The following is a 136,121-nucleotide window of genomic DNA, read 5'->3' on the forward strand; positions in this document are numbered from 1 at the left end:
AGAACACCTCATTAGACTTTAGCCAAAAATAATATTAACAACAATTAATGATACTATAGTCCAAATTGCCACCGCCCTGAGCTCATCTTTTGCCTATATATATTACCATTTCTTTTTGCAATCGGCTGTCAGCAAAATTTAACTTTTGATTTTTTAATCTTCTTTAGAGTTAACAAGTTATAGATGTGCAAGCACTGGGGAGACAGATATTCCGAGATCTAGTCGATAGATATTGGAAAAGTCTTTGAGCAAACTTTTGGTATAATTAATATGTTAAAAAATTAAGAGAAATGTTTTTAGTCTATAAAAATAAATCTACAAATTAACGTGATTTGATGTGGTATATTAGATTAGAAAACTATTTTTATTATAAAATAGATCTAACATATCGTATGAAGTCATGCCGGTTTGCGTGTTTACTTTTATAAGATCTCTTTATTACTGCAGCACTTTTCAATAATTAAAGATCATGGATGTGGACCTTAATGTGGAGAAAAAAACTTCTCATCCGAATTTGAGGGGTTGAGTATGACATTAAAAAAAAAAAAAAAAGTCTTGCAATATTTATTATTGTTTGCCTAAGATTTTTAGATTACATCAATAAATGCTGACGCATGATATGCCAATGGACCTCAGCGCCTCGCAACACAAAGCCCAAAGGGGTTGGTGCTGCCTTCGGCTTGTCCTTCTCCAGGCTATTTGTGTCAAAACTGAATGCCCCATCAATGGGGCTCGCAATCTTTGCATGGACCTCCAAAATTCCTCCCAACAAGACAAGTATCTGAATCGTTGAGGTTGTCGAGCTAAAGCAGCTGTGTATGCTAGGAGCAGCCATCTCTGTATGTCTCTCTGTCTCTCTGTGTGAAAGCCTTTGTGCTGGACAAGATCCAAACACTTGGTGCTGCTCAAAGCAGTCAAAGATGAGTATGTGACCAAATACAGTAGTAATTATAACGTAGTTTTGGTGTACGGACAAGTGTTACTTCGATACCATGTCATTAAAAATTAATGTTTGCACAAAGAGTATTAATGTCATAGCATGTCGTGATACTTAATAATTTGAAAAATGATAGCTATAATCATGAGTGTGTAAGTATCGTACAATCACTTTAAAAAAAGTAAATAAATACGGAACTCACATAAAAAAAAAATTAATTTTTTAATAGTGAACCTTACTCCTTTTCAAAACAACTGCACGGCGTGTGCACACTTCATGACTTATGTAGCATTACTCTAATAATTTTTTAATCAAAGAGCATCTTGCACGAATTTCATGGAAACCGATAGCAGTCGTCCATGCATGATAAAAGAGTGCTGAAAATTATGTTTTATAATTCTGACCCAGTCTTCTTATAAAGATTCCACAAATATGCTAACTAATCTTACCGCATTATGAGATGTAAACCAGAACTCAAGCCAAAAAGAAGCTCATAGTCAATTAAAAATGCAGCCTAATGTTGAAGAAGGAATTAGAAAACAACTCCCTCCTCTATGATGTTTTTCCACACCCTAGTTGATCCTTAAAATTAATTAATCTCTTCCACATCCCCACATGAAAAAATAAAGAAATTTTTTTATGTGCGACGTTCTCATCCCAATTTCATCCCGTTATGATAAGATGACATAAGAAAAACTCTACAAACTACACCATCATCCTACTCTTATCTCATTATGATGAGGTGGCATAGCTCATCAACTTTTGAAATTCTCTTTTTAAAAAATATAAAGATGATCAAGGGTGATGAAAAGTGTAACATTTTTATTTTATGTAGTAGAATGAAAGTAAGATGAGAATATGGTTTGTAACATTACTTTTAAAAAAAATAAAGATATAGCTAGCTCTTAAAGTTTCTCTCTCTCATTCTCCTCCCCTCTCTTTTCCATTTCAAGTTTCTCACCACACTTGGTTTCATCATCAACCATCACAAACGCTTCTCTCTCATTGGCATACCTCCATATATAACCATTCCCCAAAAGAGCTTAGATGAGAAAGTTTCTAGAGTTTTATTGATCGCAAGCAAACTTTTTAATGAGAAACGGGTGCTAATCTTAGATGATCACTTAACAAGATGGAACTTTAAATTATCACCGATAATCCTCCTCATAAGAAGTTCCCTTGGAGCTTTTCGATGTACTGGTTATTATACAAACAAGGATATAGAATAGGATGGCCCTAATTTATATATTAAGAATGATTAAAAATATTATTTTCTAACGAAAAAGTAAAAGGATGGCCCTAATTTCTTTAAAATAAAGTACTATGTATATGTATTTTAATAATAACAACAAAAAAAAAAAAAAAAAAACTCATATTATATACCATACATCTACTCTTCTTTGAGTGATCTCGATCTGCAAGTTCTTTTTGGTTCTCTTCATCTTTAATCTTTCTATGCATGAATTTTCTTTGTTCTCCCTTGAGCTTTCTTTTTAACTTTCTTCCTCTCGTTAACAATGATCAATATGCTTAACTTTTATTCAAGACATTATTTGTGATATTTTATTACCATAAACATAGGCCATATCTATATATATATATATATATATATATCTATATATATATATATATTATCCCTTATAAGTTGGTATATTGATAATATTTTTTGTATTTAGAATTACGTTTATGATATTTATTTTTATTTTATGTGGCTGCATATTACTGCATGTTTTTCTACATGATGGCTTGCTATATATTGTAGAAAATTATATAAAAAATATATTTGGTTATTGTAATACTAGTTCAACCCCAAGATGAATTCCTGAAATCGCCATTATTTTATTGTACACATTGTGATTAAAAATATTTAATTGGGAATGGCTTCATGTTTGGTGAGTGAAATAAGATGAGAATTTTGTAAATAGTAATAAGATAGTTTGTGAATAGTAGTGATCAGATAGTTTAAGTTTAGTATTTTTTGAGTTTTGGGAAAATAGAAAGATAAAGTTGAATAAAAAATATTATAAAATTAAAATATTATTAGAATATAGTTTTATAATATTATTTTTGTTTAAAATTTTGAAAAAGTTGAATTGTTTTTTATTTTTTGTTTGAAAGTTTGGGAAAGTTGTAATGATTAGTTTGAAAATTTTGTATTTAAATTATATGTTTGGGAAGGAGATTGGATGAGATGAGATGAGAATTTTTGAATAAGATCTATTTCCAAACAAGCTATCAATCAGCACAATATTAGATCTAAAAGAAATTTTCATACTAATATTGGATGTAGAATTAATACAGGTTTTGCTATCATGTAATTCTTCATATGCATAAATATATATTCTTTTCATGACAAAATAAAAAATTAAAAAAAAATTCCGAAAGATCATATATATTATAGCCAATTTTAAATTGATCTGCAATATATGGATAATTTGCTCGAGCTAATCTTAGAGTTTTTTTTTCCTAAAATAATATGGATGGAACAAATGTTTACTAAAATAATACTACTATTTAATTCCAAACTACTTTTCTCTTCTTTTTTTTTTTTTTCTTATGAAAATTTTGATATTTGTATAATATATTAGAAAGCTAGCTGGAAAAGGTCGAAGCACATGATCCCATGATTATTACATGGAAAATTAGATGTATGCCGTTTAGGCTTATTCTGACAATTTTATAATGTAGAGTTTAAGATACGGCAGGCATGTACGGAGCAGCCTGTAGCCATTCATATTCCCCCGACTTCAAGCTCATGCAATCACGCCTTGGGAACTGTAGAGCCTGAAAGAATCGTAGCACAATATTAGGATTAATTATGCCTGATCTGTTAATTCCAAACTACTTTTCTCTTCTTTTTTTTTCTTATATGAAATGATTTTTTAAAAAAAAAAAAAAATGAAAGAATATGCATGTCATGAGTTCATTCATGATGATCATCAAGAAGCAGCCAGAAAAGTAGTCATGAGTTAATGGACTTTACTTCCACATTGCAGTCCATGCGGAACTGTTAATCCACAAGTTTGAACAACGAAGACCAGCTTCTCCATGCTGACAAGGTTCTCGATTTGCTGAGCATAACGTTTACACATGCATGGAAAGTCAACTCCCCTCAGCGCTACGCAACAATCCTGCGATGGTGGAACTTCTGGCCCATTTTTCCCAACAAAATCAGAGCATTCAGCTACAAGGATTGGAATACTTGCTCCGCATGATTGTGCTGACACCTGAATATGGTTCCCACGCATTAGGGTTGTGGCAACCATAACCAATATTGCCATGCCCAAGCTTCTTCTAATATTCATGTACTTAGCATGAATAATTGCCATCTGATCTCACTCACTCACACTCACAGCTCACAAATCTTGGTATGGCTGATGAATGTGTTGCTTAACTTCATGTGGTTATGGCCAAGAGATATGTGTATATATATACACAGAGTCCGAGAGAGAGAGAGAGAGAGAGAGATAAGTGTGGGGAAGGAATGAGGATAGATATATGAACATTGTGCATGCTACACGCAAGCATTTGTGCTTCATATTTATTGAAGTTATGCATTTATAAAAACCAATTTTCTTTTCAAAAAACTAGATATATATGCCATGAGTTGCCTCAAATTAAAGGGAAAGCGCGCGTACGTACGTGCATGCATGGGGCAGCATTAATTTCACTCTTTTTGAATTTTTTTCTTCTTTTTAAGTTTGATCAGTACGCACGCACGTAGCTCAACTCCTGATCCCCCAATCAGTTGCAAAGTCACGTTTAAATCGCTCAATTCAGGCGCTAATAGCATGAATTAGCACCGTCAACCAGACGTGCAGGGGACTTGGCTTATAAGACTTTCAGAGTTTACACTCATAAAGGAATATATACTTGGCAACTTTTTGTGTCTGCGACGTATTTCCTACAGAAATACCACGGAGGCACCGTTGTAGGGTTCCCTTTGTGGTGGATTATCTCAGCCGCTAGTAATATTTTATTAGGTTGGGTGCAGCAGGGACTTCTGAGTCTTGGTTTGATATATATTTTTTCTCTTCACTTGCTAGTTAGAGGACGTTTGAGAATTGATAGGTTGGGCTTATTTGTTATTGGTAGTACCAATTGGGTGGGTAGTATTTATTTAACGTGTGGGCGTTTCATATATGGTTTTCCTATGCCTAAAGTGAGGTTTCAATAATACTTGGCTAAGCCGTTTTCATAAAAATAAATAAAATAAATAAAAGTTCAATATGTGTAAATTGAAAATATAGGGAGAGAAAATTGAGAGTATAGCATATTCCATGTTCTCTTGCCAATAAACTGCAATATGGTCTAAGAGAAAATTACCAACCATAAATATGGTTTCTTTTGATAGTCCTCGAAGAGGTTTGTTCAAAATTTTCTGTTGCAGTTGTGAAAATCTGTTGTAGATGTGGTTGCACCAGTTCTGGATTAATTGCTGCAGTTGAAGAAGACCTCCGTCTCCTACTCCACAAATTTGGATAAGTGAGTGTATCGATTCAGAGTTTTCAAAAAATTAAGAAGATAGGTGGAAATGGAGGGACGACTCAATTATAACTTCGCAAACATCTACGAAACACGTAGAACTGTCCCATATGCAATTCTAAATAAGCATGGATGATTAGATCTGAAGTCTAGAAATCAAATGGAATAATGCATGTCACGATTACAACTCTAATAGTGGGCGATGAATGGGCAGTATACTTCGGTTAATAAATTGGTTAATTAGTGATGTCATTTCCATATCATTAATTTGATACCAACCATTTGTATCCCTAAAGGTAAGAGAAAAACTTGTACACTGATAATTATGTAAATAAGAGAAGTAAGATAAAACAGAAAGGTGATGGAGAAGAATTGTGTATTTATTATCATTCTTTCTTTAAATATATGAAGTGTACAATTGTCCTTGCCAGTAAAGCATTTACAAAAGAATATTCTAACCAATCCTACATCAGTGGCAAAATTAAGGTTACGTTTGGATGTTGAACTAAATTGAATTAAGTTAAGTTGAGATGATAAAATATTATTTTGAGATTTAAAAAAGTTGAATTATTTATTATATTTTGTGTTAAAATTTGAAAAAGTTATTGAGATGAGTTGATATGAGTTTGTTAACCAAACGTACCCTAACTCTAGCAGGCTGTATAAAACAGGTAATAGAAAGCAAAATAAAAATAAAAATCAGTTATCAATTCTGGAAGGTTCTTCCATTTCCTTTTCTATTTTCTCGATTCTTGTGATCCCAATAAGGGTGCTACCTGCACCATATGGTGCGGGGTCGCCCCCTCCCAGCTCTGCATGGGCCAGGGGGTGGGGTGAACTCCTAATCCACCCCGCCCTTCGCTCACTTCAATAATTAGTACATTTCACTAGGTCCAAAAGTGATAAAAAAAACACATTTAAGAACTCAAATTGTAAATTTAAATTTGTAAATATGACTATAATTTAAAAATTATGTAGTTTTTAGATTTGCTAGTACATATCTTGTGTAAGTTGTAGTGTAATACAAGAGTCTCACATTGCTTAAGTGTGAGACTCGTATTGTCAAAGAAATTTATAAAAGGATCACCCTATTACATTACAGTTTACATAAAGTATTAAGTAAAAGTTCTACTTAATATATATTACTATATTTCTATTAAAAAAAAGGTGTGGGGCGAGGTTGGGCCCTACCCGCACCCCACCCCCGCTAGGGTCCTAGATGATGGGCGGGGCAGTGGGGTGCGGGGCCCCACTGCCCACCTTTAGATCCCAACTTCCTTCTAGAGACTCTAATCCATGTTGACATTGTTGAATAGGCATGACTTTCTTCTTTAGCTGAAAGCCTTGCTGGCAATTACCTATTTGTTTTTCATATCTCAACAACCCCCCACAAGATGGAGAGTAGATATTTTCTACTCCTATCTTGGATAAATGAGAGAAGAGATTAGCAGAACATAAGGACTTGGTCAACATATCAGTGACTTGAGAGGCACTGCTCACATGCTCAGTCACAATACTCTCATCTTGAACCTTATCACAGATTAAATGGCAGTCGAGTTATATGTGCTTAGTCCTCTCGTGAAAGACCGAGTTTGCTGCAATGTGCAATACATCTTTATTATCACAAAACAACTTAGTTGCTTGAGGATGTTTTATTTGTAAATCATGAAGTAAATACTGTAACCAACTCAATTCAGAGCACATGCTGGCCATGGCCCTATACTTGGCCTCAACTGAGGACCTAGAAATTGTATTATGTTTCTTGGATTTCCAAGAACCAAAGAAGAGCCAATGAAAATGCAATACCCTGTCACTAATCTTCTTGTATTTGGGCATGCCCCCCCAGTCTGAATCATTGTAAGCTCTAAAGTCCACGATAGATGCTGAGGGATAAAACAATCCCTGCCCTGATGCTCCTTTAATGTACCTCAGTACTAATACTTTGTGAACATCATTCAAGTGTGGGAGCCTAGGAGTTTGCATAAATTGACTTAACAATTAGACTGCATATGAAATGACGGGTCTGGTTACGGTTAAATATATCAATCTTCCAATAGAAATTGAATGATCGAGGATAGGCTCTTCTACATCCTTCGAAAGCTTAAAGTTTTGATCAAGAGGTATTTTTGTTGGTTTGGATCCAATTGTGTCAGAATCTGCCAATATGTACCACACATATTTTGTTTGGCAAATATAAATCACTTTCTCTAATCTTGCTATCTCTATACCGAGAAAATACTTCAACACCCCTAGGTCTTTGATTTTGAATCTGTCATTGAGAGAACCTTTGAGTGAGGAGATGATGTTCATGTCATTGCCAGCTACTATGATGTCGTCCACATAAACCAAAGCTGTAGTGAAGGAATCTTTGGTGACTCTTGTGAACAAACTATAGTCTGCCTTGAGCTGTTGGAATCCTTGTCGAACAATAAAATTAGACAGCTTGGAGTTCCATTGTCGTGAAGCTTGTTTTAATTCATGCAGACTTTTCTTAAACTTGCGAACCTTTGACTGACCCTATTTAGAATACCCTTGTGACATCTCCATGTATATCTCCTCCTCTAAATCACCAAGTAAAAAAATATTATTTACATCAAACTGTTGCAAAAACCGATCCTTGGCTGCTGCCACAGCTGGTAAAGTACGAACAATCACCATTTTTGCAACAAGGGAGAAGGTTTCATGATAATCTAATTTCTCTTGCTGCGTACATCCTTTAGCCACTAGTCTGGCTTTGTACCTCTCAATACTTCCATCAACATTGAACTTGATTTTGTAAATCCACTTACATCCTATGGCCACCTTTCCTGGAAGCAAGTCTATAACAACCCAAGTATCATATAATTCTAGAGCATCTATCTCAGCTTTCATGGCTTCTCGTCACTCAACACATTTTTGGGCTTGTTGGTATGAATTAGGTTCAGTACGTGTTGAAATAGAGCTGACAAATGCTTATGATTACTTGACAATTTATGATATGACAATGTAGCACACAAAGGATAAGGATTACCTGACTTTGTAGGAACCTTGTCCTTGTTCAACTCCTGCGAATAAGGAAGTGAGGACTAGGCTTGCTGACAGATGAAGTCTTGTTGATGTGAGGGTGCTTTTCTGTTTCTAGTGGATCTTCTAGGAAAATGAGAGATGGTTGTAGTGTCTTGGGAAGATTCTGGAGGTGACTCTATCTTTTCTTCAAGATCAAAGTTTTCGAGTGAGTGGTTAAATTCTTCTATAGTTTGAACCTCGGATTGGAGATTTTGGCCATTTTAGTAGTCTAAATCAATATTGATAGTTTGAGTGAAAGGTAATTGAGGAGTGTCTGATATGGTATAACTTGTATCATCATTGGTGTCCTTGTAAGGAAATATGCTTTCATGAAAAATGGTATTTCTAGAAATGAATTGCTTTTTAGTTTCTAAGTCTAACAACTTGTAACCCTTAATCCCAAAAGGGTACCCCAGAAACATGCACTTCTTAGCCCTTGGATCAAGTTTGTGTCTATTATAAGTGAGGGTGGAAGCATAAACTAGGCATCCAAATACTCTAAGATGTAAACAATCTGGCTTGGTTTTGAAAAAAAATTCAAAACGCGTCTTATTTTGAAGAAGAGGTGAATGAGTTCTGTTTATAAGGTACATGGTTGTAAGAACACAGTCACTCCAATACTTCATAGAATCCCACTTTGAAACTTTAGAGCTCTAGCCACATTTAAGATGCGTTGATGTTTTCTTTTTACTGTTGCATTTTGTTGCGGGGTCTCCACACAGGAGTTTTGGTAAATGATACCATTCTCAAGATAAAAATGTTTCATATGAAACTCACCCCCATTATCACTCCTTACAACATTGATTTTTTTGGATCTAAATTGAGTCTCAATCATTATACAAAAGCTTTGCAAAGCATCACTAGCATTTGATTTGAGTCTTAGCAAATAAACTCAAGTACAACGACTAAAATTGTCTACAATGGTGAGAAAATATCTTGATCCATCATGAGCAATTCCATTACAAGGACCCCATAAGTCACAATGAATCATTCAAAATTATTTTGAGTTTTGTGTTGGCTAACAGGAAAGAGTAGCTTATGGAGTTTAGCTAAAGGGCAAATAAAACAATGCTCCTTTGTACTGGTAGCCTTGTGAACGGAATCAAGCTCCATTAACTCTATTCTAGAATCTGAAGGATGACCTAATCTATAATGCCAGAGATTGAAATCATCATGATTTCTAGCAATAGAAGTCAAAATGTTTGTTTTATTTCTAAGGGAGGATATGACTTCGTTTAGGGTTATAAGAGAGACATTCTTTTGGGGAAGATGATGTAGACCTTGCATCACCTCACCCATTCCAGTCATCTTCCAAGTTGAAAGGTCTTGTACAAAATATGATTGAGAGAAGAAAATGAAACAGCATTTAGAAGTTTGTGTTAATTTTCTAGCAAATATCAAGTTGAAAGAAAAAGATGGAACACACAAAATGTCTTCCAAAATTAAGGTTTATGTTACTTTGACACTTCTATCACGAGTGATAGTAGTAATATCTCCATTTGGGAGTGCCACTGAGTGAGAGATTTATGCCTTGATGCTTGTGAACATTGTAGCCGAACAAATCATATGATATGTTGCTCTAGTGTCCACAATCCAAGGCACATCAGAAACAACATTAGGTTTGGTATTATAAACATAAAGACATAAAGAGATATCAGAGTTTTTGGGCATTTCAGCCTGATTTGACGAAGATGGAGTGATGGTTTGGACTTGATTAACCGAAGGAATGTAAACATGAGTGTGTTGAGGTTTGAACAAAGTTATAAGCTGAGCATATTGCCCATGAGTGAAGGATACCTGGTTATTGTTACTTACCTGCTCTTGTCTAGGTGACAGAAGAGTAGTGGCTTGATTGGCAAAGTCTCCATTCCCTCTGTTCTTGCCATGAAGTTTGTGGCCTAGAGGGTATCCATGTATCTTGAAGCATTTCTCTTATGTATGCCCAGGCATTTGACAATGTGTACATGTTGGCTTATTGGGGTTTGCCTTGAAACATCTTTCAATGGAGTGCCCTGACATCTTGCAGATCGTGCAATAATATTTCTTCTGAGAAAATCCATTTTGCCTTCCCATTTCTTTTCCATGTGCTGCAAGTGCCATTGTCTTGCTGATAGGAGCTTCAATATAAATCTTCTATTCTCTTATAGCTGGATGATTGAATATACCTTATTGAGACGTGGAAATGACTTAATCAATAAAATTTGAGCCTTAATGTCCTTATACGAATCATGAAGACCGAATAGAAATTTCATCACCCAATCTCTTTCTTGATTACTCACAACAGTTTTCAACCCTCCACAAGTGCAATAAGGAAATGACTCATAGTTTATTAATTCATCAATCAGTGTTTTTAATTTTGAAAAATACATACTCACAGTGTCTTGGTTTTGTACCAAGGTTGCAATTCTCTGCTTCACTTCATAAATATGTGGTGCATTTTGCTGTCCAAAATGCTGCTCAAGCTCCAGCCACAATTGTTGAGCCGTCTCAGCATAAAGGGTGCTTGGGTTTATATCTATTGACATTGTGTTCTGTATCTAGGTGATGACAATGTCATTACAGCGGAGCCATGGTTCTGTTAATGGACTATCTGCATTTGGTGGTTCACAAATAGTCCCATTGAAAAAATCAAGTTTATTTTTTATTCGAAGAGCCCTTCTCATTAATCTTGCCCAGGAGTAATAGTTGCTGAAATCCAACATTTGACTGTGATGGGTCTGTCACGTTTGTATTAGTGTATTGGTTTTGATTAACATTTGTGTTTGAAGGATCGTTCTGAGCCATGGCTCTTGATACCACAAAAGAAAAACTTGTAGACTGATAATTATGTAAATAAGAGAAGCAAGATGAAACAAAAAGATGATGGAAAAGAATTGTGTATTTATTCTCATTCATTCCCTGAATATATATACTCTAAAATTGTCCTTGCTAGTAAAGCATTTACAAAAGAATATTCTAATCAATTCTACATCAGTGGTAAAACTAACTCTAGCAGGTTGTATAAAACACGTAATAGAAATAAAAAAAGAGAAAGAGAATGAAAATCAACTGTCAATTTTGGAAGGTTCTTCCATTTCCTTTTCTTCCTGACTTTTGTGATCCCAACTTCCTTCTAGAGACTCAAATCCATGTTGACACTGCTAAATAGACAAATCTTTATTCCTTAACTGGAAGCCTTACTGGCAATTATCTCTTTGTTCTTCATATTTCAACAGAAGGAGTATATAAAATAGTTGACATATTCTAAATTATTGAAGTAGAAAAATAATGAAAAGTTTAGTGATAATTTTTTTAATGTTAAACAATTCTCCTAGTCACTCTAACGGTAATGTATATTTTTTCTCCTAATTTTTTTGTGAAAAGTTAGGAAATTCTCATTTTTATACTACTGTTTTAACTTTGAATGGAAAATGAAGATGAAATTTTCAAGGAAAAATAAACCAAATTTGCTTAAATTACTACTCATTTTGAAATCATTTCCAAACTATCACTTTTGACAAGTGCACATAATTTTTTAAAAAATTGCAATGTACCTCATTTTTTCTTTTAGAAAAAATAATAACCCTCAAATATGTCTAAAAAAATTCAATTTTTTTGAAAATTTTTGTTTGAGTGGGATTTGTTTGTTTATTTGATATCTCATATATTATCTCGTCAATTAAATGGAATGAAAGAATGGGAAGGATTAAACAGAATAACAAATTCAAATAAAAAATAAGAAAATAAACGGCAGAGAATAGCTGAAAAGAGTGGAACTCAAATAGGTCGGCCGGGCCGGGCCAGCGGGGCAGTTCGGATTAGGGTTCAAGTGAGTGAAGTTCCATACCAAATTGTACAAACAAAACCCTGCAAATCTCTCTCTCTCTCTCTCTCTCTGTCTGAAAGTCTCTGTAATTCTCGCTCTTTGAAAGGAAAATTTGGGGGAAATGAGCAGTTGGAAGAATCTTCTATTACGAATCGGCGACAAGTCTCATGAGTACGGCACGTCTACAGACTTCAAAGACCACATTGTTCGTACCTCTCTCTCTCTCTCTCTCTCTCTCCGTGTGTGTATGTGCGCGCGCGCGCGCGCGTATCGTACTTTTTCCTGAAACCCTCGCTGGTATACTGCCAATTCGCGAGCTCTCTCTACTAACCTAATGAAGCAACTATCACAAGCTTTGCAACTGATTGATGAATTTTGGAGTTGTTTTTCTTTTCCGACTTGCAGGAAACATGTTTTAGCGCACTTCGGCGAGAGCTGGAACACTCCGAGAAAGATATTTTGGATGTAATGTTCACTTTCTTTTTAGTACTAAACGCGTACCCTCTCATTGCTTCAATTAGTGAGGAAATGAAGAAAAAGTAGTGGGTTTGATTCCTTTTTTAGTTCTCCAGATATAATTCTCTTATTTAGGTTTTATGTTGACTCTTTGTTTGCTTAGTGGGAAGATTTTGAACGAGAAGCTCACCTTTTTAGTTTAGCTGAAAAATCAGGAGACTAGGGTTGATTTTTTTTTTTTTTGGTCCATAATGTAGTATTTAAATATATTGGTAGACTCTGTACTTTTACCTGCTGGTTGATCACTTGAATAGTATATGAAAATCATAGAAATATCACACTTTGGAAAGTTGAAAATGTGGTTGAGTGTATTGCACTGCATTTGGCTGAGATTCTATGTTTTGATTAATGGTACACCTGAATTCTTCAAGAGCTCTCGGCTTCAGCATTAAGTCCTTCTATTCTCCTTCTCTTCATAGTGGTTATGGAAGGTTTGAGTAGAATGTTATGTGCTACAGTGGACATGTAACAACCATTGGAAGCCCAAGCCACTTCTGGACCTATATCCCAAAAGAACTAGTAAAGTCTACAATTATAGCCCCTTGGAATCATTAAAAAGAACAAGAACTTCTCCCTCCTAGACAATGTGGGATCTCATTCACTGCCTCCTATGTTCAATCAAGGGTATTACAATCTTCCTCCTTAAAATCTTGACGTCCTCGTTACACTCTTTTGTTGTAGATGGCTCGGCTTAAGTTACTTTTGACTGGGGATTAGCTCATATCCCACAAGTAATGACCCAGGGAAAGCACCCGACATATCTGCATTAGAACCACGAAAAGATTAGTCAATTTAGAGCTTCCTAGAGTCACTCATAAAGCTAAGTTTCACCAAGTAGCTAATGTGGAACTTAGCACTCATGACTATCTTTAATCTATCCACTTTGTGAAAGATATTCATATTCTCAATGTCAGACTGGGGTGTTACAAAGTTGTTCTTGTTTGTGAATTCAAGTTCCATGATCGACACCTTATTTCTTTGTTCTTCTGATACCTGCATCCATTGTTCAATACGCATAGATCCTCTTTTTGTGTGTTTATTATTCCAAATAAGAAAATATTGTTTAATACTCTTTGCTGCATCACATATTAATTTTATTGAATACATCTGTTGAGGTATTTACTTGATTTTCTTCTTCCACACAGTTCCTTGTTCAATGTGTTGAACAATTGCCTCACAAGATTCCTTTGTATGGGACATTGGTAAGTGCATTTCATCATATTTCTCTCCTTTTGCTTTTATATTACATTCAAGAAGCTCCATTATGTTTAATGCTTGTGTTTGTAGGACTAGATGTTTTTGTGTACCAGTTTTTTGTTTACTTTTCTTATATAAAAAAAATGTTTTTGTGTACCAGTTATAAAAATGTCGTTAAATTTCAGATATGAACTTTGAAGATGTTTGTAATTGTTAGTGTATCCGTCTGTGAGTGAGGAAGAAGGGGTTGCTTCCTAGTTTTGTATGACTCTGATTTCAGTACGTTGGGCACATTTATGAGATCATTAGTTGTGTAGTTGTAATTAAGTTATGAACCTAAAGTGAATGAAATGAAATAATATGCCAACAATAATTGGGTCTTGTTTAAATATTTAACAAGTACATCCTCCATCCCAATTTATATGTTTTGATTTAAAAATTTCAATGTTTTAAATTCTATTCTGGTGATCATTCCAGTTTTAAGTACTGGAACGAAATATTTCGGTGCCAATGCGTTCCGATGTACTGTTTCAGGATTAGCTATATATATATAAACCGATAATTAATAAAAGAAATGAGTATATGTAAGTGTGTATCATATATGTATTTGTGTGTAAATATATATATATATATATATATGGGGATAGTGCTAGGGGGCCTCCTAGCGGTACCGCTAGTCTATTTATTTATTTATTTTTCAACAATTTTTTTAATATCCTTAATCATTAAGAAAAAAATAAAAAAAAAAAATACACAATTTCACTAATAGTCACTTCCTTAATTGAGGGAATATCTCTAGTGGCTCTCCCCAATGGAATGTTATTTTCCTTAGAGCTGCCCAAGATTGGAAAATTAACACATTTACAGGTTTCTTCAATCTTGTGTACAATTATAGAGTGATTGGAGGAGCGGATTAGATGATGTGGTCACCATCCAAGAAGGGGAAATTTACTATACAGTCGTAATATAAATCTCTTATGACACACTCTACAAGAACATGCCCATGGAAGAATGTATGGAAGACTAAGGCCGTCCCAAAAGCTTCTTTTTTTGTATGGACAACTTTGTTTGGGAAGATTCTCACCTTAGATAATCTACAGAAACGCCGACTCATTGTATTGGATTGGTGTTGCATGTGTAAGAAAAGTGGTGAGTCTGTGGATCACCTATTATTGCATTTTGATGTAGCTAAGAGCTTATGGAATGAGATCTTTGTGAGAGTGGGACTCTTTTGGGTAATGCCAAGAAGGGTTGTTGACTTTTTGGCTAGCTGGCAAGGCATCCGAGGTAACTCTCAAATTGCAGCTATGTGAAAGATGATACCGACTTGCCTATGGTGGTGCATATGGATGGAGAGGAACGGTCAAAGTTTTGAGGATTGTGAACGGACAATGGATGAGCGTAGAATTTTTTTCTTCACACTTTATTCCATTGGTCAATTGTAATAGACTTTAATGACATGAATTTACATGATTTCTTGTAGCTTTAGACAATCATGACTAGGTGTGGCTCTTGTATATGTCCCGTGTACTAGGCTTCACCTATTTTTAATAAAATTCTTATTTACTGATAAAAAAAAAAATTAATTGAGGGAAAAAGAGATAGTGATCTTCCTCACATTTTCATTATTTATATTAGGTATGGGATGGAGTTTATTGAGAATTTTCCTTGGTTTCTATAAAGGATAAGGGAATATAGAAAATTAGAGAACTTATGCATTTTGGAAAGTGGATTCTCAATTCAAACATCCAAACAAAGAAACTGAAGACACTTAAAATTGGGGGAAAGAATGTGATATCTATTCAATGCAGAAGTTGAGTCGTAAATTCCCATTCCTCTTCCAATTTTTTGTGGAAAATTAAACTTATTCAGGCTACTGTTTGGAAATGTCTGAAGTTATTGTATTATTTGGAATGATGTAGTTACTCAAGTTTTCATAAATAGGACATAGAATTGCTTTAAACTCCTAGCTCAATGAACTGGAGATTATATCTCAGCAAAAGAGTATGGTTCATTTAACTATGGAGTACCATTCAAGCAACATAACAGTAATTTGTTTAGATAAAGAAACGTAAAGCATAGAGTTTCTACAGAACATTGAACAACTCTGCAAACAACATACCTCTCTCTAACGTGTCATTTGAGTATCAGTTTGTTATTGCAGGCAGGAAATGCAGTGTCATATTCTGTATTTTAATTTTCTGATGACTATGATTGCATTTCAGTTTTGCATTTCAAACCATTTTCCTAATAGATCTCTCTCCCCCATAGCAAAAATCACCTCTTCTCTCTCTCTCTTCAGGTTGGCTTGATGAACTTGGAAAGCGAGGACTTCGCTAGGAAAGTAGTGGAGAATACTCAGACTAATCTTCAGGTGAGCTAGTATGTGGCTGGCACAGCTTGCAAGAACACCTTCCTCTAGTAATCTTGCATCCTACATGCTTTGCTATCAAACTAAGGTTGAAAAGTAAACTGAGTATTGGATTGTTGCCATGCAAATGATCAATGACCTCATGTTGTTCTGCTGTTTTTTGTTTGTCATATTTAGTCTCATAATTTATGCTATAGAGCATGGCCATATATGTTTCCATCTGCTCCCAATTTGACATTCATTATTGCTGCTATTGCTGTGGAGATTGTGTTACGAGGGTGTAGTTGGATGTTTGGTTTGGAAATCATGCTTGGATTTGGCCAGAAGTTAAATTCTTTTGACTTGTTTTGGAGTATAAATCTGAGAAAAATCCAATGGACAATGCTTGGCTGGGACTGGGCCAACAAATACAAAGCATGGTTTCAAGGCTGACCTGAATTGGATACGACTCCATGAATATTATATGTCATTCTGGTCCAGTTCAAACTTGGCCCAAAGCTAGATCTGGAAATGGAGTTTCTCCTGAAGTGGGACAGGCTTAATTAGACCTATCTATTTCTTGGTGCAGACTTTGGGCTTGATGGGAGGTATTGGACCCCTATTAGTCGATGACCCCAGCACATGCTATGCTATACTTGACGGTGGCTCTATACCCATGGCCTTGTGGGATCAGTAAGAGGGACTCTTCGGGAAAAACTGTGTTAGCAAATTTGCTTTTGATTTTTCGGACTCCTTTTCTATGAGCGAGCTACGAGTGAAAGTTGGAGTCAAACATCCATGTCTCTTTTTCAAGAACGCATGCATATTTTATACCCCTCCTTCGGGAATTGGCTATTGAGGTCCGACATCTAGTTCCCTCATCCTCCCTTAGGAAGGAATTGTTCCCTCCCTCTGTATGAGCTGCCTCCTTGAAGGTATTGTCAACCATCCAAACATAAACGAAATTGAAGATAATGGCTCTTAATATTTTTTTGATAATTAATAAAGTTTATCGATCTTCAAAATTAGGCATAGCCCAAGTACACAGGTGGTATACAAGAGAGAAATACCTAATTATAGCCTACGAAGAAAAAAGACGCATACAAGTCACTAAAATTACCCCCATCTAATACAATATTGTTAGCCCAAAGTAACAAAGTTTGGAATAACGAGTCTCTAATCCCTTCCAATGAGCGTTCACTATTTTCAAAACATCTTCCATTCCTCTCATTCCATATACACCAGTAACACCACATAAGACATAAGGGCACCATCTTCCAAACATCCGCTACTTTACGATTTCACCGTGTTCCACTCCCAACAAGCCAAAAGGTCCACCAACTTCTTGGGCATCACCCAAGCAATGTGAGAAGAAGATGGTCCGTAGATTCACCATTCCCTTTGCACATGAAGCACCAATCCATTATGAAGAAACCACGCTTCCTCAATTTGTCTATGGTCAGAATTTTCCCGTGAAAGGCCAGCCAATTGAAGAAAGCAACTTTTAGGGGCGCTTTGCTCTTTGAAATGCGCTTCCAAGGGAAATTTTGAGAAGAGTGGGTAGACATAGCCTTATATGAAGATCTAACCTAGAAATTCTTGTCCCCGGGGTGTGTCCACAACAGTTTGTCCTCCACACCACCCTCCAAATTCAGTGCATACAAGGTGCTGAAGAAATCAGAAATGTCTACCGCTTCCTTACTCTGGTAAATGACACGTTCCACTGCAGAAGGCCATTTGAAGAGTCAATGTAATCAGCAATAGAGGCTTCCTTATGCAATGCAATTCTGAAAAGAGAAGGAAAAACCTCCTTTAAAGCAGTGTCGCCACCCCAAACATCAACCCAGAATCTGACCCTAGTTCACACCCTGCCACAGATATGAAATTGCGAATGAAATCCTCTCAACCCTTCCTAATAAATTTCCATACACCCACACCATTCGATGCTTGGCCTTCATTAGAGATCCAGCCTCCCAAAGTACTTCCGAGTTTGGCATCAACCACTGTCCTCCATAAAGCCTCGCTTTCTTGATGATACCACCACAACCATTTCCCAAGTAAGGCCTTATTGAAAATACTCGGCTTTCTAATCCCCAAACCTCCAAAAGGTAGGAGGGTGCAAATCTTGTTCCATTTAATCAAGTGGAACTTTTTCTCGTCCCTCAATCCACCCAGCAAGAAAGCACGGAAGATTCTTTCCATCCTATTAGCCACACCAGCCGAATCGGGGTTAATGAAAGGAAGTACGTAGAGAGGTTAGATAACATGCTCTTAATAAGAGTGATTCTTCTCCCTTTAGATAGATTACATTCTTTTCCAACCTGCCAATCTATTCTCAATATTTTCGATCATGCCATTCCATAGTACTTAGGATTTATGAGGGGCTCTTAATGGGAGGCCGAGGTACTTCATAGGCAAAGAAGAAACCTTACAACCCAAGATTTCAGCCAAGTCTCCAATATGGTTTACCAAGCCAACCGGTACCAATTCAGATTTAGACAAATTCACCTTAAGGCCGGAAGTAGTTTCAAAACAAAGCAAGAGAGCTCTCAATGAATGGATTTGATTAGGATCCGGTTCACAGTGAAAGTATTGTCAATGAAAAGAAGATGAGATACATTGACGCTCCCAAAGGAAGTACCACCCACTAAAAATCTAGACAAAAAAGACCCATCCACAGCTGCTTTTAGCATTCTACACAACATCCATGACTAAGACAAAGAGAAGAGGAAATAAGGATCTCGTTGTCTCAATCTGCGAGAGTTGTTGAAAAGACCCTCAGGAGTGCCATTAACCAACACTGAGAATCTAGTGGTAGTGATGCAGTACTTTATCCAAATGCACCACCTCGCCCCGAAGCCAAATTTGCCAAGAATATAAACCAAGCAGTCCCAGTTATCATGATCAAAGACCTTTTGCATATCTAGTTTGCAAAGGATTCCTGGAGTGTCAGATCTAATTCTGTCCAAACATTCATTGGCTATTAGTACCGAATCCAGAATTTGTCTCCCTTTAACAAAAGTATTTTAAGGCTTCAAAATGATCTTATCCATGACTGTGCTCATACGGTTGGCGAGAACCTTGGATATGATCGTAGACACTCCACTCACAAGACTTATAGGACGAAAGTCTTTCACCTGCACCAACTCGGCCTTCTTCGGAATGAGGACTATGAAGGTTGCATTAAGGCTTTTCTCGAATTTCATATGTGAGTGAAATTCGACATAGACTTTCATAACATCCTCCTTGATAATATCCCAACATACTTGGAAAAATGCCATGGAAAATCCATCTGGTCCCGACGCTTTATCATTGTCCATTCCTTTCAGCATTTTAAGCAGCCCTTCCTCTTCAAACATCCTTGCTAACCAGTCAGCACATGATTGATCAATCATGTCAAGTGTCAACCTATCAACCTTAGGCCTCCACGGAAATTGTTCCATTAGTAGATTGTCAAAAAACTGCACTATGTGATTCTTAATATCGGATCTGTCCAAAAGAACATTTCGTTCCGAATTGTGAAGTTGGCCACTCTATCAAAAAAACTGGTGCACTTATCTCCTTCCTTGAGCCAAAGGGCCCGGGATTTTTGTCATCAGGAGATCTCTTCCATGAGAGTAAGGTTTTCCAGATCAGCCACAACAGCAATCTTCCTTGCCTTCTCGTCCATGACAACCCCGACAGTCTCCTTTTCATCCAAACATGCAAGTTGCTCAAAAAGGATTTTCCTCTGATCATCGATCTTCCCAAATTCTTTATCATTCAACATTTTCAGGTCTTTCTTTAAAGCTTTATTAAGTTTTCCAGCCAACTCAAAGCTGGGCGTACTAGAAAAATCATAAGAGGACCACCACATTCTCACCTTTTCCACAAAACCATCAACTTTCAACCACATGTTTCAAATTTAAAATATATACGTCCCTCATGAAGGCCCCCACAATCAAGCAAAATGGAGAAATGGTCCGAACAAAGTCTTAATTGATGGTCCTCATGCAGTCATCAAAGGTTTCGCAGTATGTTCCCCTCATATGCACCACATCAAATACAAAGGGGTCATCCTCCAAATCTCTAAATTGTTATGGCTACTAGGTGGACTTTGCCAGCAAGTCAACAAATCCACTGCCCATTGGGGCATGACCCACTCAATCCCATAAGAAATAGTTCTGTTCATAAATCCCTAACCACATCACAGTGAAGCAGAAGACTATCAATTCTTGCCTAGCTCTGCTTACACATATAGCACCAGTCAACTACTGCTGTGTCTCTTTCTAAATTATCCAATGTTAAAATCTTCCACAAGGCTGTTTTCTAGACAAAAAAGGCTATCATTGAAGGCTTGTCTTTAAGTTGTTTTTAAAAAAAGTTCATTTTTAGTGAAAAATCAACCAATTAGGCCCGATATCTCTTCCAAATTATGATTTTAACTCCCATTAATGAAAACAAAAATCTTTTTGAAATCCTTATTGCAAATATTAACTGGATTGCTGCATTTGGCCACATTCAGTTTTCTTCTTTCTCTTTAGATTTGGATAATGTTTTGGTGATATAGGGGAACACAAGAAAAGCAAGTTGATGGAAATCTAGGAGTTAGAGATGATACAAGAGAATCAGGCTCTCACATAGGAAGAACTAGCTTGGAAGATAGAGTTGGTCTCAGATCTTGAGAGGATTATTTTATTAGAAAAGACTTTTTGGCTTAAAAAATCAAGAGCATTGTGGTTAAAGGAAGGAGATCAAAGCATGAAGTTCTTCCATAGAATCGCTAACTCTCATAGGAGAACCAACAACATTGAGATGCTGAAAATTGATGGTGTTGATTGTAAGGAAGCTCAGGTGATTCACAAGCATGTAGCTGATTTTTTTGAGCATTTACTTACCGAGCAGGAGGGATGGCGGCCTACGCTTGATGGGCTTGTTTTCGAGTCCATTGGTCCGCATGATGTTTCTTGGTCGGATCGGCCTTTTGTGGAGGTGGAGGTGGAGGTTCACAAAGTGGTGAGGGGAATGGTCAAAGATAAGGCATCAGGTCCTGACGGCTTTTCTACGGGCTTCTTTCAAACATGCTGGGAAGTGGTAAAGAACGTCCTAATGAGAGTGTTTCGGGTGCTATTCTTGGCTGGAAAATTTGAGAAAAGCCTTAACGCCACTTTTATCGCATTGATATCGAAAAAGGTTGGGGCAGCGGAGATTTGAGAATTTCGGCCCATTAGCCTAGTAAATGGGGTATACAAGATAATCTCCAAGGTGCTTGTGAATCGCCTAGATGAGGTATTGGGGAAGATAATTACAAAGCCCCTAAATTCATTTGTAAGGGGTAGACATATTTTAGACGCGGTTCTTATCGCCAATGAATGTCTTGACAGTAGACTGAAAGCTAGCACTGCAGGGATCATTTGTAAGCTGGACATGGAAAAGACGTACGACCACGTTAATTGGGATTCTTTACTTTACCTTCTTGGGAGGTGTGGATTTGGGGAGAGGTGGCGGTTGTGGATCTTCTGGTGCATATCAACGGTGAAATTCTCAGTTTTGATAAACGGAAGCCCAACCGGCTTTTTTAATAGCACACGAGATTTAAGACAAGGAGACCCGTTGTTCCCCACTGCTCTTTGTTATTGTGATGGAGGCACTCAGAAGAATGACCTCGGCACTGGTTAATAATGGTTTCTTGGCTGACTTCTCGATTGGAGCCTTGGATAGGGGATTTATTAATATTTCTCATTTTTTGTTTGCAAATGACACACTTATCTTTCGTGAGGCAAATCATAATGAGGTTCGGGCACTGAAGGCCCTTCTACTTTGTTTTAAAGCAACGTTCGGGTTGAAAGTGAACTTTGACAAATCAAAGATGGTGCCAATTGGAGGTGTTCATAATATAAGACAATTGGGGTGTAAGGCCTCTCTTCCTATGATTTAACCTTGGTCTCCCTTTAGGGGCTGCCTCAAGAGCTTCTTCAATATGGGACACAGTGATTAAGAAAGTAGAGCAGAGAATGGCAGGATGGAAGAGAATGTACTTGTCGAAAGGTGGTAGGATTATCTTGATTAAGAGTACATTGTGTAATTTACCGATAAAAAAAGGAGTACATTGTCTAATTTACCAACTTACTTTCTGCCTCTATTTCCTATCTCAATAAGTGTGGCTTTCCGAATTGAAAAACTCCAATGTGATTTCTTGTGGAGTGGGTGAGGAGTTCAAATTCCATCAAGTCAATTGGGAGAAGGCACGTTCCCTAATCTCCACTGGTGGTTTGGGTATTAGAAACATGAGAATTTTTAATCGGGTGCTACTTGGAAAATGGCTATGGAGATACAATAAGGAATTAGAAGCCTTATGGAAGTTGGTGGTTGAGAGCAAATATGGAGGCCTATGGGGGGCTGGTGTACTAAAGAAGTGAGAGGGTCTTATGGAGTGGGATTGTGGAAGCACATAAGAAAAGGATGGGGGTCTTTACTCGACACACAAGATTTGTTCTGGGTGAGGGTTCCAGGATTAAATTTTGGAGTGATATTTGGTGTGGTAACTTTACTTTAAAGGATTTATTTCCTTCATTTTTCCGGGTTGCAAGTGCCAAAGAAGCTTCGGTGGCTGAAGTCATGGTGATATTGGGGGAGCAAATCCGGTGGAATATAAATTTTACTAGGGCGGCACAAGATTGGGAAATAAGCAGTTCTGAAGACTTTTTCAGCCTTTTGTACTCCATAAAACCGAGCAACCAGCGAGTAGATTTGTTGTGGTGGATACCTGCAGGTAAATGTTCATTCTTGGTTCACTCTTTCTATAAGTCTCTCACAAGAGCTGAATATTCAGTTTCCATGGAGAAGGATGTAGGCGCCTCCCAAAGCGGCATTTTTCGTGTGGAAAGCTACCTTGAGTAAGATCATCTCAACCGATAACTTGAGGAAACACAGGGTGATCATCGCGGATTGGTGTTGCACGTGTAGGAAAGGGAGTGAGTTTGTGGGCCATCTCCTACTACATTGTGAGACAGCTAGAGTGTTATGGAATGAGGTGTTCAGTTGAATGGAGTTGGCTTGGGTTATGCCCGCGATAGTGGTGGCCGTTCTGGCTAGCTGGACAAATCTAAGAGGCATTCAACAAATTAAAGTTGTGTGGAAGATGGTCCCTATATGCATCATGTGGTGTTTGTGGCAGGAGCACAATGATCGGATGTTCAAAGACAATGAGAGATCAATGGAGGAACTAAAAGCTTTATTTATTAGAACTCTATGTACTTGGGCCATAGTTGTTGACTTTAATGGCCTTGATTTACATGATTTTCTTGTTTCTATTGCACCCACATAGTTAGGGCATGCCTTTGTAGATCTCCTTGTGTACTTGGCTATGCCTATTCATTGATTAATAAAATTGTTTACTAATAAAAAAAAAAATCTTTTGAATTCTCTTTCGAAATCTTTTGTACACACTCTATCATGTGGTTTCTCCTATTCTCAAGAGAATTCATGGTTATAAGACATTCAATTGGATTCTATTCACGATTCATAGTAGCAGATTGCTTTATATAATTTTACCTTTATAATCATTAGAGGTGGGGGTGGCTACTGTAGATTCATCATGGATATCATAGTGACTTCAGCTTTATCATTTCTGTATAAAGATAGAGTTTGCCAATAAATAGTATTTTTGTCATAAATAATTTGTATAATAATATGATGACTTGGGGAACCTGATCTGGCTTGATAGATGTAAGCTGCTGAATTTTTTGGCATGGCTCGGCCGCCCAAGATGCCAAATTTGTTACCCAATCTGATTCAAGCAAAATAGATTTTTATGTCATATGTTGTTCTTTGATGTTTTTGCAGAAGCATAGAAGCTCTTTGAGATGTTATTTTATTTTGTCTTGTTTCTTTTTATGGGATTACTCCTGTAGATAACCTCTTTTTTTTCTTCTCTCACTCTGGTTAACATTCAGGATGCCCTTGATTCTGGAAATTGCAACAGGATTCGTATTTTGATGCGGTTTCTGACTGTGCTGGTATGTAAACTTTTCTCTTCAAAATTACATACCCGTGATGAATGATGGTGAGCCAATGGCAAATGGAGAAATTCAATTTACCTATTGTGTTGTTCGATACATGCATTGGGAAACTGTTTCATCTTAAATGGATATTATGTTTCTTTAGTTTTTATTGTAAACCCAACGTTAGCCTTACCATTTTGTTGGATGGTTACTAAATGGAGATATATGACAGAGTGGATTCCTTTCAAAACAAAATGGTGGAAAGATATAAATTAGATTTTAAATTGCTATGAAGTGCATTGTTCCATACTCTTGGCTCAGTGGTTGGATGGTTTATATTCACGTTTTCCGCTTTTGTACTTATCAATAGGAGAATAAAATATGCTCAAGAAAAACCAAGAATCGATGGTATAAATTAAGGTTATTGTTACCATGACTTCCCATATACTTCACTTGTAGACTCTGTAGCACCCATTTTTCTGTGACTATCTCTTGGTTAATTCTTTCGTGTAATAAAAGATCGTACTGAGATGACATCTATATCTACCACTGTCAGATTCCAGTTTGGATGCTTCAGAATGTAGATAAAATCTATATGGTCTATTTATGTTCATGAACATGAATATCTTTGTTTTAGCTGTTACTAATCTTGTTTTCCTGTGCTGAACTTTTTGGCGCGATCTACTTCAATCTACAGATGTGTAGTAAAGTTCTCCAATCCAGTTCTCTAGTTGTCGCCTTTGAAACACTGTTATCATCAGCTGCCACAACAGTGGATGAGGAGAAGGGAAATCCCTCTTGGCAAGCATGTGCGGACTTCTACATTACTTGTATTTTATCTTGTCTCCCGTGGGGAGGAGCTGAACTGGTGGAGGTAATGTTATTTCGGTGCTGCACATATAATCTGCTGATTTTATTTGGCATTTTGCTACTTTACCTTTCAAAGATATATACGATCCCATCAAACGTGAGTCTTGGGTTGTGTCTGCATCATTGCCCTTAAGTTCTAGATATGTCTTTCAGAATCTACGTCTCATTATCAGCATTATCAACATCGTCAATCTTGAGTCCTCAAACTTAGGTATTTTATACTGGTGCTTCTTATATTTTATGTCTGTTTGGCTGATGGGCATATATGTCATAGCTATGGATGAAGTAGGAAAAAAAGGAGAAAAATAGGATCGTTTGATAAATTAAAATGCAATCCTTATTTAAGTAAATAATGAAATTGAGGATCTACAATTATCTTAGTTCTGCGCAGTCAATCTAGATACACACTGATCAGTTCAGAGAACAAGCCCCCTATGAACAATCAAAATTATTATATTATAATATGACTACTATACAACTAAGAAAGTAAGAATGAAGAGAGTTTTGGAGACAATAAACCTGTGGTTAAAAGTTTGCATGGTCTTTTGGAATGGTCTTGGCACATGTTAACTTAGATTGCGTGGAAGTTTATTGTGGTTCTTCCTGTGTTCTTCTGGTCTTTTGTTTTAATTCTCTTCTTGAACATTAAAAACTCTCTCTCTCTCTCTCTCTCTCTCTCTCTCTCTCTCTCTCTCTCTCTCCTCTCTCTCTCTCTCTCTCGTTTGTTGACATAGCACATTAAATGCAGCAAGTTCCTGAGGAGATTGAGAGAGTCATGGTTGGTGTAGAAGCTTATTTGAGCATCAGAAGGCATGCTTCTGACCGTGGCTTATCATTTTTCGAAGATGACGATGAAGCTAAGAATGGACTTGGTGAAAAGGTATGTTTTCTTACCATAAATATTTATTTCCAGGGAGTTTTATTTGCTTTTTTCTTTTGGGTCATCAATCTGTCCGGTTTTCTTTTTGGGTGAATTGAGCAATTTTATTAACAAACACAACTTCATTTTTTGTTGTTTTTATTGCAATTGTTCCTTTGTCTCTAGGTCCACGTAGTTATTGGGGATGCTTGTATACAGATATTTGTTGCTTCTGCTATCTTGCAAAAGTTTGTGAATCTCTTGAGTAGCCTAAAAGAGGATCCTGGAGAAGAAGTCCTTTGCTTTGGCAGCCATTTCCCATCTTTTTTTTAGTTTATAAAAGAAGAGCAATTTTTGATGTTTTGAATAGTTAGATGTTATGGTGAAAATTCCTGTGTTTGAAGCTGTTTTAATGTCTATGAACTAAGGGTCAATGTGGACTTCAAAATTAGTGCCTTGCTCAAGTTTTTTAACATTCAATTTTAGTTATGTTATGATCTTATAAAAAAAAGTTATAATCGTATATGTACGATTCTATTTTTGCAACAATTATTTTCTTGTTTCTCCTTGGATGGTGCATCTTTTCTACTTAAACTATCTTCTTTTATTTTCTTTCATCAGGATTTCTTGGAAGATTTGTGGAGTCGGATACAAGATTTATCCAACAATGGATGGAAACTTGATAGTGGTATGGTGTTTTCTTTTCTTTTCTAGGTTGGTACAATGATAAGTAATCATTAGTACTCGTTAAACATTAATTATTAATTATCTTCATCCTTTTTTTTTAGGTTTTTTTTTCAAATAAATAATAAAAGTTTCCTTAAAAAGTGCTGAAGGCACAATCCAAGTACATAGGATATCTACAAGAAGGCTACATCTCTAGAAATAGATCTGTTTCCTTTGTATGATTCATTCCTTATTTTAACCATTGCCTTTTGGGTGATAGTTCAAGTCGAGGGAGGTCTAGAGGGACGGCAGGAGCAGTATTATGAAGCCTTCCTCCATCCTTGTAGGAAGGGTTGGACTATTAGTTTCAGGTGTAGTATGCAGAATGGTCCTATTTAGCTTCTAAGGGAGTTTCGGGTGGAGTCTTAGTTTTGTGGAAACAAGGGGTTGGCTTAATTACAGTGATTTGGTTTGCTGTGGGGGGCGCTTTTGTCCCAGTCGGGCTTAGTGTATATTGGATGGACTTATTGTTCATTAGCGGTTCTCTATTATATGCTAGGTGTTCTCTCTTGTATACACTCAGTGTACTTGGTTATGCCTGTTGATATTAATAAATTTTTACTCATCAAAAAAAAAAAAAAAAAAAAAAACCATTGCCTTTTGCATTGTGTGATCTTGGCCACCAAATCATTTATTTTTCTGGTAGTATTTGGACACATATATAGTTTTCAAATGTTTTCATGATTTACAGGTAATGTACTAGTAGTAATCAACAATGACTTTTACCAGTTGCAGTGATTTAATTTCGTGCATTTATTTGCATGAAATTGTGGAAGGACTCATACTATAGTTAATTTTTTACAGGAATGCAATATTGAGTGTGGTTGCATTTATACTTATTAACATCTCTTCCCCTGATATGTGTTGTACTTCTTTCACTTGTCAGTTCCTAGGCCTCATCTTTCATTTGAAGCTCAACTGGTTTCTGGTAAGTCTCATGAGTTTGGTCCCATCAGCTGCCCTGAGCAACCCCATTCACCTTCAACACTTTCTGGGATAACTCATGGTAAACAGAAGCATGAAGCAGAGCTAAAGTATCCTCAAAGAATACGCAGACTGAATATATTTCCTGCAAGTAAACTTGAGGTAGCTTTTGATGGAAGATGATAATGTTTGTGTGTACTATTATTCTTCTTTTTCATATTGATGTGTATATATCAACCCTTTGGAAAAAGACAGCACTGCAGAAAGATTGCCACCTTTCGCTCTCTTAAAAATATTTCTCTCCGTACATTTTTTGTTTTCTTGGTTTTTTGCTTCTGGAGGTGGGTTGTCAATGGCATTATTTCTGTTGATGATTAGCGTGTAGTCCAGTTTTTTCGTGTAGTCCAGTTTGGTGATTATCAAGTTGGCGCTGTTGGTTGGTTTTGATGGGAATGTGCAGAGATGTTTTCATTGAACAGAAGTTATTTGCATTTAGGAAGGAGAATGATAGGTGGTGGAGTATCACTGAGAGTAGTCGTCGTGTGATGAAATATATTTCCTTGAATCATGAAGCTTTGGGGTGGTTGGGCTTTACGGTGAGGGATTGTGTTGCGTCTTTGGTTTCCTCTTAAGTTTCTAAGAACACGTAGAAAAGGAAACTCAGTGTTAATGGTGCAGAGGGGATGCAACCACAATGGCAGGTTCTTCTCCCTTTCGGAGTTTGGGCATGATAAGAGGAGGGTATGATAGTGGTACCGGAAGGGAGGAAGGGTGAGGAGTGGAGGAAATTTGGAGACACTATTAAGGAGCTTACTCTTTCTTCCTCTGTTTTGAGTGGGAGAAATAGAGGGGTCTGCGTTCCTCAGGCAGGCAAGCTGAAGGGGCATAAGGAAGATGGTGGTGCTCCATCGTCGATGGTTGATGGTTCACGTTCGTACCGTGAGGTGGTGCAGAAGGTACTGCCTCGCGTGAGTGCAGTGGTACCAGATGTGTCCAGCTCAGAGATCGTGCGTAGAAACGAGGGAGAGGGCAGTGTGTTGTTGGGGCTAAATGAGGATACACTGTTACGGGCGTTGGTTGATATGGAGGAGAAAGTAGGGGCTCTTATGGAAGATTTATTATGCCTTAAACGTTGTGTTAAAGGAAAAGAAGTGAAGATGGACTTGGGCCATGTGTTGGGGTTTAATGAAGGGAGGGGAAGGACGGCAGTAATGGGCTCAAGGGTGGGGAAGGCTAAGGGCCTTGGGCCGGGCCAAAAGTTGGGCCCAAAGAAAATTTGGCAGGCTTCGACTCGGACTTGGGTGCAGACCGACATTTCGGTCCAAGCAAAGGGCCCCCCGCGATGCCGATAAGTTTCGTGCCGGACTCCACACCGGCACAGAAACTTCCTCGATCACCGTCGATGATCCTGGTGAATTTGAACGGTGGTTTTATCAAGAGAGGGGAAGGCCGGCCGTGATGGGCTCAACGATCCAGGTAGCGGGCCCTCCTGCGGCGTCGATATGTGTCGTGCCGGACTCCACACTGGCACAGAAACTTTCGCCGGTCACCGGCGACCATCTCGGTGAGTCTGAACAGTTACTATGCACCGGCACAGAGGTTGGTCAGTTGGTAGAAGTGTCGGTTGAGGATGGATCTGCTTGTGTTGATCTCCCGTCGCCATCGCGTGAGCTGTCGACTGCACAGATCCAGTCACGTGGGGTGGTGGGTGGCCCAGATGGGTTGCCTTTGCAGTCAGTTATGCCGTATCATGGATTGTCGTTAAAGGGTTCTCCGCTAGGCTTTTTACCACTAGAGTTGGGCTTTGTTGATGGGAACAAGTTTGGGGAGGTAAAGAAATTGGCTTTATTATGTGATGTACCAGTGGTGAACCAATTAAATTTGGTTGAACCCAGTGGTGAACCCAACTTAGCTTGTTGCTCAGAACTGGCTTTATTTGCCCTGACAGTCCTAGTGAGGAGGGGGCGTTTTTAACTCCTCTTTGTACACTCCCTCCCAGCTCTAAGTATGGGAGTTGTCCGTCAAATTAGGTTTTCAAGAAGGTAGAGGAGATTCAAGCTGTTATTGGGGTTTCTTTTGGAGGTTATGAGGAACAATTCAAGGCCCTTCTTGTAGCTCTCGAAGCTAGCCATTCGAAATCAGCTTCAAAGCAGGATAGAGAACTTAGACGGCTAACTTGTTCCATTAACTATGATGTGAAGGAAGGGAGTGGAGGAAGGGATAGATCGAAAGGGAGGGGCAATCTAGGTTTTTATGAAGCCTAAGATTTTATCATGGAATGTACGGGGGCTCAATGATCGCAATAAACGCCTTCGTATCAAATCTTTATTGCGGATGTGGAAGGGTGATGTGGTTTGTTTTCAAGAAACAAAGTTGCAATTCATTGATAGAAGAATTGTGCGAAGTTTATGGGGGTGTTCGTATGTGGGTTGGGCTTATTTGGCTTCTTTGGGTGCTTCAGGCAGAGTTTTACTAATGTGGGATAAAAGAGTGGTAAAGGCGATTGAGGAGTGTATTGGAGAATTCTCGGTTGTGACTTTGTTTAAAAATGTGGTTGATGGATGGGAATGGACATTTGCAGGTTCCTATGGTCCTAATGTGGACAGGGACAGGAGAAGGTTGTGGGTGGAGTTGCCGGGCTTATATTCACTATGGGAAGTGTCATGGTGTTTGGGGGGTGATTGTAACATTACTCGCTTTCCTAGTGAACGATCTGGGCATTATAGAAATTCTGTGGCTATGGAGGAATTTTCTGAGTTTATCTTTGATCTGGATCTCATAGATCTCCCCTTGGTAGGGGGAGAGTACACTTGGTCAAATGGGAGGGTTTGGTCGAGATTGGATAGATTCCTTGTCTCCCCTTCGTGAGAAGCCCACTATCCGGAAGTAAGCCAGAAACGGTTAGCTCGAGTCAGCTCAGATCACTTCCCTATTCTTTTGGATTGTGGGGGCATTCACAGGGGTCGCCGGTATTTCAAGTTCGAAAACATGTGGCTATCAGCGGATGGGTTTGTAGAGATGGTGAGTGCTTGGTGGTCATCATATCAGTTCATGGGTACTCAAAGTTTCATTCTTGCAGGCAAGTTAAAGGCGCTGAAACAAGACCTGAAGAAGTGGAACTTGGAAGTTTTTGGTCACATTGACGATCAGAAGTCTACATCGCTGGAGGAATTGCAAGAGCTAGAGGGCAAAGAATTATTGGGAGATACCTCGGAGGAGGTGGTTTTGAGGAAGGGCATGGTTATGGCAAACTTGGAAAGAGTTTTGTTGTCAAAGGAGACTTCATGGCGTCAAAAATTCAGAGCCCTTTGGTTGAAAGAAGGAGATAAGTGCAATAAGTTTTTTCACAAAGTGGCTAATTCACATCGGCGTAATAATGCTATTGAGGCACTTCAATTAAGCTTTCAGGTGATTTCTTCTCCTCTCGAGCTAGAAAACCATATAGTACGCTATTATGAGACCCTTCTCACAGAATCGGCTTCTTGGAGTCCAAAGCTTGATGCCTTGCCTTTTGAGGCAATTGACTCGCAGAGTGCGAGTGTTCTAGAGAGACTTTTTGCTGAAGAAGATATTTACAAGGTAATCTCTGGTATGGCTAAGGATAAAGCACCGGGTCCGGATGGTTTCTCTATGGGTTTCTTTCAAACTTGTTGAGACATTGTGAAAGTTGATGTAATGCAGGTTTTTAGTGAATTTCACTCTTTCCAAAAGTTTGAAAGATCCCTTAATGTGACCTTTATTGCTCTCATTCCTAAGAAATACGGGGCTTCGACTATTGAGGACTTTCGTCCAATAAGCCTAGTTAGTAGCGTGTACAAGATTATTGCTAAGGTCCTTGCCAACCAGCTCAGCCCGGTGTTGGAGCATATTATTTCCAAGTTCCAGAACGCCTTTATTCAGGGTAGACAAATTCTTGATTCGGTACTCATTGCAAATGAGTGCTTGGACCACAGACTTCGGGAGGGAGGTTCAGGTGTTCTTTGCAAGCTTGATATGGAGAAGGCGTATGATCATGTGAATTGGGAATTCCTCTTATACATGCTTGAGAGATGTGGCTTTGGGGTTAGATGGATTTCATGGATGCGTTATTGTATTTCAACGACCCGGTTCTCAGTTCTAGTCAACGGCACACCTGCTGGATTTTTTGATAGTTCACGGGGATTGCGGCAGGGAGATCCTCTATCTCCGCTTTTATTTGTTATAGTCATGGAGGCTCTAAATAGGATGGTGCAGGCTGCTGTTGGGGGAGGGTTTTTAGCTTGTTTTCAGGTGGGCAATGGCTCTGGTGGCTCTACTATCATCTCACATCTTCTTTTTGCAGATGATACTTTAGTCTTTTGCGAAGTGGATAATAGCCAAATCCAAACTCTACGAGCATTGCTACTTTGCTTTGAAGCAGTGTCAGGGCTCAAGGTGAACCTTGGCAAGTCTGAGATGGTTCCTGTGGGTGCGGTTCCTAATATTCTCAGTTTAGCAAGCCTTCTGGATTGTAAGGTGTCTTCTTTCCCTATGGAATATCTGGGCCTTCCATTGGGAGCAACTTTTAAGAATAGAGCTATTTGGGATGGGGTGGTGGAGAAGATAGAGAAAATGTTGACTGGTTGGAAACGGGTGTATTTATCAAAAGGGGGCCGTCTCACTCTTATTAAGAGTACTCTCACTAACCTCCCACATACTTTTTATCTTTGTTTCCTATGCCAGCAGGGGTGGTAAACAGGATGGAGAAATTATTTAGGGCTTTCTTATGTGGAGGCATGGGGGAGGAGAATAAATTTCATCCGGTTAGATGGAAAATAGTTTGTGCCTCAGTTGTGAATGGGGGATTGGGAGTGTGTAACTTGAGAACTTTTAATAAAGCTCTATTGGGAAAATGGCTTTGGAGATATCACTTGGAGGATGGATCATTGTGGAAGGAAATTATTGACGCTAGATATGGTGTCGCCAGGGGTGGTTGGTGTGGGTTTATGGAAGTTTATAAGGAAGGGGTGGCCATGCTTTGCAAATCAAACCCGTTTTATTGTTGGTGAGGGTAATCGAATAAGTTTTTGGCGGGAAATGTGGTGTGGAGATCAAGCTTTGGAAAGGGCTTTTCCTGCTCTATATCGTATTGCAGTTAACAGGGAGGCGTCAGTGGCAGATGTGCGGTTATTTTCTCATGGCTCGTATTAGTGGAACATTCTCTTTAGTAGGATTTTCATGACTAGGAATTATCTATTGTTGCAGAAATTTTCAGCTCACTATACTCTACGGGGACCCCTACAGCCCAGCGAGATCGATTGAAGTGGAGGGCTAATAATCATAAGTTATGCACAGTGAAGGCGTATTATAACATCTTGACAACACGAGCATACTCCGTTTCCCTGGAAGAATATTTGGAGGTCTCGTGTGCCTTCTAAAGTAGCTTTTTTTGTTTGGAGTGCCGCCCTTGAGAAGATCTTGACCACGGACAATTTGAAGAAGAGAGGATGTGTAATCATGGATTGGTGCTACATGTGTAAAAAGAATGGAGAATCAGTGGACCATCTCTTACTACACTGTGAGGTAACAAGGGTGTTGTGGGATGAGATCTTTCAAAGGGTTGAGGTTGCTTGGGTTATGCCTATGAGGGTGGTGGATCTGTTGGGTTGTTGGAGGAAGATGCAAGGCTGTCAACAAGTGGCAGCGGTGTGGAAGATGATTCCGTTGTGCATCATGTGGTGTATTTGGACGGAAAGGAATATGCGCTGTTTTGAAGATAAGGAACGCACATTGGCTGAGTTGAAGAATTTTCTGTTCCACACTTTATTGTCTTGGCTTTCAGCTATTGTATTGCAGGGGGACAATGTTCATGATTTCTTGTTCTTAAATTATCGCATGTAGATTGTATTTAGGTGTTCTTCTGTATACATCCCTGTGTACATGGCTATGCCTATTTCATTCATATATATAATATTTATCTCTTACTTATAAAAATAAAATAAAAAATATCAACCCTTTGGTTCTTAAGTTGTTTGATTTTAAAATTATTTTTTTTATAGGTAAAGATGAATCTTTTTTATAAGGGAGACACCTAAGCATGATTAACAACTGATGCAATAAAGTCATGGATAGTCAGTCCATTGAAATCTATCATACTTGACCAATGGAATAAAGTGTTGATCAAGAAAATTCCAAGCTCATCTATTGTCTGATTGCGATCTTCAAAGCTTCTTTCATTTCTTTCGCTGCAAAGATGCCATCATAGGCATATTGGGCTATCTTCCATATTGTTGTGATTTGTGGATTGCATGAAGACCTCTCCAATTTGCTAATAAGGCCAAGCAAACCTCTTGGCATAACCCATCATAGCCCCATTCTTGTAAAGAAATCATTCCATGAGGTCGTGGCTACCTCGCAATGTAGTTGATGGTCAGAGCTCTTCCCTCTCATAATTACACATACAACACCAATCCATCGCAATGATCCGACGTTTTCTTAAATTGGCTATAGCGAGAATCTTCCTTAAGGCAAGCTGTCCATACAAAGAAAGCTGTTTTTGAGGTAGATTAGTCTTCCAAATACTCTTCCAAGGAAATGAACTATTATTTTGCATACCAAGGAACTGATTTGAGGAACAGACTATAAACTTCTCGTTTTTATAAGGGCACAGAATATCTTGTTAGCAAAAGATGCTAACTAGGTCCTTACTATAGCAACCTAAGGAAACGTTGGATCATGGTGTTGGATTGGTGTTACGTGTAAAGAGAATGGGGAATTGGTAGATCACTTGCTTCTACATTGCGAGGTGGCTAGAACCATGTGGAATGATTTTTTTGTGGGATGGATCATGCCTAGAAGGCTGGTGGGTTTCCTTGTAAGTTGAAGTGGTCTCCAAGCAATCCACAAGTGATTGCAATTTGGAAGATAACCCCTATATGTATGTGCTGATGTATTTGGAGGGAGAGAAATGATGGAAGCTTTGAAGGTCGTGAGAGGACAGTGGATGAATTGAAAGCCTTTCTTTTACAACCTTGTTCCTCTGGGTGGGGGCAATAGATTTTAATGGGCTTTAATGCCCATGAATTTCTTTTTTTGGTTGTAAATTTTAGTTAGATATTACACATGTATATGTCCTGTGTACTTGGCTATGCCTATTACTATGAATAAAACTTCTTGATTACCTATCAAAGAAGAAAAGAAATTTTGAGGATCAAGAACGGATGATAGAGAAGCTCAAAACTCTTATTCAACACTTACCACTTGGGCGAACTTGTTTGCATGAGCCTCATGTAACAGGTTCGATTCCCTTTGAGATCAAACTGCTATTTAAGTGGGAGCTCATGGTAGTGGGTTACTGTGCTAGTCTCCCCTAGGGTTTAGGTTCCATGGGTGAGTCTTAAGGGCTCTGTCATGGGATGGTTCTCCCATCATAAAATAAAAACACTTTTCCCTCTCTAGACAGTATTCATAGATTTTAATGGGTTTGCACTCCATGATTATTGTGTATCCATGGAATGAGCCTTTGGCCTTTTTTTAATGAGATGATTATACTTATGAAGAGAATGCAAATGAAGATCGGGTTGTTTTTTTATACCTGTTGGTTTCTGCTGTTTCTGATAATACAACTTTATAAATGAAAGAATGGAGGACTTTGGTTGTCTTAAGGAACTAATCTTGGAACTTGTTTTTTTAAAGTAAATGATTGTATTAATAAGAATGGGCATAGCCCAAGTAGAGAAGAGGGTATACAAGAGGTAACACCTATTTAGGAAGAAGAAATGGAAACAAGAAAATCATGAAGATCAAGGCCATTGAAATCTACAGCTTTGGCCCATAGAAATGAAGTTCTAGCAAAAATGTAATCTAAGCTGCTCTAATGAACGCTTATTGTCTTCAAACGTCCGGTCATTATGCTCTTAGCACCACAGAATACAAATAGGAACCATCTTCCACACATCTGTGATTTGTGGAATACTGCCTAGATTTGTCCAATTGGCCAGAAGCTTAACCACTAGATTTGTGGAATACTGTCAATACTATACTACTTAATATTGAGTTTTAGCATGCCATCATTGAAGTATTTAACTTTTTATTTCTGTAAAATGAAAATTGTCACAGCATTTGAATGGTGATTGATTGATGCTACGATTTTCTGTGCTCTCTCCCTCCCTCCCTCTCTTGAATGACAGGACCTACAACCTATTGATCGGTTCGTTGTGGAGGAGTATCTGCTAGATGTGCTTTTCTTCTTCAATGGCTGGTTTGTAAATCACTAGTGCCAGTTATTTAATGATTTGATTGATTTTCTTATCCTGTATAATGTACCAATCAAAAGAATAAATTAATCAATTACAAAATTTCTATAGCTGAGAGAGATAAGCACAATGTGTCCGGATACCATGGTATGAATGTTGGGACACAGAGAGATTTCTAAAACCTAGAACGTTTCTTTCAATTGGTAGTTTGTTTCAAGCCATTTTCTGTTTGTTTATGCTGCATACTTTTTTGCTCGTAGTTTCAGTTTGTCTAATATCTGGTCTCTAGTTTGATTTGTTTGGTCTATATGAATTATGCTGCTGTTTTTATGCTCCTTAATTTACTTTATTTGGGGGAGCTTAACCTTATCTTCTATATGTATTCTTTTTATTTTGTTATATTGTAATTTTTATTGTCCTTGTATCTTGGTTCATGCAAAGCTAGTCGGAAGGAATGTGCTGCATTCATGGTTGGCCTCCCTGTGCCTTTCAGATATGAGTATCTTATGGCGGAGACAATTTTCTCCCAGGTATGACTTTTGACCTTACCGTCGTATATGCTTTTGATATTTATTTTTGATCGGTAAACAAAATTTTTATTGATCATAAGAGTAGGCAAAAACCCAGGTATACGGGCTCATTCCATTGAAATTGGTTACAATTGACCAATGTGGTAAAGTATTGGAAAATTTCCAATTTCCTAAGCTCTTCCATTGATCTCTCTTGATCTTTGAAGCTTCTATCATTCATTTCCCTCTAAATGCACCTCCATAAGCATATTGAGACCATCGTCCATATTGCTGCAATATGAGAGTTACAATATGAGTTACCCTCAAGGCCACTCCAAGAAGCTAAGAGATCAATCACCCTTCTCGGCATCACCTTTCTGAAAATTTGACGATCATGATGGTCTCCCTAATTATATAAGATTCTCTCCTTTTGTTTCTTTTTCTTTTCTTCTCTTCTCCTTACGTGTATATAGAAGTGATGCTTTCCACAAGCATTTTTTTATAAGTAAGATGAAAATTTTATTGATACGAATTCAGTCGGAGAAGTCCGTGTACACAAGAAGTATACAAAAGAACACCTAAGTACATTCTAGGAACTAGAAATTAAGAACAGAAAATCATGAACACTAGTTCCGTTAAGCACAATGGCTGAAAACTAGAGCAATAAGGTGTGTACAAAAAAGTTCCTAAGTTCCTCCATTTCACACTCCCTATCTTCAAAGCACTGAGCATTTCTTTCCATGTGTCTTACAATGGCTCCACTCTGAGCTACCTAAGCACCGAATACTCCGCCCCTGCTTTGCTCTCGGGACTGCACCAGCACCAATGCCTGCACCAAGGCCTCCCTGTACGAACTATTTTGCGGTTGATTCACTGCTGCCAACGGCCTCAGAAATACCCCTCCATTGTTGCGGCTCACTTTTCCTCCCTCTTTTACAACCTCCCTCAACGCCTCCACCATCCTCCACCCTTACCATTCAGCTCTTCCGGTATGAAGATAAAGTTATGTCTGCCACCGCCACCGTACTCCACTAAGGCCAAGTAGCGACCACGGGCGTTTGAACACTTCTGCGCAATGAAGCTTCTGGTACCCTTCCTTGAAGTGGTGTAAAAATCTTCACCCTTCAAACATTCCTCCAGAGATTTGGCAAACCATTGCACCATGGACATCCCCAGCTTCATCTCTTTCGCTGCCTTCCAGCTCCTCTCAGTTATAAGCAATGCACTTCCATCCTTCGTCAAAGCAAAAGCTTTCGATTCTATCACTAAGTGTTTTAGGAACCCCGTAAACACACTAATCTCGCCTAGAAACTCAACACTCAAATGTAATCTCACCGTAGAACCCCACTAAACATCATCATTGATGGTAGAAATTTAGGGATGAAAAATAACTAACATGGCTGTAACCCAAAACAACTGGACTTTACAAACAAAATTACAAAAATGTGCTTTAAGCTTGCTAAAAGAAAGTGCCAAAAAGCCAGCTTGATGCCCCACCCCCTTTTTTCTTCAGTTTAGTCTTGACTTACAAAAAGAAAAAATTTGAAAAAGGATTTTTATTATGTTTATAATCTGAATTCAATTGTTTGAGTATAGTTTTAGTACTTGCATATAACAGTTTGGTTTTGGAGAATGTGAGACTTATATGATAATTTGTGTCTTCTTGCAGTTACTTTTGCTACCACAACCTCCATTCAGGCCAATGTATTACACCTTGGTTATTATTGACCTCTGTAAGGTACTGCAGAAACTTTATTTTAGTTTAGAATGTTGGAAGGAACCAATGGAAGGTCTAAAGTCTGTTCCAAATGCATTTAAGATTTTGCCGCATTTTTTATTGCCTGACTATGACCTTTTATTCTTAGGCTCTTCCTGGGGCCTTTCCTGCAGTTGTGGCGGGTGCAGTTCGGGCTCTTTTTGAGAAAATAGCTGATTTAGATATGGAATGTCGGACACGACTCATCCTTTGGTTTTCACACCACCTGTAAGTTCGGCTTTCAGACCTTAAGCAATTTAATTTCAGAATGTGGAGTTTATTGATCATTTTTCGTTGCACTGTGAGGTGCCTAGTTTTTTATGGCTTCTATCTTTTGGTTGTTTGGGTTACTTGGGTTATGCCTCTTTCGGTGGTAGATCTTTTGAAGAGTTTGAGAAGGAAATTTTCGTGTTCTCAAAGTGAAGCATTGCAGTCTTGTAGAAGCGGGTCCCATCTTGCTTGTGTTGTATATGGAGAGAGAAATAACTGGAGTTATGAGGATAACAGAAACTCAAAAACTTCTTTTTTCGAGCCCTTTACTATTGGATGATTGCTCACTTTGGTTCTTCTATTTCCAGTTTTCAGGACTTTTTTCTCATTCTAATTCTTATAGGCATTTCTTATGTGTACGCCACGTGTACAAAGGTGACAACTTTTCATCATGTGTATACGTGTGTGTTTATGTAAAATCTGGCACACATCAGTCTTGTACAATTATTGTTTACCATACTAAGTTAGATGTCCATTGCACTAGAATCAAGGAATACTCTTTCTTTTTTCTTCAATAATTTATGTTTGGGACATTTCCAGGTTAAATTTTCATTAAGAGTTCTTGAGACTAATTGCAGACTTGCTTTCATCGATTTGGGATGGTGTGATTGAGAAAATAGAAAAAAGGTTGGCTGGGTGGAAAAGGATCTATTTATCCAAAGGGGGAAGAATTACTTTGATTAGAAGTACGTTGTCCAATCTTCCAACGTATTTTCTTTCCCTTTTTCCTTTGCCCGTAGGGTGGCTAGTAGAATTGAAAGAATCTTCTGTAATTTTTTATGGGGTGGTCTTGGGGATGATAGGAAGCTCCATCTTGTAAGTTGGGATAAAGTCTATTCATCAATTACTTGTGGGGGTTTGGGGATCTGTAATTTGAGGCTTTTTAATAAAGCTCTTCTTGGTAAGTGGCTTTGGAGATATCAATTAGAGAGGGATGCGTTATGGAAAAATATTATCGATGCAAATATGGGAGGGCTTGGGGAGTTGTTGTTCTAATGAAGTTAGAAGTGTTTATGGTTTGGGCTTGTGGAAGTACATACGGAATGGGTGGGGGAATTTGTTAACCACGTTTTGTTTAAGGTTGGAGGAGGAGATAGGATTTGCTTTTGGCATGATCTTTGGTGTGGGGATTTGGCACTCAAGAATGTTTTTCCATCCCTATTGAGAATGGCAAGGGATAAAGACGCCATTGTAGCTGATTCTATATCATTTTCTAATAATATTCCCCAATGGATAATTTGAGAAAGCGTGGTATAATTTGCTTGGACTGGTGTTACTTGTGCAAGAAAGATGGGGAGTCAGTCGATCGTTTGTTTCTGCATTTTGATGTGGCAAAGACTATTTGGGTTAAGATTTTCAGTAGGTCGGGTGTAGCTTGGGTGATGCCCAAGAGAGTGGTGAAGCTATTGGCTTTTTGGAAAGGATATATGGGCAGCCATCATATTGCTGATATTTGGAAGATGATTCCTCTTATGTTTAATGTGGTGTTTATAGCTATAAAGGAAGAAAAATTTTTCTCATCAGCAACTATTCACTACCCCACACCCTATGAAAAAAAAGCTATAGGTGTGGGGTGTGGGGTAGTGAATAGTGGCTGATGCATAACATTCCTCATAAAAGAATAGATGCTGATTTGATGACAAAGAACGTTCATTGGTTGAATTTAGAGAGTTTTTCTCTCTTACTCTTTGCTTTTGGGCGAAAACTCTTGTTCTGAATGGGATATTTTAAATGCTCCTTTTTTAGACTTTGCTAGTCCCTAGTTCATAGCTTGTTTTTAGGTGTTCCCTTTTCTATACTTCCTGTGTACTTGGGTTATGACTATCTACTTGCATTAATAAAATCTCTCATCACTTACTAAAAAATCTATGTTCACATGACTAGAACATAGGCTTTTAGAACTATGTTTGCCTTCCTAATTGATACTCCCATGAAAAAAATGAACACATTCTTGAGTTGGTTTGTGTACATTTTGTGATGGCTTCCTAACCATGCAGGTCAAACTTCCAATTCATCTGGCCATGGGAAGAGTGGGCTTACGTCTTGGACCTTCCAAAATGGGCCCCACAACGTGTGTTTGTCCAGGAAGTTTTGGAGAGAGAAGTCCGTTTGTCATACTGGGACAAAGTGAAACAGGTAATACATCCTGCTGTGGGCTGTTTAAGCATGGTTGTAATTGTTTCCTTTTAGACTCAGCCTCAAGATATGGTGGTCATAAAGTGCCTACAGACGTAAACTTCAATCACTATAATATAGGGCAAGCCTTTTGTATTTTACACTGCGCCCTGTGCGGCCTATGCCTCATCTGATTAGATTTTGACCATTTTATTAATTTCTTAATAAATGCTTGTGTGGACATTTCTCTGGACTATCTTGCATAAATTAATCTCTCTGCACAATCTTTTTAAAAATTGATCAAGTATAAACAGATTGTCTGCAAATTACCAGTTTAGTATGGTAATATTCTGCAGAAATTATTTTTATTGAAAGGAAAATGATAAACTTACAACCCTTTTACAACTGTTTTCTAGAACTCTATTTCAAAGGGAGGGTGGTTATGTATAATTGAAAATTTTTTAATGAAATGATGTAATCACATTGGTTGGCTATAAACACAGTTTGTGTCCATGGTGTCACTTATCTGACATATTTCCTTCATAATTTTTGTTCATTTAGAGCGTTGAGAATGCACCTGGTTTAGAAGAGTTACTTCCCCCAAAGGGTGGACCAAACTTCAGATTCAGTGTGGATGGTGATACAGAAAGAACTGAACAACATGCACTTTCTGCGGATCTTAGTAACATGGTGAAAGGAAGGGCTGCTGCCCGTGAAATAATTTCATGGATTGAAGAAAGTTTGTTTCCACTTCATGGTCTGGAAGTAACTCTCAAAGTGGTTCTGCAAACTTTTCTTGACATTGGATCTAAAAGTTTTACTCATTTGATCACTGTCTTGGAAAGATATGGCCAAGTAATAGCAAATATATGTCCTGATCAAGATAAGCAAGTCATGCTTATAGCTGAGGTGGGTTATTACTGGAAGAATAATGCACAAATGGCAGCTATAGCAATTGATAGGATGATGGGATACCGGCTTATATCTAATTTAGCTATTGTGAGATGGGTCTTCTCTCCAGAAAATATTGAGCAATTTCATACGTCTGATCATCCTTGGGAGGTACGTTAGAATTTCTGTAGACTTTTGTTTCCATTAACTTGATGCTTTACATATATTTATTGAGTAGAAAAATCTCTTCAAAATAACTTCTACAAAAGCCCCCCCAAAAAAAACTCAAAAAAATTATATTTAAACAACTTTTCAATTCTACCTCACTTTTCACCAACCCAATACAGATCATATCTTAACAGATTTTTATTCAAACAATTCTCAAAACTTTTGACAAAACCTTACAAAAACTACATTCTCAATACTTTTCTAAAACATTCTCAAAACATTCTCGACATATCCTAACCCAAACATACATATATAACTTGCCCTAATACCCTGTAGATAATCCAATTATGCTATTTCTTGCCGGGTTTCTTGTCAACAAATTCTCATTTTCATGTCTGATTGTTCCATCTGAGTTGATATTTGCCTTATGACTGATCTATGTGCATAAAATATACAGAGAATCTAAATTCTCAACTTGATTTGCCTCTCTAAAAATGCAGAAACCCCTTCCCCCAAATCTCTTAAAACTAGAAAGTTTTGTTCAAACAAAACTGCTTTAGACATGGTCCCCCCTACTGTAGAGTAATACTTGTATCTTAAGTTACCTAAAACTCTTGTTTTATAGACTTGTCTTTTTTGTTCTGCTGTTTACAGGTTCTAAGAAATACTGTTAGCAAGACATATAACCGTATCTCTGATCTTAGGAAAGAGATATCGTCTCTTCAGAATGGTATTGTATCAACTGAAGAAGCTGCAACAAAGGCAAAAACCGAGTTAGAAGCTGCCGAAGCAAAGCTTACACTTGTGGATGGTGAACCTGTTCTTGGTGAAAATCCTGTGAGGTTGACTCGATTGAAATTGCGTGCTGAAAAGGCAAAAGAGGAAGAGGTGTCAATACGTGAGTCTTTGGAGGCAAAGGAGGCTCTTCTTGCTCGGGCCCTTGATGAAAATGAGGTATTTGAGTATTTATCTTCTCCCACCACAACACCCCCCACCCCCCCCCCCCCCCCCCCCCCCCCCCCCCCCCCCCCCCCCCCCCCCCCCCCCCCCCCCCCCCCGCGGGAGACGCACACCTTTAATTTGTTATTGTTATTTTCACTTATTCACTTGATGAAGCACGTATTATTATCTGGAATTAGGTGCTATAATTAAAGAAATTGTGGAAGCTGGAAGAAGATTTTGATTGATTATATATTGGTGGCTAAAAGCAGGCATTCTTTGCTCATGCTTTTGAATGATTGTGTGAAAATGGTTCCTTTCATTATTGTTAGACAATGATTTTGCTTCCTGCCACTGCTTGAGTGACATGAGGAACATAATTCTGATTCTTTCAATTCCAGTCTCCAATCATTTTTTTTTTTTTGATAAGTATTCCAGTCTCCAATCATCTTGACCTGTCGGTGCAACATTGGCTAAACAATGGTTTTTATGTTCAGTTCAGACCCTTTCCTTTTCTTTTCTTTTTTTCTCTTTGCCTTGGCATGGAAAATGGGCCAGAAATACACGCTTTTTATTGGAGATTTGTGCTCAGCATGCATGTTGGTTGAGCTTACTGCTGCTTGGCTTCTGTTAAATTATTTATCCTACGGCATATCTGAGTCATCATTTGTTGCTTCCTAAATGGAAGTGTCATTGACAACAGCTTACAACATTAAACAATCTTTCAAGCTTCAATGGCATGGCTAGAAAATACATACTGGTCGCTGCCTCTTGATTTGTGGTCACCAGCAAGGTGTAGTGGGGTTGAATTATGAGAATAATGCTGAAAATCTCGGAATAGAATTTTTTTGTTTCCATTCCTAATTCAGCACTGCCTCACACTTATTTGCTTATACAATGATTTGCAGGCATTGTTCCTTGCTTTGTACAAAAACTTCTCTAATGTATTGATGGAACGCCTGCCTGATGCATCTAGAGCTGGAACACTGTCGGAATTAAAGTCTGTTCATGCAGATTCAATGTCGGTTGACCTTGAAGAATCATCAGCAATGGAGGTGGACAATGAGAATGAAAGACAACAAAAAAGGTTTCCCTCCCCCAACCAACCCAAATAATAATAATAATAACAATTAAGGAAAAAAAAAACTATCTTTTGATGACTTCTTATCTAATGATATTCATGTGGAACTATACATTATCACTGTTGTCTTATTTTTGGCAGTCAATCAAATGGTGGAAGGACTAGTAGTGATGGCTATAACATAGGTGAAAAAGAGCAGTGGTGTTTGTCGACTTTGGGCTATGTCAAGGCCTTCTCGAGACAATATGCCTCTGAGGTAAATAAAGTTTCTGGCATTCCTGTTAGCTTCTTTCTTTCTTGATGAGTGTGTCAGAGTTTCCTATTCCCACTTTTTCTGTTCTCATTTTCTTAACTCACACAGATGCAACACATTTCAGCTAATGGAGTTGCATATGTTCGTTATTGCTACATTATGGCATATATATTAGGGTTAAACTATGTTCGGGTGCCACTCAATCAAGATTCATTGGGTCACCCATTTTCACATATGGTGATCTGAACCCCAAGGTGTTGGCCCAAGTGGTGAAGGCCTTGGTTTTAGGATATCACTCCCTTCAAGGTCCAAGCTTCAACACCTCATGGGTGCAAACAATCCTTTGGGGCCACATCCTCTAGTGAAAAGCCAGCGATTTAACCAGTTTCGTGTAGGAAAACTTCCGAGAGTGCGGTGCACGGGACATGAGTTTACTTTGCAGGGGTGGGTCTGAGGGGCCCTGCCTTGAAGAGGGTCCCCGGCATATAAAAAAAAAAAAACATATGGTGATCTGTTTTGAAAATCTTAAGTATCCACTAGATTAAGGAGTTCGTATAGAAGAGATGAAGGTATAACTAATGATTGGGTGGCCCGCCATCAACATTCATTGGAATAGTGGGAGATAATATATAGATTCAAAATCTTTTAAAATAAATATATAACCCATAAATAGATATTATCTGAATTCTTCATGAATTATTAAAGTTGTTTCCTTTATAACACTTTTTTTTTTTTTTTTTCTTTTTGTTGACACTTAATTGTTGGCGGGCAGATATGGCTGTACATCGAGAAGTTGGATGTGGAGGTATTAACCGAGAATGTGCATCCTCTCTTTCGAAAAGCCGTTTATTGCGGACTTCGTCGGCCAATCAATTAGATGTGATGTGAAGTGATGTGATTTATTGCATAGGGAAGCAAATCGGAATGAGTTGATACGTTGCTGGAGACTACTTCGCTTTTATTAATGCTCTAACATCTCATCTAGCTGAGGCAGATTTCTTAGGCAAAACCTTTAATACTTTTTTTTGGTGGCTTGTTATATGTTTAGTTTACAAACCAGAACGTAGTATTCAAAGCAACTTTGATTAGAATTAATGCGGATGTGTATATTATGATTCATTTGTGCAACTATTGAATCGTCTGCTTCCTTGTGTTAGGAAGGAATACTTACTATGTTTGATGGGGCCATATGAATGAATATCTTTCAATCAAATTCCATCCATTCCGACTATAATAGGTAAAAAAACTCTTTTTTGTTTTTTGGGCAGGGAAATTAGGCATCTTATATGAGAGAAAGGAGCCTTGACTTGTACATTCTATTGGCAATGAAAGGGAAAGGAGTAAAAAATCAACAAACTCTTTCTGCCAAATCAAAACAAAAATGGGTGGTCCTCTGGTTGAAGAAAAATATGATCAAGTTCTTAGAATCCGAGTTAACATCTGAACTTAATCTCTTCATTAAATGTGGATGAAGTTCATGAAAGATGTAAGAACTAGTGAAGTCTAGGGAAGTGAGTTTGGGCATCACTACTTTTTTTTTTTTGGGTCTTGATCTAAAAGTGCCAAACTTGTAGAGCATTGGCCAATAGATCTTCAAACTTTGGCTAGGCATGAGTAAAATCATCTACATTGGACTAGCCAAATCACTAAAACTTAACATATGAGTTACCGTAAATTAAGATACCTAGTCATTTTTGGCTAGATACTATTCACTCACCAAAGTAATATTTTAATCATTTCCAACAACCATTATATTATCTAATTATTTTAAAGTCTATATTATCCATTTCAATTTTGATAAATAATTCGTTATTTTCTACCTTATTCTATTTCATTAATAATAATTAAATTGTGAAATTAAAATTAAATTATTAATTAATATATAATTCTATTTTCTACATTACTTTAAGTAAAAATTTTAAATTATTAATTAATATGTGAAGTGTATTTACAAAATATTACAAAAAAAAATTGTAAAATATTATTAAAATATATAATATTATATTATTATTTTAACTTTAAAATGACTAATCCAATATGGATTCACCTAGTTAAAGGTTAATGCTATAGCCAAAATTTGGACTCTAGGCCATTGCCAATGCTCAAAGTCCCATCCCAAGCCTAATCGAAAACAGATACTTCTATTTTCATGCTAGTTCGGGTTTTCACATTCCATCTTCTATCCTCCAGTTAGTTCTGTTAGATTTCCTTTGCCAATTATAGTTTGGGATTTGGGAAAGAGAAGGAGAATTTTATAAACGTGTTAAGTTACTCAGCTATCAACTTGCATATAATAGCTTTCTAAACTTCAATGCACGTGTCAGCAACGCATCAGAGAATCAATTTTATATAAATAAATAATAGAAAAATAGTAGTTGAAAAAAAACCAAGATTCGTTTACATAAAAGATCACTAGGTTTTACACTGGTTTCCAATCTATTAAAATCTTCACCTATACAAGCTGTACATGCCACTCTTAACATGGATAAACTTAAATATTTAGATGAGCCAAATCTTTGTTTTTACATATTCTTTTATTTTCTTTCCATTAATTATGAGTACTTTTATTATAAAACCTATGTGCCACACATTGTTTAATGGTATAATTTTAAAAATATTTTAATGCATGGCATTGGCCATTGCAAAATGTTTAGGCCCTACTTAAAATTATCTCAATATATCAATAAATGATAGTGAAATGATTTAAATTTAAGATGTTACATTGGGTTTTGGGAAATGAGAGTAAAAATTGAATAAAAATATTATAGAGTTAACAAATTGTTTAAATATTATTTTTATTTTAAAATTTAAAAACGTAGTATTGTTTTTTATGTTTTGTTTGAGAGTTTGATAAAATTGTAATGATTAAATTATGATTAGAAAAAAAAAGTTGAAGATTTAAAATATTTAAGCACAGTTGTGTTGCCAAACAAACTTTTGAAGTTCTAATTATGTGGGTCTTTTTGAAATTTTATTTATCATTTTTTTATTTAAAATAAGAAATACAATCAAATATCAATTATAAAATTTAAAATTTAAATCTTATAAATCAAATTATGTCATGTATACAATGTGTAGTGTGATGATTTATCATTTTATCTTAATGTTTAAATATGTAAATATGTATGTATTTAAATAGAAAAATAATAAATAATAAATCACAGATTGATTAAGTGGACATGTGTGGTGGGAGAGTTCACTGTAGCATTTATCACGATTTAGAACAAAGGAATTTGTAAAGAAAAATGATAGGAGCCTCCCGTTTATTTTGCCTGATTTCTTTTTTTTTTTTTTTTTTTTTTTTTTTTTTTTTTTTTTTTTTTTTTTAGTGATTAAAAATTTTATTTAATAATATTATGAATTTTGTTCTTTTTTAAAAATATTTAAAAATGTTAAAAAAATGATGTGAAAAAAAAATATTAGCCATTTGTATACAGCTGGCGTACCGCTTAATGATTTTTTTTTCACATTTTTTTAATACATTTAAATATTTTTAAAAAATAAAAAAAAATACGTCAATACACTTAAAATCACTTCCTTAATTATTAAATAAAAATATATATATATTTTTTGACCAGCAGTCAAATGGAGAGGTTAAAATTAGGACGCAAAGTATCTTTTTATAAAGGGCAATGCTACTCTGACGCCCAGCATTTACTGCTGGGCATGCTGCCTAGTCTTTTTTTTTTTTGCTTTTTTCATTTCATATTTTTTAATACATTTAAATTTTTTAAAAAATAAAAAAATACACTAATATAGTTAAAAATACTTCCTTAATCATTAAATAAAATAAAAATTTTTTTACCAAACAGTCAAAAAGAACGGTAAAGTTGAGACGGTATACTAGTATTTTCCTTTTATAAATTATAAGGATGGTGATCACCCGCTCCCCCTCGGACACCTTGGAACCCCCCCCCGCCCCCCCTTCTCTTCTCTTCTCTTCTCTTTTCTCTTCTCTCATTCGATTAGTTCGTTTCACCCACTTGTACTTGCACATATAGAAAAGTCAAAGTGCTGACTTGCACATCTCTCTCTCTCTGCGCGTGAAAAGCATTTCCAGAGCGAGAGAGACACTTTGCCCAAAAGGCAATTCTTGCGAGAAACACCACAACCCTGAAATATCTTCAATTGTTTTTTTCCCTTCCCACAGATCACGCAAGGGCTGCTCCGAATGGAGTTCCTGGGAAGGTCCGTGAAGAAAGAGTTCAAGGGCTTCGGGGTATTCTCAGGGACCGTGAGATCCTACGACGCCTCGTCTGGGTTCTTCGAGATCGTATACGAGGACGGCTGTTCCGAGGAGCTGGAGTTTTCCGAAGTGGCTTCTCTCTTCGAGGGCAGAGAAGAAGCCTCCGCCGCCTCTGAATTGCCTCACGAAAAACCGCGGCTCGGCCGTAAGCCCAAGAAGCGGCGTCGTATCGAGCGGATGTGCGAAGTTCGAAGCAGTTCAGGTAATTTACTTAATACTCCTGAAGGAAATTTGAGGGAAACTGTGGGGACCTGTGGCAATTTACATGGAAACGGTAATTTAAATGATGGGTTTGTAAGGATTTTAGAAATGGGACAAAGGTTTGGAGGGAATTTGAGAGAAAGTGTGGAGGTTAATCTGAATTTGAATATTAATATTGAACAAACCCCAGAAAACGAAAGTGGGTTTGGGGTGGATTTGAAAGAGAGTGTTTCCGTTGGTGGAAATGTTAATGGAAATGATAATTTGAAAGACGGGTTTGATTTGAATGCTGGGATTAATGTGAATGAGGAGGTGGACTTGAAGGATGGATGTGATACACGTTTAAAATCTCAGGAAACTCCGAGGAAAAGGGATTGTATTGATTTGAATTTAGACGTAAGTGGTGATTTTGATGAGAACTTGACTGAGGCTAATTTGGGTTGTTCGGTTTCGGGAAACCAGAAGAAGAATTGTGGTTTTGATTTGAATTTGGAGGTTTGCGAGGATATTCAGGATCTTGATGGTGACGATGGAGTAGAATTTAGGGTTAGCAATTCTTCTAGGATTGAAGAAACCCAAAAGAAAGAGATTGCTGGAGACGTTGAAGAAAAATGTGAGGAAGATGGTGGCGCAAAGGGGTCTTTGGAGAAACTTAATTTAGACATTAATGATGGTAATTCAAAGCAAGAAGATATTAGTGGGTCACTTGAGGCTGCAGTGGGAGATGTATCTTTAGTGTTGGCTGAAGGACTTGAGAAGGAAATTGGTGTTTGTAGTGAAGATCTGAAAGCTCATCGTTCTCTTGGTTTTTTGGATGAAAGCTGCATCAAGGATCATGGTTCTATGGAAGTACGGTTAGAGGATGGTCTTTCTGAGGCTGGTGCTACAGTTGTTCAAGGGGACCAAGGTGGCTTAGGAAGTCCATGTACACAAGGAAGTAGCCGAAGAAAGAGGAGGAGACAAGCAGATAATTTGAAATCAATCACGGAAACAGTTTTGAGGAGAAGTTCTCGCAGAGGGTCTGCTCAGAATCATGTTGTATATTCTTTCCAAGATCCATTATCATCATCCCCTGCGGTTAGTGTTGTAACAGAGGAAATGGCGGCAATTTCAGGTTGTGAAGCATCTGAAAATACCAGTGTACTTCCTCCAAAGCTGCAATTACCCCCTTCTTCACAAAATTTGGATTTGGACAACATTCCCGTTCTTGACCTTTTTTCTGTCTATGCATGTTTAAGATCCTTTAGTACTTTATTATTCCTGAGTCCCTTTGAGTTGGAGGACTTTGTAACAGCACTGAAGTGCAAGTCTCCTAGTACATTGTTTGATTGCATTCATCTTTCTATTTTGCAAACTCTGAGGAAGCATTTGGAGTACCTTTCGAATGAAGGTTCTGAATCTGCTTCTGATTGCTTAAGGTATCCTTTTCTCTCTTCCTCTTGCTATTTTCTTCTAAAGTAATTTGGTTCGTTATATTAGTTCTTAACATTCTCTCTATCAACATTTGGTGTAGGAGTCTTAATTGGGATTTGTTAGACTTAATTACATGGCCCATTTTTATGGCCGAGTACCTACTGATCCATGGTTCAGAATTGAAACCTGGATTTGATATCAGTCGCTTAAAACTATTCAGAACTGACTACTACAAACAACCTGCTTCTGTGAAGGTCGAGGTACTTCGGTGTCTGTCTGATGATATGATTGAAGTGGAAGCTATAAGGTCCGAGCTTAGTAGAAGATCGTTGGTAGCTGAGCCTGACATGGTTTTCGATCGGAGTATGAACCTTGATGTTTGCAAGAAAAGGAGAGTTACAGTAGATGTTTCTGTGGGCTCTTGCTTGACAGAAGAGATTGTTGAGGACACCACTGACTGGAATAGTGATGAATGCTGCCTTTGTAAGATGGATGGAAACTTAATATGCTGTGACGGTTGTCCTGCTGCTTACCATTCAAAGTGTGTAGGAATTAGTAGTGATCTTTTGCCAGAGGGTGACTGGTACTGCCCCGAATGTGCAATTGACAGATGTAAGCCTTGGATGAAACACCAGAAGTCACCCCGAGGGGCAGAGTTACTGGGAATTGACCCTCATGGGCGGCTATTTTTTAGCAGCTGCGGTTACTTGTTGGTGTAAGTTGGTTATTATTTGAATATGACTGCTATCCGTACACAAGTGTTACTAATAGCCATTCTTATTTATATGATAAATCACCTTGATATTGTGTTCCCTAATCATCTGCTATCAAATCCTTCACATAAAAAGCTAACATTTAACTTTTAGGGACCTCTACAATTACTAAGTATGGTTTATGTCATTCTTTGCATACATCTCAGAATTGCAAGATTCATGTGTATAATAGGAGGAGGACTTGTACAAGGTTAATCAGTCTATCTCTTATCAGCTGTTGGATCTTTAATTGTCCTTAAAGGCCACGATATTGCGGGTTGTTAGTTCTTTTATCCTTGTTTTATTGTTTGGATTTAAACAGTAGTGGCTGCCTGATTTAGTTTTACAATTTAAATGAATTGATTGCCTTGGTCTTTGATTGGAGTTCTGTTGACCTTTTTTTTTCAGGAAAAAAAAAATAGAAAAGTTAATGAGGAATGGGAGTTTTCTTTAAATTACAATTCATTTTGTTGGACCATTAATTTCATTTTTTTCCTCTCGATTTTAAGCAATTATACTTTGTTTCATCCTTTGTTAAGCATAACCGTAATGCTGTGCATCTTCTTATGCTCCACCTGATTATTAAATTAAATGTATAATTCATGCTGGGCTAGGCCTCCTTTTCTTACGAATAAAATTCTTGATTACCATTAAAAAAAAAAAAAAAGACTGTATATGTCATGCTGAGCAATTTTGTTCCACACTTCTGATCACAGTTATGTTCTTCCCTCATATATGTCTGGATTTTCAATTCGCAGGTCAGAGTCATGTGACACTGAATCTGCATTCAGTTACTACCACAGAAATGATTTGAGTGTTGTTATTGAAGTGCTAAAGACTTCAGACATTTTCTATAGTGGCATATTAATGGCTCTATACAAGCACTGGGATATCCCTTTGAACTTAAAAGGAGCTAGTAGTTTTGACTTGAGGAATCATTCTCTATGCTCAGACATTTTTACAAAGAGGCAAAGCTTGGCTATTTTAATGCCCTTGGCACCACTGACATCTTCAGACACAAATACTGTTAAGAACGAAACTGACGACATGAAAGTGGAAGAACATCCTACCAGTGGATGCTCTGATCATCTTGGCTCTAAGGTTTCCGAGTCTGTGAACTTCTTAGGTTCCATTAATGCTACAGAAAGTCCATATATAACTTTAGAAGGATCAGCTGGAGCTACACAAACTTGTGTAGACATTCAAAATTATCAAAATCATGGGGCCCATGATTCAAATAGATCTGCTGAATTCTTACATCAGTCTCAAATACAAGGAAAGTACTCACGTTTTGGAGACACTTCTTTGGCGTCTACCAGCATAGATGTTAGAAGAGAAAGTAATATGGAATCTACTGGTCCTCGGCAGTACCCATCTGCTATAACCACTAGAAAAGGTGACACATTACACACAAATTGCGGGATTGGCTACACAAACTATTACGGTTTTGCTCAAACTGCCTCATTAGTTGCAGAGGAGTTGATGCGTAAATCATTAGACAAAATTGATGAAAACTTCCTACTATCAGTGGAGGATATAATCTCAACACAAATGAAGGCAATTTTGAAAAAATCTACCAAGTTTTGTTGGCCAAATATTAAGAACCAAAACATAAATGCAAGGAAAGAGAAGTGTGGATGGTGCTTTTCGTGTAAATATCCAACTGATGAAAGAGATTGCTTGTTTAACATGTATTTGGGGCCTGTTCAGGAAGGTTCTAAAAATGATGTCTTTGATCTTCAATCAAAAAAGAACAGGAAGGGCCATCTTGTAGATGTCATATGCCATGTTCTCTCCATTGAAGATCGTCTGCATGGGCTTTTATTGGGTCCATGGCTGAATCAAAATCATATCAAGTGCTGGCATAAAAGTATTCTTAAGGCATCCGATCTAGTGTCTATTAAAACTTTATTGCTTGCAGTGAGTATCTTTTCCATTTCCTCTACATTTTAAACAGTTAAAACTTTGGTTATGGCTGTTAATATTTGCAGTATAAATTAGCTGGGCCTGACAACTGGGATTCAGCTTCTCATAGACCTTTTAACTCGTTTTTTAGAAGTTTCCTTGTAGGCTTAAACTAGCTCGCTTGTGTGCATTTCTTTCCACTGGGGCCACTGTTTTCTTTGAGAATTGGAGGGGTCTTTTTATGTTGCCTGGGGGGGAGATTTTAGTGGTTCTTAATATATTAGAATTTGCAGATGATAACAGATTTGCTATTGCGTCTTTTGTCCTTGGCTTGGGTGGCAAGGGAGAAGGGTTGATTGAGTTGTTTTTTAAGTGAAAGGTGTATTTCTTTATTCCTGGGTAACTGTTTTCTTAGGTTGGTGTCATAACGTGTCAGTGTGATCTGAACCAACATACTGGCTAAATCCCTAGGTTTTAGTTTTCAACATTCCATATTTCACCAATTGGTAATCTACGCTCTCCTTCTCTGTTACTTGGTTTGGGTTATTCACTTCTTGGTTTGAAGTGGCTGAAATTGTGCCCTTAGTGTATCTTTTGACTTCTTATAATTAGCTGTCTTTTTTATTGGCAAGGAGTTTCCCGCACCTCGGGTAATTCAAGGGGACGTTTCCCCAGTCCGATGGCCTCTAGAAATTGTTTGCACCCAAGAGGATTTGAACCTTAGACCTAGAGGGAGCATACCATCAAGACAAAGGTCTTTACCACTTGAGCCAACCCCTAGGGTTTTCTTATAATTAACTATCTTGATTTCATTCTTTAATACTATTGGGGTAATTTATGGTATGGGATGTCTGCAGTTGGAATCAAACTTGCATCCTCTTGCTCTCTCAGCTGAGTGGTCAAGACATGTGGATTCTGTTATTACTGTGGGTTCAGCTTCTCATGTCGTAAACAGTTCATTACGTGCATCATCAAAACATGGGATTAGCCGAAAGAGGGTTAGGCCATCAGAACCAGAGTCCAATCCTTCTTCAAATGCTGCCAGTGGATTAAGTACGTTCTGGTGGAGGGGTGGTAGGATTTCTCGTCGGGTGTTTAATTGGAAGGTTCTGCCTTGCTCCTTGGCTTCCAAGGCTGCCAGACAAGGTTTGCATATTGTCTTCTCTTTCTTTTATGTAGTTGGAGTAGAAGTGTTTAGTCAACTGAATGATTATTCTGAATTTGTTTGAAGTTTAAAATTCTGCAGCTGGGTGTACGAAGATACCAGGCATATTATATCCTGAGAATTCAGAATATGCAAAGAGAAGCAGATATGTTGCTTGGCGAGCTGCTGTTGAGACAGCATCAAGTGTAGAGCAGCTTGCTTTCCAGGTATATCTCCCAGCATTTCCAATTTTGTTAGTATCTACTATTTATGCATTGCAATGGCCTTCCTCATTTGTTTTGTGCTTTGATATACTTGTGTCTCTGCACTTCTGTTAACTCTAAATGCAAAATCAGGGTTTTGTTTTACACATCTTAGTTTGTAGTTTAGGTATCGATTGGATCATGCATAAGTCTAATCTGGTGATGACCTTTCTGGACTTCTCTTGCCTAAATGTTCTCTTTTATGCAACTAAATTGCTTGATTTGAGATGTGATGGCTATTTTTTAATCTTAAGAAAGAAAATCTCTAAGGGTTGTTACCCAAGTACATGGAGACTATACATGAAATTCACCTAAATAATAAAAGGAAACTTCCATGAAAGGAAAGTTTACCAGCATGCCAACAGATCTACTACCTGTTGAGGCATTACCCACTATAGCTCAAACATGCTGAAAATTTAGTTCCATTAAGCATTGACTCACAGTATGAATTGACTCTACAATGAAGTAAAAAATGATCAACCACTTCCCCACTTCTTCCATGATAAGGATTATCTATCCTACGAGGCCAAAATTGTAAGATATGATTTGACTTAAAACACACCTTATTTGGAAGGAACATTAAAGTCTATCCTCACCATCCATTCTTACTTGTGTCAAATAAAGCTTGTCAAAGAATGAAGGGTAAAGGCCTTGGGCTTGGGGTTATGCTCCCCCCAAGTCTAAGGTTCAAATCCCCTTGGGTGCAAACAATCTCTAGGGGCCATCAGACTGGGGGATTTTCCCCTTGAATTACCCAAGGTGCACTTGTGGAAAACTCCTTGCCGAGGGCCTGTGCACCCCCAGGATTAGTCGGGACGCTGTTCCTGGACACCCGGTGCCAATCAAAAAAAAAAAAAAAAAAATGAAGGGAATCCACCTCCCAATGATTGACCGCTATGATAATATCGACATCTCAGTTTTTAGTTTTCAGCCTCATTTTTTTCAAACTTAAATTCCTTTTACCACCTGAAAATTCTCCACATCCTAGAAGAATGGGGAAATGAATAAAGTATAATCTTGGTAGCCTTTTCTGAGACACCACAGAAAAGTGGCAATATCACATTAAGAGTACATTTGCATCGTTACATTATGTCATACATGCTCTTAAAGCAAAGTAAACCATTGCACATAACAGTAATTGTCAGGACTAGTGAATTTTCTAGATCTAGCTGGTATTTGTTCATGAATCAGCTACCTGCTGAAATTTTCAGTCCACTAATTCATGTCACGTTAACAGGTTAGGGAGCTTGATACGAACATTAAATGGGATGACATCGAAAACACGCATTCTCTTCCTGCATTGGACAAGCAATCTGTAAAATCAATCAGACTTTTTAAGAAAGTTATTATCCGCAGGAAGTGCACTGAAGGGGAAGTGGTAAAGTATCTTCTTGATTTTGGCAAGAGGAGAGCTATCCCTGACATTGTTAAAAGACATGGGTCCTTGGTGGAAGAATCCTCTAGTGAAAGGAAGACATATTGGTTGGCGGAATGTTATGTTCCCTTGCATCTTTTGAAAAATTTTGAGGAGAAAAGACTTGCCCGTAAATCCTTGGAGATGAAATCTGCAGAACTTCTTGATTGTAGAGTGAGAAAGAGATCCCCTCAGAAAAGGGGATTTTCGTATCTGTTTTTAAAATCTGAAAGATCCGAGTATTATCAGTGTGGACACTGCAATAAAGATGTGCTGATCAGGTATTATATATTTATTGCGTTGCATATACGTATCTTCTTCGCCCCATGAACTTGTTTTTCTGCCCTTAATGATTCTGCTTTGGAATTCTTGATGTTAGGCTATTGTATTCGTATGTTATGTATGGTTAGAAGTATTATGAATATCAGGAAATGGTTTTCATATCTTACTTCTAATATATAGATTCTCAAGCCATTGTTTAGAGTTTGTGGAATTGTAGTAATGTGGGTTGGGTTGAGTTGGTGTCAAATGGGGATTTGGGTGGTATTCTTTTAATATGGAATAGGAAGGTGGTGGAGTTGAGGGATCGTTTTGTGGGGGAATTCTTGGTGGCATGTCATTTTAAGAGTATTGAGGATGGGTTTGAATGGGCGTTTGCTAGTGTGTATGGCCCTAATGTGGATAGTAGAAGGAGTTTATTATGGGATGAAATGTCGGGTGTATATGGTTGGTGGAATTTACCTTGGTGTTTTGGTCGGGATTTTAATCTCACTCGTTTCCCTAGTGAGAGATTGGGGGAATCATATTTTTGACATGCAATGTCTACTTTTTCAGATTTAATTTTCGAATTTAAATCTGATAGATTTACCTTTGGTGGGAGGAGACTATACTTGGACAAATGGTAGGACATATTCAAGGCTGGATAGGTTTCTGGTTTCGACTATACTTGGACAAATGGTAGGACATATTCAAGGCTGGATAGGTTTCTGGTTTCGCCTTCTTGGGAGGCTCATTTTTCTGGTTTTGAGTCAGAAATTATTGCCAAGATTGTGTTCTGATCATTATCCTATCATGTTGGATTATGGTGGAATTGAGGGTGGGAGAAGGTATTTTAAATTTGAAAACATGTGGCTGAAGGATGAGAGATTTGTGGACAGGGTGAGAAGTTGGTGGAATTCTTATAATTTTTCAGGTACTCCTGGTTTTGTTCTGGCTGGAAAATTGAAATCTCTTAAGAAACATATAAAGAGATGGAATAAAGCGGAGTTTGGGAATTTGGACAGCAAGAGGAAGCTTCTTATGGAAGAGTTGAGAGGTTTGGATTAGGAGGTACAAGGGGTTATTTCGGGGGAGGACAGGAAAAGAAAAATAGGGGTGGCTTCTGAACTGGAAAATATAGCTTTAATTATGGAAATTTCGTGGAGGCAAAAATCTTGGGTGCTGTGGTTGAAGGAAGGAGATAAGTGCACTAAGAGTTAATTTAAAAAGTTCTATTTAGTTAGTTGGAAGAAGGTATGTCAACTGATTGATTGTGGTGGGTTGGGGATAAAAAACGAGATTGTTTAATTGAGCAGTACTTGGGAAATGGCTTTGGAGATATCACTTGGAAAGAAATGCCTTATGAAGAAATGTTATTGATGTAAAATATGGTAGTTTGTGGGGAGGTTGGTGCTCAAAAGATACAAGAGGTGCATATGGGGTGAGTTTGTGGAAGTTCATTAGGAAAGGATGGGGGGGATTTTCTAATCATATTAGATTAAAGATTAAAGGTGGGAGATGGGAAGAGGATACTTTTCTGGCATGACTTGTGGTGTGGGGAGTCTACACTTTGACAATAATATTCAGTGGAATGTGAACTTTTTTAGGGATGTTAATGACTGGGAAGTGGATGATGTTAAGGCTTTTCTGGAAAGACTTTACAGTTCAAAGTTGATGCTAGGTAGGGAGGACAGCATGCTGTGTGGGTTCCTGCAGGAAATTCTAAGTTCTCAGTTTCCTCTTTTTACGGCATATTAACTAGTCACAGGAGCTGTGAATTCCCCTGGAAAAACATATGGAAAGTGAAAGTTCCTTCCAAGGTCGCTTTTTTCTGTTGGGTGGTATCCCTGGGCAAAGTGTTGACAACTGAAAATCTTAGAAGGAGAGCTATGTACATTGCTGATTGGTGTGTCATGTGCAAGAAGTATGGGGAATCTGTTAATCATTTCTTTCTGCATTGTGAAGTGGCCAGGTTCTTGTGGAATGAGGTTTTGAATCGGTTGGTTTTCTTTGGGTAATGCCTAAGGAAGTGGTGGATTTATTGGTAGGGTGGAAGGGATTGAAGGGTAGCAAGAATGCTGTTGATATTTGGAAGATGATTCCTTCTTGTCTCATGTGGTGTCTATGGCTTGAAAGGAATGAGAGATGCTTTGAAGACAAAGGACGTTCATTAGGAGACCTTTGGGATTTTTTCTTTAGTACTTTGAGTTTGTGGGCTAAAACTTTTGGAATGGGTTGATAATTTCCAGAATTTGTTTTAGATTTCCTTTTGGTATTAGAAAGTAGTAGGTATTTCCTTTGTATACGTCCTGTGTACTGGGCTTATGCCTATTCTTGGGATATGTTCTGAGTGCACATATTTAAGGATCATATTTAATGAGAAATAATGCCCAAAAATAGAAATATAAAATATTAGACACAAACACGTGTTTGTAGCTTATGGTATTCTCATGCTTGTAAGGTCAATATGGGATTTGTGGGTCTATATCGTTTGCTAAAAAATCTTGACCAAAAACTTTAGGTGCTTCAAGGATGGAATGATACTGATTAATCTAGAAGTAGTATTTAATCATAAAAGTATTTTAAAAAAAAGTGAATAGATGTTATTGTTCCTTGAAGACACCCCCTTCAAGGATGAAACTTCTTGATACTTGTTCAAGGATGAACAAGTATTTCATACTTGTTCAAGTATGAAACTTCTTGATAGCCTATGTGAAATTGTATCACGGGAACATCACTCCTAGGCACTAGCCACCATGTATGTTTAGAAAACACAGGATCTTCTTCTGGATCTCTTTGGAGGATTACTTAAACTGTTTTAAGTATGAAACTTCTTGATAGCCTATGTAAAATTGTATCACTAGAACATCACTCCTAGGTGTTGCTCTTGTATATGACCCGTGTACTTGGGCTTTGCCTATTCTTATGATCAATAAAATTTTATTTACCAATAAAAATGAACACAAAAAAGAAAAGCTGTGGGAGTTAACAACTATCTTAATTTACTAATGATTCTGTCCGAGTACAGTTTTAGTTATTGCTGAATTTTTAGAAATGACGCCTTGACATGGCTAATCGCCCTTCCCATGATTAGAATCTTTGATATCTTAATAGGGCTAAAAATAGTATAGCAGTCCAGTGGTTCGACTTTATCTCCTCAATAACATGTTAGATGTGTTCATAAGCTTGAGGGCCTTGTTCTATATTTTCTAAGCAATTCGATTATCCCTGGAATCCTCTTTCCTTGTTCTCTGTATTCTTTACTTTGTTTCCTGTCTTTTTTTTTTTGTACTTGAACTCAATTACCTCCCATTAGACTGTTCTGAGTACTTATGGAACTATTAAAACTTGCAAAAGGCCTGAATACTAACGCCTTAGTTTATCTGAGCTTCATATATCGATCACACTTTTGACCTTCATGTTAAATGGCCAATGCATGGTCCTCCAATTTTGAGTATATCATGCAACTTGGCTGGCTGGTGCCAGGTATTGTGGGATAGGGAAATAAAAGGACACAGTATTATACTGTCAAGATTTTTTATTCGTCTTGTTAAGCATTTTATCACTCCCATCTTAATTTGTAATCTTACCGATTTCATTTCTTCTTGTTTCCTTTTTATTTATCCATTATCTGTTTTTAATATTGGCAGGGAAGCTTTGAGCTGCATGTACTGCAAAGGTAAGTTTTCAGCTTCTCATAAAGCCTCTGGTTTTTGTTTTTGCTTAGTTCATTTGTTGTTCTGTAAATAAAAAATTTTAGTGACTTAGTTTGTTTTTTCTAGTTTTATTTAATTCTTCCATTTTTTTTTTTTTTTTTTTTTTTTTTTGTTATGCTTACTGCTTATGTGACTGAAATTTAAATTATCGATGTGTTTATGCATACTGTCTCTCTGATAAAAAATAGATGTTGCTTAGATATTCTTTGTTCTATATCGGATAGTTACACTTACAATATGTATCCAATTTAGTCTTTGGTTTGTCCCCTTTTGCCATTCACACTTGATAATAGCCCGACCTCAAGAAAGACTTGGTGAGTACCTTTTATACTTGTCTCTTATGTAGTGTGTAATGCAATAGCAGAAATCGCCCTTTTTCTTTCTGTAATTATTGATGTATATGCGACCATGCTTTGCAATATGCTACCACATATACCATTTGGGTATCATAACTTGGAATAAGCCAAGGACAGTCCGACAGTCGCTATCTTAAATTGCCACAAGAACAGCTGTGTCCATTTTGTAGTTCCCTTGTATACATTCAAAGTTACTAATAGTGTGGCGGTAGTTGTTCTGTCCCCTGATGTACCGATTTTCTTTGATTAGTTATGATGAGTTGAGTAAAATATCTGTTGAAACTGGAGTTCTGTTGAATTGTTGCTATTGAAATCCCCCCCCCCCCCCCCCCCCCCCTTCCAAATAGAAAAGGAAAGGAAGGGGAAAATTCTGACCTTGTATGGTGAATAATTGTTAATTTGGCTTCAAGGTTGATGTTTGTTGTGTAATTCCTTTTTACACTAAGTTTGGTACTTGGATATCATCATATTGCAGGATTTTTTCATAAAAGGCATGTGAGAAAGTCTGATGGGGCTGTCACTGCTGAATGTACCTATAAATGCCACCGATGCCATGATGGGACTCGAGCGAAGAGTGATTCAAAAAGAGGGAAAATTGGCACAAAAGGAGGAAAACTACTGTCACAGAAGAATAAAAAAGTCTCCAAAGATTGCAGGTCGGTGAGACTAAAATGCAGTAAAAAAGCATCAAAGGGTGGACAAATTCGATCTCAAAACAGTAAAAAAGCTCTAGCTGTTGTGCCTCTACGTCGTTCACCTAGGAAAGTCAAATGCTTGCCACTGCAAAATAAAAAGCGTGGAGGACGCAGGAAAGCAAAGCAGATAAAATCCAGAAAGTCCTATAAGAAACCAAAGAGAAGTAGTTCTTGGAGGAAGAAGAGAACACATGTTTACCAGAGTTACTGGCTCAATGGTCTTCTGTTGTCCAGGAAGCCAAATGATGAACGAGTGATGCATTTTAGAGAGAAAAATATTCTTGCCCCTTCTGATAATTTGTCTGCAATTCTTGATCAACCCAAATGCCATCTTTGTTGTGAAGCAGGTTGTGCATCTACATTAAGTTATATATTATGCGAAAGTTGCGGAGGTACTTTACTTCTTTTTCCATTTCTTTTTCTTCATTTTTTTGGTTAACTCTGATTTTCAAATTTTATTTTTAGACATTTGGATGTTGATTAGGAAAAGGATGCATGTTGAAGCATCGTCTGCTTTTGCTTTTAGCTTTTTAATAATACCCTTTATGACTGCCCTATTGATTTTTAGTTCGTTTATGTCTCTACATAATATATATCGTCACTGGATGGTCTATTGTGCAGAGTGGTTTCATGGAAATGCTTTTGGACTCACTCTGGAGAACATCGATAAACTTATTGGATTTAGGTGCCACGTATGTCGCAAAAGGGACCCTCCTATCTGCCCCCACTTGCTAACTCTGAAGAATGATGTGTCCCAGTTGGTTGAGGTGCAAGGTATTGCTGTGGTTGAACGTAATGATGAAGAATCTAGTGCTGTCTCACCCTTGAGCGAGGTATGCTTTTAAAAAAAACTTGCTCCAATTCCTGCACCTTGTTTTTTATATGCTTTCCTTTTTAGGACCAGCTATCACTACATAGGTTGTCATTTTTCTGGAGGATCGATGATACTTATTTTGGGTGTGTGTTGTTGGCCCTTTACACACCGTTATCTACAAAACCTAAGGTAACTGTCTACCCAGTTTATGTGCCTTCTTGAGGTCCCACTTTAGGTTTGCCGATAGTCTGCATGCCTTGGCAAGTATCTACCAATTATTCCCATTCCCTTTTGTTGATACCTTTTAATTAATTGGTATTTTGTGTTACCCCTGGGATTAGTCGGGACTTTGTTCTTGGACAACCAGTGCCCAAAAAAAAAAAAAAAATTTGGTATTTTGTGTTTTGCAGGATTTTGGGAAGTAGAAGTCATGTCTTTAACATGGCATTTAGATGTTGGGTTCTTATGTTCTATTCATTGAGTTATATGTATTGAGTACCTGTTAGGATGCAGCCTAGTGGTTAAAGGGCGGGCTTGGGTTGAGTTGTAGTTTCAGACATCTTGGGTTTCATTATGCACCTGGAGGTCCCCTAGATTGCATAATATACGGTTATAGTGGGGATCATGTATCTGGGGTTTAGTCTTCATGATGGGTCCAAGGGCCCTGCTGTAGTGAGGTTCCTTGTCATTAAAAATAAAAAAGTTTATGTATTGAGCGTTTCATACATTCTGCTTGATGCTGACAAAATAACCTATGGGGTTTATTTCGAAAGTGCATTTTGATTTAAAAAAGGAAATTGTGTAATTTTTTATAATTGGCTAAAATTCTCTTCTAGGATGTGGGATAAATATGATCAGAAGTAAGGGGGTTTATTTTTTTTACTTTATTGGAAAATTGACTAGTTTTATCTATTTTGTTTATGCAAAATAATGTTTGTAATTTGATTACCTATCATTGCAGATCGTATGTAATTAATTGTCATGAGATTTGAGGGTGAATACCTCAGCACGATCAGATTCTGATCTTCTCTGGTTTGTTGAGAAACCCATTGGATGAAAAAGTGAAGGAATGGATAATTATGAGTGGGTTTACAAGTTTCAACTTGGAGATAACCAGAGATCTTCGACTAAGAAGAACTCTTCTCTTTAGGAAAAGGAAGATTGAATATACTGTGGGCAAAGCCAGAATAACCAAACAGAAGGTTGCGGCAGCAAAGCAGTGTATTGAGCTATTCCAAGAGGGTAACATGATACTTCACTAGAAAGGAAGGAGAGGTATAGCTCATACCTTGAAAAGGTTATTAATTTTCACAAGAAACCTTAAACTATATATCACAAGTTTGTTTTGATGCCTGAGAGTTTTTGTCCCATCCATTTATTCACTGAAAAGGGAGGAAGAAAAAGATTGAGAACTGTTTTTGTTTGATCCAATGATGTCTAGTTATGCCATGTGTTCTATCTACATTATTTTTATACTGCAAAAATTGTCATAAAAACATTTTGTGCATCCCCATCCCCATCCCCAGGGCTAGGGTGGTGGATCAAATCATAGTGTCAAGTCCCATGGAGTGTGTGATATATACAAACTTAGAAAACACATGGGTTAATTGTAGCTATCGACTGTAAGCTGTGGTGTCATGCTCTGTGTGCGTGTGTGGGGTTTTTGTTTTGTTCCACAGGACTTCTACTCTATGGTAACATAGACTTTTGACTTATGTCGTCACAGTTGGCCAGATAATGGTCTTCCAGAATTCCTTGATGCTCCTGGAAATTTATCTAAATGATTGCTCTGTTGTCATATTTTTTAAGTGATAAGAATGAGAATTTTGAGCCTTCTATTTTAATCCTTTTGGCGTCAACCTATTTTTCTGTGGACCCAAAAATCTATTCGATTTTTCTCTTTTCCAAAAACTCTTATATGGGATTCACGAATCTATGACTTGTTACAGGTTTTCATTGAGCTTCAGAAGACTGCAATCTCTGCATATTTCTGGGAAGATGCCGGCTATTCTCGTGATGGTGATTGTCCATCAGTGCTAAATCCAATCCAATCCAATCCTATAACCCTTTTTGCATTCTTTTTATCAGGTGGGTTGGGTTGTGGTAACATACGGACTTTGGGAGTGACTTGACTTAGGTTTTAGTTCACATGACTGACAATTGATGCAATTCAAGGCAAAAGAGTAAGACAACAAATAGACTTGAAATTCTTGCAAGATTAGTAATTTATTCACAAGAGAATGAAACTTGTCAAGAAGGTGGTTTGTGCTTTTAACAAAATAAACAAGGAAAAAAAAAAAGGAAAAAGGCATTTATGTTTTATAATCTGATTGTCGACCAGAATTGCAATTATACAGTCAGTATGTATGAGAGAGAGAAAGAGAGAGAGAGAGAGAGAGAGTTGTGAGGAGCCAGAATGATGTATACTGTAGCTTAAAGTAATGAATTAATCCTTTAATTTTAATTTTTAATACATGTACAGTATAAACCCTTTGATTATAATCCTTTTCTCAATGGTATAGACAACTATTTTCTTTTGGATGGAACGAGTTGCCACCTTAATAAGATGTGAATTATATCCATTTATCTTTTTCGTTGACCCTTTTATTCCCCTTAATCCTGAGAAATTAAAATTACATATTAAAATCCTTGTTTTGATACCTTTTCATTCGAAATTTGAATCATAAGATGCTTTTCAAACGTATGCGATGGGATTGCAATGCAGGAAATAAATAAATAAATAAATAAAAGCTTTATTAAAAAAAAAAAAAATCTAATTCAAATAGCTTATCTATAATATTATGGCTGTCTACTATATGATCCAAATAAATCTCAATTTTCTTTTTTTATTAAAAAAAAAAATTAAAGAGGAATAAGAACAATTACTCTTAATTTTGAAGAAAATAACTCAAACTATCACCCAAATTTGTAGTCACCTCCTTTAAAAGTATAAATTTGTACGAGCTGCACACACCGATACCAATACTATATAAACTTGAAAAACTACTTTCTTGGTAATTTAGTAGGATGATTGATGAAATAATTTTGAGTTATTCAATTTTTAAGTTGGTGTCTAAAGCACACCATCTATATTATTCAAATGGTGGGATTTGATTTATAAGATTTAAAATTTAAAATTTATCTTTTAAATTAAATTGTGTCATGTAGGTTATATCATATAAGTACTTTATTATATTTTTTCAATAATTTTTGGGGGATGGCTAAAAATTGAGTGGTAATTAGGGGGATGTTTTATGTATTTTCTCCTCAAGTTTTTAATAGTTTATTGGCTATGGCCCATTCAGTAATTAGATATTATCTATATAGAGTTTTATTAATTAATTTTGTTTGTTCAATTTTTAAAGCTACAAATTCAATAATATTTTGAAGTGGATATAGTTGTAAAGGGAAAAACTTTAAACCCGGTGTGGTGTTAAGAGAAGATTTATGCCATCCAATAATACTGTGACATGTATGCTTTCTATTAAAAGAAAAATAGAATTGACCAAAAGAAAAATAGAAATGATTGTAGGTAAGTTCCATATACCTACTCTGTTGGTCTCTCTCTTTCTCCCCTCTCAGTCTCCTTTGACTGAAGAAGTTTTCGTCCTGATAGAATTTGAAAGGAAAGTGTATTTCTATATTCTCGTTAATAAGCAGAGATGTACAAGGAGGTTTTTATAGACAAATACAAAAGGAATCTTTCCTGGGTATTATTACAAACAGAGAACATGCGCTGCTGTATGATATTGCATGGTATTGCATTACACAAAGTTTGTACAATTCTCATGCCAAAACGGTTACAACAGAATACAGAGGACACACACAAGCTGTCTACGTAATTCCTGAAGGTTCTAGAGCAGTAGCAGATATGGTTGGTGCTTGCCATGTCACTTGTGATTTGGAGTCCAACGTAGATGGCTTAATACGCCTCCTCGAGCCAAGCAAGGTGTCAACAACAGTGAGGTTTGTTCTGAGAAGATGAAACCGAGAGGTTACAAGGGGCTTTGTGAGGATATCAGTCAGCTGGTCTTTTGATAGTTGAAAAGCAACTTGAAGAGTTTTTGTAGCAACTTGGTCACGAATAAAATGGAAATCAATTTCCATGTGCTTGGTGCGGGAGTGTAGGACAGGGTTAACGAACATGTAGGTTGCACCAAAATTGTCACATCATAGAAGAGGAGTTTTAGAAATAAAAATATGCAATTCCTTTAAGAGATTTTGAATCCAAAGGAGTTCAGCAGTTGTGTTGACGAGGGCCTTATACTCAGCCTCGGTGCTAGAGCGAGCAACAGTGCATTGCTTGCGAGAACTCCAGGAGATCAGATTGTTTCCCAAAAAAATACAAAAGTCACTCATAGAGTGATGATCATCTGGGCAACTAGCCCAATCCACGTCTAAAAATGCTTGAAGTTGTAGGGAGGAAGACTTGTGAATGAAGAGACCGAAATTCAGAGTTTGTTTAAGGTATCTCACTAGGTGTTTAACAGCATGCCAATGTGTGTTTTGGATTGTGCATAAACTGACAGATTTTGTTAATTGTGAAAGCAATGTTCGGACGAGTGAGAGAGAGGTATTGAAGGCTCCCAACAATGGAGTGATACACTGTAGGATCCGAAAAGGTTGGAGTCATATTTACTCGAGAAAGAATATCACTGATATACTTCTGTTGAGAGAGTAAAATTCCAGTTTCCAAATGACAAATTTCAATACCAAGAAAAAAGGACAACTGGCCTAAATCTTTGACGGGAAAAACATATGCTAGAAATGAAATGAGTTGATCAATTTGAGATGGATGAGAACTTGTCACTATTATATCATCTACGTAGACTAGTTCATAGATAAGGATGGATTTGCAAGAGTAAATAAATAGAGACGGGTCAGCTTGGGAAGGGAGAAATCCATACTCACAGAGGCGAGATGAAAGTTGTGCGAACCAAGCACGAGGTACTTGTTTAAGGGCATAAATGGTCTTGTGCAAGCAACAGACGTACTCGGGGTGTTCAGGATGAACAAAACTGATTAGCTAGGTCATGTAGACAGTTTCGATGAGATCTCCATGGAGGAAAGAATTTTGGATGTCGAGTTGCCGAAGGGGCCATCCATGAGACACGACGAGAGAGAGGACTAAGCGGATTGTAGTTGGTTTGACAACCGGGCTGAATGTCTCGGCATAGTCGATGCCTTCCTGCTGGTGAAAACCCTTGGCGACGAGTCTTTCCTTGAGTCTTTTGATGGAGTTGTCGGCATTGTGCTTGGTTCGGAACACCCACCTGCATCCAACAACATTAGAAGAAGGGGGAGGGGGAACAAGGGACCATGTTTTGATTTGAAGTAGAGCTTGAAATTCTTTGCTCATGGCGTCACACCACTCAAAGAAATGGGATGCAGTGGTGTAAGACGATGGTTCTTCGGGAACTTCGATGGTAAGGGTAAGACATTGACGGGGGCTTGGGTATGGGATTTGACCATGTGTGAATGATTTCGGAAGGGATTTGTTTGTTTTAGACCGTGTAATGATTGGTGAGCATGGGAGGGACAGTGGCGGTATGAGAGAAACATGAGGGTTAGGGTTAACTTGAGTCGGATTTGGGGGAGAAGACAAAACATGTTGTGAAGATGAAGATGATGGCTTGAATGTAATGGGGCTGGAAGGAAGAGTCAATGGGTTTGGATGATGTGGTGGACTTGGGCCCAAGATATAAAGTTGGAGAATTGGGAAGGTTGTATGTGTTTGTTGAGATATGCTGAGGCCCGAATGAGATTGAGAAGAGTTTAGACCTAAAACAGAATAAAAGGGATAGGGAAAATAATTTTTATTAAAAATAACATCACGAGATATATATAGCCGATTGGTGGGAACATGAAAACACTTATAGTCTTTATGTATAGGACTATATCCAAGGAAGAGAAAAGAAAGGGATCGGAAGTGAATTTTGTTATTGTTATAGGGCCAAGGATTGAGTCAACATTTGGACCCAAACACTTTGAGAATGAATGAGTAATCGGGATCTTTGTTAAAGAGAAGTAGATGTGGTGACTTGTTGTGAAGCGAAGGTGAGGGAAGAAAGTTTATAAGATGAGCGGCAGTGTGAAAGGCATCAGACCAAAATTTGTATGAAATAGATGTTGCTAAAAGAGCAAGACCAGTCTCAACGATGTGGCGATGTTTTCTCTCCACCACACCATTTAGTTGGTGGGTGTGAGGAGATGAGAGTCGATGTGTAATGCCTTGAAATTGAAGTAGATTAGTGAGGGGTTGAAATTTTCCTCCCCAATCACTTTGAACAATTTTAATTTTGGCATTAAATAGTCGTTCAATGTATTTTTGAAAAAGAACAAAGGTAGATGTAGCATCACCCTTAGAAGCAAGCAGGTAAAACCAGGTATATCGACTAAAATCATCAACAAAATAAATGTAGTACTTGAAACCATCATGTGAAATATAAGGGGAAGGATCCCAAACATCTACAAAGATCAAATGTAAAGGTCTTGAAGACCGATTAACATTAAGACTAAAAGGCAGTTGCCTACATTTTGCAAGTGGACAAGCTGAACAAAAAAAAAAAAAAAGACTGAGTGAGAATAAACAGTAAACACTTGGTGTGCAAGATGTGAGAAACAAGACGAAGAGATGGGTGGTCGAGTCTATGATGCCACTGAGCAACTAAAGTTCTTTCACCAACAAATGCAGCAAGAGATGATTTTGTGATAGTTGGAGAAGGGAAAACATAGAGCCCATTATGAGTTGGTCCTTGGAGAAGAGTCCCGGTTTGCTTGTCCTTCACAAGAAAATGTGAATCATGAAATTCAAAGAAGACACAATTATCAAGGCAAAATTGATGTACAGAAACTAAGTCCTTGGTAATCTGAGGAATATGTAATAAATTGTGAAGAATAAAATTAGAGGAGGAAGAAGAGATATGAGAATCACCAATATCAGCTATCGAAAAGGTCTTGCTATCGCCAACAGTTATTTGCTCAGGTCCAGTATATGGTTCAGAGGAGATGTTTAGGTTTTGAAAGTCAGATGTATATGATTTGTGGCGGCTGAGTCGGGGTACCATTGAGAAAAGGTGTAGTGAGCCGATGGTGGTTGTGGGGGTTGTACAAATATGCTTGGTCGAATAGATAGTAACACTGTAAAGCAACATGACCAATTTTATTACAAACTTGGCAGGTCGGTTTGTTGGAAGGCTGGGAAGAAGGAAATGAAGGGGTTGTTCGACCACTGCGGTTTCGACCACCACGAGAAGGAGAGGAAGTAGAGATGTTGGCTGATGGAGTTGGGAGGAGTTCTTGCTGAACAGAGTTAAGTGATAGGCAACTTTCAAAAGTTAAGAGAGGATTGAAAATTCAGCTGAGCTTATTGGAGTAGCTCTGGTAGTGACTGAGACAACAAAGGACTCAAATTTAGAGTTAAGGCCGTTGAGGAGGTAAGAGATGACCTCGGAATCACAAAGTGGTTCTCCGGCAACTATCATAGTGTTGGAGAGAAGACGAACTTTTTGGCAGTAGTCAGTGACCGAGAAGGGAGCCCTTTTTCAGATTTGTGAGCTGATGACGAATTTGAAAAATTTTGGCTTGAGATTGAGAAGTAAACATAGTTTCAAGGGTGACCCAAAGTTCACGAGAGGTGTGGGAAGATATTGCTTGAGAAAGTATTGGCTCAGTAAGAGAGGAAAGCAAGGCACTGAGGAGAAGTTGATATGTTCGGCGCCATTGAAGATATGCAACGCTGGTTTGTGGAGTTGAAGGTGAGAGATGGGGAAGATGAGGCAGGAGGAAGAATCGGGGGGGGGGGGGAGGAGAAGGAGGAGGTGAGGAACTGTCGATAAAGTGAAATAGTTATTGGCCATGAAGGTAGGGGATGATTTGAGCATGCCAAAGGAGGTAGTTTTCGGAGCTTAGTTTGACGGAGACAATATGGGAGAAGTTGTTGGGAAGCTGGAAATTGTTTGAAGGAGAGATATCTTTATCTGAGGAAGAACCAGCCATGGTGGAGAAGAAGAAGGAAAAAAAAAAAGACGTTAGTCACTTGATGGCTCTCGATAACATGATAGAATTTGAAAGGAAGCTGTATTTCTATATTCTCATTAATAAACAGAGATGTACAAGGAGGCTTTTATAGACAAATACAAAATGAATCTTTCCTAGGCATTATTACAAACAAAGAACATGCGCTGCTATATGGTATTGCATTACACAGAATTTGTACATTTCTCCTGCCAAAATGGTTACCACAGAATACAAAGGACACGCACAAGCTGTCTACGTAATTCCTGAAGGTTCTAGAGCAGTAGCTGATGTGCTTGGTGCTTGCCAAGTCACTTGTGATTTGGAGTCCAACGTAGATGGCTCAATACGTCCCTTTCTGTCTCTCCCTCCCTCTCTTCGGATTTCCTAGGTGGTACCAAATGTGCACAGGATTGAGGAACATCATCGGAAGTATGAAAGGTTGTAGAAGAAAAAAGAGAGAGAGAGAGAAAAAAAAGATAGTGCCTGAAAGACGCCGCCATTCTAAAGCCCAGGTAAGCTATTTTGGGTGGCTCCTACCAAAATTATCCACTATTTTTTTGCTATAAGACTAAGAACTTACTTGCATATTCTGTTCAATGCTGCATATGAGAAGGCTAAGAAGCAAGAGCAGTCATCTTCCAATAAGAAACGTGAAAGCATGCCAGGCTTTTCAAGGGATGCTTGGAGGCTTCCCAGGAGGGATGCTTGGAGGTTTCCCTAGTAGCATGCCAGGAGAGGTGCCTCGAAAAGTTAATTTTTGCAAAATATTGCATGCGAGTTTGATGGTACTTCATATTTATTTGTGTGAATGTGTTATGATTCTAAAGTTAAAGGTCTAAATGAATTAATATTCAACAATTATAGGGTTTTTGGCTCAATAGTTAGACCTTTACCAATTTATATAAGAGTAGAGACTACATCACGAGTTCAAGTCATGGAGAGGACAAACCATAGGTTGGATTAAAAAACTTTGATACTATGTATGTTTATAGTGTCAAGTCATTGAATATGATAGATGAGTGAATCTATCAAAAAAGAAAGAGTTACTATCCGGTTAGTGTTGATAGAGTGGCCCATCATGAATGCTGAATTCAGATTAAAAATTTAACCAAATTAATACTCAATAGTCATAGAGCTTTTAAATCAATGATCGGCTCTTTACCATAATATCAACATAAGGCTACGGGATTTGGTTGTCTACAATCACATTTGTTTTGTACTTATTAAAAATTGAGTCACAAGTATATTGAAAGGTGTAAACCCCCTCTTAAGAACGTCATCGGCCCCTTGCCTCTCAGTTCTAAATCGTATTTTATCGAATGAACTCATATAATCAAGATTGAATTTTATAATTTCATTGATAATTTGATATTAAAGAAAATTTGGAGAATTTTGTGTCCCCACTTACCTTTTAATATATTTTATTTTCTGCTCACTCCCTCGGCCCCTCCTCGCTCACGTAGCGATGCCTTACTTCTATTAAAACAGTGATTGGGTATCGGATAAGAAAGAAGGAGCCCAGCTCTCTCTCTCTCTCTCTCTCTCTCTCTCCCAATGGCATTCTCGGCCTCGGCTCCAACATCCTCATATATCTCACAGCTCCAATCTTTTTCAACATTCAAGTTACACCCTCTTCTTTTGAATCACATACGTCCTCGCATTCGTTGGTCTCGTGTCCGTGCAGTTTCCGCAATTGCAAATGCAGCTCTTGATTCTGGCAATGGTGCGCTACTCGCCGCAGAGAAGCCGGATCATGCCACTCCTAATTATGGAAGACAGTACTTCCCTCTAGCTGCTGTTGTTGGCCAAGTACAGCCTCTCTGTCTCTCTCTCCTCTCTCTCTCTCTCTCTCGATAATGGTATTATGGTTTGTTAATTGTGTATTTTTCATGAATTCGTGATGGGGCCTTTCCATTTTGAACTTTTATGGCTGAACTGAAAGTGGGTTTTAATTTCTTTCTTTGCCTCTCTTTCTTTGTACTATTTTCTGGGTTTTGCTATTTTGTTATTTTATGGTTGGAACTGAAATTGGGTTTTGATTGTATCAACTGCTTGACTGCCCAATCTCTCTCTCTCTGTCTCTCTCTCTCTCTCTTCACCGCATGAGAAACCGTACCTCATGGTAGATTGCAAATTCAACTGTAACTGGTAAGTACCATTTAGATACGTTGTAACGTTATCATCGAAATGTTGTGAAAAATTACTTATTTCTCTCACTTTTTACTTACAATAACAATCCGAAGGACTAGCTCGGTTATGGTGTCAACAATTGTTACACATAAAATACTCTCAACTATTGTATAGTTCTGCATGGGCGTGATTTGGTAACTAGCATGATTGTTAGCGAGCGTGAAAAGCTTTTTATTATAGAGGGATATATTTTCGCCCGGGTTTCAATCCCAGAAAGGTGCATGAATTGTATTAACTTAAGCTCAAGCATTTATAATCTTCAGTTGAGTTGGGTGACATTTTTTTGGTTCTATCATAAAAGAGGGAGTTATATAACAGTTTTTCCAAGGGAGTATGAAGTCTTAGGCTGGTAGCTGGTCCATATAACTTTAGGAATAGTCCCGGATGTTGATTGTACATTTTCACTCTGTAATATATTTAAAAGAGAAAAATGGCATCATAAAATTAAATGTAAGGTGTTAATAAGCAGAATTCATGCTTCAACTGAAGTTGTGGCCTTTAACTGAAAAGGTGGTGCCAACGCAAATTGTTTTGTGCATTGGATAAATACTTGGTTGGAAGAAAGATGTGAGAGACATGTCAGAATATATATATATATATATTTTATAAGTAGACATGTAAGAATATATATGTATATGTATATTAGTTGGCTTGGTCAATACTTCTGTGCATACTTTGGTTGACCTGTGAATTTTCTTTAAAGGTACTGTCGCTAATCAGCAACTCTTACATTATTTTTTGAATTTTTTGAAATTAATTATTTATAGGATGCTATAAAAACTGCTCTTTTGCTTGGGGCTACTGACCGTGAGATTGGAGGGATTGCAATCTCTGGAAAGCGAGGAACAGCCAAGACAGTTATGGCACGTGGGTTACATGCAATTTTGCCTCCAATTGATATTGTTGTTGGTTCAATAGCAAATGCAGATCCAGCCTGCCCAGAAGAGTAAGGTTATTGATTGTATAAGTGAGATAGGAATCTTTTCTAATACAAACATGTTTTAATACTTAATTCATGGGAGATGTTTTGAAGACAAAGAATCATCGATGGAAGAAATTAGGGAATTTTTCCTTAAAACACTATGTCTATGGGCTAAGGCTTTTGTAATGAATAGTGATGAAGTGTTGGAGTTTTTCTAGTTTTTGCTTTCTTTTTAATCGCTGTACGTAGGTATTTCCTCTTAATATACTTCCTGTGTACTTGAGTTATGCCTATTTATGTTAATAAACTCTTATTAATTATAAAAAAAAATACTTAATTCAACAGAAAACAAAATACAACTGTTTGTATCTGAATTTAATTCATGGTATAAGTCTAACTGACCATGAGATAATTTGTAAAAAAAAAAAAAAGCACACATTGGATCATTGCCTCATGGACTCGATGCCTTTATAAGCCTATCATTTTCTCAAAATTCTTGCATATAGGACACCATTTGGTGATCAGTTAGTATCTTTCATGTTATAATGGTACGATGCTGATATGCTGAGAATATGTTGTGTGCATAGTTATTGCTCTCGTCTTGGATTGCTGGAGAACTATTAATTCAGTGTCAAGTTTGAACCAGCTATGATTTTTTTATTGGTAACTTTGAACCAGCCATGACTCTTAGCTTTTAGAAGCAGAAAATATTGTTCAGGCTCGTCCATTTTGTCCTGAACTATGGATGCCAACTGTGCAATAAAAATTTACTGGATCTAGGATTGATTGATCTAGATTCTTTATATGGGTTTGTTTAGGTTCAGATGGTTCAAAGTCCAAACTAGAAGTCTATAATCTCTTTATGTTTCAACTTGCTTGACCATTTAACCATTTTTGGAATGGATGGTGGTGGTTAATTGATTGTAGGATTTTCTTTCACAAGAGATAATATTCAATTCCATGTTCTAAGTATTATTGGACATCAAGGTGATTCATTTGTAAAGGTTACAATTACTGTCAACTTGGTATGGGAAAGTATTAGCTTCAGAACTGTGTGAAGGATAAATAAAATGTTCAACAATCTGTATATTTAATTATCTGTTTGTACTTCTATATAGAAAGGAACAAGGGAAGAACTTATCAAAAAAAGAAAGGAACAAGATTGTGTTGTGAGAAGAACTTAAGTCCCTCTAATACATTATGTGAATTTCTGCGGCATGTGTATTCACATAGGAAAGAAAGTAAGATATGCTATGATGAACCCTTAAAGAACTGCTCCCCAAGTTTGAAACCCACCACATATCCCTTTGCTCCCATCCTCGAGGTTTTATCCATGTAATGCCTCGCAGACTCATTGTCTGAGAAAATAGTAATTTATTATGTAGTAACGTATGGCGGAGTCCCGTTTCTTGTTTAAACATAAAATAATAATTTACTATGTGGAGACCCACTTAATCCATTTCAGCCAAAAATTTATGTAGTGACCCAATTATCAGGACAAATAGAAGATATTTCACTTGAAAAGCAAGTGAAGTGGTAACGGAAAAGGTTATTAAGCTAAAACATTGAAATGTTATTTAGTGGAAAATATTTAAACAAACGACAGCTTGACCCAATGTGTTCTTGTACTTGTTTCTCCAATATGATGCAATGATGGTAATATGTTTGTTTCATTCAAGATAATAACTGTTCAAATTTTTGAAGGTGGGAAAATGATCTAGCTGAACGTGCAGAATATGACTCTGCTGGTAATGTTAAGACCCAGATAGTCAGATCTCCTTTTGTTCAGGTACTTTTAGTGAGAGAAGACATTCATATTTACAATTCTTTCATTGCCTAATCACCTTAGGTTATTCATGCTACAGATTCCCCTTGGAGTCACAGAGGACAGACTCATTGGATCTGTTGACGTCGAGGAGTCTGTGAAAACAGGAACAACTGTTTTCCAGCCAGGCCTTCTTGCTGAAGCCCATAGAGGTGTTTTATATGTTGATGAAATAAATCTCTTGGATGAGGGTATTAGTAATTTGCTTCTTAACGTATTGACTGAAGGAGTTAATACCGTGGAAAGAGAAGGAATAAGCTTTAGGCACCCATGCAAGCCACTTCTTATTGCTACTTATAACCCAGAAGAGGGTGCTGTACGTGAGCATTTACTAGACCGTATTGCAATTAATTTGAGGTACAAAACTTGTACTTAGCTAATCTAATGAGTTAGTACTGTCAATTCTCTCCTGTTCCACTAGTCACACCCTTGTTCTGCAGTGCAGATCTTCCCATGAGTTTTGAAGATCGTGTTGCCGCTGTTGGAATTGCAACACAATTTCAGGAGCAAAGTAATGAGGTGTTTAAAATGGTTGAGGAAGAAACAGACTATGCAAAAACTCAGGCAAGTGTGCTGTAAAATAAATATTAAATGGGGAGGGATTTTCTGCCTTGTCTTCCCGAAAATAGCATTCTTTGCTGGGATGGAAAAAAAGCAAAAAAATAGGTCCGCCTGCTTGGGGGGCAGGGGGGAGGGGGATTCATTGGAAGTTTCGCTTGAGAGACTATCAATGATCGTAAGATGTTAGCTGATAAATGGATAATTCATCAATTGCCGATGGCCCAAAAGAATGCCAATGCAACAAGATCTTAATTTCATTGTTCTATAGATTGCATTCATTGACCAAGAGAATATGTAGGGAGCTCACCATAATTTCATTTTCTGTCTGGAGTTCAGATGTCATTATCAATCATCATACTCGATAGCTTTCTAGGATTCAAGGACAATTATCTAATATATAATCATCACATAACCGTGGTGTTGGATGATAAAATATTAATAGATGTAAAAAAGCATCACAATTATCTAAAAGATGTTGCAGACAAGTTCCTCATCTTATAATTAAGTCAGTCTTATTAAAACAGAGTTACACAGGATCTCTTCCTTGATTCTACTTGGACCTCACCGGTCCACTGAGAATGATTATTAAACAAAATATTGGTTTCATGAATTTATTTACACATTGCAGATTATTTTGGCAAGAGAGTATTTGAAGGATGTTGCTATCAGCAGAGAACAATTGAAGTACCTTGTTATGGAAGCCCTTCGAGGTGGTTGCCAGGTTCTAACTGTGAAACTCTTTTTAATTTCAGCAATTCTTTCCATTTATTTGTTCTGTGGGAGGAAAATAAGTCCAGCCACAATGTCATGTCGCCTCTACCCACTTTGAGCTGCTAATTGAGTTGAAGACTTGCATTTTATGATCATCCCTATAGAGGAGGAAGTTGATATCTACTTGGCCTTATGGCCAATTACTCAAGTCAATTCAATGATGCCCTGATTTCAAACTACCCATGATTGGTTAGGCAAAAATTACTCCATTCTTTTTCCTTTTTCGTTGTTGTTTGGAACTATTTGGGGCCACCATGCTACTGTTAGTCTTTGGCTTTACGTACACAGCAGAATAAACCTGCACTACAAATTATCCCGAAATCTCATATATGTTTCTTTGGATTTCCATCTTTTGGTGCATGGGATGGGGGTTTTCCATGACGTAGGGTTATATATCAAACATGACAGCAGGGGACTTCATAACTAGGGGATGTTAGCTGGCATGCTACACTCGTCAATTTTTTTGTGCACGTTAATCATGAAATTGGAGGGTTCTGTTACCATAAATAATAATAACAAAACAACAGCAACAACAACAACATTAATAATAATATGAAAACGGGAAATTGCTATGATTTTGTTATGTTTTAAGAAGTACATTTTAGCTATTTGTAGTCATTATTCCATTGCATGTGTGTGTGTATACGAAGCACATCTATTTGGATTGCAAATACATATTCTTAAATGGCTCTTTTGTATTACAGGGACACAGAGCTGAGCTATATGCTGCCCGTGTTGCAAAATGCTTAGCTGCTCTGGAAGGACGAGAAAAAGTCTACGTAGATGACTTGAAGAAAGCTGTTAAGTATTCTTCTGAAAATATAATGACATTATTTTCTATCCTTAGTTATGTGCATGAACCTATGGCATTGCAGTATTTATGAATCTTATTGCCAGGACATCTTTGCTACAGTAATATCCCAACTATCAATGGTGGCAATCTTAAGCTACTTACCTTTTTTTCTATGTTTGGAACGATACTGGTGCTTATGTATGTTGCTGTCAGCCTTGGCCAGTTATGTTGTGCTAAATCACAAAGTACATATTTTAGAGAACGATCTGGTGTATAGGAGGGGATTTTAATGTCATCAGATTCCCTAGTGAATGATCTGGTGAAGTAGGATGCGTCCAGCAATGACAGAGTTCTCAAATTGTATTTTTGACTTAAACCTGATGGATATTTCTCTATTGGGGGTTCATTTACTTGGTCGAATAATTAGACATGGTCCCGATTAGACAGATTCCTAATTTCATCGGAATGGGAGGGGCATTTTCCGGAGGTGAGCCAAAAGAGGCTACCACGTCTTTGCTCGGATCATTTTCCTATTCTGTTGGATTGTGGTGGTATTCGGAGTGGGCGTCGTTACTTCAAGTTTGAAAACATGTGGTTGAAAAGTGAAGGCTTTGTGGATAAGGTAAGGCAATGGTGGTCTTCTTACCAGTTCCATGGTAATCCCTCTTACATCCTAGCCTGTAAGTTAAAAGCTTTGAAAATTGACCTTAAGTTGTGGAATTCACAATCCTTTGGAGATATTGGAGAGCGAAAAAAAATTCATGGTTGAGGAGTTGCAACAGTTTGAGCGGATACTTGAGGCTAGAGCCCTTTTACCGGAAGAGTTATTGCGCAAGACAGAGTTGGTTTCAGAATTAGAAAGAGTACTATCCTTTGAAGAGATTTCATGGCGCCAGAAGTCGAGAGCTTTGTGGTTGAAAGAGGGGGATCGGAGTACTAAGTTCTTCCACAGAGTTGCTAATTCTCATAGAAGAATCAATATCATTGAAATGCTAAACATTAATGGTATGGAGTGTAAGGAGGCCCCTTTGATCTGTGACCATGGGTGGAGTTCTATGAACAATTGCTTACAGAAGGTGAGGGATGGAGGCCAAAGCTGGATGGCCTCGTTTTTTACACTATTGAGCCCCAGGAAACATCCTAGTTGGAGAGGCCTTTTGAAGAGGGGGAAATGTTTGATGTAGTCAGGCGTATGGGCAAGGATAAAGCTCTAGGCCCAGATGGTTTTTCTATGGGCTTTTTCCAAGTTTGTTGGGAGGTGGTGAAAGAGGACATTATGAATGTATTCCAGGAAGTATCTTTAGTTGGCAAGTTTGAGAAACGTCTAAATACTACCTTTATTACGTTGATCCCGAAGAAGATTGGAGCGGTGGAGGTTAAGGACTTTCGACCCATTAGCCTTGTGAATGGGGTGTATAAAATTATTTCCAAAGTTCTTGCTAACAGATTGGGGACGGTTTTGGGTAAGATCATTTCAAAGCCACAAAATGCATTTGTTAAGGGACGACAAATTTTGGATTTAGTCCTCTTAGCGAACGTGGGACTGGATAGCAGATTAAAGGCGGGTTCCACTGGAATTATTTGCAAACTAGATATGGAGAAGGCCTATGACCATGTAAATTGGGATTTTCTCTTGTACTTGTTGGGGAGATGCGGCTTTGGGGCTAGGTGGCGTTATTGGATTAGTTGGTGCATCTCTACAGCCAGATTCTCTATATTGATTAATGGTTGCCCTACCAGCTTTTTCAGCAGCTCTCGAGGTCTAAGGCAGGAAGATCCTTTGTCCCCACTTCTCTTCGTTATCATTATGGAAGCCTTGAGCAGGATGATATCGGCGGTGGTTACGCATGGTTTTGTGGCTGGTTTTTCAATTGGGGACCCCAATAGGGGCATTATTACTCTGTCTCATTTACTTTTTGCAAATGACACGCTCCTATTCTGTGAGGCAGATAGAGACCAGTTGAGGGCAGTGAAAGCTTTGTTATTATGCTTTGAAGCTGCATCAGGTCTGAAAGTTAATTTTGACAAGTCAGAGTTAGTGCCAGTGGGGAATGTGAGCAACACTAGGCAACTAGCTAGTATTCTTGGGTGCAAGGTAGCTTGGGATTGCCATTAGGGGCTGCTGCAAGGGCCTCATCCATATGGGATTCAGTCATAGAGAAGATAGGAAGGAAATTGGCAGGGTGGAAGAGACTGTATTTGTCGAAAGGTGGCCTTTGACTTTTATTAAGAGTACCCTCTCTAACTTACCAACATTCTTCTTATCTTTGTTCCAATTGCTTGCCAGGGTAGCAGCTCGGATTAATAAACTGTATCGTGATTTCCTATGGGGTGGGATAGGGGATGAATTCAAATTTCACCTGGTTAGCCGAGATAAAGTGTGTAGACCAATCTCGTCAGGTGGTCTGCGTATAAAAAATCTGAGAACATTCAATCAGGCCTTACTTGGAAAGTGGCTATAGAGGTATAACAAGGAGCCCGAAGCCCTTTGGAAACTGGTGATGGATTGTAAATATGGAAGCATGTGGGGGGGGGGGCTGGTGCACTGAAAAGATATATGGGGTCAGCGGTGTGGCGGTTTGGAAACACATTAGGAAGGGTGGGGGGCTTTTTAGTAGCCATTTTATATTGGTGTTAGGGGGGGTTCTCGCATTAAGTTTTGGAGAGACATATGGTGTGGGAATGAGGCTCTAAAGGATGCATTTCCAGCTATTTTCCGAGTGGCATGTAACCAGGATGCCTCAATAGAGGACCTTATGACTCTATCAGGAGACCAAGTGCAGTGGAATGTCACATTTAGTAGAGCAGCGCAAGATTGGGAAGTGGACACCTTTGAGGCTTTTTTCAGCCTTCTATATTCTGTGAAGCCCAATAGATTGCAAGGTGATAGGATGTGGTGGACTCCAGCGGGTAAGGGCATTTTCTCAGTTTGATCCTTTTATAAGTCTCTTTCCCAAGCCGCAAACATTCCCTTCCCATGGAGGAGAATTTGGAGAAATAAGGCGTCGCCTAAAGCGGTCTTCTTTTACTTGGACAGCAGTGTTGGGGAGGATCCTGACGACCGACAATCTGAGGGAGCGCGGGATAGTTATACTTGACTGGTGTTGTATGTGTAAGAGATCTGGCGAGACAGTGGAACACCTCTTGTTACATTGTGAGACATCTAGAGCCTTGTGGGTGGAAGTTTTTAGCCGTATTGAACTATCTTTTGTTATGTCTGCTTCTGTGATAGATCTCTTGGCCAGCTAGATACTTCCAAGTGGAGTTCAACAAATCAAGGCGGTGTGGAAAATGATCCCGATCTGTATTATGTGGTGTATATGACAAGAGCGCAATGATCGGACTTTCGAAAACAAGGAGCGGTCTCAAGAGGAACTTCGATCCCTATTTTTCAGCACTTTATTTCTATGGGCCATTGCTTTAGATTTTAATGGCCTGAATTTTCATGACTTTTTAGTTTCCCTTACTTCGACCTAGATAGGTCTTATCTCTTGTATACCATCTTGTGTACTCAAGCTTTGCCTATCTTTATTAATATATTCTTGATTACTTATAAAAAAAAAAAAAAAAAACATATTTTAGAGAAAGCGGAAAATAAATATTTAAAAAACTGGAAATCAGATATTGAAGATCGTTACCATTATTTCATTGCAAAGCAATCTCACTCAAGTTTTAAACTGTCATGGGATCAACATCCTAATTGGTACAAATGTCTACCAACCCTTGCAATTTTGTATGAATAGTATATTAGTCTAGACTGCTGTTCGTTGTTATACTAGAAAGATTTGTGTTTCAGAATTCCACCTGTTATATTGGTGCATCTATAGAGTGAATAGAAAGAGACATGGAGAGGCATAAGGGCATAGATGGTCAAAATCCCACTTTGACTGGTTAACAAGGGCTCAAGGCATTTTCCTTTGGGAATAAGCATGTATCTCCATCACAGTTTTCCATTTGTCATTGTCTATATCATAGCCTTTTTTTCATTTGGACAAACGTGCACAAACTTCCTATTCTGATATATTCTATACAACAGGTAGAACTTGTGATTCTTCCTCGTTCAATCATCAATGAGAATCCACCGGAACAGCAAAATCAGCCGCCTCCACCTCCTCCTCCTCCTCCACAAAATCAAGAATCTGAGGAGCAGCAGAATGATGAGGAAGAAGAAGAGGTTTATTAGATCAAAATCTTGAGTTTGCTTTTCTTTTGGTTCACTACTGCTTGTAATCTGTTAATTTTACCATATTCTTTAATTCTATCCATCTCTTACCTTTGATCTTCTATTAAAAAATTCTTTAAAGTGAAGTATTGGTTTGTTATAACGTGAAGGTTCCCTTCCTAAGCAGGATGATAATGATGAAGAGAATGAACAGGAGCAAGAACAAATACCTGAAGAGTTTATCTTTGATGCAGAAGGGGGTTTAGTGGATGAGAAACTTCTCTTCTTTGCACAACAAGCACAGAGACGCCGAGGGAAGGCTGGGAGGGCAAAGAATGTGATATTTTCAGAGGACAGAGGCCGATATATAAAGCCAATGCTTCCAAAGGTTAGTCCTCCCCTGACCAACTCTATTTCTTGTGTCGAAAAGAGAGATATAACATTTTCTTTTTATGGCATTTTTCAACCCATTTGCATTTTATGTGTTGACTCAAATGAATTTACCTAAACTTTCAAAACCTGTTATTTTAATTATCAGTCCTTGTTACTTGTTAGAGTCTCATAAATCTCAAATTGTGTTTTACAATGAAAGTTTGGTCTACTGCTGTCTTTTCTTAAACAAGCTTCTTATTGGTACACAGGGCCCTGTAAAGAGATTAGCTGTCGATGCAACCCTCAGAGCAGCTGCACCATATCAAAAGTTGCGGAGGGAGAAGAACACTCAAAGCGGTAGGAAAGTTTTTGTGGAGAAAACTGATATGAGAGCAAAGAGAATGGCACGAAAAGCAGGGGCATTGGTAGTAAAACTTGTGTCTTATGTTTTTCTTTTGTCCTGAACTTTTTAAAAGAACAAAAATATCGAAACTGAGTCTTGTCACTTTTAGCACAAGAATATCATACTGAAAGAATCCAGCACCATTTTAAAATAGTGAACGTTCTTTACTGATAATTTACATTATTTCTACATGATTGATTTAAAAATTTCTGCTGTGAGCACCAATATACTTTTGACATATTAGATTGGGGCCCGTTTGGATACTTAGAATATCTTAGTATATTTGTGAATAGTAGTGAAATGGTTTCAGTTAAGATGTTTTATTGAGTTTTGGGAAATGAGAGAGAAAAAGTTGAATAAAGTATTATAAAGATAAAAAATTATTTGAATATTATTTTTGTTTTGAAATTTGAAAAAGTAGTATTGGTTTTTGTGTTTTGTTTGGGAGTTTGGAAAAGTTGTAGTGATTAGATGAAAATTTAGAAGTGTTTTGTGTTTGAGTGATATTTGGGAATGAAATATTTGAGAATACTTGAGAACAGTTGTGTTGCCAAACAGACCCTTAAAATAAAAACATTATGGCAGGTAATTTTTGTGGTTGATGCAAGTGGAAGCATGGCACTGAACCGAATGCAGAATGCAAAAGGTGCTGCACTTAAGCTACTTGCAGAAAGTTACACAAGCAGGGATCAGGTGACTTGAAACATAACTACTTTTATGAACTTCATAGTTGCATAAATTAAAGGCTTATTGTTTGTCCTTTAAAAAAGTTACTCTCTTCAAATCTAGATTTTTGTAAATCTTAGTTTTTTGTAAGTGTCTATATAATTGTTTAAAACAGTGGGAAAAATTGAATGGAGCATAGCTGCGTATACCATTCAACAATTGGCATGCAACCATACTGCATAAAAATCCTTTTTTTTTTTATTTTCCATTTAAATATGTGTGTAAATTACGTGAAGACAACTGCAAAGTTGTAATTTCCATGCTCTGTAAATAATTATAATATGCTTTAAAAATGTCAGTAATCAGTTAATACAGAATACAAATAAATAAATAAACTTTGTGTGAATTCTTACTTCTACAAGTCCTTGCTTATTATAAAATTTCCTCAAAAGAATGTTCATAGTATAGATTTCGGAAGAGTGGTACCTATATTAGAAGTGTTAAAGCACCTCATCCCATCAGCTCAAGTTTTGGAACAGTGGGTGATTTTAGATGATTTTGGATCGGTGATCTGGAATCCGAACTTTGGATCCACTCTTTATCCCCCATTTCAATTAAATATTTCACTTGTTATAGAAACCTATTATGGAGAATCTGGCTAACACATGAGGGGGAATGTTAAAAAATATTAATTCACTTCTTTCAATCACCTTAGGTATAGAAGATTGTTTTATAAGATTTATTCTCAATTAATTCTGTCAGTTATGTAGATCTATGCCTTATCTTCTTCTTCTTCTTCTTCTTCTTCTTCTTTTTTTTTTTTTTTTTTTTGGTAAATAGATCTATGTCTCATCAGTTATGCTAAGTAGTATCACTATTGATAGCAGTCTCTTAAGGACTCAATGCATACTCATTGCGTGTGTTCCATGGATGTTCTGCAAAGCATAGCTTTTGCACATAAAAAATGCGATGGGAGGCTTATAGAACAACATTGATACCAACAGAAAGGAGGGTGATTTAGCACATTGATAACATAATTCATGTAGAAAATGAAATTCAAAGGGAACAATAGTGAAGCAAAATACTAGTCAGTTTTGAATAGCAAACCTCTTGCACATGGTCATCATGAGGTAGATGCATTTGACATAATTAAGTCACTCCCTAGTCCGGAGTACATTATTAAAGTCAATATTCCACATAATTTATGATATAGAAAAATTTTAAAAGTTCATTAGAGCTAATTAGCAGACCGTGAAAATATAGGGAATGGTATTCTTTGATGTCTATTTTCTTTGGAAAAATTCTACTCATCATCCACACACCACAAATTTTTATTTTTTATCTTTTTCTCTTACCAAATATGTGGTGTATGAATGATGAGTAGAAGAATTCAATTAATTTTAAGAAGAATAAAACCAAAAAATAAAAAAATAAAAATAAGTGTGGTGTGTGGGGATGATGAATAGCAAAACTCCTTTCTTTGATAATGACTTTTAATGTGTCAACTCGTATGTTAAACAGGTGTCTATCATTCCATTCCGTGGAGACTCGGCTGAAGTTCTCCTGCCTCCATCTAGATCAATTGCAATGGCAAGAAACCGTCTTGAGAGACTTCCATGTGGTGGAGGTTCTCCCCTGGCTCATGGTCTTACAACGGTATGTGGATTTGTAAATCCCTTTGGACTACAGTCTTCTTCATTTTTTACCTTTTTGTTTTGTAAGTACAGGCTTCTTGAAAAATTATAACTCTTCTAATCTTGTTTCTTCCTTTTTTCCTCATGAAGTTAAGTTCTAGTTGGGCATCTTTATAACGGAATACAGCAAATGTACTTAACAGTCATTGTGTATGATTTCCAACTTTGTCCTGGAAACCATGTTTGCCCTTGAAGGCAGCTCTATTTACATGTTTCCGTTCTCAATCTCGAATTTATTACAGAAGCATCTTCAGGTCCTTGTACTTGTTTAATTCCATCATGAGTATGATGACTTTTGGAACTATATAATTCCCGATTCCCTAATTTGTCCCTGTAAGTATAGCTATGATCTCTCAATATTGACTGACCTTTCTTTAAACCTAAACCCACTTAGGCTGTCAGGGTTGGGCTAAATGCGGAGAAGAGTGGTGATGTTGGACGCATAATGATTGTTGCAATAACCGATGGTAGAGCCAATATATCACTGAAAAGATCCACTGACCCAGAAACTGCTGCTAGTGATGCTCCAAGACCTTCAGCACAGGAATTGAAGGTAAAGTTTTTAACGCTAATAAGTGCCATACCTGCTAGTGGATGGCTTACTTTGGAGGTTTTCTTGGCCAATTATAGATGATAATGGCCCATCGCATCTTCAATTGCTTAAACTTTATGTAAACTAATTTTGATTACGCAAACAAATATCTTAACATCAAATGTTCCATACTTACCTTAGCTTTCTAATTGTTTTTCATGAAAATCTTGCATGTGAAACCCATGACTTTCCATTGCCACCTCTTGATTTGCTCATCATGTGTAGAAAAGACAATTGCTTAGAAATTTTGCATAATTTCATCAAAAAAATGAAAGTCATAGGATATACATGTATATGAGTAATCAAGAAATATAAATATTGGATACAATTGTTTGCATCTGGAAATGCTCTTCTTTGCTGCAGTGGTTTTCAGCTATTGTTCTTAAGGGAGGGAATGCTCAAGAGTTTTTGTTATCTTTTCAGGTTTCTAGAATGTAATTAGGTGCTTCTTTTGTATACTTCCTCTGTACATGGGTTTTGCCTAGTTTCATTCAATAAAGTTTCTTACTTATAAAAAAAAAAAGAGTAATCAAGAGATATAAATATTGGATACAATTCGAGTTTTTGCAATGAATTTGACATTATGGTAACTATAATCAAGAAACATAAATATCGGGTACGATCGGAAATTTTTGTAACATTTTATGTGCTTGATAAAGGATGAGATCCTGGAAGTGGCTGGGAAGATATACAAAGCAGGGATGTCTCTCCTCGTCATTGACACCGAAAACAAATTTGTTTCAACTGGTTTTGCCAAGGAAATTGCAAGAGTGGCTCAAGGTTGGCTTACTGAAACATTCAATATTTTTCTAACTATGAAGACCGAAACATATATTCATCAAAGCTTGTTTCTGCAGGGAAATATTACTACTTGCCGAATGCGTCAGATGCCGTTATCTCAGCCGCTACTAAGGAAGCATTAACGTCTTTAAAAAACTCATGAACAACTAAAGAGTGTTATTTTTTGCTACCAAAACCTGATGAAACTGTTACTGGCTTATTTTCCTAATAAAACTGTTTTGTTTTCAGAATTGTCTAATCTATTCCACTTGTATGTTGTGCGGGAAGTAACATCATTTCTTCTTCCTTGCTAAGAAGTTAACTGAAATCTTTCTTGTTGAGTTGTTGTGCAAGATAGTTTGTTTCTTTAGTACATGTAGAATCATGCATATTCTTACTGAGCATTGTGTTGCTTCATTGAAAATCTAACAAAAAATGATGATGTTGAATTCCCACCTAGCTTTGAATCATGTTGCTTCATTGACAATCACATCTAGAGGTCCCTTCCACCAACTTCTCTGGAGCAATGAGTCATGGCCACTCAGCTCCGATGACCGTTTCCGACTGACAGTTTTTTTTTTTTTTTCCCAAATTGTAAAATCTGCAATTAGGAATGAAAATACTAATTATGGGTTAATAAACCCAGAAATTTCGTTTTGGTTTCAAACAATTTAAACCATAGAGTTCAAAATACTACAATATGGACAAATCCCAAGCCCTATAGTTAGTTCAGATTCTCAGAATAATAGAAAATCCACTCTCAAGTTATACTTAAGATCTCTGCAAACACCTTTACCCGAAGTCAACATTTCCATTCGATCTTTTTACGTATTTTCAAGCTGTTCTACAAGTTTTAATGTAGGACTCCTTTCGGCCATGTTTGTTTGTTTGTTTTTTTTTTTTTCAAAATTTTCCCCAAATCAAATCCAAATACCTTTGAAATCTGGAAAAAAAAAATCAATTTCAAAAAAAGAAAACATTTTTACTAATCAATGTAATCATCTGCCTAGGTCTTCATTAAAAACAATAAACAAATTTTAAAAAAAATCTCAAGAAAAACTTATCAAAGCACCTATTCAAATCTACAAACCTACTTTCACAATTGCAAATACAAAACATCTACAATTAACTTATCATTTTTCTTATCCATTTTCATAATACCCAATAAAAACATTTTTTCAAAATTCTTTCTCATAATTCTCAAAATTTTGATAACCAAACGTGAGAACCTTTCAAAAAGCATTGAAATTGAATTATTAGTTTAATTTCGAAAGCGGATCTTGCAAACCGGGTCTGAAATGATAAACTCCTGAATCCGGATCTTAAAAGGGGGTCGATTCAGACCCGACCACTACCTTCGTTTAATTTCGAATTTGAAACCCCCAAAATGCTGTATCCCTCTGCCACTCGTTTACAAGTTTGAAGCTACCAGACTTTCGGAAAAAAAAAAGTTTGAAGCTCACTGAACGTCAAACCTCCATACTCTCTCTCTCTCTCTCTCTCTCTCTCTCTCTCTGTGAAACTCCACTTTCCTGAGTTTTGTCGGCTCACTCTCCCCGCAGATACGGAGTAAGTAGTCTTATTCAGTTTACCATTTCGCTTTGAATTTCTAGGGTTTGTTTACCATTTCTCTTTTACATTTGGCGAGAAAGTTCCCATGTAAGTTACCGAAACCAAAAAGATGAACAATTTTCTTTCTTTCTTTTCCCCCTTTCTCCAGTTTCTCGGCAGTCCAACAGGGTCACGGCTCCGATTGTATTTGAGATTTTGGGTCTCTGGGCGTTTGTTGGTTGCTGCAAATTCAGGTATTCTTATTTTTCTGTGAATTAAAGTTAATTTTTCTTTGATAGTTATTATTCCGCACGGAAATCAGTAATTCTTATCTGGATTTATAATTTCAAGAATACTTTTTTTGGCAGATGGAAGCTTTGTATTCGAAGCTTTACGATAAGTACACCAAACTCAAGGTATCTCTGCTCTTTACTGTTCTTCTATTCCTTTGGATTACTTAAATTATTTAATGTGACACTTTATTTTCTTAATGTACATTTATATTTCAATGATGCTATGTTTCGTCTGAGATTATTTTTTGCAGAAGAAAAAATGGCCCGAGTTGGAGAAGCTTGGTAAAGATCAAGAAGTAAAGTTTGTGACTTATGTGAATGGTATCATTTTCCCATCTGTACTTCGTGTGTATTATGTCTACTTGTATGGATTTTTTTTTTCTTTTACGAGTCACCTCAAGTGTACTGGTGTGATTGTGCTGTGATATGTGGCAGCCGGGAGTCAAGAGTTTTTCTGATCTTTTTAAATTGTGTTTGAAATTAACTGAATTCAGATCCCTTATTTATGCTTGGTGCCTTGGAGTAGGGCTCAACCCGATCTCCGCAACGGGTTAAAGGCCCCTTTTGGCCAACCCTAGCCTGCAGAGATCCATGTTTCAAAGATTTTCAGGAATATTTTTGTGGGTCCTTGGTTATTCAGGCCTGGTGGCTCTGTAAAAGCATAAATGAAAATCTCTGAGTAATATCATCAGTCGTCCATAAATCCCAACTTTTTTTTTTTTTTTTATAAGCCATAAATCCCAACTACTTGGGATGGGCATACAGGCCTTTTCCATTAAACCACTTAGTTTGGAATCTCATCTCCCTGAAAATTGAAGTTTATAACTGACATGGTTGTTTGAAACCGTTTCTAGTAGTGTTGTTCTTTTGCCCTTTAATTTGATCAATCTTTCAATAAAACTGTGCCTTGCTCCTAAGTTTTCTGTTAACTTAGGGAATATTTTTTGAGCCAGACCTTGGTATTGGATTGAGCATAACAACCTTATATGAAGTGTAGTTTTTATTTTCACTCAAGCATAGAGAACCCTGCTAAGCTTAATTGGAGCTAATCATAGTTTTCATCAGTTTGACGCTTCTTTTTTCCTCACCTGTTGCAGCTGCAGAGGAGCTGATCCAACACTTGAAAAATGAAAATGACCAATTGCGTGCTCAGGTTGATGACTTGAGAAGTGAAGTAGCCTCTATTAGGCATGCTTTTTTACCTTCCACTAACTTTTTGCTTTACTTAATATGGTTTTCCCCCCTCATTGTTGAGTACCACTTGTTCAACTTTTGGTGGAGCCTTAATAACTGTAAATTTGGAGAAACTTGTGTATATATAATTATATATATACAAATTTTGGATGATTCCAGCTCTTTATAGTTGGGCTGAATATTACAGCAATTAAAGGTTTCAGAATTCAGATATAGATAACATAATATATAAGGCATAATGCAGACATTTGAATTTGCATTTACAATTATAGTTTGCTCATATTCAATTTTAAATATATTTAGTATGTATAGCAATAACAGTCTAAAACATATGTTACATCCATTTTCAGGTCCACCAAAGATGAACAGTTTTCTGAGTACCAAAAATGTTTAGTGGAAGAGAACCAGAAGAGTAAGACATACACACTGGTTAATTTATGCTGCTTGTTAACTCTTATACTATCTTACTAGCTCAGCGGTGTTAGCACCTGTATCATGGAATCTACCCTTATAAATACGTTTATTTTTTCTTTTTTCCTCTCTATTTTGTTGTTATTTGGAACTTATATGGGTACTTGACCAAATTTAGCCAGTTAATCTGTTTGATATGTTCTACCAAAGTACCACTTTGATGTGACTAATTTGGAGAGTAATAAATATTTAGTTGTAAATCCTAATTGTTGGTAGTTTGTAATGTCTTTGTTATATTACCAATCAATTCCCTCCTGTTCTGCCAATGTTGGTCAATTACCTTCCATCATTGAGATGCTAAATTTATGGCAGATAAAGTTCTTTCTGAAGAAGTAGAGAAGCTTCGGAAGCTACAACAGGAGGACATTGTTTGCACTCCGAAGGATGGCAGAAATGATAATGGACAACTAATCGTGCCTAGAGATGCACACGTTATATCGGAAGTGTCCAATAGCTCATCAAGAAAACGTAGCAGGATGTTTGGCTCTGAGAATCAGGAGGATGATGCCATGCAAAGAGAATCTGAGAAAAACTTATCCAAGGAAACTGTGTCCAGTAGTGTTTTTGTAAATGTTCAGCAGGTATATAAGTTAATCATATATATTTTTGGGTAGCAATTATTGGTTTTAGCCTTTTCTTCTGACCATTTTAGTGTACCCACTCAGCCGGAATGCTGTAGAAGAACAATTGATACATCAGGTTGGTGTTGGAAATGAATTCTCTGATATTTTCCTTGGTGCTTTGTTATTGGTTTATTTTATGTACTACATTGTTTTTTAGGTGGTGGTCTGAATGAATGTGGCTCTGCATACTGCTTGTTTCAAGCTTTTGTTGAGTATTTGGTGGACATGAAACTATCTGTTGTTAATCAAACTGAGGGAATGTCTATTTCTGCCCTACATCAATCAAGTGGTAATTCATCAATCTGGAATTATATTTTTAGTTGTAGTTTAGCCAAAGCTATACAGGTACTACAGAAGTCCATTTGGTCCCTAAAGTTTTCATTTCGACAATCTAGTGGTCATGTTTTTAGATTTCATTGATTGCAGCACTTGCATCCACATCCAAAATGGTGTTATTCACGTGTTTTTCAAAGTTTTCAAGTTTGTTTTTCCAGATTTCATCTTACTTACTGAAAAGCGGAGTTAAATTTTTCTCAAGTTTATTTTCCACCCTAAGAACAGCTTCACAAGTGGTATTACTGCTTCCCTGCTGGCAAATTGCACCGCCACTCTCTCACCTCCCGATATGTTCTCTGTTTATAATTAGACCCACCCTCGCTGCAACCATACCCATCCCTAACCTTTTGAAAGAGCCAAGATCGGAATTTTATCTTTTTGTTTAGCTTTATTTTTATTTGTTGGAGTTCAATTCTGTCTTTAGGGCTCCTTTTGCAATCTGAGACTAGAGGCAAACCTGCAAGTGTCTCTTTGACTAGTATCACGATGACGGATGAAACAAAATAAATAAAAATGGACAGCTTTACTGTTATAAATTCTTGTCTTATCCCCAAATCCCTGGATAAATACTTAACCCAACTTTCCCCAAGTCAACGATCTAAGAAGAGGACAAAGAAAAGAGGCAACAATGGCTCTGGGTCTCAACACAAGTCCCTAGGGGGATGTGATTGAAATTCGTCTTCTCTTTGTTTGTATCACCAAGACACCCAAAGGGCCAGCCATATGCCAATTAAGAATTCTCAAATGCAAAATACAAAGTTCTCTTCTCCTTTCGTTCTCTTCTTTCTTTTTTATTTTTACTTGGTTGTCAGGGTCAGGGCCTTAACCTTTCTTTTCAGCAAGTAATATTCTAGAAAAAAAATCGTTGATCTTGCAAAATCATTGGAGTTTCAAGTCGGGTGTATAATAAGATAAAACCTATGTTAAGAATAGTAATCTTCATATTGGTGTATCTATTTGTTATCTTATCATACCTGAGTCCTGCTTGGTTAGACCTCAAAAAGGTTTGTTTGCTTGTCTAATTGAGCCTCTAAAACCTCCACAGTTTAAGTTTCTGCAGCAGATATCGGCATACACTGCTTTCTGATCTGTCTGTTTCTCATAGGCAAATTATGCTTAATTTGGGTACTTAAGTGGAATTGAGTTTTGGCTTCAAGATTTCCATGGGTCAGTTACTGCATAATAAACACGACCTTTTTAATCATGGTTATGTCAGGGTACTCATTCAGTCTAACATGGATCGACAAACCATCTGGAAAGGGAGCAGAACTTCTGTACCGTGTCTTATCATTGGGAACATTTGAGAGAATAGCACCAGAATGGATGAGGGAGGTCATTATCTTCAGCACAAGCATGTGTCCAATCTTCTTTGAAAGAGTATCCCGTGTTATCAAGCTGCATCACTAACGATCCTCTTCACAAGTGCAGTTTAGGTTGCTGTTGCTGTTACTGTCAATCTGACTTTCTGCAAGTCTTTTGCAAATTGATGGCTGTGGCTGTGGCTGTGGGAGCAGACGTTTTTATGGGCTAATCTAATTGTGTTTGTACATTAGACCAGGGAACTGAGCGATTTGATATAAACTGAGAGATCTTCTAATGTAAATACTATGATGATCCGTGGATACCTTGATTAGCAGTATGATTTTCTTGAGTTAAAAAGAATTTAGAATGTATTCAGTGAGGTTTATGCAAGTTCTTTCTTTGTTGGGCTTCCACCAGAATATAACGGTTTTTTCTGTATTATGTGGCGTTTGGGTTCGAAAGGATAATGATAAGGTTACTACCCTCTTACTATCTATTTACTACTCTTTTTTTATTTGATTTTTTTTTTTTTTTACTTAGTGGTTAAGGAAGTGATTATTAGTAAACTTATATATTTTTTTTAATTTTTCTTAATGATTAAGGGTGTTAAAAAAATACTTAAAAGAAAATGATAAAAAAATAAAAAAGTTTAAATACACTATAAGTAGTAAATGGGTAGTAATTCTATCACTACTCGGAAGGAAAATGTTTTAGCCACAAAGAGATTATACAAAAGTAATCTCACAAATTGACGAATTTGATGCAGTTTATTAGATTATAAAGTTATTTTTATTACAAAATAGATCTAACTAATAATATGAAATCACATTGTTGTGTTAGGTTATTTTGTGTAATCTCTTTGTGGCTATTGCACTCATGGTCAAACCTCTAACTAGTTCAAAAAACCAAAAGCTCTAACTTGCACAGCATAAAATAATAACAAATTTCAACATCAACATATCAACATCATCATGGTAACCAACCATGAAGGAAGTTGGCTTGAATAGAAGGATTTAAAATCTTTCAGAGTCATATGAAATATAAATCACGGTTTATATATTTATCATTTTTTAATCTTTTAAAATGGAGAGAAATAAATAAATAAAGTGCAATTTAATCATTTGTATAATATTGAATGATCAATAAATTGAAATCATTTTATGTATCTCTCACCTTAAGTACAACAGCATTACAATATGATTTCAGTGGTAATATTAACAAATTTCATGTCAATAAAAATTAAAAATTAATGTTACACCTTTCAAACATTAGTGTGACATGAGAAAACAGTTGATATGGCAAAAATGGTTTGGGATAAGTTATAAAGAAATGAGTAGTTCTATACACCACATTCACATTCTACTTTCATCTCATTATGTAAGATGTGACATGTTTATCACTGTTGGATGATATTTTATTTTTTTAAAAAATAAATATAAAGATTGATGGGCAATGTTACTTCATCATAGTATCATAGTAAGTTGAAAGTAGGATGATAGTGTGGTGTATAAAATTTTTCTTAATATTATTAACATAGAAGTGGCATCTTAATACATATATAATAGTTTTCATAAATATTTTAGAAAACAGGAGCTGGGATTGAATTACGGATTCTGCGCATGTTAGTCGTAAGACATACCCGCCGCAACGTTAAACTGAGAAAACTAGCCGTTGTAGTTGAAAATTCGAACTCCCGAGTCTACCCCTGCCATTGTTGTAACGTTCGAAACAAATTTGAATTCGCCGACCGGGCCTATAAGTCACCACTCTCCCACACCTTTTTAAACCCCAAACCTTCTAGCCCCTACGCTCCCCAAATCTTACTCTCTTTCTCTAAAACAGTAAAAACTCTCTGTTCGTCTCTCCGTAATCAGTAGGAGAAGAAGAAGGGAAAACCCCAGTTCTTTCTCTTCTTCTTTCTTCTATTTTCTCTCTTACTCGCTCTACAAAGCCCACTGTTTGGTTCTCAATCTCTCAGTGCCCCTCTGTTTTTATTTTGGAACCCAGGAAACAATAATAACAAGTAGGATCTATGGCGACAATTAATGGGTTCACTGAAAGTGCTCAAGGCTACCAAGACATTGGTATTAATACTACGGTGACCGCTGCAGCGGCGCCACCGAAACAGCCCCATCCTCCCGCAAAGAGTGTTGATTCCCAGTCTGTTCTCAAAAGGTAAATCTCCTTTTCTGTTGTCACGCTGTTCCTGTGATGGTTGAAGATTGATATGATAGGCTAGATGGCTCCTTAAGGGTTTGGGTTCTTTTACTTTTTATCTTTTTTTCGTTGTGAGTTTTTGAGTTCTTGAATTGGTTATTTGTTTCTGCGTTTGCATGTATATTGGGTTTATCTGCATGATCTTCTCGTCGAAAGGCTTCTTAGAAAGCTAGATAGGTTATTTAGGGTATTGATCTTTTATTTCTTTATTTTCTCTCATATTGATGTTGAATATTTGATCTTTCTTGGGGATTTGTAGGGTCTCTAATTCGGTTTTCTATGTTACTGAAACAGGTTGCAATCTGAATTGATGGCCTTAATGGTAAGAACCATGCCATAGTTTTTTCTTCAAGAATGGATTGTCTGTTTTCTTTAGTTACTGGGGACAAAGTATAACACGTTTTAAATTTTCAGAATTTTCTTTAATCTCCCTCTTTTTTTAATCAGCAATCTACAAATTATTCTGGTGATCTGGGGTTTTAAAATTAACTTTCTTGGTTTATAACTTAAATTTAGATGAGTGGTGAATCTGGGATTTCTGCCTTCCCTGAAGACGACAATATATTCTGCTGGAAAGGAACAATTACCGGAAGCAAAGATACAGTGTTTGAAGGAACAGAATACAAACTCTCCTTTTTGTTTCCTAATGACTACCCATTTAAGCCCCCAAAGGTCAAGTTCGAGAGCGGCTGCTTCCATCCCAACGTTGATGTATTTGGAAATATTTGCTTGGATATTCTTCAGGTACTTTCTCTTAATCAATTTTTTTTTTTTTTTTTTGGGGGGGGGGAGCTTCTTCCAGTCGTTAAGTTGAATTTTTCAAGCAGTTTTTTGGCCACCATTTTTCATGTAAGGTTGAATAATGTTTATGTGTAGGATAAATGGTCATCTGCTTATGATGTGAGAACCATCTTGTTATCTATCCAAAGTTTGCTTGGAGGTATTTATTTTCTCTTTTTGCTGTGTTTCAAGTAATAACCATTTTTTTCCAGTAATCCGGCATTAATCTTTTTTCTTTCCTCTGTGAAATTCAGAACCAAACATTAGCTCACCTCTAAATACCCAAGCAGCACAGCTCTGGAGTAATCAAGAAGGTGATTACATATTTACTTTTCTTCCACATGCATAACTTGGTTCCTTTTCCTTTGGAAAAAAAAAAAAAAAAACTTGTTTACTGAAAAGTGTCTGACAAATGCCTCCTCTGTCTTTTACAGAATATAGGAAGATGGTGGAGAAGTTGTACAAGCCTCCAACTGCGTAGTTTCATGGGTTGTAGCAGTTTCACAGCCGAAGAGTTTATATGAGCTTTCTTTAATTAATGTTCTTTCTTTTTGGAAGATGAGACGGACTGAATTTTTTCCCCATTTTTTATTTTCTTCTTCCTGTGTGTTGTGTTACATTCCTTTCTTCTTTAATACTGTCGGAAAATCATGGTCCTTTGTAATAAATGAACGTCAATTAGACAATTGTTGCTCTCTCTCTCTCTCTCTCTCTCTCTCTCTCTCTCTCTCTCTCTGTGACAAAGCAAATATTCTCTGGATAGATGAATTTTTCCAGAACCATTTTTCGAATTTCTTCTCTTTTTCAATGGAATGTGCTGGGAAAAAAAAATGCCAGGCAATGAACATATAAATTCCATTCGGTCACTGTTGAGGAAAACTACAGTGACTTGCTTTCTTTGAGAAGTTCATATTCGTGACTTTATTTCCCTTTTCATATCTTATAACTGGGCCGCTGCGGCAGTGAAATCCCTAACACAGGCTTTATGAAGTGTTGTTCGGATGATGGTTGATATTGGCGGTGCAACTAGAAATCCTAAACAACAATCTCGTTTGGTATATTTTCTTTGTATAAGATATGATTTTGACAAACCGAATATAGTGTTCTCCTTTTGTACCGGTTCTTTTGTGAAAACCGAGGTGTAAAAAACAATGGAATTGAATTGGAGGCTTAAAAATAAGTACTTACACGAGCAAAATAAGTACTTAGTCTCTTCTCATGGCTTAAAGATAAGAAGGGGTGAAAGAAAGAGCGGAAATTTGTTGTCCAAGCAAAATAGCAAGATCCAAAACACGAGCAAGTGCATGGAATCTTTCCTAGATGTGTTACCCAAGTGTATAAGTATTTTGTTGATCTAAATGGCGGCCAGAGACAAAAAACCTCTGTTGAAAATGAGGGGGCTGGTCTCGAAAGAGTGGCGAATTTCTTCATTGTGTAATTTGTGTGTGAACTGTATAAATTGATACAAAATTATAAAATGTTCCTTCCAAAAATTTGGGAGTGCACCTTTCCCAATGAATGGATATTTCTGATTTTCTTCCCCTAATTGATGCAGGAAGAAAAGATTATTTCGTTAATCCTCCAGGAGGATAATTTTTGCGTAAAATAGGAACACAACGAACAGCAATTCAGAGTCAGCAATTAGAGTCAGTGAAATGGTCTATCAAAAGTGTCTTGCAAGTCAGCAAGTGAGATTAAGGAACCTTTTGCCTCGGGGGGAGAGAGAGAGTGTGTACTTCAACACAAGTTAGATTCATAATAACAACTCAGCATGGAGAATCATGGTGTCTCAGAGGATCCTGAATCCTGGATCCACATGGAAAACCAACATATCAAATGTTAACAGTTCCCATTACAAATAAAAAGTTAGCATGGCTAAGGTTTGGGTGATGTGAGCTGCCTCAGGTTGTACTTAGCCAATCCCTTGTACTGTTCAACAACCCCAATTAAGCACACGGTCTGACAAAATGAAAACAATAGGGAAAAATATTATCAAATTTATCATGGTCAATAAAGGCTTACTTAATAACAGACATCCAACAAGTAAAAATGCTTTCACGTCAAAACTTGATAAATGATTTGTAAGTACAGGGTAGGTAGTGAAATGAAGTCGATGCTGAGCTAGAGAATTCTTTTTTTTTTTTTTTTGACAAGAGAGCTAGAGAATTAGCTATATACAGTAGCATATTAATTTCTACTAGACTAACCCTTGGATAACTACTAAAGTTTCAGGGTACATGAAAGAAAAATGAATAAAGATGATATGAGATTTTAGAGAGAGAGAGAGAGAGTTCTTGCTCAAAGTAAACAAATGATTGAACGAGTCAAAATCCCAAAGTTCTCCAAAACTCTTACAGCTAGGGAGTGTCGTTATTTATCATGGAACAGGATCAACAAAATAAGATTCAAACTCAACACAACAAGATAAGGAGAGTTCTCTTACCTTGATAATTTCAACTACAATGGTTTTGTCAGGATTGTTAAGATCAACTTTATGCGGTCCAGGAACGGATTTTGCAACTGCATTTATGATCTTCATCCTATCAATACCACTATTTGCACGAGCTTCAAACAGTACTGCAAACTGCATATAGAGAAGATACACTCCAAGTAAATACATAAAACAGGATTGTAGCTTGTATTGTCTGCTGTGGCCAAGGAATGTGATTTTTGCAAATATATACAAGGATGCAAAATGGTCAAAAAGGCCTGGTGGTTCAATTGCTTAGTCCATTTCTTTTCCTTCGGTTTTGGAAGAGATGAAAAGGGTGAGTAGGGCAGAAGAAATAACTAGACCTGATGAATCTGAATTAAGACTGTGATCTTCATACTTATAAAAAAAAATAAGACTCTGATCTTCATCCAGTTACATACTCCCAAGTTAAAAACTGATAGATATAAAAGTATTTTACACTCTTGTAGTTCCTAACTAGGTGTATACTTCCAGTGTACTTGGGCTATGCCCATTTTCATATCAATAAAATATACTCTTTACTTATAAGAAAAAAAAAAGTATTTTAAGCTCATCAAGTTACATTAGATGCTATCTCTCATCCCAATAACACTTGCTTGAGTTCCCAGCTTAAAGACAAGGATTTGGTACGTTGATCCCTTTCTAAAAACTCTGACACCAAATAGCTAAACAGCAAACCCCCCCCCCCCCCCCCCCCCCCCCCCCCCCCCTCTTCTTCTTTTCTCTGGCCAATGAAACAAAAGTGGATGGAATCATCAACTCATCCCAGATTTTCAGGCACCCAATAATCATAGAATCCTAGGATTTTACACAAAAATGCAAACACACACAATAGATATATACTGTAACAAGGAACCAGTGACATGGAAGGTCAAGAATCTCAAGATCATATTAATGCTGTGTCAGTCATTCTTCTTTCGTGAATGTAAATGACTAGATTGCAACAAATAAACAAATCACACCACAACAGTTTCCAAAAGCAAAACAAGTGGCAACATACATATCAAACTGGATCTAGAACTTACAGCATGTCGTGTTACACGCCATCCCTAAGTATAAAATATCATGGTACTGAACCACATTTTATGCAGAAACCCAACCCGCAATAACCTTAATCTAGAATTGTGAATTTGGTCAGGTGGGTTTGTCACTGTGTATCAGTCCTAAGCTTGGACTGTGCCCAGAGTCACTTCAGTGTAAGTTTATCTATTTATGCGAGATCTCTCTTTAATTTTTCTTTCTTTTCTTTTCTTCTCTTTTCTTTTCCGATGGCACATTTTAAGTTCAAAGTCAAAACAACTAAAACCAACTTGCAAGCATTAATGACAAACTAGAAAACAACTCGGAAATCAGTGCACCTCTGGCTCTGGCTGCATTTATGAAAGAGTGTTTGCGAAAAACAATTCATTTGAAAATCTTGGTTCACTCTTCTGCAAAAATGTCCAACAAGGTGTTTCATGGAATAGTTATCCCTTGGCAGCATTAGAATCATTTGGAATCTGTTTATCAAAAGGTAAGATAAGGAATGGTAGAATTGATTAATAGTATAATAGTATTTACCTTCTGTGGGTTTTGAGTTTCCACTGGAAAATATTGTGCCACAAGAGGTTTTATTGCTCTTGAAATTTCCTCCTCTGAAGTATAGCATGCCACTTCAATAGGTAGCATCCTTAAGATGAACCTATAAGCCAAACAAGCATGTCAGCTAGATGGCACAAATGTGGAATTTCTTCTGTCCATGTACTTTGTGTAGTTTAGCAGATAAGAAAGGAATGAACCTCGACATGTGTTTCCTTGTTGATGCAGCAGATGTCATTATGTGCTGCACAATATCTTTGGGACCAGGGTCTCCATCTATCTTCCGCATTTGAATGAAGACAACACCATTACATCCCGAATCAAGCTTGACAAAGCGCCTCTGCATAACAATTCATCGACAGTACAAGAGAAAAATAAAGTCAAAGACAAGCCCTTTGAGTCAGAACAAAATGAAGAATGCCAATATGCCACCACCAGCAAGGGCAGTTAAAGATTTGAACATATAGTATACTTCAAGATATGAGAACCTGCAAAGGGTGAATAAAAACTACAGATCACCAACAACTTGAAACCACCAATGGCGATAAGGTTGATTTTGTATATTCCCAGCTGTTGTAAAGGGCAAGGAGTCACGAACATTTATTAAAAAAATGAAAAACTATTGCTATAAAAACTCGGTAGACTGGCCACAGCAAGTCAGTCTATCATTATTTTGCATTCAAAGATTTGATATAACATCATTTCAAGAAAAATAACAAAACATCTCCCTCACATTTAGATCCAAAAGAGTACCACATAAGTTCTGAGTTGAGATGCCATAATGGTTTGATTTGGTCGTGGCATTAAATTTTGTCTCCACCCTCTTTCCTTCTCTAGCCTATGGAATTCCTATGTGAACCGAGCAAAGCATAGAAGCCCCCCTCCCCCTATCCCCATTTCAATAGAGGTGGTTTAATTACCATCAGTGATTGAAGGCCCTCTGAGATAAATTAGAGGGAAGCAGAATTGATACAACAATTCTGATACCCAGTTCAGGAAACAGTGTGGATAAATGAAAGAGAAATGATATTTGCAGTCGTGAAGTGCGCAAGCGCCACGCAATCTATTTGAAAAAAGTGAGTAAATACGGGACCACATTGAAAAAAAAACTAATTTTTTAATAGTAGATCCCACTCTTTTTCAAAACGATTGCACGGTGCTCACACTCTACGACTATATGTAGCATTACTCTAAATGAAAATATCCAATAAATCTTTACTTTTGGGGGGAATGTAAATCAGATTTTAAATTCTGCCTACCCAATTGATCCATTTGGAAATGTGGTTAAAATGTGATACTACTCTAATAATAATAATAAACTTTGATAATAAATAAATAGATGCATACAGCAGCATGAAATTGCATTTTTAGTCCATATAGACCAGAGACACAACATACAAGACATTGAAACATGTCGGTAGCAAACTTAATCAAATTTGCACTGCAGAAGAAATGGGTAGATGAGGCTAAAATGTGATACAACTTGAAAAAAATCTTTTAGACAAAAACTTGCATGCATACAGCAGCAAGAGATTGAAGCTTTTAGTCCAGACCAACCACGAACCCGAGACACCACATGTAAGACATTGAAACATCACATTAGCACTTTACAAAATTTGCACTCGTGGAAGAAATGATTAAATGCACGAGCAACCAAAAATTATTAGCATAGTCTATACAGAAAAAGCACATCTCCTTATAAAAAAAGAGCGACTAGACTACAGAGATGGAAAAGATAAGGATACATGAACAAAAGCTAACCGAAAAATAGGCTAAAGAACAGTAATTAGAAGAAATGCCAGGAAAATTATTAAGCGTGACAAAAATATTCAACAAAATGAAAATAATAATAATAATAATAAGTTAAAGAATAATTCTAAAAACCTTCAGGTATTGATGCAATTTCCATTTTTTTTTTTATATAGGTAATCAAGAAGTTTTATTCATAAGAAAAGAAGGAAGTACATAAGATGTATGCATGAGAAGTACCTAACTAGAGTTTAAAATAGAAAGTCATAAACATGAAGCCCATTAAAATCAATGACACCCCCCCCCCCCCCCCAAGAGAACAAATTTTTTTACCAATAAACAGAAATTTAATTGATGATAATAGGCATAGCCCAAGTATATGGGACATATACAAGAGCAACACCTACGCATGATTGTCTTTGGTGCCATTGAATCTGATAAATTTAAAAATCAACTCAAACTAAAATCAATCGAGTTGCAAAGTTTAGCAGGCTAACTCACCTTATTCTTATCTCCCAACTCTTTGAGTTCAGCCTCAATTAGCCTATCAATGGACGTCTCCTCCACTTTTTCATAAATAACATGTTTAGATGCATCTGTTTCTAGACATTGTTTCTTTTTTGGGGGCTCCTCAGTTTCTTTTGGTTGATTCTCATGTTTGTCACCATCCGCCTCAATACCATTAGCTTTTTCTTCTGTCTGATTTTCATGGTGCATGCCATCTTTTGTATGAGGATCAGGCTCCTCATTTATTGCATTTGGATGACTAGCTAAATCATTCTGAGAAGTATCTGATATAATCTGGCCTTCATCCTCCTCCTCCTCCTCATCATCATCACCACTACTAGAAGACTCGGAATATGAGAACTTAATCTTCTTATTTAAAGGTTTATTGGGTAACTCAGCAAGCTTCACACCTGAATCCTTCCCATGGACTAGCTCTTCATAAAACTGAGATGAAAAGCGAAAACCATGAGGATAGTTAATTAACTCCACCTCATAGATAGAGGGAAGTGAGGGTTCAGAAATTTATATCCATCCCTATGCAAATAGCAGCATCACACGCATACATGACACATATGACAAACCTCATCACAAAGGGTTTTGTCATACTCCTCATCAAAGACACATAGACATTAATGCTACAAAGGAGCTTTATCTATAATTTTTCTCAAACTTCATACAAGAGAGAAAATTAAAAACCGAGGCAACAGAACTTTTAAAATCAGGCAGGAACCAGAAGTGGTGCATGAGACCCATACAATCAAATCAACGTAATACAGCAACCCCAGGAGCAGAAAAAGGTAACTAATGGTGTAATATATGGGTCCTAAATTAGGATTTAGAATTAAGGTTATTATTATTATTATTATTATTATTATTGTTATTATTATTATTATTTTTAGTAATGTTATTATTTTTTTAAGATCTGTTTTGAGATAGTGATTGTATTTGAGTGGGATTCTTCCACCCTTCACACCCATATGCCTCTCAGTGTTTATTTCCTAGTTGGAGTAGTTTCCTACTTTGTAGCCAAATTCAAGCTTCAAAACCCTATCTTAAATCTTCTCTTTTTATTCACAGTATTCCTCCCTCATGCCAAGAACAACCATGGCTAGAACCCAGTGAAGTCAAAGTTTGCTATACAGCAAACCAGCCCTCACAGCAACCACCTCGCCAGAAACCACCACAGAGCACGCTGACAGTACGCCCTCCTTCCTCCACTGCATGCATTGACCCATAAACCCCTCTGTCATTTTCTCTCTCCACCGTGAATAATAAAAACAACCGTGTGTTGTTGCTCAACCCACCGTTGACCACAAAGAACGTCGGACCACCACTAGGTAACCCAGAAATTGCCGGCCAGCCAAGTTCTGTCGGACCCCCACTATTCCAAGGGAGCCTCCAGATGTGCCGCCGTGACTAGCACCCAGATCCACTGCCACCCACAGTCTTCTCTCGATAACACGCTACAACATGGGAACCAAGAAACAGAGCTAAGAGGTAAGTAGCATGCTCATAACTTCATGTGTGTGGTATATTAGTTTGTCATCTTTTATGAAAATGTGAGGTTTACCATAACTTATGCTACGCTAAGACAGTAAAAGGTTAGTCCATTTTCATGAACCTTTATGACTTACAATGATACATGGTGAATGAATGAAACTCTGTCTACCATGCTAATATGAATTGTTGTTAGAATGGATGATACTTTATAATAACCACATGTATGCCATGTAATATTCATATAAAGTTTAGATCATGTTATGCTATATCACATAAGATAAACAATAATATGCCATGTTATATGTTATACCATGCACGAGAGTATGTCATGTCATGTAAATTCACGAAGACAAATATGTTCACATGCATTGTGGAAGCAAGTAAAGAAACACATGAATAATAAATAAACTCTAAATGGGCCTCATGTTATGGGTTTTGATGTGTGGTGCCACAAACTCAAACGTGGTTCACTCTATTTTAAGTGATATCACAGACCCAAACGTTTATAACTACATGATATGACACGTTACACAGTGCCACGGACTCAAGCATGGTTCACCCTATTTTAAGGGATATCACGGACCTAAGCGTGTATCACTACATGATATGACACGTTACACAGTGTCACGGACTCAAGCGTGGTTCACCCTATTTTTAGTGATACCCGGACTCAAGCGTGGTTCACCCTATTTTTAGTGATACTCAGACTCAAGCGTGTATCACTACATGATATGACACGTTACACGGTGCCATGGACTCAAGCGTAGTTCACTCTATTTTTTAAGTGATATCACGGACCCAAGCGTGTATCACTACATGATATGACACGTTGCTTGGTGCCACAGACCCAAGCGTGGTTCATCTCATGTTATGGTATGTATTTAGTGTCAACGACAGTTGGACCGATGCTCACAGATAATAATGATCACTAAATAAGTGAAAGACAAGATGAACAAATCATGCAAGATTAATAGGAAATACATAGGGTCAGCACTCATGCATCATGCTACATGAAATTCCATGATTTTGTTAATTCCGCATATGTTGCGAAACATTGAAGTTTTTGCTAAAGCTAAATTAATTTACATTATGATAGGCTACTACTGAGTCTTCGACTCATTTGTTCCTTTTATGTTTTAGTATCTCAGATGTTAATTGCGTGGACACAGAGCTGGAAGGCCAAGAGTATATTAGTTTCAGAGACTTGGACTGGAATAAGTGTTATTTCCACAAGGATTTAGTTTATGATTAAAAGATTTGAATAAGTGATCACCACATAGAACTAGTTATGCCTTTTCATTATGTTTCGGCTTTATGTTATGAAAGACTGTGATGTTAAGTTAGTTGATGATTCAATAAATGAGGTATTTTCATAACTTCGAATCTCTTTACCGGGCATTATGTTATGAATGTACGTAACTCTCCTACTCTACGGGAAGGGGTGTTACAAAAGGCCTCTTCCACTGGAACATTCATCAACATTTTGTTTAAATTGAATATTCAAAGTGTAGTTCATCAAAACAAGAGAAGAAATAACCCAAAGAAAACATAAATAATGTTCCTTTATCTAATTTGTTACTTATAACAGAACAAAAATCCTAGATACTTTTCATAAAAATAGGGCCAATGAGATGCGGTTAATAATCTCTACAAGGTTATTAGGTCATTCACTCCAAAGCATCTCAACTTTGGGGATAAATATAGCCTCTCCACTTTGGAGATACTATAACCAACTGGAATTTGCTACATTTTCCATTAATAGTTTCCGCTCAAACCTTATAAAGCAAGGATAATTTTAAGCATAGAATTTTTTTTTTTATAAGTAATTTTAAGCATAGAATCTAAAAGGAGCTTAGAAGGATAAACATCTTATAAGCTTTGATGGGGAGCATCTACCTAACTTTATCTTTCCTTTTGGGTTAAAGTGTCAGTTATTGCGAAAAGAAAAGCATTTGATCATAAAAAGGACAGCATTTGCATAGATGGACAGCTTCTAGCTGGATTCTTTTTTTCAGATAAGTAACTCCTGGGTGGAATGTGAATCACATATAAATGCAAAGACTCAATGAGTGAACAATAGCCACATGGTATGAACCAGAGCGTTGATCTGAAGGAATTTTTCCACAAGATGGTTCTCAGTTATGCGCTCCACAAAATGGTTTCAATGCAGAAGGGAAGGATTGACCAGGTGCTCCACCATCTCATTTTGATTTCTTTCCAATGCACTGCCAACCAATACAAAAAGAACAAACAAACTCGGTCCCCTGCTAGCTCATGATTCAGGAAATTTAGGGTACCTTCAGGCTTATAGGAAATTATGGTGCATGTAGAATTCTGGCTCTAAAGGAAAGATCATTGAGAATCTCCCTATCTTTTCCAAAGAACGGTGCAGAGTGAGTTGTGAGAAAATACATGGTTCTCGTGGATTAGTTATTTTTTCCTGAAGTTTGTCCATTAGGAAGTGCCTAGCCCTAATCATTATTTTCGTGTTAAATTATGAGGTCATGAGACAAAAAATTAAGGATGCCCAAAAGAGTTAATCCCATGCTGTTCATGAGAGGGTCGCACAATCGGCCAGGGACCACATCTCATGAAGTGTCACTGAGTTTCAAATTCCCACCTGTCCCTTGTGCCAAACTCACTCATCTAAAAACAAAATGCAGTTTGTGTGAACATTAGAGAAAAGAAGCAAGAGGGGGGAGGGGCAAGAGGCCAATGGACAGATACCAAGTCATGTAGAAACATTAAACAATTCCTAGGAGAAGTAGCAACTGAAGCAGAAAATGCTTCCATCAAGTTTAACACTTTACGACTGATAAAAGCCTTCAAACTATCATAGGTCATATCAGGCCTGCTACTTGGCATGCATGTACAAAAAATAACCAACCGATACAAGGATGCAGTGAAACATAACACTAGAGATATGAAAGCAAGAGTTAAAAGTATATATGTTGACGAGAAGGCATTTAAAAATAACAAAGTAATTACAAGCTGATAATCCCAAATAAATGGTTAAAGCATGTTATAAGGAAAACACGTCATAAATTGAAGGTAGGGAAAGAATGAGAGCACCAAAAGAATAAGGCTAAGCTCCTGCAAAAAGATTTTTTCTTAAGCAAATAAGTACCAAAGCAAGTTGAAGGTGGTTGAAAGTATGAATGATTCAATTTAATTCGAGGTGCTAGATGGGAATACTCTAGTGATTTTTTTTATTTGATTTTTATACACCAGGTTTCAGATAACAGGCCCCATATTGCCAAGATGCTGCGGGATGTGAACCACGATTCAGTCTGTACTTGATGCTTTAAATTCCCCCCCCACCCCCCCCCCCCCCCCGGGGGGCAGGTGGTGGGGTGGAAATTTGCACATATCTTAAATTCCCAATTTTAAAGTTAAATTTGTTCCATTTTTTCAAATATTCAGCCATATTCGCACATGCTTAAACAGATTCCCTAAATTATTGGACCAAATATTCCACTAAAATAAAGAAAAAAAAAAAGGAAAAACCAAATTGCCAACCGAATTAGGCCAATTTTTTGTCCCTTTTAATCTTGTTTAACTTCACCTCCAATAACTTTCATGTTGCAAAAAGTAACTTGGCCAAATATCAATCTAATTCAATCCCAGACTTCTGTCAATACTAAGGTGACTTTAATGTAAGTTCATAAATGATGGGGAAAAAAACCTTTGGAACCCGGAGGAGGAAGCATGAAGACACAGACGTTAATAACAAACAAACACATGCCCACAAAGAATTTAAAGATTAAAGATCCAACTTTTATTTTTCAAAAAACCAAAAAAATTGAAAATAACATGTCATTCAAGACAGCAATAAGAAACTAAAAGCTCACATACACAGAGAGAGAGAAAGAAGGATATACAGAGTCAATAACGTTGACGGCTTCATGAGAGGCTTGGCTTTCCCGGCCTCCGTCACAGGTAATGAAGAAACCTTGTACTCCCGGCCGCAATGGGTACGAACCCTTCCTCTTCACTGGCTTCTGGAACACATAGAAAAATCATTGTATGTGAAACCAAGTTCACAGAAACTGCACAGTTAATATCAGAGAGAGAGAGAGAGAGACGTTGTGGGGAAGATAGCGCTGCTTTCTCTTCTTGCCCTTGATGGCGTTGTTGCCACCACCGTTCGACTTCGACTTGGTGTCCCCTGTCATCGAGAGAGAGAGAGAGCAAAGTTCAAACTAGTTAAGAACTTGGAGGGTTTCTAATTCCATATACGGTTCTGCTCCTTCTGAAGCTTCATTTTTCTTTCCCTTTTTTTTTTAATTTTGTCTAAAACTTTCAAAATTACAAATTATGAGTGAAATTATAAAAAAATGGGGAAAAAACAGTATAGGTTCTTTTCCAGGGCTCGAAGAATAATTAAGGATAGTTTTAGCCTTTAGGGCTAACACAATTAAGAATAATTAGATTCATTATTAGGGTGTAATCAGTTCGATTTAGTTTAGTTTTGAACAAAATTTGGGATCGAATCGGTATATACCGATTTTGTATTTTCAAGAACTGATTCCGTACTGATTACCCTCCTAAACCGATATTTCCGATTTTATCAATTCCGATCCGATTTTAATATATTATATAATATATATAATACTATAGTGATAATATATTATAATTATATTATAGACTACAGTGATATATTTTAATATATAATATAGTGATATATTATACTATATTATAATATATAGTGATATAATATTAGTAATTTATTATATAATACAAAACTATTTTATATATAATTATATATTATATATATAAATTATATATAATATAACAAATTATAATATATATATATATATATGAACCGGTTTGGTTTCGGTTTTAGAAAAAGAAAAATCAAAACCGAACAGATTTTGACCAGTTTTATTTTTTTAAAACCGGTATTGGACCGAACCAAACTTGACATTGGACCAAACCCATCGGTTCGGTCTGGTTTACTGATTCACCTGATTTTTTTTACACCTCTATTCATCACGCTCAATTCGTTACTCCGGAGTCCTTAGAACATTCACAATAGCTTATTTATTCTATCATTTAAAATACATCACCAAACTCACTTTTTTATTTTACATACTGACTTTTACAATACGTCATACATCAACTTATCTATTTTTTATTTATATCATTTAAATATTATATTTTTTAATCTTTTTTATTTATTTCAAATATTATATTCTCTACACGTTATATATTTCAAATATTTCTCTATACATCATATATTTTGATAGTTGTAATATTTATTTATGTATACTGTAATATTGTAAATTACTTAAAAAAAGAGTAAAACGATAAAAAAATACTTACTTTTATTATTAATAATATCGAAACTTCTGCATGCGTAAAAGTCGAAGAGATTATAAATAGAGTGCTAGATAGTAGATGAGAGATAAGTTAAAATTAAAATAAGATAAAAATGAAAGATGATGAAATGAGAGAGAAATAATAAAAAATTGTTTAAAGGAATGAACTGTAACCTCTACATGTAGAGGATTTACTGTAGCTGAATATAAAATAGAAATAGAATAGATGATCCAATGAAAGGGACTCTAGGCTATCTTTCTTTATATTTTACAGAAATTTGTATTTTATAAAATCCATTGTGAGTGCTCTAGTTACATTTGGATATTTAAAAAGAGATTACACAAAATAAATCTACAAATTGACGTAGTTTTATATAATCTATTATATCTATTTTATAATAAAAGTAACTTTACAATCTGACGTACTACATTAAGATACATCAATTTGTGGGTTTACTTTTGTATATTCTCTTTGTGTCTAAAATATTTTCTATTTAAAATAGGAAATACTCTAATCACAAATAGATTACACAAAATTAATTCTACAAATTAATATAACATGATGTGATTTGTCAGATTATAAAATTACTTTTATTGTAAAGTAGATATAACAAATTACATGAAATCACGTCAGTTTGTAAAATTACTTTTATGTAATTTCTTTATGGTTGTAGCAGTACTCATTTAAAATTTTCCAGTATATCTGTAAATAGTAATGAAATAATTTGAATTAAAATGTTTTATTAGATTTTGAAAAATGAGAAAAAAAGTTGAATAAAAAATCATTAAGTTAGAAATTGCTTGAATATAATTTTTTAATATATTTCTTATTTTAAAATTTGAAAGCATAATATTGTTTTTTGTATTTTGATCGAGAGTTTTGAAAAATTGTAATGATTAGGTAAATATTAGATGAAAAAGTTAAAATTTGAAATTAAAAATTATTGTGTTTGGGTGATGTTTGGAATAAAGATATATGAGAATATCTTAAAACAATTGTGTTGTCAAACGGATGCTTAATTATTTCGTTTTTTTTCCAAGTAACTAGTGGGGAGGATTTCTAGCACAAGCTGCCATATTTAATTCAAATTTCAAAGGCGGTAGGGCACTCAAACATTACCACCCACCCATCTTTTGGACAATTCATTCGTCCCATAACAACCGAGGGCGATAAGATAATGGTCTGCTTACTCAGCCTAAAGCCCAAAAGCCCACTTTCAGTTTAAGAGAGAGAGATACACTCTTTGGAGATGGCAAAGGGGTCGAGACACACATACACAAGTGAGGAAGCATAGTCGTGCGATAAAGGAGTTTTAGAACTCATTGAGGAAGAAAAATATTTTCATAGACAATGAGTTTTTGAAACCATATGAAGAAAAATATTTTCTGAAAAGGCATAGAAATCCTAAGTAAGTGAATAGACGTGAACTTAGTAATAGCTAGCTAGTAGAGATGAAGAAAAAACTTTCTTATTCGATATAAAAAGAGTGTCAGAGATAGATAAAAATTACAAAAATTATGATTAATTAGATATCTATTATCTTACTTAGAGTGGGGAGCCAGGTGGGAACCAAGTTTCCATAAGAGATTGCACCGAAAATGGTGGTCGGCGACATGAGGGAAGAAGGGAGGTAGGCTAGCGGATGGATGCTAGGGCAAATGAAATCACAAGTAATATCTATTCTCTTACTTGGGGTTTTGCAGGAACCAGATTACCATTGAACATGGCACCATACATGGTGGGTGGTGACATGAGGGAGGGAGGGAGGGAGGCGAGCAGACGAAGGGTAGGGTTTCGAAAGAATCCTCCCTCCCGCTCGATTTCATGTTTTGTTTCCTCTTTCTTTTTCTTTTTTTTTTTTTTTTAAATAACTACGTGTGACGTGGCATGCCACGTCGAGAGTAATTTGAGCGATCAAGACAAAGTGACACTATAACAGCTTCCTTTTTTAACCTAAGCAACCAAGTAGTAAGCGGGGTACCCACTCGCCCGCTTTGATACTTATTACATATACTTAAAGCTCTATATTATAATTTTCCTTCATTTTTGTTTTTCAAAACCGCCACACATCATTTTCTTCTTCCCTTGCTTCTCTTCTCTTCTTCTTCCTCATTTCTCTCTCTTTTCTCCTAATCTTCATTATGTCACGCAAATGGCCAATATATGGTTCAAAACTATGCATTTTTGGTTGGATTTGTGTGTATTTTGTTAATCTATAGATTCATCTTTAGATTTGTAGTTTTAGAGTTTAAATCTATTAATTAGAGAGATAGTTCGTAACGGATTTGTGTGTATTTTTTTAATCTATAGATTCCGCTCTCCTATTCAGTGATGGCATGTGGTCAAGAATAAGGGCGAGGGTGAGAGCAGGTTGGAAGTTGGAACCTTAATTACTTCTCCTTTACTTCTTCGCCACTTCATATTTTCTTCTTCATTTTAGCTCTCATTCATTTCTTATTCTTCTTCTTCTTCTTCTTCTTCCACTATGACAAGTAATGTTATACACCATACTACTATTTCACTTTAATCCTACTATATAAGATGTGACACATTTATCACTATTAAATAATAATAAATCATTTAATTAAAATTTAATAGTGATAAATATACTACATCTTACATAATAGAATGAAAATAAGATGGTGATGTGATACATAGAATTTTACTTCATAAAAAAAATATTGATCTAAAAGTCTGTTAGGAGGTAAAAAGCCCAGTACTGTTGGGAATTAGCCTAGGAGTTACTTCCAAAAATCCTTCCAAATCCAAGTGGAAAAAAAGACCTTATTACTGAAAATCAAGACTTGAGGGAAACTTTAATAAAGAACAACATTTTCACATTGCGGACATCAAACTATAAAATTGATGGAAATTTTCAGGGGAAAAAATATGGACATCCTTCCTTTTATACAAAATGATATGGAAAATGATCTACATTTACAGGGGCTATATGTATATATATGAATATATATATTTATAGCAACTGTACGCTATCCACACTGTTGGATGAATATGAGGCAGCCAGGAGGGCTGCTCCGATGCCTGATCCATCTTCGGTGACCTTAAGAATGACATGTCGAGCAATGTCTTCCCCCAATATTTCTGACAAGGCTTCATGCAGGTATTCCCTAAACATTGTGTAGCTTGTATACAAACCCCCTTCAATAGCAACCACCGATCTTCTTATTTTAACATTACTTCTAGTCCTTCCACCCGTGATCCCGCCACTTCCATCCCGGCCAATCTTTTTCAAGATACCCACAATACCAGCAGCTGCCAATCTAGCGGCTCTGCAGGTGACCACATCGCATACCTTTACAACGAGCTTTCTCACCTTTAAAGGAACATCAGGAATCTGAAATGACAGAGCCAACTGTGTAAGAAAATCATCAAAGGACAATGTGATCCATTTGGGTAAAGCATTCTTGAAAGGAAAAAGGAACCCTGAATGGAATACTCGCATCTACCTCCAGAGCATCTTTCAAGATTCTTGCTACTTCTGTCAACTCAGGGGAGTCATCTTCATGCATGGCAGCAATCATAGGTGTTCTGAAATTAGAGAGATACCTTGAAAATCAGTAGCATTCAGAAGGCATTAAAATTATTACAGCATTATAGAATTCAAGCATTTACGATGAGAAAGGTTAAAAAAAAAAGGTCCCTTTTTTCAGCTAATAAATTGTCTGCATCACGCTGCATGGTCTGTGAGTTGATATCTATGATAAATGGTACCTTTTCTTTTTATAAGTTCTAACAGAGGAAATAATCCTCACAATCTTAACTAGCTAAAACATGGTAACAAAAAACTACTCTCAGAAAGATAAGAGACTAAAAACATGCAGCATTAATTTTGATCAGTAAGTTATAGGTATTCTGTTTTCTTCCAACATCAAGTGTATTTTTTACCTGAACTAACTTGAAAGAATATAATGAGATATATAGAGGGAAAAAACAAAAAACCAAAAACCAAATAAAATGATTGCTGTTCCTGCCTGCCTGCTCATGACCACTTAGGACTTCAAATATCTCACATCCTAAGAACAACTTGCTTAAATTAGAGAAAATGGCGAATATATATATATATATGTGTGTGTGTGTGTGTGTGTATACACATATATAATGCAAGTGACATAAGGATGACTAATATTTTGGAATGGTAACATGAAAAAAAATTAGTCCGTCATAAGGGAATGGAAATTTATTGAATAATTGATCGGTCTTCAGGGTGTTAGGGTAATGTCATGTGTCAAAGTCGAGAGAGATCAACAAAGGTCATATACAATTCAACCAGTTTTTCTTCATATTGAGAAGCACCAACAAAGATTTCTTCAAACATTCCTTCTGATTCCAACAACTTCCAAATGCAAGGTACATTTCAATATATCTTCATTTGAAAATTAATTATTATTGAGCTGCTTGTATTTTAATTAGAAAAATTATAATTATAAGCTCACATGGATAACACCTAGTCAAGTGCTTACATGGCATAATTTGATTTGGAAGAGAATTTAAAATTTGAATCTTACAAATCAAATCTTACCATTTACGTGATATGGATCGTGCTCTACACACTTGTTTGAGAATATAATAACTCTTTTAATAATATCAAGCCATTCGGAATAGAATTGTTAGCAAATTGTAAAAGTTTCATCTCCATATGCAGACAAAAGAAACACGTGAAGCTCAACAACAATACAGAATAGCTCTGGTAGGTTCACATTCTATTTTCTATCATCCATGATTTTTTTCAGTATTCCAGTATAGAGCTCTATGTTTAACCTATTCTATATCTTATCTTTGAGGAAGCCAAACTTAGATGTTTATATAGCATTAGGAGTCGATAGTCAACAGGATTAAAACAAAGCAAAACATAGCAAGGATCACGGTTTTCAATATGAAACATTGGTAAATTGTATTAAATATGTAAGGGGAAAGTTAACCAAAAACTCTGGGAGTATACATCGGAAAAGGCTCAAAATAAGGGGAATTAGGGAAAGCTAACCAAAAACTCTGGGAGTATACATCGGAAAAGGCGCACAATAAGGGGAATTAGAACAGGAATTCAGAAAATCCGAAGAGAAGAACAGCTGGAATTGGTGTGGACCAATGACCACTCATACAACTAGTCAAGCATAAATGTGGATTAGCTCTGGTAATTACTGGATTCTCGTGATCTTCAAAATTGAGGGCATACCTTAGTGTCTGCATGTGTGTGTGTGTGTGTGAGAGAGAGAGAGAGAGAGAGAGAGAGAGAGAGAACCTCAAAATAAAGGGCATTGATAACTTGGAGGGAGGAGCTCCAAATATATCTGATTCTTGAGACATCCTTAAAAGCACTCTCCTCACAATTTCACCAAGATACATTCCTGATATCATTTTTTCGAAACCCTGCATCAAAATATCTCAAATTAAGTTCATCCCCAAACGGCAAAGTAACAGAAGAAAGGGTGAGCAACTGAACCTTACCTGATCATTTGGATTAGGGCTATCAGCATCTAAGTCCATGTCATAAGAAGTTCTTGGTAAATGCGATGACCAGAAATTTCCCCATTCCATGTTGATGACCTGATCAAAAGAACGATGCCTCAACATAAACAAGAATATTAAAAGTATCATCAGATAAAGAATCTGACGTTGTCACTATAGAAACAAAAGAAAGGATACCATGCCTCCAGTAGTTGTAAGAAGCCCTTGACACTTGATGATGGCATCTGTCCGCTCCCAGTAACAGGCATTTGTACCTGTACCAATTATCACTGCAGCAACAGTGTCTGCATCATGATAATGTCCAAGTGCTAATGTTCCCACAGTGTCATTAACCTGCATAAAAGCATTAATAAATTAGAGTTTACAAAGCCAAAATAATATAGCACAAAAGTAACATAGTTACTTACAAAGCAAAAGCAATTGTGGCTGTAAATAAAAACAAGCTAATTACGCATGCATGTCAATTTCATGTTTTAGAAATGCCTAAACAGATAGCATACACACTAGTAAGGTGGGTTTCAAGCAATTATGTCTTCATCATATTACATGTATACAGTTGAGGTCTTAAAATATTTTTAAAACAAAAGATTACACATAATTAATGATGCAACAATAAAAAAATGGAACTAGTTATGTTGGAATTAAAGGTTAAGATTTTAAAATGCTTAAACTAGAATTTTCTATAACCATTTGAGGATCAATTGCAAACTTCGAAATCTGATACTCAAGAAGTTTAGATGAAATGATCAATCTACCATATAAATCTTTATATATATAAAGTGTCTATGAGAGGGAAATTCTTGTTTTAACATTTTTTTTTCGTTAAAGTTAACGGCAAGTATTTAATGAGCAAAGAGTCTTGAGAAGCAAATAATAAATTATAAGTTAGGGATTTTACCTTGCATCTTAGCTCCTCAAGATGAAAAATGGAGGACCGAAAATGGGTAAAGAGAAGAGAAATCCACTCTGCCATCGAGACCATTGGAACAGAGGGACAAAGAAAGAGATCGAGACGGAAGATGGAGTTGATTTTCAAAGAGAAAGAGATCAAGAGACAAAGGTCGGGACGGAGAGGAAGGAGAATGAAAGGAGCATCAAAGAGCAGAGAGGGATTTGTGTGGCATAAAACTGATTTGGGGAAAATATCCCTGCCACAACATCGCCATCACCCAAGTTGTAAAGACTAAATTGGCCTCTTGAAACCAACAAATAGAAGGAAAAAAGACTTTTAACATATGAATTTTTTTAGTTTTAAAAATTTTAAGATGGATTATATATAAAAATATTTCAATCAATTTCCCCCTGAGTATTAAATAATTGATTGAAATTAATTTTCCTATAAAAAGCATGTTATTTCTAACAGTCTCTTCGAAATGATCTAAAAATTTTAAAACTTAAAAACTAATTGGTTACCCAATTCAAATGAAATTATTTAATTTGAATTGTAAAAAGGAAATTAAGTGGCTAACCAAACAAACACAGTGCCTTTGACATATCAACAGTAAATAATGAAAAAGCATGAAAAGCTAAAATTATGGATGTTATAAACATGTATTAGATTGTATGATTGTTATGATATTTTTTAATTTTAATAATTAAAAAAAGTACATTAAAATAAGAAAATAAATTTCTCAACTTAGCAATCATAAGCACCAGAATTTTATAAACAGAACCACAACAGTGAAATATCCTCAACGAGGTTATACAGTTATCCAGCAAAATATAATACAAAAAAAGGGGAAATAAATCTCATTTGGCCCAAAACACACCATTAAATACCATCATCTTGATGATGCAAACTCAATCATCTTGTTAAAGTATTGATCGTAATAGTTAATTTGTTTGTTAAAGTTCCTTTGTAATATTCTATTAATTATATTACTTGTATAAAAGTGGAAGCAATGTCTTCTAAGCTATATATGCCATCAACTATTTTTACAAATTTTGTAAAAAACATATTATTTTTGTAAAACAATTGTTTGATCTAACGAGGCAAATGTGCTTTGTACATTGCTTTGACCTAGTAACGTTTAAAAATGTCTAATAGATGATATACATAAACAACTATTAAGATGCTCAAGCCCACCTAGTTTGAGCATGTGTTGAAAAGAGAGATTTCTTCTTTTTACAAGTAATCTACAGATTTATTAAGAAATGCAAAAGCCATAGCCCAAGTAAACAAGAAAAACTGAAAGAAAGAGTTTCTTAAAACATATAAATTCAAAGAGTAAAAACAAAATACAGTATTTTTCAACTACCTTCCAAAACACCTTAAATGAGCTAAAGCACAAATGCTCATCACCTTATAAATATACATCTTTGATACCATAATTTTTTTTTTTAATCAGCAAATAAGAATTTTATTGATGATAGTAGCCATAGCCTAAGTACATGGGACATATACAAGAGCTCTTTGATACCATAATAATCACAATGGTAATGCAAGTAATTAAAGCATAGCTAGAACTGTCACAACGTATCATGCAAAGTGGGCAGAGGCTGAAAAATATAAGTTCAAGATGAAATATCCACCGTCTGACATAATTTCATACATCTATGGTCAAGCAGATCAGCATGAATCACAAGGAAACCTCAAACTCATTTCCTTTTTTATTTTTTACAACTCAACTTTAATTAATAGCGCAAAAGGGCACGACTCAAGTACACAGGGTGTGTAATAGAGAAGCACCCAATAAGGGAAGAGGAAAACAATAACTAGGAAGCCAGAGCAAACCTAAGCCAAAATACATAGACAAAACAGTTTTAGAACTAAAAAAAGCATGTCTTTTTTATAAGGAAATATTTATTTTTTATAAGCAAGAAACCTTTATTAGAAAGCGCAACCCAATTACACAGTACACATATAAAGGTGAAAAAAATATAAGAAAATCATGAAATTTTAGCCCATTAAAGTCTATAGAAGCTGTTAAGAAAACTCAAATTTTCATACAAGGTTAAGCGAGAAACTACTCTATTCTACCTGAAAATTTATAAAACTATGATCAATAGCTAATACAGTATCTTTTATAGATTCACCCCCGGGATAAGTCAAGACTTGGTTCCAGACACCCAGTGCCAATCAAAAATTATATTTTATATCCAATAATAATATTAAAAATAAGAACCAAAAAAAATACAGCATAACCAGGATCTCCATCAAGGTTATCCAGTGCAAAATATTACACAAAGACACAACATCATATCCAACAATTTCAATTTTTTCCCAATGATCTCATATGTTAGAAAACACTATGTGATCCTCGAGCACAGTTAAACACCATTAAGATAAGAAAGGGAGTCTCTATGAAAGGCTGTAATAGATTCAAAGTTTGGCAGGGGTTGGAGATGAAATGAGTACGTGGACCTGATGGAGTGGGGCTGCGGAAGCATATAATCGGGACATTTTGTAGAGACGCTCTCAACTAAAAGTGGGGGATGGCTCCCGCATAAATTTTGGCATGATCCATGGTGCAGAGAGAGGGCCCTTAAAGAAACTTTCCCAGTAGTTTACGATTGCGCATGCAAAGGATGCCTCTATAGCTGATCTTATGGAAGTCTCCATTGGTACCTTGCAATGAAATGTCAACTTTCTTGTGCGGCAAAAGACTGGGAAGTGGGTTCCTTCACAAAGATTTTCAACATTCTGTAATTTTCAAGAATGACAGTGGGAGATGCAAAACAATATCCTTTGGAGCGCCTCAGAAAAAGGAAGTTCACAGTTCGACCATATTATCAGGTTTTCGCCATCCAAGATACTACTCCATTTCCTTGGAGGAACGTTTGGAAGTCTAAGGTGCCCTTGAAAGCAGCTTTTTTTTTTCAGGACAGTGTCATTTAGGGAAGATTCTCACTACAAACAATCTAAGGAAACATTGGATCATTGTGATGAAGTGGTGCTGTAGGTGAAAAATGAGCGGGGAAACTGTGGATCATCTGCTATTTCATTGTAAGGTAGCCAGGACCCTATGTGATGATTTCTTTACTAGAGTGGGGTTAGCATGGGTTATGCCTAGAAAGATTGGTTGACCTCCTAGCAAATTGAAGGGTCTTATATGGTAATCCACAAATTGCAGCAATAAGAGAAATCTCTCATTTGTTTATTGTGCATTTGGAGAGAGAGGACTGACACAAGTTTTGAGCATCGAGAGAAGACAATGGATGAGCTTAAAGTTTTCTTCTTCAACACTTTGTTCCTTTGGGTAGTTGTGATAGATTTTTAAGGACTAAGTGTCCATGAGTTTCTTGCATCAGCTGTAAATCTTAGTTAGGTGTCTCTTTTGGACACATCATGTGTACTTGGGCTATGCCTATTGAATAAAATTCATGATTACTTGAAAAAAAAAACATTATTAAGGAGAGCTCACCAGTACTGCTACCCGCATGTTTAGGCCTTTTCTACTCATTGCTTGTTCTAAGCATTCCGTAACCTCTCTTCCAACCTGACAACAAGATCAAGAAAATGACATTAAAACAAATTATTTTTTATAAATCATTGAAACAAATTATTATGAGGAATCCAGTGCAACTCTTACATTAAATTGTGTCATGATTTGATATTGAAAGAACGATTACGAACATTGCTTTAATTTGGCAAGCAGAGTCTAGCTTATTATCAATCAAATTTTAGCTTGATTTGAAACTAGTAGAGCTGATACCATCCCAATTTCTGCATCAGCAAAAAAGCTGTTACATTTTATGAAAGGCGACTGACTAGATGGTATCAGCTCTATGATTGTTGAGCTTTCAATAATGTAAAAGTTACAAGAATATAATCCAACTAACCATGTCTTCAATGTAAAACCCTTTTGTCCATTTAATCAAAATGCCTGATGAAACAGAAGTTTGCTTCACTGGAAAAGAGAATGTAAATCCAAGTTCCCGTCTTCTGGTTAGTAGCGTTTGGGAGCCATCTCCCTCTCTTTCGACAAACTCCTTTAACGATGAAGCCATAAAATCAAAGAGATTCTGTGGGCAATAAAAGCATAATAACCATAAAATCAGCACATCATAATATTTCAAAGTAATTATTAATATTGATATGCTATTTGAGCAACAAATCGGTAAACCTCGCTTGTGCTGGTCATCAGATGTTGGGGAATGAGTTGCCTTTCCACATGTTGTTCCATGATCGAGGACCTTTGACCTCCTAGCTGAACCCGCAAGACCCTAAAATTAGTACCCCCAAGATCTAGTGCATAATAAGTTCCTTTCTCACTCCTGATGAAAAAGCCAATACAGTGATCAATTTTACAATGGTCATAAATGCAACATTTTTCTAGTCACAGCCTGCTCATACAGTGACGGGAACCATATGTTCATTGCATCCATCATGACAGACATAATGAATGCAGACATGAAAGCAACAATTGCATGTGTTAGAACTAGAAGCAAAATTACCTCTTAAATGAAGCAAAATGACACCGAGAAACACCTGAGAACTCAAGGCGTGTTAAAGCCCCAATTTGCAGAATTTTATCGAATGAAAAGACTATTGCAGAATCACTTAGTCATGACTCAAAAAGGAATGACCAATCTAAATGGGTAAAATGGATTAGGAGATTTTTTTAACACTTGTAAAAAAAAAAAAAAGGATTCCAACTTTGGAATCTAACACAGTATTTCCGGAACAATCCTATCACAATTATGAGCATTTATCCAGGGAAGTCAGACAAGAAGAACTTCCAAGATTCTGTAAACCAGATTAATAATTTTTCAAAACAAAATATTCCCAGATAAAGTAGATTAATTAATCACAATTTCGAATGTCAAACCAACAGACAAAATTATATACACTAGATATCTAAAATGGAAAAGTGACTAACTTCAAAACATCCCTATCCTTAAAAGACATGTATCAGTATCTCCTAGAAGAATAACCTATCAAATAAAAAAAACAAAAAATAAAATTCTCAATAAGGAAAGGGGCAGGAAAAGACTACACTTCTTACAAAGAAAAAAAATGGCACACTTAGATCCAGAATGCACGGGCAGCCAACAAAATAAACTTAAGAAAAAAGAAGTAATTTTAAAAATTCGCAACGAAATTAACACAAAAGCTCAATGAACAGTAGGAAATGACAATAGACCGCCAATGAAAATCACTTGGGAGGGAAAGAAAAGAACGCATAATGTCACAAAAATAGAGATACTCATTCGAGAAACAACAGTACTGTTACAAAGAAAAAGTGGCAAAACTGTTTCAGGAATCAAACAAAGATGGAATTTTGACACACTTAAAGTATAAAGCAATGAATAAAGAAAGAAAAAGCCCAGTAAATGAAAAAAAATTAAAAAAAAAAAAACAATTAAACCAAGGCTATGAAAGCACAATATATCAAATTCCAGGGAAAAAGACCGGCTTAATTGTCAAGTGTAGAGTAGAAAAAGACCATCCAATCCAAAACGAAACTAACTCACAACCAAACAACAGCAATAATCGATTAACCAAAAGAACAAAAAACCAACAAAGATAACCTTAAATCCATCCAAGAGGAACGAAGAAAAAGACAATATATGTATGTGTGATTACCCACTGGGGAGACGATCGACGAAGGTGAGCAACATTTTGAGTTTGGAGCCCCCTTCGGAGGCCAGCCCAGCATGCATCTCCACGGCCATGGCGTCCACCACCTGCTTCAGCCTCCCCACCGGAGTAGCGCACCCTTCCTCCAGCTCCGCCAGCACCCCCAACACTCTCCTCCACTTCCTCCTACTCCTCACTCTTCTCCCCACCACCACCGATGCAAACACGCAGGCCGCTGCCGCTGCCGCCGCCGTCAGCGCCACCCCCACCACCACCACCACTACCCTACCCATCTATCGCCTCCGATCACTCACACCATCCAAATACGGCGCCGTTTTGCCTCCCTCATATGACTCTCCCCAAAACCACGTCGTCTCGACATGCGCGCGCTCACACACACAGCGCACGCCCTTTTAGTCACCAAACCTGTCTTTCCCAAACCGTCAAACAGTCCAAAAGACCGCTTTGTTCGGTCTCTGTATCTAAGAGAACCGTAACAGCTCGCCTGAAATACAAAGTACTGTTCCTCCGGCGTCTTTCATCGGCGAGACTCGTCGGTGAAGCGGTGTAGATGATTTGGTCGAAGAACGGCGAGCGAGTGAGAACGAGAAACGGGGCTATGCAGTAAAGTTGTAACGTTGGAAAGCGAAGTGAAGGGGGTACTTATAGGGCAGAGCCAAATGACGGATTTGCCTCCCCACAATTTCGCAATTGCCGAATTCGTTGGACTATCTCTGGGGATTTTTTTACCGTTAATCAAAAGATTTTGACTCGTGCTTCTTTCTTTCTTTAGCCTTTATTTCGTCATGGCAAGGTGCTTTCGCGTGAAATTGCCACTTTATTTGTCATAAATTACGTTTTTGGGTAAGAAAAATTATGCTCATCTGGACCCACAAATAATTTTTTTATTTTTTAGTTTTTTTTTATTATTATAGTTTTTTTCTTATTAGATATATAATGTATGTATGATGAGTAAAATAATTCAATTAGTTTAAAAAGAATAAAAGTAAAAATAAAATTTTAAAAAAATAAAAAATAAATGTGATATGCAGTGTGTGAGAATGATGAATAGTAATCCTTTTGGTAAATATAATAAGTAATAATAAAATATAAAAGTGTGAATTTTATGTTTTTTTCTTTTTTTTTTTTTTTTTGTTATGATGGGAAAAAATCTTGATTGGCTTCCTTTTGAAATGTTTATTTGATTGTTTTCTCTGATAGATAAAGGTTCTGTTTGGATAGTAAAAGTGTTTCATCTAATTTCATTTTATTTAATCATTACAATTTTTTTAAATTTCTATACAAAATATAATAAACGATTTAATCTTTTCAAATCCCAAAATAATAATAATATTCTAACAATATTTTATTCAAATTTTAATTTTCATCTCAACTCACTATCCAAACGACACCAAAGAATTTCCAATTGCAAAAAAGGGCCCCATGCTCTCTTATAAATTAAAGCACTCTAATATTGCATTCACATGTGTCATATCTATTTAATAATCTCGTGAAATTTCTCAAAATTTGCATATGCGTCGATATTATTTGAAGTTAATTGAGAAATTTCAACAGGAATAATTATTGTATCGTGTAATTTTTAGGCGATGAAATAAATTGTCAACATATTTCAACACATATTCAATGTTCAATTAAATAAGGAAAGAATAAAAGTATATTTTGGATTAAAAGGTCAAATGGTGGGGTAAAGAATTGTCAAAATAAATAAATAAAAATGTGATTATATTTGTGCCAAGTCGACAGAACATGTAATATGGTGACGATATTACATGCTTGCTTGCTATTAATCATGCATGCAAAGTCAACGTGTGAAACATGTGATAGTGTTTAAGACACATGCAGGTGCAATCACATTAATATAGCATAATTTAAGTGATTTGATATACCATTCACGTAAAATGTACAACATTAATGAGTGTGATTAGAAATGATCGATAAAACCTAGAATGGTAAACGTCATGGAGTATGGTATTTATATTTATTAAATATATATATTTCGATACGAAGATTATTGATCTTAGAATCATAGAGTATTCGGAATAAACTAAGACCTTGGTGTGTTATGTATAAAGATTGGGTTTCCATGCAGGAGTTAGAACTAAGATACCCATGCATGAGTTAATGTTGCAAGGAAAGTCAAGTTTCTTTTATCCCAAGGCTCTTCATGAGATGATTGGTAAGTGTTGGGGGATCATTCAATTCTAAAGCATTCTATCTCCCTTTGGATGGGAGGATTAGACTATGACCTTTGCTCCACTAATAAATGTAACTTAAAAGAGATAACACAACTAGGTCAAAATATCTATGGTAGATGCCCACTAATTAGCTCAAATTAAATACTAGTTAATTAAGGTTGGTTTGGATTCAGAGATGAGATGATATGGTTTTTTATGAAAGTTGAAAAAAATATTGTTATAATATTATTTTTTAATATTATTATTATTTTGAGATTTGAAAAAGTTGAATTCAGATTTAAAAAAAAGTTGAATTGTTTGTTATATTTTGTATGAAATTTTGAAAAAATTATAATGAAAAGAGAAAATGAAACACATTCTGAATCCAAACGAGGCCTTAAATAGAGTAGCGATATTTCAAGCTAATGGTGATGATCACAGCATTATCACAGTAATTAGGCACCCACATTCATCCCATGATTTAGACAAAGTCCCTTGATTCTATACACAGATTTTTTTAAGGTGTACTCTATCTATTACGCTCGTTTAGTTATTAAATTTTAGATAATTACTAATAAGTTGTAATTCCGCTATTAAATTATTATATCATACGCGTTTAAAAGTGTACAAATCATTTAACTCTCATGTAATAACGTGAGATATCTATTTATTCTTACTATATTTCCCAAGTAATATCTAATTAATCTACAAAGGAGAAGGGATGAGGAGTTCCCTCACTAGGCATTCTTTTAGAAGATAAAAGAAAAGGGCAGAAAAGGCACAGAAAAGAGGGAGGGGAGGGGGTGGGGGTGGATTTCTTTTGTACACAAGGAGACAACTATATTCGTTGTTCGGCAAAAAAGAGATGAAACGGCGACGGTAGCTGCGTATCCGCCGCCGTACTGCCAGCTGTCTCCCGCTAAGTTCCAGCTGTGCTAGCAAATAAAGCCCACCCCACCCCCACTCGTACGTACCACTACCACCTCACCATTTTTTGGCTCTACTATATTTCTTCTTTATTTATTGCTTTTATTATTATTTTTTTAAAAACTAGCAAGAAATTACTTTCTTTTTCATTTAGACTTCGTTTAGTTACTAAACTCACCTCAATTCATATCAACTCATCATTACAATTTTTTCAAATTCCAATACAAAATATAATAAACAATTCAACTTTTTCAAATTTCAAAATAATAATAATATTAAAAAATAATATTCTAATAATATTTTATCATCACAACTCAACTCAACTCAACTCACTTCAACATCCACACACACCCTTACTCTTGAAATAATGAGCCACTCATGAGAATTATATAAACAAATAATCAAACCACTTTATTTATTAGAATAAATAAAAAATTTTATTCTCGCACTCTCAAAAGTTTACATGCTTCATTGATCGCAAATTGTGTGCTCGACACAAAAAAAAAAAAACTTTATATGAGATGTATCAATTTATAGATTTATTTATGCGAGATCTCTTTATAAATATATGCTTTTATTGCTTGTGATAAACCAAGATTTTAAGATGCAAATGTATAAATTGTATTTCTCACTCGATTGAAGGTTTAATTCATCATATTGGCAGCCACTCTTTAAGACTAAAGAGGGAGGTTGGCTACTTTGAGCGTTGCACCATTAATCACTATATATTTCTCCTATCTCATAAATTTTATTAATTATATTTCAAAGCAACAATTAATTTCTAATCTCCCATTCTACAAATTTGCAGTCTCTTATTTATTACCAATGATCTTGAAATTGTCATCTATATTATCCAAAGGTGCAACACTTTTTATTACAAAACCGAGTAATTATTATATCTATAAATAATACCCATATTTGAAGTTCAAGTGCACAATGGAAACTATTTTTTTTAACTAATGTATCCTTTGTGTTTTGAAAAGATAAATACTCTAGCCACAAAACAATTACACAAAAGTAATCTCACAAATTAATGTGACTCCATATGGTTCGTCAGATCGTAAAATTATTTTTATTATAAAGTAAATCTAATAGATTATATGAAACTACGTCAGTTTTTTATATTACTTTTATGTAATCTATTTATGGCTATAACACTCTTCTTTTGAAAATTATTTTACTCATGAGTATGGAAAATTTGATAAAAATTTTGTATTATCATGTTTTTTCCAAGTTAACTATTCTCATTTCTATAGTTTTAAATGGATATAGAGAATTGTTTTTCTTTATATTTGTTTTTTTTTTTTTTTTTGTGTCACCGATCAAAACCGACTAATATATCGCATTTTAAATATATTTTCAATGGAAGCATACATGTATTGTTGATTTGTTGTTATCTTATTTATAATTGATGTATAAAGGATTTGAAATTTAAGTTTTATAAAAAAAACACATGTGAATATAGCATAATACAATATTTTATAAGACCGCTCATATCTTCATCTAACTTGATCATGTGAATAATAACTTATTTTGAACAAAAGAATTAATTATAATTGTAATAGAGAAATGCTAATTGTAAAGTGTAAAAAAATAAACTTACATATCCACGTGGCTTTCTACCATTTATTTCTTCATTTATATTTTATGTTTTTAAATAAAAGCTGTGGACATGTATGTGAGAAAGCCATATAGATGTGAAGTTAGTGACGTAATTGCATATTTAATTGTAATGAAAATTATGAGTAATGGTAGATACAGTTATAAATTATGTAAGTATCACATATTTATTTTAAAAATAATATATATTTTTAGTTGATATAATTTATTTTTAATCATTACCTTTTTAACATTTCTTCACCCCGACGCCAAAACGACATAAGTTGGAAGTAGCAATTTTGTTTTGCAAGAGTGAGGAAGCCCATGCTGAAAGAAGATCAAAGAATACGGCAAAGCACGCATCGGGATGTTTCAATGCTATGGTATCTTTTTCGTACTACTTTTTCATAGTGATTTAGATGCGGTAGTAATAAATTTAAATTATCCTAACCGTACATTCTGTGTAGACAATTAACGAGATTGATCTGGTTGACTGCGCAGCAGGCTGTGGTTTTCCAGAAGCTTTTAGTTATGGATTATGCGTTGGCAATTTATTTTTCTCTTTTCTTTTATTTATATATATATATATATATATTTTATTGCTCTTCAACACGTGCTTCTTTTATGTGTATGTTTTATTCTATTAAGTAAGATGTGACATATTTATCATCATTAAATAATTATTTATTATATACTTTTTTATTATTTAATAATGATAAATGTATTACATACTACTTAATATAATTAAAATAAGATGAGAGTGTGATGTATAACATTACTTATATAAAAAAAGGAGGTGGGTAAGCAATGTCATCCCATGCAGCTCTTCTTGTTAAATAAATAAAATTCATTTGACTATTATTTATGTGACCATATACATTGAACTTAAAAATCGTGCTGCCTTTAACCCTAAGATGTTTTTTACAAATAAAGTCATATCAAGCCAACTATACGGAGGATTTATCCTTTAAACAAGTTTGTAAATACAATTTTATAAAATAAATTTATAAATTAATATGATTTGATGTGATATTATATATATATTATAATAAAATAAAATCTATATATACCTATTATGTTAATTTATAAAGATATTTTTATGATATTTGTCAAAGTATATCTCGTGAGGATATTCGGCCTATATATTAATTATTACCTCTTGGGCGGGGCTATTAGCCTATTATGGATGAATTTGTCTTCCGTCTCGGTGCCCATGCCTTTGCATTTATTTATTTAAAATGCTAATTTGACCTTTGGATTTGAACAATGAAAAGCTCACGTGCTACCAAACCAAAATTTAAATTCCAAAAAACTCCAAACCATTCAAATTTAGTCGACGACGTGGCTCATATGTATATTTTTTTTCATGACTACTTTTCAAGCGTGCTAAATTAATATCTTGAATTCCAAAAATCTCCTAACCATTCAAATTTATAAGTCGACGTGACGCCGATATATTTTTTCGCGGCGAGTAACGATATACACATAATATTTTTTTATAATATATTATATGAAATAAAAATATTTTTATAAAATAATATTATTTTTATATGATATTTTATAATAATATTTTTTATTTTAAAATATAATTACAAAATATGTTATAAAAAGTATTATATGTTGATCATTTAAAAAAAAAAAGAGAAAAAAAAATCAAACCTCCTGGGAGATAACACGATGCGGTGATTATTTGGTGGGGAAGCACCCGTCAAGTGGGCTTAATAAATTGAAAATAATAAATAATAATGTCCAATAATATACTTTAGCTTATTAGCAATATATATATATATATATACATATATGTATTATCATGACGGCATGCTGCCGTCGAAATTTAGATGAGGAATAATATTTATAATTTTAGAATATATAAATTTTGCATGATTTATTTGAAAAAAAAAAACAAATTTAAGATCTATATAAAAAAAATTATATTTTATTTATAAGATTTTTTTTTTCTATCAGTTACTATTCATCATTCTACACCTTACACCTTAAGAAAAATATTCTTATACCTTTAAAAAAATATCTCACGACTTATAAAAAACTTATAAATGTGGAGTGTGAAAGTGAATAATAATTGATACGTAATAAATCCTATTTTCCAAATAGAACCCGAAAAAAAAAATCCCCAAGCCTGCAAAAACATCCTTCTCCCAAAAAGCAATTAAAACGAAAGAAAAAAAAAATATCATTACATATTGGACGCATGGTGAAAATATTCTGATAATGCATGCAAGAAGCCAAGAAACCCTAGCTAGTTTTTCATGAGCATTATTATTATAAAACACGATTATTTTGAGAATTATAACTTTATTTATTTATAAGTTTATTCGAGTTGTCCATGGCCAATCACAATGAAGCATGTTTATACGATTTTTTTTTTTAATTTTTTTAATTGGGTTGTTGCTGTCTTTATTATAACATGAAGGGTAAGCATTGACATATTCTGATGACGGACCCCAATGTGACATCTTTTTGATTAGACACAAAAAGGTAGTAGGAGGTCACGTTTAGCTTTGTGAATATGAGCATCTCGACCCCGCCCATTTTTCCTTCTTTATTTTATTCTTTTTCGTCACCAACATAATATTTATATATGACATAATTAGCGACTTTTATTCTCACCTTAATAGATCGTATGAGTATAGATTTAAAGATATAAATAATTAATTATATTTTTTCTCATGCATCTGTTTAAATTTTTTGGACAAACAGTATTGATTTTGTTCACATGATGCCACATCAGAAATTCTTAATTCGAACTCTGATTCTATACTTTCATTTATTTAATTAAATATTTCACATATTATACTCACTTATTAAGAAAAGATAGCCTGATAATCACATTTCGAATAGGAGCCATGCTACATCCATTGAAGATGTAGCACGAGACGGCTCCCGACAAGAACAAAAAGTTTTTTTTTTCTCCCTTCATTCATTTTTTTTATAATTTTAAATATATATTTTTTTAAAAAATTATTACATCGCTAAAAAATATTTTTTTAATCACTAAATAAAAATAAAAAATAAAAAATTACGAGATCCAATTGGGCCCCAACTCTCGGTGACAATAGCATTGTTGTTTGATTAATTGAATTTTCTCTACCGTTCTCTTGAGATCAACAAGGGATCCTATAAGAATATTCACTTGGTGATGTGAATAAACAAGTGAATGAGGACATTATAATGCCAACTGTATGAATTAAAGAAAAAAAAATCATGAATGTGTTTGAAATCGTATGTTTAAATGAGACAAAACTGCCGGACATGGTGCCAATGTTGGGTAAAAAAAATTAAGACGGGGGGTGAAAGTATTTTGGGACAAGGTGCTAGGGCAGGAGGACGCACTTTCTCCAAACATGCAACACGTGAACTGCATAAGTGTGTAAGAGCCACATGTAAATAATTATTTTGGAGGGGGATTTCATTTTCTGGATTTTTAATTTCTTTCATGAAGAGTTCTTGGACAACTAGGGCATAACCTGCCGACCAAAAAGTTGCCACCTAATTGCTTGGTATCTCCTCAAGATATATATGTCCCGGGGGCTTTCCTAAATTCCAGTTGTTTCCATCATTTTGGCCACAACTCACTCAAGTCTCTCTCAATTTTCTTGGCATGGAATGCAGCTCACTTTCAAGCCCATCTCTCTCTCTCTCTCTCTCTCTATATATATATATATATGTATCTGTATGCGCCTGCGAGAGAAAAATATTTAGTCATAAAAGATTATATAAAAATAAATTCACAAACTGATGTAGTTTGATGTAGTATATTAGATTATAAAATTACTTTAGTTATAAAATAAATCTAATAAATATTATGAAATCACATTAGTTTATAAATTTATTTTATTTAATATTTTGTATCTATAACAATAACATCTATATATGTGTGTATGAGTGATGACCCAAAGATGAATGAAGGGTCATGAGTCACATTTCACACATTTTTTGTATTTTATTAAAATGTTTTTTTATCCAAATATATCATTGATGTGAAAGTCTGTCGCATCGGTTAGCATAAAAAAATATTTGTATTTTAACATCCAAGCGAAGTGATGCGATGTATTTATATACTGATTTGTAAATAACAAAACTCTAAATTTATTATTAATTTTTCATGAATTAGCACATAAACTAATTAATCATGTATTTAACATAGATTGGGTGAGTGGTAAAAGGGGTTGATGGAATTGTTTCCAAAAGAAAGTTGGTGGAAGTGACCCATTAATTAGAAGTAAATATATTGATAGTAATTAAATTCACCTAACTTCTTCTCCTTTTTTTCCATCTTTCTTGTCTCCCAGCTTATTCAACATCCATTCCAACATCAGCTGTATTCATTTATTTTTATTCAATCAAGGTAACAATTTCAAATATCTAGAGATAAGATAGATAGATAGATAGATAGATAGGGGGACCTAATCTTGAAGAAGATTTTGGGATCTTTAGGAGCCCACTTGATTGCAATGTCTTCCCTCACATGGACCATTTTTTTGAGACATCTTGACATTATATGCTTGAATCATTATGACAAGATCTCTAAACCAATTTTATGTGAATTGGAAAGAAATGATTATGAATTGTATGCCTCATATATAGTTTGTGTCTGAACTTAAATCGTCATTAAACACGTCATGGTGAAAATATAGTTACATGAGTTATTTTGGGACTACTTGTGGGAGAGGACGAGATGATAATTAATTTGATTTATCTTAAAATGTTAGGGAAAAGAAAGTCTAATTTACAAATGTATAGGAAGTTGAAAATTTTATAAATGTTCATATCAATGCAATGCAATGCAATCACTCACTTTAGGATTCTAGAAAGAGGGTTGTTAGAGGTATAAAAGAATCACACAAAGGGATTCCACACATTGATGTGGTACATTATCAGTGTACCATGTGTCTTTTTTTTTTTATTTAATATATATTTTTTCCTTTCTCCCCCTTATCTTCCCGTGCCTCTCCCCTCTCCCCTCTCCCCTCTCATTTCCCTCTTCCTTCCCAACGCCGGCGGTTCCCGACCACCTTGGACATCGAATGACGCTTGACAGCCACGCATGTTGAGACCGCCCCAGCCACGCTGCCACCACCCGTGCCTCTTCACTCTGCAACCACCTTGGCCACCAGAGTTTGGCCATCGGCCATGCAAACTGCAACCACCCATGCCATGCAGCCGTGACCACACCGCAACAGCCACAATGCACAAAATGTGCATGGCAAGCCATGACCCCACCCCTGCCATGAGCTCACATGTCCTAGCTGGCAGTGCCGCTTGGATCGTCAGCGACTTCTGTCCACCCTGAAGTAGTTCCCAACCAACATGGTTGGTGTGGGTAGGGGGAAGAGAGAGGCACGAGGAAGGAAGGGAGGGAGAGGAAAGGAGTGGAAAGGCATGGGGAGGTAAGGGGGAGAAAGGGGAAAAAAAAATACATGTGCTACATCAGTGTGTGAGATTCCTTCATGGGATCTCTTTGTATTTATAGTGTTTTTTTTTCTAGAAAACCTACATTTGCCGGATGTCTAAAATCTCGACACGCATGTACTATGATCGAGGTTGAATATCGACCTTAAAATCTCTCTCTATATATATATATATATATAATAATTGATAAACAATATTTTGTATTAGCAAACGACTAATGGGTGTTGACATTTGAATCAAACCGACTTCGTCAAGTCGATTGGTAGTTGGGATATTTATTGACCAAACTGCCAAATAAAACATGAACATCAAAGTAAGCAAGAAAATGAAGAAAAAAAAAAAACCCTAAAACTGCTAACTCCTGGCACACAATTGATGGAATAAGAGCAGGGTCGGATATGTTTGGTGATTTTTCACCCTAACAAGACAAGCAAATCTTCGTCAACTCGCAACTTCATTAATAATTTCAATGTAAATACAATTTTTGGTTGGGCCTACTCTCAGCCCACCAAAAACTTTTATTATTATTATTATATTCATTCCACATAAAAGGGAGGACCAGACCAGTTGGGTCCCATGACAGATAGTCAATTTACCCTTTTCACCCTTTGTCTACTTAGGAATTTACTCTAAAATACTTTTTATTTTTGGTTGAGTTTTTGACTAACATGAGCATGTTTTATTAGTGGACCTCCTAACTATTTTGGTCCATAGAATTGACTCTTTTAAGCTTTTATGTGCATCAACTTTCAATTTTTGAAAATTGTCAATGCACCCCGGCAATAATATCACATCATCATCATCATCATCATCATCATTCCTCGTTTTCATACAAAAATAATACAGTATTTCTTATAATCTTTTATTATATTTTTTAAATTTAATATAAATAATTTATGTTCCACATCGCTGATATATCAAATTGGCTGATCGAGAAAGTTTTAGCATTCAACTTTTTAATTATTTTTTTAAAAATATTTTAAAATTATAAAAAGAGTATTTTCCACTTCAAAATTATAAGTGAAAGAATATAATAATAATAATAATAATAATAATAATCACAAAGAATTTTTTTTTTTTAAAAAGGAGTGGGGTTATTAGAAAACTTGGTTTTTTTTTGGGGGGGGGGGGGGGGAGTGGACAACAAGGTGCATCACATGACCCATAAGGCTATAACTCAAACAGGTAGTCTGAGCCAGTAACCGTCCAAAATATCCACGTGCTTGATGTAAATGGGCCCTCGGACCAATATAATGTGAAGAGAATCGTATGGGCCCACTTGTAAAAAAGAGTGGTCATGTATAGCAGAAATTTTATATGGGCCCCCATTTCAATTCTGTTCTTTTCACACATATTGCAAAAAGATGAACAGAAACGTTTTAAATAATTGTTTTTTTTGCTTGCAAAATATATTCGTAAAGTCGGTTATTTATACACTAAATACGCTACTGATATAGAATTTTGGCATCTTAAGAAATGTATTTTAATTTTTTTATAATTATAATAAATATCGCAATAAATAATTAAAATTAACGGAAAACTCGAAAGAGTTATTAATTTTTGATGAAATGATATACCATCATATTGGCTGGTAATTGTAAAATAGATTAATGTAAAATATTTATACCATATTATTATTATTAGAGTAATGCTCCATACAGTTGTAGAATGCGTAAACATCGCACAATCGTTTTGAAAAAGAGTGTAGTCTATTATTAAAAAACTAATTTTATTTTATGTGAATCTCCAAATTTATTCACTTTTTACAAGAAGATTACGTGACGTTTGCTCACTTTACGATTGTAAATATCATTTTTCTTATTATTAAAGATAGACAGTAACAAATATTGATAATAGAAGGATGGAAACAGTGAATTTGAGCACAATCTGTATGCGTGGGTCCTTGAGCTATGGAACTTCATCATTCCTTCCGAGAAAGCCAAAGAATTTTTCAAGTTGTGTTGTATTGGAGTGGTGTGAATGATCATGCTACTCAGCCTGAAGGAGACGGAGTGGCCTTTTGAAGAGAATATGGGGGGTTGTGAGCATACCTGATTTTGTAACCCAAAAGATCATTATGTTACTTTTGAGTTTTGGCTGATCTGCATTCACATCAACCTGTATCGCACAACCACCACTATTTTCGGTACAAAAAAATTAAGGACATGATGATCATCAAGCTGATAAACGTGTCCTTTCATTGATTACCTCCGACAACAACTCGTGTTCTTATCGTTGACCTTGTCTTCCCACCAAAGGAATTGCGGAAAGCAAAACAAAAGAGAATGAGTTTCTCACAACACCAAGCTGACTTCCTCCTACTTCCTAAATTTTCACGTGTTTAAGAGCAGCAGCGTTTCTGGTTTTGGACCCATCCCATGCACCGTACGCGACTCTCTTCAATTAATTATGGTTGTCGCTTTTCAGCTGCATATTCATTATTCATGTTGCAGCAAGCAAAGCCCAAAACCTAGCAAAGAAGACAACATTTTGGAGTTTGAACGAAGGGCCAACAGCAAAAGTTTCCATGATTTTATATATGTTCCGTCTGTTTTAAGCTTTTATCATAAGACTCAACAGCAAAACTCTCTATGGTTTATAAAAGGAATCATAAAAGATGTTGTATGCCTGTTGTTGGGGACAAAACCTACCAATGGAGAATATCATGTTGAGACAATTATATGTCAGCTAGCTGGAACGTCCACCGTGCCCTCCTTCGCTCAGCACCTATATGCAATTAATGAAAACAACATCAGGAGATTCTAATAGAAAATGCCCAAGTTAGTAATGTAGGAGGTTTATGTCTTACCAAGAGATATTTATATAGCAGGTTGCTTGAGCCTTGCACGAGATGTGCATTTAATGTGGATCATGCATTTAATGTAGGTCTTGCCTGACTAGGTTTCGACGCGTTGTTGGTATTACACACACACACACACACATATATATATATATATATATATATATATATATATATATAAAATAGATAGTTAATCATATCACGTCACGAGCCATTCTATATTTATTATACTTAAATCTTACTAGTAGTAAGATAATTTGTAAATAATAATGAGATAGTTTATGAATAATAATGAGATAATTTGAGTTAATATTTTATGAGATTTTGAAAAATAAGAGAGAAAAAGTTGAATAAAAAAAATTATAAAATTAAAATATTATTAAAATATAGTTTTAATATTATTTTTGTTTGAGAATTTGAAAAAGTTAAATTATTTTTTTATTTTTTGTTTGAAAGTTTTTGAAAGTTGTAATGATTAGTTTGAAAAAATTGTAATGATTAGTTTGTAGATATTTGTATTTGAGTGATATTTGGAGATGAGATGAGATGGGAAGAAAATTATGAGCTGAAAACTTTTTCCAAACAAACTCGCCTCGTTTGTTTTCACAACTGCTCTTAATTTATCTCATCTCATTTAATCATTACAAATTTTTCAAATTTTCTCACAAAATAAAATAAACAATTTAACTTTTTCAAATTTTAAAATAAAAATAACATTAAAAAAATTTATTCTAACTATATTTTATTCTATTTTTAACTTTAATCTCAACTCATTGCATCAAATGTCAATATCTCATCTATAAAAACAAATGAGGTAAGCCATTCTTTTATATGGTATCAGATGCTCAACTTTTAACTTTCCTTGTTTTGAAATTGTATAGCTCGTAGTTGACCTTTGTAAACTTTCCTATAAATGAATACAAGGACCTCCTACGTGAGGTAAGCCATTCTTTTACGTGGTATCAGATGCTCCCGAGGTTGGTACGTTGGTTCAACCTCTTCAGTACCACCTGTGGATGAATTTGTTTCACTTACGTTTTCTCCTGCCAAGACTAACCTCCCTGAGGTCTCGATTAAACTTGCCTCCACTAACTATCTGTTGTGGAAAGCCTAAGTTGTCCCTGTTTTACGTGGCCATGACCTTCTTGGCTATGTCAAGAATGAGGTTCCATGTCCACCTGCAACTACTGTTGGTGAAGATGGTACGGTGCACCCCAACCCAGTGGCAGCTCATTGGCTGTGCACTGAACAATTAATTCTGGGTTGGCTAAATAGCTCTCAATCTGATGCCCCTTTGTCTCAGGTCATCAATAATGAGTCATCTCATGATGTTTGGGATGCTTTGGAATCCTTGTATGGAAGCCATACACGTGATCGTGTTCAGCAGATGAAAGGTGAGCTCCAAATGCTCACTAAATGAGGTTCTTCATTGGAAGACTATCTCCACAAAGCCAAGGCGTTGGCTCTCTCACTTTGTGGTGCTGGGAAGCCCATGGACGATGATGACTTCACTGTGTGCCTTTTTCGCTGCTTAGGTATGGGATTTGATCCCATTGTTGCAGCTCTCAATGCCTGAGACATTTTTCCCTCTGTTGAAGGTGTTATCAGTAAGTTGCGAGACTTTGATCTACAACTTGTCACTGTCCAAAACAAATCTCCTGTTGTTGCTCTTTATACAAATTGGCGTGGTTTTCTACTAGATCTTGTGGAGGTCGAAATGGAAGCACTAGTGGATCTCAACATCGTTCCAATGGCTCTCGCTCTACTGACAATCGCTTCCAACGATTCGCTGGTAGCTGCACACCACCCTTTCACTTGTGGTGGCCGTGATTCAGATCGTGGTACCGATGTATCTCGTACTGGTAGTCGTGTTCGCATCACTTGCTTTTGGTGTGCTGGTCCTAACCACAAGGTTGAGGGCTATTGTGCCACTGATGAAGAGGCCGAACAATACAAGGCTTTTACAGCCTTAAAGGTGGGTGACACTGTTGATGAACAATGTATCCGGATACTGGGGCTAATCATCATATGACTTCAAATACTGTTGATGTTGAAGGTATTCACCCTTACTCTGGAACTGATTCGGTGGTGGTTGGAAATGGAAATGGTCTATCCATTATTGGTGTTGGTAATCTTAAAGTTCCTGTCACTAATCTCAGATTAGATAATGTGCTTATTGTTCTTGAGACCACTAAAAATTTGCTTTCAGTTTCTCAATTTACACGGATAATCACCACTATATATATATGTTTTAATCCATGGGGCTTTGTTGTTATGGATCTGAGAACGAGCAAGGTGATGTTTAAAGGCTCTATGGAGGATGGCTTGTATCTGCTCACTTCCAAGCACCTTCAGCACCCACTTATTGGTTTGATGGCAACTAAAGTTTCTGGACGTGTGTGGCATGCAAGGATGGGGCATCCTCATTCTTGGACTCTTCAATCTTTATTGTCTTGTTTACCATCTTTGAATAAAACAGTTAGTTTTTGTGAGAGTTATAGCTTGGGAAAATCTATCAAATTACCGTTTTCCTCCAGAAATTTTGTAACGCCCCGACCCCGAGGGTCCGGAGAGTTAACTCATAAAACCTGATAATCAACTCTAACAAGACTAGAGTACTTCCAAATTCAAGAATATATCCATTTTCCCAAACCTCAAATCGAACGTAAATACTTCAATTAAATAAATCAAATAAACTCATTTATCCAATATTCAATCCAACAACCCAAATAAAATCAACTCTTCTTCATGTCTCAAATAACAACTAGAAATCATATAACATTAACATAGTCTCCATAAACCGTCTAAATCCATTGAAGTAAACTTAAGAAAGATAATTAACCTCCAACACCAACACTAATATCATGAGATACCCAACAACAAATCAATGCAAATCTTCTCCATAGACTCTAATACTGATCTTCAGCTGAGCCATCGATGTCATCTGAAATATTATGAAGATTAACGGGATAAGTTATCAACAACTCAGCAAGCAGAGAGCATATACTAGCATGTAAACATGAGCATTTATAACATTTGATAAGCCGAACAAAACATTTACTTTCAGAATGCAGAAACAAAACTTGTACAAAAACATTAGAGCGAAATTTTCAGAAAATTAAACTTATTCCAAAAAAAAGAATCCGTTGGCATTTCTAAACTGAAACATTATAATCTTATCATCGTTTAATATCACATCGGGACAATACCATATTTAACCCCCGTGGTAGGGTTATAAACCACCATTATACCCGTGGCTGGGCCATATTCCATGTTTCACCCCCGTGGTAGGGTTATAAACCACCATTATACCCGTGGCTAGGCCATTTTCCATGTTTCACCCCCGTGGTAGGGTTATAAACCACCATTATACCCGTGGCTGGGCCATATACCATATTTCACCCCAGTGGTAGGGTTATAAACCACCATTATACCCGTGGCTGGGCCTTAATAGAAACAGAACAGATTTCATCGAAACTCCGATCACAATCATATACAGAATCAGAACTTCATGCCAAGGTTTTCAGATGGCACATCATATCAAAACAAAACACTGAAAAGTTTTAGATCATTTCACATGTTCGAGATAAACATAAACAAAATATTCTCATTTGTTCATAACAAAACTTTTAGAATTCCTTATTCGCTCTTTTACATAGTTCAGAAACAAAGTGTACAAAACTAGCTCATGTCTACACCAGTCATGACAAAAAACACTTTCTCTTATATTGAATTTATGCATATGCAGAATAAACATCTGAGATTGTTTTCAGATCATTTCTTTTCAAAAACAAACACGTTTATTTTCAAAGTCAACCTCATTTTATTTCTTTTATGCAAAACTAGTATATGAACCCCGCTTACCTGACTTATTCGTATTATCAATATCTTGAGTCGGAACTCTAATAGTAACACCACCTAAACAAAAAGAACATATATCCAACATTTAATAACCAATCTAGTAGACTGCTATTTATTGAATAATAAATCAAAACAGTCCCTTCACAGCTCCATAACTATCTAACAATTAAACCCGAACAACACTCTCTTCAAATCATTCGCATTTATAACCCAAAACAGCCACCACTTTCTATTAACACCAACCAACTATAATTATTTCCAAGACCAACCACAACAACTCCAATAATTAAAACATAATCCAACCCAAACTTCACTTCCAACCTTCGAATAAAACAATTTCAGTGCACGCATCAATACTACTCATTTAACAATCTCAAAACTTGCAGAAAAGTTCAATACAACTAGTTCCAAAACACCCATCATTTTACACCAAAAAGTCTCAAATAATATTTCAAAATCGACTCACAAAACACCCAAGATTATACTCCTCAACATCCTTAATTCTAACACACTCTACTGCTCCAACAATTAAAATACATCAACCCAAAATAAAAGTCACAAAATTTTCTACTGAAAGAAATTAAT

General features: G+C 36.3%; 8 protein-coding genes and 1 long non-coding RNA gene across 13 annotated transcripts; 5 read left to right on the plus strand and 4 right to left on the minus strand.

Annotated features, from left to right (window-relative positions):
* Positions 1-3,655: 3,655 nt before the first annotated feature.
* LOC121238350 lies at positions 3,656-4,400 on the minus strand. The gene is made up of 2 exons (XM_041135190.1): positions 3,921-4,400; positions 3,656-3,721 (listed from the first exon to the last, which is right to left on the minus strand). Exons 1-2 carry the CDS (start codon positions 4,264-4,266, stop codon positions 3,699-3,701), a joined length of 369 nt encoding a protein of 122 aa, XP_040991124.1. The 5' UTR covers positions 4,267-4,400; the 3' UTR covers positions 3,656-3,698.
* Positions 4,401-12,276: 7,876 nt separating this feature from the next.
* LOC121238785 (nuclear cap-binding protein subunit 1) lies at positions 12,277-45,064 on the plus strand. The gene is made up of 19 exons (XM_041135811.1): positions 12,277-12,477; positions 12,678-12,737; positions 13,934-13,990; positions 16,288-16,359; positions 24,270-24,332; positions 25,015-25,191; positions 25,936-26,067; positions 26,668-26,734; positions 27,659-27,858; positions 35,844-35,914; positions 36,355-36,439; positions 38,088-38,156; positions 38,284-38,402; positions 40,442-40,580; positions 41,121-41,621; positions 42,273-42,572; positions 43,466-43,644; positions 43,780-43,894; positions 44,664-45,064. The coding sequence occupies exons 1-19, from the start codon at positions 12,394-12,396 to the stop codon at positions 44,766-44,768; spliced, it is 2,595 nt and encodes an 864-aa protein (XP_040991745.1). The 5' UTR covers positions 12,277-12,393; the 3' UTR covers positions 44,769-45,064.
* Positions 45,065-47,872: 2,808 nt separating this feature from the next.
* Positions 47,873-63,530, plus strand: LOC121239988 (DDT domain-containing protein PTM). The gene is made up of 10 exons (XM_041137410.1): positions 47,873-49,756; positions 49,852-50,466; positions 51,262-52,423; positions 53,266-53,554; positions 53,655-53,779; positions 55,053-55,510; positions 59,138-59,166; positions 60,035-60,646; positions 60,876-61,087; positions 62,030-63,530. The coding sequence occupies exons 1-10, from the start codon at positions 48,063-48,065 to the stop codon at positions 62,042-62,044; spliced, it is 5,211 nt and encodes a 1,736-aa protein (XP_040993344.1). The 5' UTR covers positions 47,873-48,062; the 3' UTR covers positions 62,045-63,530.
* A 6,981-nt stretch (positions 63,531-70,511) lies between these two features.
* Positions 70,512-84,999, plus strand: LOC121239861 (magnesium-chelatase subunit ChlD, chloroplastic). Of its 3 annotated transcripts, none has more exons than XM_041137210.1 (15): positions 70,512-70,896; positions 72,045-72,223; positions 73,904-73,988; positions 74,065-74,381; positions 74,465-74,588; positions 75,214-75,306; positions 76,061-76,156; positions 80,186-80,323; positions 80,499-80,699; positions 80,953-81,108; positions 81,672-81,779; positions 83,274-83,408; positions 83,841-83,999; positions 84,698-84,818; positions 84,896-84,999. In XM_041137210.1, the coding sequence occupies exons 1-15, from the start codon at positions 70,642-70,644 to the stop codon at positions 84,979-84,981; spliced, it is 2,253 nt and encodes a 750-aa protein (XP_040993144.1). In that variant the 5' UTR covers positions 70,512-70,641; the 3' UTR covers positions 84,982-84,999. The 3 variants fall into 3 exon arrangements, with proteins under 3 accessions (XP_040993144.1, XP_040993145.1, XP_040993146.1); XM_041137212.1 differs by lacking the exon at positions 70,512-70,896 and adding an exon at positions 71,090-71,235; XM_041137211.1 differs by lacking the exons at positions 84,698-84,818; positions 84,896-84,999 and adding an exon at positions 84,083-84,299 and having other exon boundaries at positions 70,530-70,896; positions 83,841-84,040.
* A 1,339-nt stretch (positions 85,000-86,338) lies between these two features.
* Positions 86,339-90,978, plus strand: LOC121238212 (the record flags this gene model as incomplete). Its single annotated transcript, XM_041135046.1, has 10 exons — positions 86,339-86,387; positions 86,539-86,623; positions 86,738-86,785; positions 86,898-86,983; positions 87,760-87,850; positions 88,207-88,268; positions 88,640-88,908; positions 88,993-89,026; positions 89,108-89,239; positions 90,503-90,978. Coding segments are annotated over 10 exons (1,047 nt in total), but the record flags the coding sequence as incomplete, so codon positions are not given.
* A 1,386-nt stretch (positions 90,979-92,364) lies between these two features.
* On the plus strand, positions 92,365-94,271 carry LOC121239864 (ubiquitin-conjugating enzyme E2 20-like). Its single transcript, XM_041137216.1, has 6 exons — positions 92,365-92,763; positions 93,100-93,127; positions 93,322-93,549; positions 93,682-93,745; positions 93,840-93,899; positions 94,020-94,271. Exons 1-6 carry the CDS (start codon positions 92,621-92,623, stop codon positions 94,064-94,066), a joined length of 570 nt encoding a protein of 189 aa, XP_040993150.1. The 5' UTR covers positions 92,365-92,620; the 3' UTR covers positions 94,067-94,271.
* Positions 94,272-95,212: 941 nt separating this feature from the next.
* On the minus strand, positions 95,213-105,693 carry LOC121239863 (THUMP domain-containing protein 1 homolog). 2 transcript variants are annotated; one of them, XM_041137213.1, is made up of 7 exons: positions 105,478-105,693; positions 105,274-105,393; positions 99,887-100,336; positions 97,837-97,976; positions 97,619-97,739; positions 96,029-96,169; positions 95,213-95,544 (listed from the first exon to the last, which is right to left on the minus strand). In XM_041137213.1, exons 1-7 carry the CDS (start codon positions 105,565-105,567, stop codon positions 95,461-95,463), a joined length of 1,146 nt encoding a protein of 381 aa, XP_040993147.1. In that variant the 5' UTR covers positions 105,568-105,693; the 3' UTR covers positions 95,213-95,460. The 2 variants fall into 2 exon arrangements, with proteins under 2 accessions (XP_040993147.1, XP_040993148.1); XM_041137214.1 differs by having other exon boundaries at positions 105,274-105,390; positions 105,478-105,639.
* Positions 105,694-109,484: 3,791 nt separating this feature from the next.
* LOC121239592 (hexokinase-3-like) lies at positions 109,485-119,373 on the minus strand. Of its 2 annotated transcripts, XM_041136868.1 has the most exons (10): positions 118,731-118,954; positions 117,599-117,632; positions 117,268-117,418; positions 116,984-117,166; positions 116,566-116,640; positions 112,379-112,534; positions 112,181-112,279; positions 111,975-112,102; positions 110,182-110,263; positions 109,485-110,069 (listed from the first exon to the last, which is right to left on the minus strand). In XM_041136868.1, exons 1-10 carry the CDS (start codon positions 118,801-118,803, stop codon positions 109,689-109,691), a joined length of 1,362 nt encoding a protein of 453 aa, XP_040992802.1. In that variant the 5' UTR covers positions 118,804-118,954; the 3' UTR covers positions 109,485-109,688. The 2 variants fall into 2 exon arrangements, with proteins under 2 accessions (XP_040992802.1, XP_040992801.1); XM_041136867.1 differs by lacking the exon at positions 117,599-117,632 and having other exon boundaries at positions 118,731-119,373.
* Positions 119,374-130,667: 11,294 nt separating this feature from the next.
* LOC121239765 lies at positions 130,668-131,653 on the minus strand. Its single transcript, XR_005935361.1, has 3 exons — positions 131,527-131,653; positions 131,084-131,345; positions 130,668-130,993 (listed from the first exon to the last, which is right to left on the minus strand). It is a non-coding gene; the product is annotated as an uncharacterized LOC121239765 (long non-coding RNA).
* Between the last annotated feature and the right edge of the window lie 4,468 nt (positions 131,654-136,121).

The sequence above is a fragment of the Juglans microcarpa x Juglans regia genome, chromosome 7D (assembly GCF_004785595.1).
Source record: "Juglans microcarpa x Juglans regia isolate MS1-56 chromosome 7D, Jm3101_v1.0, whole genome shotgun sequence".
Lineage (NCBI taxonomy): Eukaryota > Viridiplantae > Streptophyta > Magnoliopsida > Fagales > Juglandaceae > Juglans > Juglans microcarpa x Juglans regia.

Coding starts and splice junctions, on each gene's coding strand:
- LOC121238350 (XM_041135190.1), bottom strand. CDS start 4,266: ATGGCAATTATTCATGCTAAGTACATGAATATTAGAAGAAGCTTGGGC. Junction 3,722..3,920: donor GCATGGACTGCAATGTGGAA/GTAAAGTCCATT, acceptor CGATTCTTTCAG/GCTCTACAGTTCCCAAGGCG.
- LOC121238785 (XM_041135811.1), top strand. CDS start 12,394: ATGAGCAGTTGGAAGAATCTTCTATTACGAATCGGCGACAAGTCTCAT. Junction 38,403..40,441: donor CTTTGGTTTTCACACCACCT/GTAAGTTCGGCT, acceptor CTAACCATGCAG/GTCAAACTTCCAATTCATCT. Junction 41,622..42,272: donor CGTCTGATCATCCTTGGGAG/GTACGTTAGAAT, acceptor TGCTGTTTACAG/GTTCTAAGAAATACTGTTAG.
- LOC121239988 (XM_041137410.1), top strand. CDS start 48,063: ATGGAGTTCCTGGGAAGGTCCGTGAAGAAAGAGTTCAAGGGCTTCGGG. Junction 55,511..59,137: donor AATAAAGATGTGCTGATCAG/GTATTATATATT, acceptor TAATATTGGCAG/GGAAGCTTTGAGCTGCATGT. Junction 60,647..60,875: donor ATTATGCGAAAGTTGCGGAG/GTACTTTACTTC, acceptor TCTATTGTGCAG/AGTGGTTTCATGGAAATGCT.
- LOC121239861 (XM_041137210.1), top strand. CDS start 70,642: ATGGCATTCTCGGCCTCGGCTCCAACATCCTCATATATCTCACAGCTC. Junction 75,307..76,060: donor CCCTTCGAGGTGGTTGCCAG/GTTCTAACTGTG, acceptor TTTGTATTACAG/GGACACAGAGCTGAGCTATA. Junction 84,000..84,697: donor CTTCAGCACAGGAATTGAAG/GTAAAGTTTTTA, acceptor TGCTTGATAAAG/GATGAGATCCTGGAAGTGGC.
- LOC121239864 (XM_041137216.1), top strand. CDS start 92,621: ATGGCGACAATTAATGGGTTCACTGAAAGTGCTCAAGGCTACCAAGAC. Junction 93,128..93,321: donor CTGAATTGATGGCCTTAATG/GTAAGAACCATG, acceptor ACTTAAATTTAG/ATGAGTGGTGAATCTGGGAT. Junction 93,900..94,019: donor GCTCTGGAGTAATCAAGAAG/GTGATTACATAT, acceptor TGTCTTTTACAG/AATATAGGAAGATGGTGGAG.
- LOC121239863 (XM_041137213.1), bottom strand. CDS start 105,567: ATGACAGGGGACACCAAGTCGAAGTCGAACGGTGGTGGCAACAACGCC. Junction 100,337..105,273: donor CCGTCAACGTTATTGACTCT/GTATATCCTTCT, acceptor TTTTCATCTCAG/TTTTATGAAGAGCTAGTCCA. Junction 95,545..96,028: donor TTGTAGTTGAAATTATCAAG/GTAAGAGAACTC, acceptor TCATTTTGTCAG/ACCGTGTGCTTAATTGGGGT.
- LOC121239592 (XM_041136867.1), bottom strand. CDS start 119,017: ATGGGTAGGGTAGTGGTGGTGGTGGTGGGGGTGGCGCTGACGGCGGCG. Junction 117,419..118,730: donor GTCGATCGTCTCCCCAGTGG/GTAATCACACAT, acceptor CTTTTTCATCAG/GAGTGAGAAAGGAACTTATT. Junction 112,535..116,565: donor ACATGCGGGTAGCAGTACTG/GTGAGCTCTCCT, acceptor GCTTTTATGCAG/GTTAATGACACTGTGGGAAC.